The 143,528-nt window shown below is 44.5% G+C and overlaps 3 protein-coding genes and 1 long non-coding RNA gene across 7 annotated transcripts; 2 read left to right on the forward strand and 2 right to left on the reverse strand.

Moving 5' to 3' along the window:
* Nucleotides 1–8,080: 8,080 nt before the first annotated feature.
* PRCP (prolylcarboxypeptidase) lies at nt 8,081–51,200 on the reverse strand (the record flags this gene model as incomplete). Its single annotated transcript, XM_083362140.1, has 9 exons — nt 8,081–9,159; nt 11,666–11,853; nt 13,270–13,434; nt 19,670–19,842; nt 21,815–21,972; nt 24,354–24,535; nt 25,108–25,209; nt 25,336–25,476; nt 51,027–51,200. 9 exons carry the CDS (start codon nt 51,198–51,200, stop codon nt 8,943–8,945), a joined length of 1,500 nt encoding a protein of 499 aa, XP_083218266.1. The 3' UTR covers nt 8,081–8,942.
* Nucleotides 51,201–52,580: 1,380 nt separating this feature from the next.
* Nucleotides 52,581–66,659, forward strand: DDIAS (DNA damage induced apoptosis suppressor). Of its 2 annotated transcripts, XM_083362811.1 has the most exons (5): nt 52,581–52,999; nt 57,155–57,280; nt 59,650–59,811; nt 62,618–62,735; nt 63,747–66,659. In XM_083362811.1, exons 2-5 carry the CDS (start codon nt 57,171–57,173, stop codon nt 65,739–65,741), a joined length of 2,385 nt encoding a protein of 794 aa, XP_083218937.1. In that variant the 5' UTR covers nt 52,581–52,999; nt 57,155–57,170; the 3' UTR covers nt 65,742–66,659. The 2 variants fall into 2 exon arrangements, with proteins under 2 accessions (XP_083218937.1, XP_083218936.1); XM_083362810.1 differs by lacking the exon at nt 52,581–52,999 and having other exon boundaries at nt 56,901–57,280.
* Nucleotides 66,660–67,029: 370 nt separating this feature from the next.
* On the reverse strand, nt 67,030–117,696 carry RAB30 (RAB30, member RAS oncogene family). 3 transcript variants are annotated; one of them, XM_083362196.1, is made up of 6 exons: nt 117,155–117,696; nt 112,162–112,240; nt 82,471–82,571; nt 78,791–78,874; nt 70,355–70,538; nt 67,030–69,210 (listed from the first exon to the last, which is right to left on the reverse strand). In XM_083362196.1, the coding sequence occupies exons 3-6, from the start codon at nt 82,561–82,563 to the stop codon at nt 68,960–68,962; spliced, it is 612 nt and encodes a 203-aa protein (XP_083218322.1). In that variant the 5' UTR covers nt 82,564–82,571; nt 112,162–112,240; nt 117,155–117,696; the 3' UTR covers nt 67,030–68,959. The 3 variants fall into 3 exon arrangements, with proteins under 3 accessions (XP_083218322.1, XP_083218321.1, XP_083218323.1); XM_083362195.1 differs by lacking the exon at nt 112,162–112,240; XM_083362197.1 differs by lacking the exons at nt 112,162–112,240; nt 117,155–117,696 and adding an exon at nt 88,871–89,584.
* Nucleotides 117,697–129,808: 12,112 nt separating this feature from the next.
* On the forward strand, nt 129,809–132,827 carry LOC310640202. The gene is made up of 3 exons (XR_014492497.1): nt 129,809–130,589; nt 131,509–131,636; nt 132,100–132,827. It is a non-coding gene; the product is annotated as an uncharacterized lncRNA (long non-coding RNA).
* The last annotated feature ends 10,701 nt before the right edge of the window (nt 132,828–143,528 follow it).

The following is a 143,528-nucleotide window of genomic DNA, read 5'->3' on the forward strand; positions in this document are numbered from 1 at the left end:
GTGACTTTGCACCAATCACCAGGAGATGGTGAGTTCTAGTGCCGCCTTAGGCATGAAAGCCAGCTGGGTGACGTTGCACCAATCACCAGGAGACGGAGAGTTCTAGTCTTGCCTTAGACATGAAAGCTGACTGGGTGACCTTTGGCCAGTCACCCTCTCTCAGGGCAACCCACTTCACAGGGTTGTTGTGCGGAAAATAAGAGGAGGAAGGTCTGTTGGATATGCTCACCGCCTTGAGTTTTTGTAAAACAAAAATAATAATAATGAAGGGGGACTATAAACAAACAAAGAGCCTTGGTGGAGCAGTGGGCTAATGCCTCCTTAAGTAACTCCAGCTGCCTGCAATTAGTGCAGGTTCAAGTCCCACCAGGCTCAAGGTTGACTCAGCCTTCCATCCTTCCGAGGTAGGTAAAAATGAGGACCCAGATTGTTGGGGGCAATTAAGCTGACTTTGTAAAAATGCCGCTTGGGGGTGTGTGTGAAAGCCCTAATAAGCAGGCATATACATAGAATGAAGGCTACTGCTAAGCTTGTAAGCCGCTGTGAGTCTTCGGAGAAGGGCGGGATATAAATGGAATTAAAATAAAATAAAATAAATAAAATAAATAAACCTGTAGTCAAGGGCTTCAACTTCTTGGATTTAATATTTAATGACTGCAGCCCTTAGTTTGGAAAAAGCCAGCATGGTAACAGTTTTCCTGCAAACCTCCCCCCCCCCTTTGCCAGTTTTCTGCTGCGTCAAAGGAGAAACGGCAAGGAAACCAGGAAGACACCCAAGAAAAAGAGCCCGTTTCTTGGAAAATGTGGCCCTAGAAGTTAGTTTGGGTGGCATGGAAAGCATGGCGCACCCGTCGGACTGGGGGAACTCGGCAAGAAATAATTTGGAGCGCTGGCAATTGAGAGAAACAGGTTGCCAAGTCCCAGTTGCTCGATTACTGCCAAACAGGCTGAACGGGGGGGGGGGGAGAGGTAGCTAAGCAACCATAGAAAAGATGGCAACTTACTCTCCCCCCCCCTTGACCCACTGCTGTTTGGAGGAACATTTAAATCCCATTTTTTGCCCAAAATGCTGAGAGCAGAGTCGGATCCTGTGAAGTAGGGCTGGGTTCAAAGATGGGGATAGATCTATCCTAGGAGCTAATTTGGAGAAAGATTGCAGATATTTAACACTACGCGTACTAACGGCAGCAAGACTTGTATTATTTGCCCAACATTGGAAAAATGAAAACTTGCCAGCTGAAGAAGTACTAATTAAGAAAATTCTGGAGTGTGCAGAAATGGATAGGTTGACTTTAAAGATTAAGGAGAAAGAAGACTCGGCGTGCTTTAGAACATGGGATAATTTCTTGTTTGTTAAAACACCTGAACCCAGGCATTATGCTGTTTGCTAAATGTTGAGAACGTTACTTGTCTACAACTGATGAGGTTGCCTAGTTTGTGTAAGGCAACCTCTGCGAGGAAAGAGGCAAGAGCACCAAGGACCCCACATACTGATCTACATCGCCCGCTCCCTAAATCTGACTAGAAAAAAAAAAATGTTTGCAAAAGGGGTAATCAGGGCAAGGAAATTTGCTAGCTCCCCGCCTTCTTCACCTCCTCGTCAGCTCTTAATTCTGGTTTTCTACTGATCAATGACCACCACCTTCAGATGAGATGCTCAAGCTGGGTTGCTTTTCTCTGCTCAAGCCCCCTGCCGTCCGGTCGATTGCATTAATAATATGAACAGCGGTAGTCAGCAGACACTGGGGGGGGGGCCTGGGCTCTCCAAATTGTCCTTGAGCCTCGTCTGTAAATTACTTGGTGACCCAGGATTTCGGCAGGGAGCTACTATAACTCAAGCCGCTTGGTTTATTGAACTGCCTTCTCTCGGCCTCCCACGTGTCAATCTCTCGGGAAGTGAAGAGGCTGACTTTGGTCATTTTGCAAAAGGAGAGAGGCTGGCCCCTGGTTTCAGAATCAAGGAGCATTCAAGCTGGTTGTTTTGGACAGGACTCTGCTGTTTAATGAGCAGAGCCCAGAGCTGTGAGGAATAAAAATTCAACTCCAAGGGTGTTGGAAAAGAAGTTTTATTAAAGCTTTTGCAAAAGCTGGTGGAACTCTTTGTCGGTGGCAAATCCCAGAGTCCACACTTGAATCGATTTATTTTTTTTAACCGGTCTACTATAGAGAGCGTCCTCTCGTATGGTATTGTGGTTTGGTATGCTGGCCTGACAGCCGCGGATAGGAAAGTATTACAGAGGGCGGTGAGGACAGCACAAGACATTGTGGGCTGTCCCGTGACACCACTGGATGACCTCGCCAGGGCCCGCTGCCTTGGAACAGTGAGGAAAATTCTCAGGGACGACGACTCACACCCTGGTCGGTACCTCTTTACTCTCCTACCATCGGGCAGGAGATACAGGAGTATAGCCAGCCCTACCAACAGGCTGAAGAACAGCTTCTATCCATGAGCTGTCAGGCTCCTAAACAGGAAATAACTATGTATGACTGACTTGCGAGGCCGGTGTGTTGTGCAATTAGCTCACATGGTGTAACAAGATGGTGGGTTTATTGTCACTGTGAGCTGGAGAGGGGGGGGCACGAAGGAAGGCTCGGCCAATCTCACTGTACACATGGTAGTACTTTGACAATAAAGGTTCATTCATTCATTTTGCATAGGTTTTTATACCCTGTCCCCGTCCATCACGCCACATCCTTCCAAAGTGACCCCAGTTAATAGGCCCACCCAGTCACATGCTTTCAGACAGGCTAGCAATCATTACAATTACCAATCCCTCCAATTATTAGATCAAAGAGCCCCCTTTTGTTCCTATCTTATCTTCACTCCCTTTTCTATGGCATGATTTGTAACATCCTGCTAACTAAGGGTGTAGCTTTTATCTACAAGGTGAACTGTTACCCAAACTGGATCATTGCAATTATAAAAGATGTATCTCTTCCCTTGTTTATTTATAAGAGTGCTTGCTTTTCATCTAAGAAGCTATGTGTGTATCAGAGTTCATGCTTCGGTTAAACATGGCTGCACTTTGGTTCATAGTTATACTTAAAAATACTAATTCTAGACAGTTTTTTAAAAATATAAAGAATAAACCTTATATAAATTGATAATATGTTATTTATACGCTATATGCTATTCTACAATAGTGTACACTAGTCTAAAAGTATATTTTGAGTCCTTATATATATAGTTTCTTTCTATTCCACCTTTCCTAAAAAATACTTTAGCTAAGTGCCTCTATATGCCTATTTCTTTAACAGAAATGGAAAATTACAACATGTACATTTCTTGTGTACCTCACAGAGCTTATGTTGTGAAGTTGAGAAAACTGTTAGGGCAGTCTTGCACAACAACAGCACTGGGGGGGGGAAAGTGGCATGACTATTTTTCACACTAACAACCTTTGCAACAATCCCCAGGGTCACCTGATCAAAGTTGAGGCGCTTGGCAATTGACTCATATTTATGACGGTTGCAGTGGTCCTGGGGAGTGTGTGTGTGCGTGTGTGTGTGTGTGTGTGTGTGTGTGTGATGTGATCCCCTTTTGCGACCTTCCGACAGGCAAAGTCAATGGGGAATCCAGATTCGCTTAACAACCATCTCACTAACTTAACAACTGCAGTGTTTCACTTAAGAACTGTGAATAGAAAGGTCATAAAATGGGGCAAAACTCACTTAGCGACAGAAAGTTTGGGCTCGTTTGTGCCTGGACTCCTTGTACATTCATTGGCTTATCGTATATTCAGAATGTGTTGCTTTAGATCAGGCATGTCAAACTCGCACGTCGCGTGACGTTGCACGACATATCGTGACTTTTTCCCCAGTGTGCCGGCAATGGGGTGGGCACGGTTTCGGCGTGACGCATCTGGCCTGCGGGTCAGCAGTTTGACATGTCTGCTTCAGATTAAGTAAGTTGTAACAAAGAGATACTGGAGAAAAATACATACTTGGCTAGAAAAAATGTTGGGAAAGCATGTAGATTTTAAACCCGAACTTTTTAAAAACTAGGTTATAATGCCAGAAAAGACTGATAAACAAAGTATATCCTTGATTTTACATGTGATAACAGTGGCAAGAATCATATTCGCACAATATTGGAAAAAGGAAGAAATACCAACCAGAGGAAGAAATAATTTTAAAAAAATACTAGAATGTGCGGAAATGGACAGTTTTACTATGAGGTTGAAAGAAAAAGAAGAAAGAGAATACTTTCAAACTTGGGAGTTATTTTTATCAATGGCTGGAGAAAAGAATAAAGGATTAGGAATTAAATTTGTACTGGTGAATGATAAACTCAGATGACACGTTTGTTCAATAAATACTACTGAATTTTACAGAAAAAATAATAATAAAAACTTTACAAAAAAAGTAAGTTGTAAGTCAAGGACCACATGCTAAGCTGATATATTTACTTTGGGTGATATCTGGAATAATTCTTTTTTTTTATTAAAGAGTTTTACAAAAACAAAATTTTACAATATATCCCCAAATCCCTCCCACCCCAAACCCACCCACTTCCCCCCCCCCACTTCCCAGAGCTAAATACAGGATTATAGTTACAATAATCATATTCTAAATAAAAATTATACATAATATACAATTAACCAAATTCATAATGCGCTTTAACTCTCTTTTAACATAACTACCAACAACGTACCAATAACAATATCTCACTAAAATCTACTCATAAGCTAAATGGTACTTTTTAGTCCCATATTTGTTTTGAATATAATTTATCCATCTCCTCCAAACTGAAATATATCTTTCCTGTGAATGATCCTTCAGATAAGCAGAAATCTTAGACATTTCTGCAAGATTCGAAACTTTAAACACCCATTCTTCTACAGTGGGCAAACTATCCTTCTTCCAATATTGTCCCACCAATTATTGTCCCATAATTCTTTTAAGGGTTGCCCAATTAATTCACAATTTCCCATCTGAAGATAGCGGATGGGATCATTGCATACACCCGAAATGGTGATTTTTGGAAAAAAAAAGTCCTTTTTTCCAAAAAAAGAAGCCAACTGGAGAACGATTCAGTTTTCGTCCCAGAAGGTGCTTCAGTTCTGACTCAGCTACAGTTAGTCCTCGACTTACGACCGCAACCGAGCCCAAAATTTCTGTTGCTAAGCAAGACATTTCTTAAGTGAATTTTTGCCCCGTTTCGTGACTTTTCTTGCCACAGCCGTTAAATGAATCCCTGCAGTGGTTAAGTTAGTAACACGGCTGTTAAGCGAATCTGGCTTCCCCATTGATTTGGCTAAACAGAAGTTCGCAAAAGGGGATCACCTGACCTCCGGGGACACTGCAACCGTCGTAAATATGAGTCAGTTGCAAAGTGTCTGAATTTTGATCACGGGACCCTGGGGATGCTGCAACGGTCGTGCGAAAAACGGTCCTAAGTCACTTTTTTTAAGTGCCGAACCATCACTAAATGAACTCTTGTAAGTGGAGGACTGCCGGTGTGTTTCGATGTGTGAATTTTAAAAGGTTTCCACCCCACCCCGAGTTGGGCAGAGATTTTATTCGAAAGACGCATTTCAAATCACCGCAAGCTACTGCCCACCTCTTAAGACTAAGCATTTACTCCCTAAAAGAAGGCATTGTGCAGAGAAAAGATTAAGCAGAGACATTCAGCTATTTTAACAGATTTCCTTAAGCCTTCAATCCACGCCCCCTCCACATTCAGTCAGATAATCACATTACTTTTGTCATTAAAAGGTCCCCTTCCTCTTTATGGCAGAGGCCTAGACCCCTTACACCACCCAATGGGGGTTTCACAGATTAGGAACATAAGGCAAACGGAAGGAATTGGGTGCCCCAAACGCCCCTTTTGAAGTCCTTCGCCCTTTATAAACTCTGAAGTTAGGGCTCTTTTTTAAAAAAAAAAAAAGTTTTCTTTCCCCTTCAAGTGAAAATTGGGAGACCAATCTAGAATAACTCCCGTTACGGTGTGAAAAATCGGAAAAACTTTTAATAATAATAAAAAATACAACAGAAGTCAGGACGTTTTCTTAAATACAATACTGCCCCCTTAAGTTAAAGCTATAAATAGAATTTCACGTTGCGTATCTTCAGGAAGAAGGCACAACTTTTTGGTATGTAGGTAGTTCTCAATTTATGACAGCTAATTTAGTGACCGTTTGAAGGGACAACAGGAGCGGAAAAAAAGTGACTTATCCCTGTTTTTCACATTTAATGACTGTTGTGGCATCCCTGTGGCCATGTGATCAAAACTCAGATGCTTGGCAACTGACTTGTATTTATGACAGTTGCAGTGTCCAGGGGTCACGTGATCCCATTTTGCGACCTTCTGACAAGCAAATTCAATGGGGGAAGCCAGTTTCACTGACCAAACGTGTTACTAACTTACCAGCTCCAGTGATTCCCTTAACAACTGAGGGAAGAAAAGTCATAGAATGGGGCAAAACCAATGTTTCACTTAACGACGTGGCAAAAAAAGGTCATAAAATCAGCTCTGACTCAATTCATGACCTCACGGTTGAGAGACTGAGGTTCTGGTCCCACCTGTGGTCGTAAGGCAAGGATTCCTTGCGAGTTAAGACCATTGTGTGGGATGAAAAAACATAGGGGACAGCTTTCGACTGCCATTCAGCTGTATCTGGGGTCCGGGGGTGGGGGTCCAAAATGTCAAGAAGAGACCGTACATCAGTGAAAGCCCCTCACCCTTTTTCAAGTGCTTTTCAGGCACTTGAAAAATGTTTCCGTATCTCTTCTTTCAATCTCCGATCATCATCTTTTTTCATTCCAGGTTGCCCAGTTCTCTTCACAAGATACTGTATATCGTTTCCAGGCTCCTGAGTTTCTCTGCCTGGTTTGTTTAATTAAGAAGACTGCCAAATAGATACACTGGTTTTCTACTTTTATTAACAACAGCATTTTTTTATATCTCTGGATCACAATGTCATTTTTTCATTGTACAAATCACAGTTCATCTTCTCAAGAAAAATAACTAAACAAAATAAAGATATCTACCCATCCACCCATCTACCCATCTACCCATTCATTCATCCATCCATCCACCCATCCATCCATCTACCCATCCATCCACCCATCCATCCATCCATCCATCTACCCATCTACCCATTCATTCATCCATCCATCCATCCATCTACCCATCCATCCATCTACCCATCCATCCATCTACCCATTCATTCATCCATCCATCCACCTATCTATCTACCCATCCATCCATCTACCCATCCATCCACCCATGTACCCATCCATCCATCTACCCATTCATTCATTCATCCATCCACCTATCTACCCATCCATCCATCTACCCACCCACCCACCCATCCATCTACCCATCCATCCATCCATCCATCCATCCATCTACCTATCTATCTACCCATTCATCCATCCACCCACCCACCCATCCATCCATCGTTCCATGCAATAACCTTGGATCTGTACAGCCTTATAGAAAAAGTGTGCATATCCTCCAAAATGTGGAGGACACAAATTTGTGCCACCAGTGATACCAATCACTCCTGGATTTGTTCTTGACTCAAGATTTAAATAAAACGTAAACGTAAACGTAATTTCAAACCTTTGGCCAAAATTTTAAGCAGCTAAAATTTGCAACCAATACAGCTCTCTCAAAAACCAACTATGGTTTATTGGCGATTGAACAGAAAGTTTGTCTCGGGATCATGTGATCCCCTTTTGTGACCATCTGACAAGCAAAGTCAATGAGGAAGCCAGGTTCACTTAACAACCGGGTTACTAAGTTAGCAATTGCAGAGATTTCACTTAACAACTGTGGCAAGAAAGGTTGTAAAACAGGGCAAAGTTCATGTAACAAATATTTCGCTCAACAGTAGAAATGTTGGGCTCAAATATGGCCATGCGTTGAGGACTATCTGTAGTAATTTCAACCATCACTGGTGTTAAAGCTGGTCAGAACCAAAATGTCTGACTTGCAGGGGATGATCTGCACCAGGGATCCTCAAACTTGGCAACTTTAAGACTTGTGGACTTCAACTCCCAGAATTCCTCAGCCCTGGCTGGCTGAGGAAATCTGGGAGTTGAAGTCCACAAGTCTTAAAGTTGCCAAGTTTGAAGACCCCCTGATCTACACACTCCCTATCTTCTGGCTGAGCAACTACTAGCGTGGTAGCTCAGCCCAAGTGGCCACAGGCCCGTCTTCTTGTGCACCATCCTGGTAACCAAACAACACACAAAAACAAAAGTCTTCTGCTCCAATAGTGCTTCCTGTTGACTGGATTTCAAAGTAAACAGCCCAGATCAAGAGCAGGATATGTACAAGTAGAACGCCTTCCAGCCAGTGGCAAGGGGCAAAGTAATCATTGTCTCAAGTATTTTGAGGATAAATGTTCCTTCACAAATTTGTCTATCCTTTCTTTAAAGTCAGGAGGCTATCAGCTTTCCCACGAGCTCCTTAAATTAAGACAATATGGAGTCCAGCTCCCCGTACGGAGACAGCTAAGCAAGTGGGGCAGGTAAAAGGCAAAGGGGCTTGGGGAATAGAAGCGTTCTCCTTTCCCAGTTGTGGGTCCTACACAGTGGTGGGATTCAGCCGGTTTGCATCAGTTCGGCAGCTAATTTTTTGTGGCCCAGGCCCAGAATGGACTTCCGGAAACGGCATCCATGCAGAGAACCGGTGGTTCACATATTTGAATCCCAACTCTGGTCCTACAGCTGAAGGAAGACCAGGAAGAAATCCTCTCGGCTTCCTGTAGTGAGATACCTGGATGGGATGCCACCAAGCGAAGCTGAGCCGTGGAGGACCCAGCTCGTCTCAAATAAGACACTGGATTAAAAATTGGGAGAAGGTAGAGAATGCCCAGGAAGCGAGATGAAGAAGCGACAATCCAGAAAGGAGATGGTAACCAGAAGAAAGCTCTTGCTACAAAAACAACAACAACAACAACAAAAACCCAAACCCAACTATAATCCGGTTACTTTGGGCACTTTTTAACCCCCTTTTTCTTCTGTAACCACAACTTCATGTAGTGGACTTCCAAGAGGCGAGCCTGCAGGACGGAGATGGGATCCGAAGGGTTGTTGGCACGCAGATCCAGATGGTGAGCTCCCTCCGGGATCACGATTGCAACGAGAGTGTCGGTGATATTCTTCGTCACGCCACCCCCGAACCAAGGATCAAGTCCTCCGTTGCTGGCAGAGAATGGAGAAGACAGGCGTCAACGGCCCGCTTGAACGTTAAAAGGGGAATTGCAGGGAAACAATAGCAGCACGACAATACCATCCCAGGTCAGAGGGCAGCTTTCAGGTCAAGCATCTCGAATGATGACATCGACGCTCAAGAATCCGAAGACAGCTCCTTCTGTGGCCATCCCAGAACCCGATTTATTTTTCTCAGATCCCATCTTTTTGTTATTTTTATACCTTACTCAAGTGGGCGAGCGTGCTTAATCCTCTTCCCTTCTCCTCTTTTCCCCACAACAGCCATCCTGTGAGGTGGGCCAGGCTGGGACAGAGTGACTAAAGTCACCGGGCGGGTTTTCATGCCTAAGGCAGAACTAGAACTTAGTGTCTTCTGGTGATTGGCCTAAAGTCAACCAGCCGGCCTCCACGCCTAAGGCAGGAGTAGGAGTCACCGTCTCCTGTCAATTGGCCCAATGTCACCCAGCTGGCCTTCACGTCTAAGGCAGGACTAGAACTCACAATCTCCTGGTTTCTGGCCTGGTGCCTTCATCACTAGACCAAACTGGCTCTTTAACTCTTCCCCTCTTCCTATTTTCCCCAAAACATCCAGCCTGTGAAGTGAGCTGAAGTAGGACTAGCCCAAAATCTGGCTTTCACGCCTAAGGGGGGACTAGAACTCACACTCTCCTGGTTTCTGGCCTGGTGCCTTCATCACTAGACCAAACTGGCTCTTTAACTCTCCCCTCTTCCTATTTTCCCTACAACCAGCCTGCAAAGTGGGCTGAAAGAGTAGGACTAGCCCAAAGTCATCCATCTGGCTTTCATGCCTAAGGCAGGACTAGAACTCACACTCTCCTGGTTTCTCGGCCAGCACCTTAACGGCTACACCAAACTGTTGCATTATTACTGTATTATATTGTACTTTTGCACGTGTTCATCCGAACAGCTTCTGTAGGAACCAGCTGGGTAGGAAAGTGAGGCCTCAATATGACAAAAGGCTAAACTAGGTCGGATGTTTAAACAGGCGATGGAATGCTTCTATTTGGAGGGTTAAGTGAAGAAAAAAGGTCAAGACAGTTGTTTTTTTGGAGAGGCGCATCTAGCATCTCTTTCAGCCTTGTAATAAAAGAAAAATCTAGTCACTTTTTCATAACTTGCACCCATCGCCTTTGCAACTGAGTCCCTCCGTCTTGCTGTTAGTCGTCTTCGTTTTCTTCTTCCTTTCACCTTTCCCAACACTGTGGACTTCTCAACAGAGCTAGCTTTTTCCATAATGGGTCTACCCATATATTTATTTACTTATTTTAATCCCATTTATATCCCGCCCTTCTCTGAAGACTCAGGGCGGCTTACAATCTAAGCACAAATCAAACGTGCTTAGCAATATAGTATAGTATATAGTATAGGTAGTCCTCAACATACAACCACAATGGGGACCAGAATTTCCATTGCTAAGCAAGTTGGTTGTTAAGTGAGTAACGTCCAATTTTATGGCCTTTTTTTGTGTGTGTGCCATGATTGTTAAGTGAATCACTGCAGTTGTGCAGTGACTCACACAAATCTGAACGGCTGGGAAGGTTGCAAATGGCGATCACCACGTGATCCCAGGATGCTGCGGGCGTTGGTTGTAAGTCACTTTGTTCAGTGCCACCGCTAGGTTCGAAAAGTCGCTAAGGGAATGGCTGTATGTCGAGGACTATCACTAGTAATTTGAGCTTGGTCATTGGTGTGGGAAAACACATCCCCTTGCACCATGTCTAACATGCCTGGTGGCCCAGTGGTTAGAAAGCAGTATTGCTGCCAAACTCTGCCCATACAGTAGTTCAATCCTGATGGGACTGAAGGTTGACTCGGCCTTCCATCCTTCTGAGGTTGGTAAAATGAGGACCTGGATCCAGTATTTGAGGGGCTGCCACAAAGAAGAGGGCGTCAAACTATTCTCCAAAGCACCAGAGGGCAGGACAAGAAAGAATGGTTGGAAACTGACCAAAGAGAGAAGCAACCTGGAATTAAGGAGAAACTTCCTAGCAGTGAGGACAATTAGCCAGTGGAACAGCTTGCCACCAGAAATCGTGGGCACTCCACCACAGTCACTTGTGTGAAATGGTATAGGTTCTCCTGCTTGAACAGGGGGCTGGACTAGAAGACCTCCATGGTCCCTTCCAGCTCTAGTCTATTCTATTGTTGGGTGCAATATGCAAATAATGCTTATACATTGTAAACTGCCCAGGGAGTACTGTAAAGCACTGTGGGACAGTATGGTATATAGGTCTAAGTGGAACCGTGGTGGTGTAGTGGTTAGAATGCAATATTGCAGGCTGACTCTACCAACTGCCAGGAGTTCGATCCTGACCAGCTGAAGGTTGACTCGGCGTCCCATCCTTCCAAGATGGGTAAAATGAGGTCCCAGATTGTTGGGGGCAACTATGCTGACTCTGTAAAATTACTTAGAGAGGGCTGTAAAGCACTGTGAAGCGGTACATAAGTCTAAGGGCTATGTACAGCAGAAACTCACCTGAAAATGATGTTACTATGAGCAGTTATGTTTTTCCCACCATAAATAGTGGGAATCCAACAAGGGCGGGGTCGTACCCCCCAGGTTTTGAAACAATCTTCTGAGTAAGCATGGAAGTCCCATTTCTGTGGCTCAAACATATCATTGATACCATCTGAACACATGGGCATCACCATCTCAGTGCAGGCCTTGGAGATGAGAAAGAGAGGAAAACAGTAGAGATTAATTGTTGAAAGTTTTGGAAAAACTGATAACACCCAGGGGGAGGGCCTTTTCTGTGGGTGCGCCTGCCCTCTGGAACCAGCTGCCCGTGGAGCTCAGGACTACCCCTGACCTGCGTTCATTCCACCGAGACCTGAAGACTTGGCTCTTTGAGCTCTCTGACCCAGGCTGAGAATTTTAACTGGGTTTTATTTTCAGGGATAATTTAATCTTTTATTTGTCTTTTAACTTTGTATTTTGTATTGGTATGATTTTAAAATGCCCTGTAAACCGCCCTGAGTCCTTCGGGAAAGGGCGGTATATAAATCTAATAAATCTAATAAAATCTAAAATCTAAAAAATTCAGAGAAGAGCAACCAAGATGATCAAAGGTCTAGAGACTAAAACATACGAAGAACGGCTGCAGGACTTGGGTTTGGCTAATCTAAAGAAAAGAAGGACTAGGGGTGACATGATAGCAGTATTCCAGTATTTGAGGGGCTGCCACAAAGAGGAGGGGGGGGTCACGTTATTCACCAAAGCACCAGAGGGAAGGATGAGAAACAATGGTTGGAAACTGATCAAAGAGAGAAGCAACCTGGCATTACGGAGAAACTTCCTGACTGTGAGGACAATTAACCAGTGGAACAGCTTGCCTCCAGAAATCGTGGGCGCTCCATCACTGGAAATTTTCAAGAAGAGACTGGACAATCACCTGTCTGAGATGGTATAGGTTCCCCTGCTTAATGGGGGGGCTGGACTAGAAGACCTCCAAGGTCCCTTCCAGTTCCATTCTATATATAATTTCATAAGATCCTGGCTTGGACCTATGTCAGAAAGACAGAAGTCCATATGCAAATCCCTAAAATGTGCTTAAGATTTATTTATTATTTATTAAATTTCGATGCCGCCAGAACGGGACTAATACAGCACCTATGGGTGGCTTACAATATCATAAGTTAATAAAAGGTTAAAATCGGCTAAAAAAATTAGAATAAAAAGTTACAAATTAAAAAGGCAAAGCAACGAGCAGCCTATGAGAAGCCTCTGTACCCCATCAGCCACCCCCACAATATAGAAGGCCTCTGTTAAGACCCCAAGCCAAGTGGCAGGGCCAGGTTTTTAAGTAATAATAACAATAATAATAAAGTTGGAAGAGACATTGGAGGTCATCTAGTCCAACCCCCTGCTGAGGCAGGAAACCCTATACCATTTCAGACAAATGGCTGTCCAGTCTCTTCTTAAAAACTTCCACTGTTGGTGCATTCACCGCTTCTGGAGGCAGGTTGTTCCACTGGTTAACTGTTATGTCAGGAAATTTCTCCTTAGTTCTAGGTTGCTTCTCTCCATTGCCATTCACCCTCCCCCCACAAAATCGCCATGATTACGGGGTACACGCCCACCTGGTAAGACCAGCCCTGAAGGCCCAGACTTTTAGTAGCGGTCTGAGTAAAGTTCAGGCAGGATGTCTTCCCTGTGTAGTTGTAGTAGATGTTGACAGCCTGGAAGATATTCTGGAGCAACAATCGGTCTGGCAGTTTAGGATTTTTCAGATATTTGCAGATAACCTGGAGGAAAAACAAGCAATAGAACAGGGTTGAGTGTCCCCAAAATAGCAGAGGGGTTACACAGTCCAATTCTGAACAGGGAAGCTTATTCTTAACACATCTGCAAAGCACATGTAGTCCTCAATTTACAACCACAATTGTGCCCAACATTCCTGTTGCTAAGCGAGACGTTTGTTTAAGTGAGTTTTGCCCCGTTCTACGACCTTCCTTGCCACAGTATTAATGCCACTTTACAACGCCTTGGTCAGGCCACACTTGGAATACTGCATCCAGTTTGGGCCAAAAAAGACGTTGAGACTCTAGAAAGAGGGCAGAGAAGAGCAACAAAGATGATCAAGGGACTGGAGGATAAAACGTATGAAGAACGGTTGCTGGAATTGGGCATGTCTAGTTTAATGAAGAGAAGGACGAGGGGGGACATGATAGCAGCATTCCAGTATCTCAGGGGTTGCCCCAAAGAAGAGGGAGTCAAGCTATTCTCCAAAGCGCCCGAAGGCAGGACAAGAAGCAACGGATGGAAACTAACCAAAGAGAGAAGCAACCTAGAACTAAGGAGAAACTTCCTGACTGTTAGAACAATTAACCTGTGGAACAACCTGCCTCCAGAAGCTGTGAATGCTCCAACACTGGAAGTTTTTAAAAGAGACTGGACAGCCATTTGCCTGAAATGGTATAGGGTTTCCTGCCTGAGCAGGGGGTTGGACTAGATGACCTCCAAGGTCCTTCCAACTTTTATTGTTGTTGTTGTTGTTGTTACAGTTAAGTGAATTGCTGCAGTTGTTAAATTAGGAACGTGGGTTGTTAAGTGAATCTGGCTTTTTGCCTTGTCAGATCACAAAAGGGGTTCCCATGACCCTGACACACGCAACAGTCATAAATGTGAGTCAGTTCCCAAGCCTCTGGATTTTGATCACATGACCACGGGGATGCTGCAATGGTCGTTAAGTGTGAAAAGCGGCCGCTTTTTTCAGTGCTGTTGTGACTTCAGTCACTAAATGAAGTGCTGTAAGTCAGGGACGGAATCCTGTAAAGCAGGCATGTCAAACTCGCGACGTCACATGACGTCGCGCGGCGTATCGGAACTTTTTCCCATTGCCAAAAATGGGATGGTCGTGGTTTCTCCGTGACGGTTCGGCCCGCGGGCCAGCAGTTTGACACCCCTGCTGTAAAGGATTCAGGCTACAGAGACATACGAAAAGTCCTTGTTTTACAACCATTCGTCTAGCGGTCATTCAAAGTTACAAGATTCACTTAACAACTGTGTTACTAACTTCACAACTGCAGTGATTCCGTTAACAATCGGGGCAAGAAACATTGCAAAACTCATTTAACCAATGTCTTCTTTAACTTTGTAGCTTCTACATGGGAAGCTGGGATTTTAGTTCCCAGTGTTTCTGGACAGTGTGGGCATCCTAAATAATCAATAATTATTTATCAATCAATCAACGGGACGATCCAACTCCCAGTTACAGCGGCAATGGGGGAACCGTTGGAAGTCTTGGGACATCAGATTTAGGAAGATCATCCTGCAGAAAACTAACTGGTCACTAAGAGTTGACACGAAGTTAATGGCACATAATCAATCAATCAACCAACAAAGTTAATCAAGCGGGCAGGCTTTGCATAAAATACTACAAGTAGTCCTCAACTTACAACCAATTGTTTAGTGACGACTCGAAGTTACAACGGCACTGAAAACAGTGACATACAGTCGTGTTTCATACTTGCGACTGTTGCACTATCTCCATGTCACGCAATCAACAGGGCAACTGGCTCGCATTTATGACGGCGGCAGCGTCCCGGGGTCATGTGATCCCCTTTTGCAACCTTTCCAACAAGCAAACGCCAAAGCTGGATTCACCTAACGGCCATGTTACTAACCGAACAACCGCAGCGATTCATTGAACAACGGTGGCAAGAAAGGTCGTCAAGTGGGGGCAAAATCTCACTTAAGCAAACGTCTCATTCAGCGACAGACAGGTTGGGCTCAATTGCGGTCGTGAAGTCGAGGATCGCCTGCCTTCCTTCCCATTCTGCAGGTAACTCAGTTTGGACAGGTATCCCAGTGAGGGGAGGGAAGGGCGAATGGAGTCGCTTTAAATCACCTTTCAGGTTTGATTAAATTCAAACAGAAGGACATTTCAAAAGTCAAATTGCCGCAAGAGGGTTAGTGAGCGAGGTGGGGTTGGGGTGGGGAAAGGTCAATCACTTAATAAGATGACTTCTAGCTTTTCCTAGTTTTCGGAGTCCTTTCCCAGCGTGAAGAGCCAGCATTTCCCAAAGCTTTTCTGCTCCTGCAGATGGGCCCTAAGAAGTTTAAAAAGAGTTGCTTTAAGAGGCTGCAACTTTTACCGAGAGCTGTGGGGAGGGGGTGGGAACTAGGGACTAGAGAGCTTCCCATTTCCCCAAGGGGGACTATTCCCTCCCCTCCCTCCCACCACCACCCCCAGCCCCATGGCCGGAGAGGATTAAACCGATGTATTCAGCCAACCGAATGAATCCACCCTTCTAGTTTCTCAATAGCTCTGCGGCTCAAGTCTCAGAATAATCACATTTAGTTTGGTCGCCCGAAAACCCTTCGGTTTCTAAAGAAAGAAAAGAGAGGTGGCCGGAACAAGCTTACGCCACCCAAGGAACCTGCATACATTAAGCTTAAAACAGGATTTGAGAAACGAGAAGAATCCTCTTCTTGATTTTAGACCCCAATGGACTGGAATATTTTGTGGGGAAAAAAATACCTCAAGGGAAGCCCTACCGCCACCGCCGCTTCGTCAATAAATCAATAAACAGACAAACAAACAAACCAACCTACCTCCTGGTAAAAAGGCCGTAAGCACCGAGGACACCCACAAAGCTCAAATTATAATTGGAACCAATCTTAACAAGCCAGCATTCAGTGTGGCTTACCGTAACAAAATCTGAGAGCCTAAGACAGCGGTTTTAATTCCAGCTTTCCGCCATTTTTAAGGGGTGTGTGTGGGGGTGGGGAAGACTTCAACTCCCAGAATTCCTCAGCCGGCAAGCCGGCTGGGCTGGGGAATTCTGGGAGTTGAAATCCACTCATCTTAAAATGGCTAAAAGCTTGAGAAATGATTGAAGGAACGAGATGCGTCTGGTCTAATGAAGAGAAGGGCCAGGAGTGACAGAGTAACCGTCTTCCAATATTTGAGGGGGCCGTCGCAGAGAAGAGAGGGTCAACGTATTGTGGAGTCCTTGGTCCTCTCTGAGCTTGCTTGTTTTCTTGCAGACATTTCATTACCCTAACTAGATAACGTCATCAGTGCTAGCAAGGAGTGCGGTTTGCTATTTAATAAAGGTAAAGGTTCCCCCGCACATGCGTGCTAGTCGTTTCCAACTCTAGGGGCCGGTGCTCATCTCCATTTCAAAGCCGAAGAGCCAGCGCTTGTCCGAGGACGTCTCCGTGGTCATGTGGCTGGCATGACTAGACGCCAAAGGCGCACGGAACGCTGTTACCTTCCCACCGTAGTGGTACCTATTTTTCTACTTGCATTTTTACGTGCTTTCGAACTGCTAGGTTGGCAGAAGCTGGGACGAGTAACAGGCGCTTACTCTGTTACGCGGCACTCAGGATGCGACCCGCCAAACTGCCGACCTTCTGATCGACAAGCTCAGCGTCCTAACCCACTGAGCCACCGTCAGCCTATTCTCCAAGCACGGGACAAGAAGTCATGGCTGGAAACGTATCAGAGGTCCAGCCTAGAAACTGAGGAGAAATTTCCTGACAGGAATTAATCAGGGGAACGGCTTGCCTCCAAAAGCGGTGAATGGTCCAACACTGGAGGTTTTGAAGAAGAGACTGGACAGCCATTTGTCTGAAACGGTATAGGGTTTCCTGCCTGAGCAGGGGGTTGGACTAGATGACCTCTGAGGTTCCTTCCAACCCTATTATGCTGTGTTCTGTCTAAAATGAAATCTACCCTCCCTGTGAAGCAAAGTAGCTGACAGTTATACAAGCAAAAGGCCTTCCTAATAATGTGATAGCAAAGCCAGCAGGACATCTCTGATAAAACAGATGCGACCTGCTCAAAAAACACCTTGATGGGAAATTACGGCTCCTTACACCCTTTTGTTTGGTAGGACAATTCCACTCCTTCGTTGTTCTTCCTCTACCTCTGTGTCGGCTCCACCAGATAGACCAGAGATGTCCAGGTCATCTTCCTTAATCTGTACACTTTTTTCTTACACGGTGTGATGATGTCCCAGATACCTCTCTAAGTGACAGCTCAGGGGAATGATGAACCAGTTCCTGGTATGTCAGGAGCTGAGTTGACTGATGGCTCTGAGCAGCTGTCTGTGAGGGATTTGGCTGAAGTGCGCCTGCGGGCAGGGCAGCCCTGAGGCTCCAGGCGGGGGAAAGCATGCAGCTGCAGCCGGTCAGGGATGAGGGAGAGGAACTGCACCTGATCCAAGAACATGTAGGGCAGAGAAAAGGCAGGAGCAGAGGAGGTCAGCCAGATTACTCGTGAGGAGAAAGCCTCGCCCTTCTTGATGGGGCTGCGCCGGAGCGTGGCTATTTAGCACCAGCGGACAGATGAAGGCAATGCTGGGGGGGAAAAAACATGTTTTGTTTCCTAGCTGTGTGTTTTCTGGTCATTGTGATTCCTGCCTCACTTTGGATTGACACCGTGCCTTGACTTGGCTCTGTGCCTTGGAAACTCTGGACTTTTCTTGCCTCGCGAACTCTTGTGTTGTGGATTTCATTTTGCCTGGTGGGTTTATTTCGATTGAGAAACTTTCAAGCGCCTTGTGGATTCTTCGGGCCATTGCTCTGTGGATTGGCATTGTGACTGGACTTAATTGGGAGAGTTCTGGCTCTTTTGGTGGAGGGAATTGCTGGGGAATATTAATATTTATTTATTTATTTTTATTTTAATCCCATTTATATCCCGCCCTTCTCCGAAGACTCAGGGCGGCTTACAATTTAAGCACAAACCAATGTGCTTAGCAAAACTCACTAAACCACAGTTATGTTTGTGTGAGAGAGACAGCAGAACAACACACATGGTCTCTGATGTGTTTTGGCCTTGATACAATACAGATCATCTCCAGACAGCAGCTAAATAGTGCAATGTTACAGCTAAACAGTAACACAAGCCATTTTTCATGAATTTAGCTTGTCATTTTTCATAAATTTTCCCCATCAGGTATGATCAATTCTTGAGCTACTTTGCCACATGTTTGTCTTGCTAAGTATTATAGGTGAAATTGTTTGCCGCCATGTGGAATCAAAATACCTTGAGGAAACAACCCAATACAGGTAGTCCTTGACTTACAACCATTCACTTTGTGACCATTCAAAGTTACGACCGTTCAAAGCCACTAAAGGAATGGTTACAAGTCAAGGACTACAAGTCAGGTTCTAAAAGCTCTGCAGAAACTCAGCAAGAGAGAATGTCAAGAGTAAAATTTTCGCAGCTACGTGCCTCCTTGTTTTCATCTTGCCATTAGAGTAAGTGGGGAAGAGATGATGCTTTTGACAGGGTTAGAGAAACAAAACCTCTCCACTTCTTTGAAAGTTTGCTGAGAGAAAGCTGTCTGGAAACCTTTCAAGGACATTCTAGCAGGTGTGAAGAAGATAGCAGATGGTTCCCATAACAAAGAGAATTTGTTTGCATGACCTATGTGGACATTTGGGGGGCAGGGTTGGCTGGAAAAGTCATTGTTATATGCTATGGTAAGATGTATTGGGTTTTCAGAGTTAGTTTTCCTTCACCTATACCAGGGGTAGGTAACCTTGGCTCTTTTATGACTTGTGGGCTTCAACTCCCAGAAGTCCTGAGCCAGCATGGGGGAAACTTTGGCCCCTTCATGACTTGTGGACTTCAACTCCCAGAATTCCTGAGCCAACATGGGGGAAACTTTGGCACCTACATGACTTGTGGACTGGCATGGCTGGCTCAGGAATTCTGGGAGTTGAAGTCCACGAGTCATAAAAGAGCCAAGGTTGCCTACCCCTGATCTATACCATGCCATATATTCAATAAACCAGTAAACTTTTCAGAAATGAAAGCAATCCTGGGCGTTTATTTGGATATTCGAATCGGAGGTTGACAGGAGACATAACCTCTGAACTCCAAATCCACCAGAATATGGATAACTTTTATCCATGATGCAATCTGCTCTCCTTTTTTCCTCAGGAATTTAATTTTGGCATCTTCTGGAAAAAGCAGGATTGGGTCATAGAAAACAAAAGAGACACTTTAGGTTTAGTTACCTTAACAGGCCAGGCAGGGAGAGGTTGCAAGAAGGCCGCTTCATATGGATAGTCTACCATAGCCGAATATATCCATGTCCCTCTCAGCAATTCTTTGAAGTTGATGAGATCTGTTGTGGTTTTCAAGGGTCTACACAAATGAAATGTGTGGGAAAGCCACTGCAAGCCTTTCTCTAAAGAGAAAAAAAATATCAAGAAATTACAGTTCAATATATACAATACGGCAGTGAAAGTTGGACCATAAAAAAGGCCGAGCGCCAAAGAATTGAGCCCTTTGAACTCTGGTGCTGGAGAAGACTCCTGCAAGTCCCTTGGACTGCAAGTCGATCAAACTGGTCAGTCCTAGAGGAGATCAACCCTGACTGCTCTTTAGAAGGCCAGATCCTGAAGCTAAAACTCAAATACTTTGGCCACCTAATGAGAAGGAAGGACTCACTGGAGAAGAGCCTAATGCTGGGAAAGATTGAGGGCAATAGAAGAAGGGACGACAGAGAATGAGGTGGCTGGATGGAGTCACTGAAGCCGTAGGCGTGAGCCTAAATGGACTCCAGAAGATGGTAGAGGCCAGGAAGGCCTGGAGGAACGTTGTCCATAGGGTCGCAATGGGTCGGACACGACTTTGCAGCTAACAACAACAATATACACATCAGAGTTTCTCAATCTTGGCCATTTGAGGATGGATGGATTTCAGCATCCAGATTTCCCCAGCTTAGCAATTATTCTTTTTTAGCTCAAAGATGCTTTTTCAAAAGGCAACTGGACTTTCTTGTTTTTCTTTGAAAACGTTTCGCTTCTCCTCCAAGAAGCTTCTTCAGCTCTGACTGGATGGTGGGGGATGGAAGGATTTATACTCCTTGCAGACAGCTGGTCATTTGCATTCTTTTAGAGCAGACATGTCAAACCCGCGACGTCACGTCGCGCGACGTATCGGGACTGTTTTGCCATTGCCGGCAAGGGGCTGGGCGCGGCTTCTATGTGACACCTCTGGCCCACAGGCCGGCACTTTGACATCCCTGTTTTAGAGAGTCCTTGAGGCCACCCAGAGGTTTATACTCTTTGCAGACAGCTGGTCATTTGCATTTTTTCAGAGAGGCGTTGAGGCCACCTGGAGGTTTATCTATGTGATCAGGGTCACCTGAATGGTGCAAATGGGTGTGGGGTCTTTTTGGAACTGCAGAAAGGATTGTGTGTTGTAGACTGGAGATAGATGTTGTTGTATCCCTCCCCCTCTGTTAAGGGAGGGCTGTTCAGTTTTGACATAGATGGCCTCTTTGACCCCTTTTTCAAACCAGCCGTCCTCTCTGTTCAAAATGTGGACTTTGCTGTCTTCAAAAGAGCGGCCTTTATCTTTTAAATGCAGATGGACTGCTGAATCTCCTACCGATGGGTTTGTTCTCCTATGTTGTGCTGTGCGCTTGTGAAGTGGTTGTTTTGTTTCCCCAATGTACAGATCTGCACAAAGGCTCACTGCATTGTACCACCTATATACCACGTTGCTCAGTTTGTATCTGGGTGTTTTATCCTGTTCTGTACCAGCCTGCTACCGGCCCTGCAGAAAAGGCAGGGACAGCCCCTTTACAAGAAGGCAAGAGGCTGGAACTAAGCCTGCCAAATTTATTAACATAAAACAGAGCAAACAGAGCAAAGAGAGCAAACACGAACCATGAAACAGGAGCTATTCAAACGGTTGCCTTCAGCAAACCAGCCCTCCCACACATTCCCCTTTTAAACAGTTCAGTGCGTGGCTTCTCTCTGCCTCCTTCCGAGGTGCCCCATTGCCTTCCTCTGTTTACTCCTGATTGACTGCCTCCTGCGTCGGGCGTCCTTGAACAGGGCCAGCTGTGGGTCATCTTCATCCACGCTGTCAGGCTCACACAGCTGGGTCTACGTCGTAACCAGGTGGGAGGGGCCTGGCTGAGGGCTCTCATCAGCAAGCTCTCCAACACCCTCAGCAACCTCTCCAACACCCCCCTCCTCCTCCTTTGAATCGTCCAAACCAAATGCCGAACCCACAGGCTGACCCTGAATCACAACATATCCTTGGGGTGGACAAGCTCCTGCCTTAGTGTGTTCTTGGGTTTGAAGCGTGCACGTATGTTATATTGGCTGAGAATCTCTATACATATTCTTGGTTATGTTTCTTACCTGTCTCAGCAATACGTTTAATGGCTGCCCAGGAATTCCGGATGGTTTCCGAACAGCCGAGCCCACTTTTTCTGAAATCTTCAGTCACTATCTTATAAAAGGAACCACAAGGAGCCAAGCTGTCAAACTGCCAAATGGGGGCCGACGCAGCCAAAGCTCTGCAAGCAAAGAAACAAAATGCACAATAAAGGAAATCTAGAGCACCGTTCCTCAGGCTTGGGAGCTGGCTGTGGAATTCTGGGAGGTGAAGTCCACACATCTTAAAAGTTGTCAAGGTTGAGAAAGAATGATGTAAACCAGCATCCATGGCAACCAATCGACTGACGGCCATGCTTTGGACCAGCCAAGCAACCAGATTCCAGCTATGAGATGAGCGAAATTTTTCTCATGGGCTATTTTTCCGAAAAAAAGTAACCCCGATTTAGAATGAAACAACTCACCACGGCCACGGTACAACTTGCCACAGGACAACTCAACCATTACAAAAGTTAAATTAATGTCAATGGAACCGTGGCCAATAATAAGAAAAGAAAGAAAGTCAATCCAGAAATACAAGAGTTACAATAATTCTGATGAAAACCTGTTTACTAATAATAAAAGTAACTGAATGAAATGATTAATGCATTGTTGAAATGTTCCTCAGCCAGTTGTCTTAGACCAGGGTCTTCAAACTTGGCCCTTTTATGACTTGTGGACTTCAACTCCCAGAATTCCTCAGCCAGCGTGGGGGGAACTAAGGCCCCTTCATGACTTGTGGACTTCAACTCCCAGAATTCCTCAGCCAGCATGGAGGAACTATGGCCCCTTCATGACTTGTGGACTTCAACTCCCAGAATTCCTCAGCCAGCGTGGGGGGAACTAAGGCCCCTTCATGACTTGTGGACTTCAACTCCCAGAATTCCTCAGCCAGCATGGAGGAACTATGGCCCCTTCATGACTTGTGGACTTCAACTCCCAGAATTCCTCAGCCAGCGTGGGGGGAACTAAGGCCCCTTCATGACTTGTGGACTTCAACTCCCAGAATTCCTCAGCCAGCATCACTGGCTGAGGAATTCTAGGAGTTGAAGTCCACAAGTCATAAAAGGGCCAAGTTTGAAGACCCCTGTCTTAGACACACACGATTAGCATTGCAATTTGAGTGGCATCACTCATGTCTGAATTCTGCCACGTCTGAAGGAGAAAAGCTAAAAAAGATTCTGTGATACAAAATCCTCTCTTGGTGATGGCTTCACACTCAGTGTTAAAAAAAAAAGCAAGTTGTTTCCCTCCTAGACAAGTGCACGAGTTCAGCAAGTTATTTCAACTGCTTTTTTTTTTCTCTCCTGATTTTCATTCCTATTTCAATTTTAATTTTTGTATCCCTCTCGCCTTCTGTTTAAGGTGGTTTGTGTTAGAGAATAAAGTCCTCAGTTGCGGTAAATTCTTTTTGTTTCTTTGAAGGTAGTTCTCGACTTAGGACCACAATTGAGCCCAAAGTTCCTCTAGCTGAGCAAGACATTTGTTAAGTGAATTTGGCCCGATTTTACGACCCTTCTTGCCACCGTTGTTAAGTGAGTTACTGCAGTTGTTACGTTAGTAACACGATTGTTAAATGAATCTGGCTTCCCCCATTGACTTTGCTTGTTCAGAAGGTCGCAAAAGGGGATCACGTGACCCCGGGACACTGCGACCGTCATAAATGTGAGTCAGCTGCCAAGTGTCTGAATGTTGATCCTGTGACCATGGGGATGCTGCAATGGTCATAAGTGGGAAAAACTGTCATAAGTCACTTTCTTCAGTGCCATTGTAACTTTGGACTGTCACTAAACGCCCTGTTGTAAGTTGAGGACTACCTGCATTTATTAAACTTACATGCCACCCATCTCACTTTTAAACACACCAACTCATATACTGGATTATGCTGGACTCAAAGGAGAACTCCCACTAGAAAACTGTTACAACCCCTTGGTGGACCAGTCTCTTCCAATGTGGCCTTCTCCAAATTTATTTGTGCCGCACCTTTACAATTTTTATAAATAACTGAAGGCGGCAAATATTATTTTTTAAATTAAATTTATCTGCTGTCCATCTCGCATTGAAACAACACACATCCAACACACTTTCCTCAACAACAACAACCCTGTGAGGTGGGTTGGACTGAGAGAAAGTGATTGGCCCAAGTTCACCCAGCTGGCTTTCATGGTTATGGCGGGATTAGAACTCACAGTCTACTGATGATTGGCCCAAAGTCCCCAGCCAGCTTTCATGCCTAAAGCGGGACTATTACTCACCGTCTCCTGGTGATTGGCCCAAAGTCACTCAGCCATCTTTCATGCCTAAGGCTGGACTAGAACTCACCGTCTCCTGCTGATTGGCCCAAAGTCACCCAGCTGCCTTTCATGGCCAAGGCAGGTTCTTGAATTCATGGCCTCCTGCTTTCTAGGATTAAATCTAATCTAGTAATCAAAAATCACCAGTGGAGAAATGTGAAGCTAGCTACAGAAACTAGCTGGTCCTCTGTAGTTCCACAGGGGATGGTGCCATGTTGCTCTAGACTCACCCAATTACTAGGTGGGGATACTTCATTCGGAACCAGGCAGCGAGCATTCCTCCATAGGATCCCCCTATGGCTATCACTGGAGTATTCTGCGTTCCAGGAATCGTATTTTTCAAGTGCTGGATAAGTACTGCAAAATCAGCCAGAGCTTGCTCTGAAGTCAAGTAATTCAGATGCTTGGCATCCTGAAACAAGACCACAAAACATTTTTATAGGACCGTTAGAATATTTCTAGAGACTCTAGAAAGAGTGCAGAGAAGAGCAACAAAGAGGATCAGGGGACTGGAGGCTAAAACATTTGAGGAACAGTTGCTGGAATTGGGTATGTCTAGTTTAATGAAGAGAAGGATGGGGGGGCATGATAGCAGCCTCCCAATATCTCAGGGGCTGCCCCAAAGAAGAGGGAGTCAAGCTATTCTCCAAAGCAACTGAAGGTAGGACAAGAAGCAACTGGTGGAAATTAATCAAGGAGAGATACAAGATTAAAATATGTACAAATTAAACGGATCTTGCCCCCAAACTAGCAACAATCATTGAGTTCTCACAGGTAAACACTAAATCCCACAGGTAAACACTAAGCCAGAATTTTATAACCACACAACCAACTAACCAGGATGGCCTAGCCCTAGATCACGCCCAATGATAAACGATAAAATGTAAGAACCCACCTTAAGTAAGCCAAAATGAAACCACATTATAGCTGAGTTCAAAGTATGAGCTCAGCCTTTGACCTCTTTGAATAAGGAGTGATACTTACACTGTATGACTTATTTCCAAAAGGCAAAGACTCCCCATAATATCGGTGTTCGGCAAAAACCAGGATCGCGTCTAATTCTTCAGCCACATTCCACATGAAACCCTGGAATGTAGCAAAGATTGTGTGTGTTTTTTTAAAAAAAAATTAATAAGTCAGTAAAAAGTAACCTTGGATCTTTCAACCTTTGTACTGTAAAAATATTTTAACGGGATAGGAGATATTTTGCACCGTGTTATTTGCAAACCAGGAGATGTCCCCTTCATTGCCAGTGTAGAAGAGGATGGATCCAACGTCTTTCTTCCAGTGCTGATCTGCTAGGAGGTAACGCTGCTTGAAAGTGCGATCTTCAGCAAAACCAAAGTGATCGATCTGAAACAACATGGGGGGAAAAAAAAACCTTACAGAATACAGAACAACAGTGTTGGCAGAGACATTGGAGGTCTTCTAGTGCAGCCCGCTGCTCAAGCAGGAGCAGGCAAGAGGTAGGCAACCTTGGCTGTTTCATGACTCGTGGACTTCAACTCCCAGTATTGGCTGGCTCAGGAATTCTGGGAGTTGAAGTTCACGAGTCATAAAAGAGCCAAGGTTGCCTACCGCTGACCTATACCGTTCCAGACAATTGGCTGTTCAGTCCATTCTTGAAAACCTCCAGTGATGGAGCATCCACAACATCTGGAGGAAAGCCGTTCCACTAATGTTCTCAATGACAAGAAACCTATAAACTAAAAGATGATGAGAGCCTTGTTCACAAAAGTGTTTTCAGCAAGAAAAAGAAGAAGATTGGGCCATCTGAGAGACTTGGTTCATCCAGAGGGATTTCTGGGGGAAGGGGGAACTAGACATCAAGACAGAAGTCCCCCTAGCTGATTGGCAGAAGTGTCCAAGGGCATTGAGGAAGGGTGAGTTCGCAGAAAACTGGCAGCTAGATTAACAGAATATCAGAGTTGGAAGGGACCTTGGAGGTCTTCTAGTCCAGCCCGCTGCTCAAGCAGGAGAACCTATACCATTCCAGACAACTGCCTGTCCAATCTCTTTTTGAAAACCTCCAATGACGGAGCATCCACAACTTCTGGAAGCAAGCTGTTCCACTGATTAATTGTTCTCAATTACAAGCAATTTCTCCCTAATTCTAGATCAGATCTCTCTTTGATAAGCTTTCATCCATTACTTCGTGCTTTCAGAATAGATTGACCCACTCTTTTTTGTGACAGACCCTCAAACGCTGGAAGACTGCCATCACATTACCCCTACTCCTTCTCTTCATTAGAGTAGACATATCTAGTTCCTGCAACCGTTCTTCATATTTTTAACCCCCACTCCCCCAATCATCTTTATTGTTGTTCTCTGCACTCTTACTAGAGCTGTGACAGCTTTTTGTATTGCAGGGACCAAAACTGGATGCAATATGTGTGGCCTTACCAAGGCTTTATAAGGTGGCATTAACACTTTGCGTGACCTTGATTCTATCCCTCTGTTGATGCAACCTAGAACTGCATTCTTCCTTCTTTGACTGCAGCCCAAAAGGGGGGGGGGGGAACTATGGACCAAAGACAGCAATAGTGCTCTCTCTGCATAAATATTATTTAAAAGCATCTAGAAATTAGTGCAATGTAGAAGCTTCCAATTAACCTAGCTGTGAAGTTGGTGACATTAAAAAAAAAAAGCTTTCCAGAGATAAGCAAACACACTGGACTGGAAGAAAAAATAAATAAAAAGAGACAGCAGATGGAGCTGTTAGGTAACTTAAATCTCTTTTAGTCGAATTATTCTGACCTTATCAGAGCCAGACTTTAAACAGCGTATCAAACCGCTGTGAGCTGGTGTTTTCTTAAAATGGTGGATAATCCTGCTCGTTTTAGCCCAATCCAAGCACTTCAAACTCAGCTTATTAAACTACTAAAGACTCCCGAGACTTTGTTCAGAATGCAGCTGTGAGAATAGCTGATGATGATCATACATATTCTAATGTATCTTCCAGGACTTAAAGGGACCCCCCCCCCGACCAATATTGATGGTCTCCATATCTTCAGGACCTTTCGAAAGAGTGTCAAACTCAGGTGGGGGCAATCTTATTTCCACAGAGATGATGTTATACACGGAGGGACCCACCACAGGGAAGGGCCTTCTTCATCCAGTCAGTAAGAGAAAGGGCCCTAACATTCCCTACCGCCCCACTCTGGTGGGTCTGATAGATATGATGGTGGAAAGAGGGTCCTTCAAATCACCTTGTCCCAAAGCCATGTAAGGGTTTTAAAGGTGTCCCAAAAGTGCTTTTTTAGGAGGCCACTAGACTTTCTTGTTTTTCTTTGAAGACATTTCGTTTCTTATCCAAGAAGCTTCTTCAGGTTCTGACTGACTGGTGGGGAATGGAAAGATTTATACTCCTTGCAGACAGCTGGTCATTTGAATTTGTTTAGAGAGTTGTTGAGGCCACCTGGAGGCTTATTTACCTGTGTCCTCAGGGTCACCTGAGTAGTGCAAACGTGTGTGGAGCCTTTCTGGCTGCAAGATCCCTGTAGTTGCATTTCGTTTCTTATCCAAGAAGCTTCTTCAGGTTCTGACTGACTGGTGGGGAATGGAAAGATTTATACTCCTTGCAGACAGCTGGTCATTTGAATTTGTTTATTTTATTTTTTTTATTTTTAATTCCATTTATATCCCGCCCTTCTCCGAAGACTCAGGGCGGCTTACAAGTTTAGCAGTAGCCTTCATTCTATGTATATGCCTGCTTATTAGGGCTTTCACACACACCCCAAGCGGCTTATTACAAAGTCAGCTTAATTGCCCCCAACAATCTGGGTCCTCATTTTACCTACCTCGGAAGGATGGAAGGCTGAGTCAACCTTGAGCCTGGTGGGATGCGAACCTGCACTAATTGCAGGCAGCTGGTGTTACTTAAGGAGGCATTAGCCCACTGCTCCACCAAGGCTCTTAGAGAGTTGTTGAGGCCAACTGGAGGCTTATTTACCTGTGTCCTCAGGGTCACCGGAGTAGTGCAAACGTGTGTGGAGCCTTTCTGGCTGCAGGATCCCTGTAGTTTGCAATGTTTTGGGGAAATCAGTTTATACTCCCACACCATTCGAAGGATGTTCATGCCAAAGTGCATTGCCAAATGTCTATGGAGATTCTCAGTCATCCAAGTCATGGCTGTCCCAAAGGTGCTTTTTTCAGGAGGCAACTGGACTTTTTTTTTTTCTTTGAAGAGGTTTCGCTTCTCATCCAAGAAGCTTCTTCCGCTCTGACCAAAGTTTCCATTCCCCACTTAATCTGGTCAGAGCGGAAGAAGCTTCTTGGATGAGAAGCGAAACGTCTTCAAAGCAAAACAAGGAAGTCCAGTTGCCTCCTTTAAAAAAGCACCTTTGGGACAACCGAGAATCTCCACAGATATTCGGCTTTGAAGGTGACACCCAGAACCTTGAATTGGACCCAGAAGTAAATCAGAAACCAGTGCAGCTTGAGAAAGGTCACCTGTGTGCAAATCCACACTTGCACAAAGCCAAGCAGTCTGCTGCATTTTGAACCAATTGAAGCTTCTGGATAGTTTTCAAGGGCAGCCCCGTGTAAAGCCCATTGCAGTAGTCCAGATTTTTTTGGGGGGGGGGCGACTATGGTTTGGATGATGGTGAGCAGGCCTTGTTTTCTTTTTCCTATAACACAGTGATTGTTTTATTATGTTGGTGGCATTTAGACAGGCTATTTTAAAAGCTAAGGAAAGAGGAAAAAAGAAAAGAAAAAGGAGAAATGAAATCGCGCCAAAAAGACTTTCCCCCTTACACAATCAGGAAGCCCGCTTCTTAATATAGTCACTCGTGGCCTCTTTGATTTTTTTTCCCTCCAGATGCTCGTGAAAGAGCAACCGGTTTTTAGCAGCCCACTAACAACTCTAACAAAAATAGCCATTTCAAAAATAAAAAAGCAGAAGAGGAAAAAAGAATGAAAACTGAATTGCATATCTCTGTGGGTTATAATAATCCCAAATTAGGAAGGCAATGGCACCAGGTGGCTAAAACTGGCTTCATTAACCCTCATAGATGAAAGACATAGGTATGCAGGAGTCAGCAAAAACGGAAAGAAAATTGTCCTCTTCTACATTAGGGGGGAAAAAAACCCAAAACACAGACAATTTACTACAGGGGTCTTCAAACTTGGCCCTTTTATGACTTGTGGACTTCAACTCCCAGAATTCCTCAACCAGCGCGAGGGAACTATGACCCTTTTATGACTTGTGGACTTCAACTCCCAGAATTCCTCAGCCAGCGTGAAGGAACTATGACCCTTTTATGATTCCTCAGCCAGCGTGAGGGAACTATGACCCTTTTATGACTTGTGGACTGTAAGTCCCAGAATTCCTCAGCCAGCGTGAGGGAACTATGACCCTTTTATGACTTGTGGACTATAACTCCCAGAATTCCTCAGCCAGCGTGAGGGAACTATGACCCTTTTATGACTTATGGACTGTAACTCCCAGAATTCCTCAGCCAGCGTGAGGGAACTATGACCCTTTTATGACTTGTGGACTGTAACTCCCAGAATTCCTCAGCCAGCGTGAGGGAACTATGACCCTTTTATGACTTGTGGACTGTAACTCCCAGAATTCCTCAGCCAGCGTGAGGGAACTATGACCCTTTTATGACTTGTGGACTGTAACTCCCAGAATTCCTCAGCCAGCATGAGGGAACTATGACTCTTTTATAACTTGTGGACTTCAACTCCCAGAATTCCTCAGTCAGGCACGCTGAGAGTTGAAGTCCACAAGTCATAAAAGGGCCAAGTTTGAAGACCCGTGGTATAGGGTGTCATGCTCAAGCAGGGGGTTAGACTAGAAGACCTCCAAGGTCCCTTCCAACTTTATTGTTCTAGGTCCTATCCCAGCCTTTAGTTTCCCCTCATCCGTTTCATCAGGTTGGTTCAGAGAAGGAAAACAGTGCCTTCCTACAGAGAGAAAGCATATCCATTCACTTTTAACTCCTTTTATTCTTTGTTTTGCTATGCTACTTAGCACTTCAACTGTTTTTTCCAAAGAATCATCTCTCTCCCCGCATTTCAAAAAGCTCGGTTTTGCACTGAGAAGGAAAGGAAATTGTGTCAACTTTTCTTATGTGGCAAACCAACTCATACGTTGTTTTTTTCTGGGTTCGTACTTTTTCTGTAGTCACTTCCTGAAATGAACCTTTATTGTCAAAGTACAACTATGTGTACATTGAGATTAGCTGAGCCTCCCTTTGTGCTCCCACCCACCCCCCAACACACAGTGACAACAAACCCTCCATCTTACTACACCATGTGAACCAACTACACCACACACCGGCCTCCCAAGTCAATTCTGCATAAAATTCACAAATGTTATTTCTCCTTCAAAAGCCTAACAGCCCACGGATAAAAGCTGTTTTTCAGCCTGTTGGTGCGGCTGGCTATACTATATCTCCTACCAGATGGTAGGAGAGTAAAGAGATATTGTCCAGGGTGTGAGTCGTCCCTGAGAATTTTCCTCACTCTTCCAAGGCAGTGAGCCCTGGCGAGGTCATCCAGTGGTGTCAGGGGACAGCCCACAATGTCTTGTGCTGTCCTCACCGCCCTCTGTAATGCTTTCCTATCCGCGGCTGTCAGACCAGCATACCAAACCACAATACAGTACGAGAGGACACTCTCTATAGTAGACCGGTAAAAGAGGGTCATTAGCCGTTGTTCTACCCTGTTCTTCCATAAGACCCTGAGAAAGTGAAGCCTCTGTTGGGCCTTTCTAGCCACCTGGGTTGTATTAACTTTCCAGGCCAGATCTTCACAGAGGTAGACTCCCAGAAATTTAAAGAAGGAAACTCTCTCCACACAGTCCTCCCCGATGTAAAGTGGGGCAGGTTCCTCCTTTTTTCTCCGGAAATCTAGCACCATCTCTTTCATCTTGCCGATGTTCAGGTGCAAGTTGTTGTTACTACACCACATGGATAGTTTTTGTACCTCCGCCCTGTATGCTGTCTCATCCCCACCTGTAATGAGACCCACCACAGTTGTATCATCTGCGAACTTAATTATCGCAGTGGATGGGTCAGATGATACACAGTCATATGTGTATAAAGAGTACAGGTAGGGGCTAAGAACGCAGCCCTGTGGTGAGCCGGTGCAAAGCTTCAGGGGGGTGGACAAAGCAGACCCGACCCTCACTGTTTGTAACCGGTCCCTAAGAAAGTCTTGAATCCAATCGCAGATGGCGGGGGAGAATTTCAAGTCAGTCAGCTTCTGGATGAGAATGCTTGGCAAAATGGTGTTGAAAGCCAAGCTGTAGTCAACAAAAAGCATCCTGACGTAACCTCCAGGTTTCTCGAGATGACTTGCTACAGAGTGTAAAGCAGTAGCTATGGCATCGTCTGTCGACCTATTTCCCCTGTAGGCAAATTGATGTTTATCAAAGTCCAGTGGGAGGCATGTCCTGAGATGTTGGAGAACCAATCTTTCATGACTACAGACGTTAACGCAATAGGTCTGTAGTTGTTCAGGCACTCAACTGCGGTTTTCTTGGGGACCGGGACAATGGTAGCTGCTTTCAAGCACGATGGCACACATGCCGTTTGCAAGGAGATGTTAAAAATCCTTGTCAGGACCCCTGCTAATTGATCGGCACAATTCCTAACCACTATCCCCAGCACCCCATTGGGGCCTGCAGCTTTGCTGGGATTCACAGCCTTCAATACAGCTCTCACTCGGTGTTCACACAGGGTGAGTGGCTGAGAATAGAGAAGGCCGGCCAGCAGAGGCTACGGCAGGGGTCAGCAACCTGAAACTGTGAAAGAGCCACTCGGAACAGGTTCCCTCACAAAAGGAAAAACTGGGAGCCGCAAAAAATGTGTGCACATGCGCATACATGCGCGCATGCACAGAACAGGGTTTGACTGAAGAGTGGAACCAAGGCGAGATATGCACTTACCCTGGATATTTGAATTGATTGGTTGAACTTTTTTAGTCCCACTTTTTTTTTTTTGGACTGCACATGGCAGAGGACTGGGAGCCGCAGGAGATGGCTGAAAGAGCCGCATGCGGCTCCGGAGCCGCGGGTTGCAGACCTGTGGGCTACGGGGTCTGCTCTTTTAACCTCGTAGCGGGCGAAGAAGATATTCAGCTCCTCAGCCAACGAGGCATCGGTGTTAACCATGCTCCTCGTACTGCCCTTCCCTTCTACCACGTTCAAAAGATCCCTCAGGTCTCCTTTTCCCTCCCCCCCCACAAGAAACAGGAACATCAGACAAGCTATGCAAATTAGCATTTGCGATAAAGAAGCTGGACTTTATGGCTTGTTTTGATGTCTGAGACATTTCCACTTTCAGGAACACCCCAGAGAAATTTAGTATGCACAAATTTATGCCTACCCCTAACACTGACAGCTATCACCCAAACTTCATCCTGAGCACATCACATCCTGTTAAAATGTTTCCCAGCTTCCAGACTGGAAATTCACAATGCAGACAGTCTGCCAGGAATAGCCAATAATATCCCCTTCCTCTTTACTTTTTTTTTAACTTTTTTTTCAAAAAGTTAAAATACAAAACTCCAAAAAAAGATATTTTTCTTAAAAAAACAGACAAAAAAAGAAGACATTAAAAACTGCAATAAAAACACCCATCCTCTTTACTGATCCTCTTACTTCCTAAACTTAAACTTCTTACCTAATTTAAGCCTTCCAAATCTATTCGTCTGTTCTGTTCCTGTGTCTTAATTCCCCAATGAAAGGGACATTTTTTTTCCTAAAGTATTCTAAAAGAATAGTTCTATTCCAGAAAGAAACAGATGGATCCCACAATTTCTAGAGGCAAGATGAAAGGTAAAGGTAAACATTCCCCCGCACATGCGTGCTAGTCGTTTCCAACTCTAGGGGCCAGTGCTCATCTCCGTTTCAAAGCCGAAGAGCCAGCGCTTGTCCGAGGACGTCTCCGTGGTCATGTGGCCGGCATGACTAGACGCCAAAGGCGCACGGAACGCTGTTACCTTCCCACCGGAGTGGTCCCTATTTTTCTACTTGCGTTTTTACGTGCTTTCGAACTGCTAGGCTGGCAGAAGCTGGGACTAGTAACAGGCGCTCACTCTGCTACGCGGCACTTGGGATTCGACCCGCCAAACTGCCGACCTTCTGATCGACAAGCTCAGCATCCTAACCCACTGAGCCACCGCGTCCCTTACTGCATGGTTATGCCCATGTAATTTCAGAATTCAAACTGAACTCAGGAGTCCTATTATTCTACCTTAGAAACATAAAAAACGCTGCTGCTACATGAATGGCCATTTAATATAAACTATACTGTGCACAGTATTTCATCTGTTACGCGGCACTCGGGATTCGACCCGCCAAACTGCTGACCTTCTGATCGACAAGCTCAGCGTCCTAACCCACTGAGCCACCACGTCCCTTTCTAGAGGCAAACCACTCCATTATTTAATTGTTCCCTCTGTCAGGAAATTTCTCCTCAGTTCTAGGTTGGATCTCTCTTTAAGGATCTTCCACCTGCTATTTCTTGATCCTGTCCTCTTCTGCTCCTTCTAACCCATCCTTCTCGGTCACAGCCCCAGCCAAAAAAGCTAATACAATCCTTGTTTGGATAAAGAGAGGCATAGAATCAAAATCACGTGAAGTATTAGTACCGCTTTATAAAGCCTTAGAAAGGCCACATTTGGAATACCGCATCCAGTTTTGGTCACTACATTACAAAAAAGATGTTGAGACTTTGGGGAAAAAGTGCAAAGAAGAGCAACTAAGATGATTAAAGGCCTGGAGACTAAAACATATGAAGAATGGTTGCAGGATTTGGGAATGGCCAAGTCTAGAGAAAAGAAGGACTGGGGGGCGGGGACATGATAGCAGTATTCCAGTATTTGAGGGGCTGCCACCAAAGAGGAGGGGGTCAACTTATTTCCCAAAGCATCAAAAGGCAAGACAAGAAACGATGGATGGAAACTAACCAAGGAGAGAAGCAACCTGGAATTAAGAAGAAACTTCCTGACAGTGAGGACAATTAACCAGTGGAACAGCTTTGCCCCTAGAGGTTGTGGGTGCTTCATCACTTGAGGTTTTTAAGAAGAGACTGGACAGCCACCTATCTGAAATGGTATAAGTTCTCCTGCTTGAACAGGGGGCTGGACTAGAAGACCTCCAAAGTCCCTTCCAGTTCTATTCTGATTGAAGTACCAGAAGACAGCTGTAGTCCTTCACCCATAGTCCTTCTCTTCATTAGGGTAGACTTCCCTAGCTCAACTATTCATCATACAATTCAGCTTCCAAACCCCTAATCATCTTTGTTGCTCTTCTCTCTTCTCTCCTCTTCTCTCCTCTCCTCTTTTCTTCTCTCCTTTTCTCTCTATTTCTAGGGTCTCGACATCTTTTGTGTTTTGTGGTGACCAGAACTGAATGCAGTATTTCAAGTGTCGCCTCACTTGTGCAGTATAGTATCCTCCTCATAGCCACTGACGTCTTCTAAATGGTTTTCTTTAATATTCCCCAATTGTCCCCCACCCCTGCATCACATACAATGCGCTATTTGTCCTTACTTCTTTTTGATTTGGATGCTCTACTCAACCTGTCAGGCTGATGCCAACAATGCTGCAATTGTCCTGGTGACCCACATTGATCCTCCTTTGAGGATAAGCATTTACTAATAATTACTGTACGTGAGTATTCCTCAGAGTAGGCAGACAGAATGTACGTTGTAGGACTAACCTTATACCACACCTTCTTTCTTATACCAAATTTATTCTCTCCCTTATGTAATTCAACATCTCTTCAATTAGAGGTTGGGTGTGCATTTTGATAATTCCAAGGATGATGTAATGGTTAAATGTTGGGAGTTAGTTTCAGGTCACCCTCAATAACCAAAGGTTACTCTGGCCCAGTCTCTCTCAGTCCAACCCACCTTCCAGAGTTGTTGATATGAGGATAAAATGAAGGGACCTCATGGAGGAAAAGTGGGATACTTCTAATAGACAAGTAATGCAAGAAGTACGCTGGAACTGGAGGAAAGGACGGGAAACAGGTTGCAAATGAACACTTTACTCAACTTATGACCATTATGATTATGTAAATACCATTATGTAAATACCCCAAAAAGGTATTTACAACCTGGATTTGAAGCAATGGGCCTACATTTATGGCGATTTGCAGTATCTCACAGTTGCATGGCCATGGTTTGCTGTCTTTTTTCTCAGAAACTGAATAATAATAATAATAATAATAATAATAATAATAAGAAGAAGAAGAAGAAGAAGAAGAAGAAGAAGAAGAAGAAGAAGAAGAAGAAGAAGAAGAAGAAGTAGTAGTAGTAGTAGTTGGAAAGGACCTTAGAGGTCATCTAGTCCAACCCACTGCTCAGGCAGGAAACCCTATACCATTTCAGGCAAATGGCTGTCCAGTCTCTTCTTAAAAATTTCCAGTGTTGCAGCATTCACAGCTTCTGGAGGCAGGTTGTTCCACTGGTTAATTGTTCTAACTGTCGGAAAATTCCTCCTTAGTTCTAGGTTGCTTCTCTCTTTGGTTAGTTTCCATCCGTTGCTTCTTGTCCTACCTTCAGGTGCTTTGGAGAATATCTTGACTCCCTCTTCTTTGGGGCAGCCCCTGAGATATTGGAACTCTGCTATCATGTCCCCACTCATCCTTCTCTTCATTAATCTAGACATACCCAATTCCAGCAACCGTTCCTTATATCTTTTAGCCTCCAGTCCACTGATCATCTTTGTTGCTCATCTCTGCAGAGTCTCAACATCTTGTTTTATATTGTGGCAACCAAAACTGGATGCAATATTCCAAGTGTGGCCTTACCAAGGCATTATAAAGTGGTATTAACACTTTAAGTGGCATTAACAGCTTATCTCGTATTCTGCTATTCAGTCACTGGCCCAATGCATTTTTGAATCTTACAACTCATGAAAACAAAAGCTGCTGCATTGCTGCCAGTGTGGACTCCTAGCAGCTGTGATAGAGATGACAATCAACAGTCTGACTAATCATTAATAACTTGATGCTCCAATTTCTTTTTAACACCGTTTTCGCTGGGCGTCCATCGCCACTCCTAAACAATTTGCTCAGGTTTGTTAAACCTTCCCTTTTATCGATGTAGATGGGTTCATGACTTGGCCTATTGCTTCGATGAAGTGACACAGAGTTCATGCCCCCCCCCCACAAGCCAACTGAAAGAATACCCAAGAGAAATTCAACACGGTAGGATCTTCCCTTTAAGAGTCCTTCAAACCCTTCAAGACAACGGAAAAAAGTTCTTTTGCCAGATCTTCGGTGCCACAGTGACCAACTATTTTTAACCGGCGACTCTTTTCATCCTGCTGGGCTGATGAACTAAGGGATGTCTCTTAATGAGATTCTGATGCAAGTTTCCTCTTGTTTTGAGTCGCTCTCCGATTTTAAATGGAAAAAGCAGACTTCCCTGCAGGCAGATGTTGCCTGAAGATTGCTTTCCAGGCAGCTCAGTACTGTATCTTGGTGCCCCTTCTTTACAGTTTATTGCACTAAGGCTGGAGAACAGGCTAGAAAACTGCCTTCACTTCAAATGGTGCTCGGCAATACTAGACTTAATAAAGATGCATATCACATATATGGTATAAGTCAGGGGTAGGCAGCCTTGGCTCTTTTATGACTTGTGGACTTCAATTCCCAGAATTCCTGAGCCAGCATGGCTCAGCTTGGAAACCTCTCCCTTTCCCCACAGCATGGCTGGCTCAGGAATTCTGGGAGTTGAAGTCCACAAGTCATGAAGGGACCATAGTTCCCCCATGCTGGCTCAGGAATTCTGGGAGTTGAAGTCCACCAGTCATGAAGCAACCAAAGTTTCCCCCATGGTGGCTCAGGAATTCTGGGAGTTGAAGTCCACAAGTCATGAAGGGGCCATAGTTCCCCCATGCTGGCTCAGGAATTCTGGGAGTTGAAGTCCATGAGTCATGAAGGGGCCAAACCCATTTGCACTACTCAGGTGACCCTGAGGGGACAGATGAGCCTCCAAATGGCCCCAATGACTCTCTAAAAGAAGGCAAATGACAAGCTGTCTGCAAGGAGTATAAATCCTTCCACTTCCCACCATCCAGTCAGAGCTGAAGAAGCTTCTTGGATAAGAAGCGAAACGTTTTCAAAGGAAAACAAGAAAGTCCAGTTGCCTCCTGAAAAAGCACCTTTGGGACTTTAAGATCATCAAAATGCCACATCTGCCTGTCTCATTTCCTTGGAAAGGACTCAACAAGGGGACAAAAATGCCAAATCCAGTCTAAACATCACCACAAACTCCAGTATCTATTCAGTCCTGTTAATACCGTATTTCCCCGAAAATAAGACCTGGTCTTTTATTTATTTATTTTTCTCCAAAAGAAGCATTAGGATTTATTTTCTAGTTAGATCTTATTTTCAGGGAAATGCAGTACTAAATGTGTCCGTCTGGCTGACGATCTTAACTGGGGCTTATTTTTGGGGTAGGTTTTATATTACAAGCATCCTGAAAAATCTTGCTAGGGCTTATTTTCCGGTTGGTTTATTTATTTATTTTTTTTCAGGGAAACACGATAGCTACTCTAATTTTATTGCTTTCTCTGCAAATTTTCTGGCACGTATCTGAACGTCCTGGGTCAGCTGAAGAGTTCTGGAACAAACACTTCTGCCTTTTGAAGGAACGCCATACTTACAAAGCATAAAGTGTAAAACAATAAGGCAATTTAACAGCTTCCAAACACTATGTTTACACGATACTTTTAAGAAACACTTTGGTTTTTCCAGTTCGTACCCCTCGGTACAAGGAGTACATATCAAGTATGTTTAATTTACCAAAGGGTATGAGGTGGAACCATCAAAGACAGCTCCAGAGAATGAGAAGACTCTTTTCACAAAACTTTTGAACGGACAAAACTGTATTTCAAACTCGGCAGATCTGTCGTGAATCAGATTTTGAGACAGATTAATTCAGGCATTTTTTTTAATAAAACATGAATTTGTCTATCAACATTAGGACCAGGGGTGACATGATAGCAACATTCCAATATCTCAGGGGTTGCCCCAAAGAAGAGGGAGTCAAGCTATTCTCCAAAGCCCCTGAAGGAAGGACAAGAAGCAACGGATGGAAACTAACCAAGGAGAGAAGCAACCTGGAACTAAGGAGAAATTTCCTGACAGTGAGAACAATTAACCAGTGGAACAACCTGCCTCCAGAAGCTGTGAATAGGAATACCGATTCACTTAATGATTGCTGCATCGGCTTAACGACCATTCCAACTCTGTTACTCTTACTGAAACTACTCCATACCTTTCGCCCACTAATGGTTTTATTTTTGTTAACTGCCAAGAGTTTGTAGGTGTGGCTAGGGGCTAAGACACAGCAAAACATAAAGGAGTAGGAAGGTCAGAAAGCAATTACTGTAATTGCCAAAGATTTATTTCCATAATTAATCATACAAAATATCATGACCAAAATCGTTTAGGTGGTGCAAAGGAAACCTACAAAATAAATGGGATGTTGATTTACTAAATAGATAAACATGTTACTTTGCGCTGCCGAGAGCAGGAGGTGGCATACTTCATCCAACACTGGATTTTATTTTTTATGACTCAAAAATAAACACGTTTATGGACAACAGTCAGCCGATAATGATCATGGCTTAAGGTTCATCACTTTCACAACATAGTTAGTCCTCGACCTATGACTGTTTAATGAAAATTCAAAGGGTTGACCGCCTTGGAAAAACACTCCCAACCCGTCACAACATGCCCGCACAATCACATTATCACAATTTAGGCAGTTGGCTCGCATTTACGATGGTGGCAGCATTTTGCATTCATGGAATCGCAATTAGAGTCTTTCCTAGCCGGCTTCTCACAAGCAAAGTCAAATTGGAAAGCCTACTGTATGTGATTTACTTAACCAGAGTAAAAATGGTGATTAAATTGGATTCATTCATGTTATTGCTTTCCTAATGACTGCACTGCTTAGCAACCAAAATTCCAGTCCTAATATGGTCATAAGCCGAGGACTACCTGTAGAGGATGCTGACGCAGTGAACTGTTGCTCAATTTCACAGAAGATTGCTCTAATAACATCACAGGGCCCTTACACGTTAAAAAGGCAAACCTGCTCTTATTGCATGCTTTAAGATGCAAATTACTCCTGCAACTTTTCAAAGGGGCCCATGGGAGGAAGGTTTAAAAAACTCTAAACGGATATCCTGCAAGGCCCATCTTGAAAAACCATACTTTGTAAATTTTCTGGGAGCTGACATCACACATCTTAACTTTGCCAGTTTTGGAAGCCATTGATCTAAGGCACGGGTAGGCAACCTTGGCTCTTTGATGACACGTGGACTTCAACTCCCAGAATTCCTGAGCCAGCCACGCTGAGGGAAAAGGGAGAGGTTTCCAAGCTGAGCCATGCTGGCTCAGGAATTCTGGGAGTTGAAGTCCGCAAGTCATAAAAGAGCCAAGGTTGCCTACTTTTGGCCTAGGCCACTTTATGACTCGTGGACTTCAACTCCCAGAATACCTGAGCCAGCCACGCTGAGGGAAAAGGGAGAAGTTTCCAAGCTGAGCCATACTGGCTCAGGAATTCTGGGAGTTGAAGTCCGCAAGTCATGAAGGGGCCAAGGTTGCCTACCCCTGATCTAAGGGAACCGATCTCGGATAATGAAGAAAACCACTGACCCTACTTAGTAAAGACCCAGCTAGCAAAACACAGTTTCAGGAAGGGTTTCTTCTAAACCGTGTGACCCAAAGTTTTGGGGTGTGGTGATGATGCCACATACTACGGTATATAGGACTTCCTATCATTAGAAAGGTGTGGTTGAAGATAGTTGCAGGGTTTCACCAACAGTTGTGCAACTTGGACACTGAATAAGAATCAAGGAAATCAGCTTTCTTTCTGATGATCAAAACTTCATGGATTCCCCGTTCAGGTCAGCGTGGACTTCTTTCCAGTACAGAAAAGAAGAATTTTCTTGAGCAGTAGACTTCCTTCTGCAACTTCTGAACTGTGTTTTCATTAGCAGTTTCCACATACTGCATTTAGCTTAAGAATCATGTGTGTTTTAGACAAAGCCATGGAGATTTTGTCTTACTTACCAAAATAAGAGCACTGATCTCTCAGTTCCTCCTTTGGAGTTGGGCCGTTCTACCGAATAAATTTATTTATTGAATTTATGTAGCCACCCATCTCACTTGCACGCAGCTCCGCGCAGCATACACAAAACGGTGTGAGAGTTGCCTTCCAGCACAAAAGCAGACAGTGCTCTCAATTTTCTTGGAATTATACCTGTGGTACAACCCATATGTAGATTAATTTACCATTTATTTTGCATTCATCCGTGTTGCCGTATTTGCTAAAAGGCAACGTTTATGTCAAAAATAAAAAAAAATCTGATGAAATCAGGAGAACTTTCAGTCTGTGGCTTTTGAAAAGAGGGAGAGAGAGAGAGAGAGAGAGAGAAGAAAAGAGAAAGAAATAGAGAAAGAAAAGAAGAGAAAGAAAGAAAGAAGAGAAAGAAAGAAAGAAGAGAGAGAAAGAAGAGAGAGAAAGAAAGAAAGAAGAAAGAAAGAAAGAAAGAAAGAAAGAAAGAAAGAAAGAAAGAAAGAAAGAAAGAAAGAAAAAGAAAAAAGAAAAAGAAAGAAAAAGAAAAAAGAAAAAGATAAAGAAAGAAGAAAAAGAGGGAAAAAGAGGGAGAGAAAGAAAGAAAGAAAGAAAGAAAGAAAGAGAAAGAAAAAGAAAAAGAAAAAAGAAAAAGAAAGAAAAAGAAAAAAGAAAAAGAGAGAAAGAAGAAAAAGAGGGAAAAAGGGAAAAAGAGAAAGAAAGAAAGAAAGAAAGAAAGAAAGAGAAAGAAAGAAAAAGAAAAAAGAAAAAAGAAAAAAGAAAAAGAAAAAAGAAAAAAGAAAAAGAGAGAGAGAAAGATAGAAGAAAAAGAGGGAAAAAGAGAAAGAAAGAAAGAAAGAAAGAAAGAGGAAGGAAGGAAGGAAGGAAGGAAGGAAGGAAGGAAAAAAGAAAGAAAGAAAGAAAGAAAGAAAGAAAGAAAGAAAGAAAGAAAGAAAGAAAGAAAGAAAGAAAGAAATTTAGCTCTCATAGCTGACTCTGAACGGGAAAGCGGAAAGAAGAGGCTGCCTTCACAAATTCAGTGTGTGAGAAATAGGTTTTTACACACATATACATAGGCTAAGATGAGGGGTCACACTACTTAAACACACTCTAAAAATTCCCGGTTACTGTCTGATTCTGAGGATCTCTGAAGCTTGTTAATCAACCCTTTGTTTGCCTGTAGAACCAGCTTCTGCACACACCCCCTTCTACACCCCACATCACTAACAACCTGCCCACACAGTGTTTTTTCCTCCCACTTAAGGAGCTAGTCCTGCTCCTTCCTGCTTTGAATACCCATTAGCACAGTATTAACATCAGCAACTTTAAGACTGTAGCCTTCGGTCCCCAGAATGAACATTACATTTTAGGCTGACTGTATATGCAAGCAGTTCTCGGCTTACAATCCTTCATTTAGTGACCATTTGAAATTACAACCGCCCTGAAAAAAAGTGACTTACGACCCATTTTCACACTAACCACCGTTGCTGCATTCCCCACGGTCACATGATCAAAATCTGGGGCACTCGGCAACTGGCATGTGTTCACGACAGTTGCAGTGTACCGGAGTCAAATGATCATCATTGATAACCTTCCTGGCTGGCTTCCAAGAAGCGAAGTCAGTGGGGGAAGCAGATTTGCTTAACGACCGCACGATTCGCACTTAACAGCCGTGGCGAAAAAGGGCGTAAAATGGGGCAAAACGGACCTAACCATCTTGTTAGACCACACTATGGAGTGCTATAAGTCTAAGTGCTACCGCTATTACTATCTAGTGGACGATCTTTTAACTATCAGCCAGCAGTGTGCAGCAGCAACCAAAAAAGCTAATACAATCCTGGGTTGTCCAAACAGAGGCATAGAATCAAGATCACGAGAAGTACTAGTACCGCTTTATAAATACTTAATAAGGCCACACCTGGAATACTGCAGCCAATTTTGGTCACCATATCACAAAAAAGATGTTGAGAGCTTGGAAAAAAAATCAGAGAAGAGCAAGTAAGATGATCCAAGGCCTGGAGACTAAAACATACCAAGAACGGCTGCGGGACTTGGGTTTGGCTAGTCTAAGCTCTAAAGAAAATAGGAAATAGGGGAGACATGACAGCAGTGTTCCACTATTTGAGGGGCTGCCACAAAGAAGAAGGGATCAAACTATTCTCCAAAGCACCGGAGGGCAGGATGAGAAACAATGGTTGGAAGCTGATCAAAGAGAGAAGCAACCTGGAATTAAGGAGAAACTTCCTGACAGTGAGGACAATTATCCAGTGGAACAGAAGTTGCCTCCAGAAATCGTGGGCGCTCCATCACTGGAGATTTTTAAGAAGAGACTGGACAATCACCTGTCTGAGATGGTATAGGGTTTCCTGTTTGAGCGGGGGCTGGACTAGAAGACCTCCAAGGTCCCTTCCAGTTCTATTCTATTCTATTCTATTCTATTCTATTCTATTCTATTCTATTCTATTCTATTCTGTTCTGTTCTGTTCTGTTCTATTCTATTCTATTCTATTCTCTCTTGCTTACCGACCAAAATTTTGGGCTTAATTGTGGTTGTAGATCAAGGACAACCTGTTCCAAAAAGTTTTTGGCCGGCAGAATAAAAGTATGATTGAGACCAGATTAGGCAATTTACAGTGGGATGAGACCATAATTGCTGGAGCTTTGTTATGGTGGTTAGTCACTGCCTTGAAGGAAAATATGGGGCAGGAAACTCTTCATATCCGTACATCCTTAAGAAGTCGGGTCTGCAGTGTGACCTACAGATAAGTGCATAGAAATAAAATTTCACTGAGAATATGCAAACAACAACTTCCGCACTTTCCCGGCTATTCAAAAGCTATTGTTTTCTCCAGGTAAGTTTTTTTTTCTTTCAGTTTTGGTCCCTTGGAGTGGAAATATCTGCCAGACAAGCTTCACTCATGCCCCCACTCAGCGCAATGCGTGCTACGTGGGGCTACCCTGCAAGAGTACTTGGAAGCTACCGCTGGTACAGGCTGCAGTGGCACAGACAGTTCTGGAGGCGTCTAGGGTGGCACGGATAGCACCGTGGTTGTGCCAGCTGCAATGGTTGCCACGTTTGTTTTCGGGTCCGATCCAAAGTGTTATGACCTTTAAAGCCCCGTATGGCATGGGTTCAAGGTATCGGAGGCGCCGTCTCGCCCCGATAGGATTAGTCACTCTGGTCGTAAATTATTTTTTTTTATTAAAGAGTTTTATTAAAACAAAATTTTACAATATATCCCCAAATCCCTCCCACCGCAAACCCACCCACTTCCCCCCCCCACTTCCCAGAGCTAAATACAGGATTATAGTTACAATAATCATATTCTAAATAAAAATTATGCATAATATACAATTAACCAAATTCATAATGTGCTTTAACTCCCCTTTAACATAACTACAAACAACGTACCAATAACAATATCCCACTAAAATCTACTCATAAGCTAAATGGAACTTTTTAGTCCCATATTTGTTCTGAATATAATTTATCCATCTCCTCCAAACTGAAATATATCTTTCCTGTGAATGACCTTTCAAATAAGCAGAAATCTTAGAAATTTCTGCAAGATTCGAAACTTTAAACACCCATTCTTCTATAGTGGGCAAACTATCCTTCTTCCAATATTGTCCCACCAGTAACCGTGCTGCTGTTATCATGTTCAACATCAAGTTAGTTTCTTTGACATCACAATCTACAACAATACCCAATAAAAACAATTGCGGAGAAAACTTTATCTTTCTCTTAAAAATCTTTTGAATGTTCCACCAAATTTTGATCCAAAAAGCTTTTATATTTCTACAAGTCCACCACATGTGAAAATAGGTAGCTTCTAAACTACCACACCTCCAACATTTAGACTGTAAATTAGGATACATGTTAGACAACTTCTTGGGATCCAGATGCCATCTATAAAACATTTTATAAAAATTTTCTCTTAAATTTTGAGCCTGAGTAAATTTAACATTTCTGACCCAAATTATCTCCCAAGTGTCCAACGAAATTGGTTCCTGAATATTTTGTGACCACTTTATCATACAGTCTTTAACCAGTTCCGTTTCCGAATCTGGTCGTAAATTGAGAACTCTTTGTACAATTTGGGAAAGTTAAGAAACGGACGAACCAAGCGAGACTTCTCTGGATCAACGGCATTGCCAATACAGGTAAGTCCTCAACTTACAACTTTTCATTTAGTCACCGCTTGAACTTACAACAGCAACAGCACTTAAGACTTACATACCGCTTCACAGTGCTTTGCAGCCCCTCTCTGAGTGGTTTACAGAGTCAGCCTATTTGCCCACACCCCCCCCGAACAATCTGGGTCCTCATTTTACCGACCTCGGAAGGATGGAAGGCTGAGTCGACCTTGAGCCGGCCAAGATCGAACTGCTGGCAGTCGGCAGCGTTAGCCTGCAATGCTGCACTTTAACCACTGCACCACCACGGCTCTTTCCTTTCTAGCCCAAAAAGAAAAAAAAAGACTCCACCACCTCTCCACCAGTAATCCGCACTCAGATCAGCATAGATCAGCTCCAAAGTCAACTTCAGACCAACAATCAAGTAAATGATACCCCAATCAAGAAAGAGCCACAGAACTATCAGTAAACAGCCCAAAGAATCCCTAAAACCTCTCGCACCCAACACAGACAGGCAAGACACCAGAATATAAACTGACAGCAAACAGCACTCCTTACTAGTGCTGATGATGTTACCTAGCTGGGTAATGAAACGTCTGCCAGAAAACAAGCAAGCTCAGGGAGCAACGAGGACCCCCACACGCTTCTTCTTCCTCCTCCTCTTCCTCCTACCCCACTCCCTGTCAGCACTGATGATGTTACCTAGTTGGGTAATGAAACGTCTGCCAGAAAACAAGCAAGCTCAGAGAGCAACCAAGGACCCCACAGTTTAACCCTGAGCTACAAAGATTCTCCTTCAATTGATATCAAGATGTGATGTTTTGTTTTTTCATTTCTGCTTAAGGCATTACACATCAAACCCCACATTATTTCCCAGTTAATCTGATCTCACGTTTCAACCACAAAGCGGCTAAGTTTGTTACCATCCCTGGAGCAAGAAAGGCAGTCATTATGCTAATTTATGGTACTCAGATATTACTTAGGCATGAATCTAAAATCAGACCAAAGGGCAAGGTAAGTCAATATTTTCTTGCAGTGCCAAGAGGCAGAAATGCCCAAACAACTAAAGAGCGCCGGTGTGCACTTCTTTTGATAAATTCATGTATGTTTATACAGAGAGGTGCAACATCATACTCTTTGCTCCCTGCTATTCATATATTTATATTTCCATGAGGAGGAGGAGGAGGAGTAGACTTTATTGTCATTTCAACAATATACAGTATAGTACACAGCGAAACGAAACGTTTCCCCAGGACCAAGGTGCTACATCAGACGACACGAATCAAAAAAGAACAGAACACAAACTACACATAACTCTAAACTAAAAACTTTTTAAAAAGAACTACAAATACAAATATTTATAGTTCCAGTTTCTTCGTGTTGGGAATTCTAATGGCTTGTAGGAAGAAACTGTTACACAATCTGGATGTCCGAGCCTGAATGCTCCTGTACCTCTTTCCAGATGGCAAAAGAGTAAAAAGTGTGTATGAGGGGGAGGGGGTTGTAATCAGCCACAATGTTTCTGGCTTTACGGATGCAACCTGTGATGTAAATATCCATGACAGAAGGAAGAGCAACCCCAATGATCTTTTTTTTATTGAAAAGTTTTACAATACATTTTTTTAAAAGACAAAACCCCTCCCAACCCCCTCCCCTCTCCCCAACCCTCCCCAACCCCTCCCTCCCTTCCCCCTCCCCCCTCCCCGACTTCCCAGAGCTCAATACAGGGTATAAAAATACAAGCAATCATAGTCTACCTTATGCAAACAACAATAAGATATTTATCGCACTTTAACTCTTATAAAATAGCTACAAGCAATTTAAATATCACATCAATACTTATTCCAAATGCTAGATGAAACTTTTTACTCCCATATTTATTCTGGATGTAATCAATCCATCTTCTCCACTCCACAATGTATCTCTGTTGCGAATGGTCTTTCAAGTACGCTGAGATCTTTGCCATTTCCGCCAGATTGGAAACTTTTAAAGTCCATTCTTCTATAGTCGGCAGTTCTTCCTTCTTCCAACATTGCGCTACTAAAAGTCTCGCTGCCGTAATTAAGTTCAACATCAGCTTAGTGTCCACAACAGTAGTATCAGTAATAATGCCCAGTAAAAACAGTTGCGGACAATGATCTTCTCTGCCATCCTCACTATTCGCTGTAGGGTTTTGCGATCCGAAACGGTGCAGTTTCCAAACCAGGTTTCTGGTGGTTCAGCTGTTCCACTTTCTTTCAAAGAGGTTGGGTCAAGAATGAAACTGTGGCAGCTACGTGCCTCTTTGTTTAGTCTTGCCATTAGAGGTTGTTGTTGTTGTTGTTTTTGAGGGGGGGGATATTGCTTTAACAGTGTTTAGAAGGAGAAACTTTTTTTTGGTTCTGCTGAAGATGTCAGAGCTTGAGCCACTCCCAAGGACAACTGAAGCAGGTATGAAAGAAAAGCAGACGGTTCCCATATAACAAAGGGAAAGGTGTTGAAGCCACAGGAACCTTGGGAGGAAGTGATCATGCAATATTGGAATTCAACATTATGGAAGCACAAGCAATAGAATACAGTCAAACTAGACTGGACTTTAAGAGAGCTAATTTCAATAAACTTAGAGAGCTTGGGAAGGATTCCATGGATGAGAATCCTCAAGGGGAAAACAACTCAAGAAGCTTGGGAAATTTTGAAAAGTGAGCTAATAAAAGCCCAGTCTAGCACAATACCAACAAAGAGGAAAAATAACTCTCAAAAGAACACTGGAAGTTTTTAAGAAGAGACTGGACAGCCATTTGTCAGGAATGGTATAGGGTTTCCTGCCTGAGCAGGGGGTTGGACTAGATGACCTACAAGGTCCCTTCCAACTTTACTATTATGATTACGATTATGAAATTGTTTACAAAGACTAAGTAAGAGTGAATTTTGCTTTGACAATATTATGTTGTGTATTCAATAAAATAAGAATTTTGGAACCAAAATGAAGCTGAAATATTTGTATTCTCCAGCTGGATGTTGCAAGTTGGCAACTTCTGTCCGATACAGATGTAACTAGGTTTATATTCATCCATCTAGCAAAAGAAACATCTACTTGCTTTTCTTAATTTTTCAAAGTATTGAGATTTTCTACAATACACTAAAAAAAAATCCATGTTAAAAAAAATCAATCTGTGGGAAGATTGGCACACTTTGCAACTTTGCAAAAAGTTCCCACGCGTAAGAGTATTTGTGATCCAATTTTTACATTAAGCTTGGGATGTCCCAACTGAATAGGATGCAAATTCATCCATTACAAGATTGTAATGTTCAAAATATTTGCCATTTCACCTGCTTGCTTAACAAACCTATTACGAAAGTACAAACTGCCATTTAACTTTCCAACCCCAGAGGCCCAAGATTGTCACCACTTCTAACTGAACATAACGCTGCCACCTTTTAAGGAGAAATGGAATCATTGCACCAGTACAACTGAGTTGAATTTAAAGGCTTCCAAGAAGCAAGATCAGAATTTACGTTAACTTCCTTGCAGGCTTAGTACAGTAGCCAGACTTCTAATATATATTGTAACTTGGATAAAAGGTTTGAGCTTCTGAAAAGCCCATCTTCAACAACGCCCCCAAATCACTTCATCAAAGCCAACATAATCGTCCGATTACAGGTAGTCCTCAATTTACAATCATTCATTTAGTGACCATTCAAGGGCACTGAAAAAAAGTGGCTTCGCACGATTTTTCACACTTATGACTGATGCAGCATCCCCACGGTCACATGATCCAAATTCAGGCACTGATTCATATTATGACGGTCGCAGTGTCCCGAGGTCATGTGATCCCCTTTTCTGACAAGCAAAGTCAAAGGAGAAGCCAGCTTTTACTTAGTGTTCCTAACATAACACTTAACACTCACTTAACTATCTTGCTTTGCAAACAGAAATTTGGGGCTGAGTTATGGTGATAAGTCAAGGATTATCTATATATATATGATAGTGGCTTGTTTCACTGATGTTCAGCATCAAACTTTCCAAACCTCAGAGACTACCCCCACACAAGGCATCAAAAAAGCATTCAAGTCAGAATAATCAACACAGAGATTGCCTTCCTAAGGCCATCTCTTATTTGCAATATTTTTCTCACAGAGTGTTACAAACTTCCCCGGCCTAAACCCGTTCTTCTCTTTCTCAGCCTGGTATCTTTCAAAACAGCCATCCTAGCCCAACAAGAGAGTCTTCAGACAGGCTAAGCCAATGATTTGCTGAAGAAACCCTAGCCCAGGTTGACATTATGCACTAATTACATTATGACATTATGCACTAATTACTGCTAAGCTTGTAAGCCGCCCTGAGTCTTCGGAGAAGGGCGGGATATAAATGGAATTAAAATAAATAAATAAATAAATAAAAATAAACTTCATCCATGACTTAGATGAGAGAATAGAAGGGGAACTCATCAAATTTGCAGATGACACCAAACTGGCAGGAGTAGCCAAGACCCCAGAAGACAAACTCAGGATCCAAAAAGATCTTGACCAACTTGAACAATGGGCCCTATCCAACAAAATGAGTTTCAATGTGGAGAAAAGCAAAGTTTCACATTCAGGCAGGGAAAAAAAATTCAAAGGTTCAAGTACAGATTAGGTGAGACATGGCTTAAAAACAGTAACTGTGAGGGGGACCTTGGACTCCGAGTGGACGATCACTTGACTATGAGGCAGCAGTGAGCAGCAGCAACCAAAAAAGCTAATACAATCCTGGGTTGTATAAACAGAGGCACAGAATCAAGATCACGCGAAGTATTAGTACCGCTTTACAAAGCCCTAGTAAGACCACACCTGGAATACTGCAGCCAATTTTGATCACCATATCACAAAAAAAGATGTTGAGAGCTTGGAAAAAATTCAGAGAAGAGCAACTAAAACGATCAAAGGCCTGGAGAGTAAAACATACTAAGAACGGCTGCGGGACTTGGGTTTAGCCAGTCTAAAGAAAAGAAGAAATAGGGGAGAAATGATAGCAGGGTTCCAGAATCTGAGGGGCTGCCACAAGGCGGGGGTGGGTCAGGTTGTTCACAAGAGCACCAGAGGGAAGGATGAGAAACAATGGTTGTAAACTGATCAAAGAGAGAAGCAACCTGGAATTAAGGAGAAAGTTCCTGATAGCGAGGACAATCAACCAGTGGAACAGCTTGCCACCAGAAATCGTGGGCGCTCCATCGCTGGAGATTTTCAAGAAGAGACTAGACAGTCACTTGTCTGAGATGGTGTAGATTCTCCTGCTTGAGCAGGGGGCTGGACTAGAAGACCTCCAAGGTCCCTTCCAGCTCTATTCTATTCTAATCTCACATTTCTCAACTTCAACTTGGAGATGTGTGGACTTCAAACTCCCAGAATTCCCCAGCCAGTATACTGGCTGCATGCTGACTGAAGAATGAGGGATCCTTGACATTTTCTGATGCTTGTTTTCTTGCAGACGTGTGTCATTACCCAAACTAGGTAACATCATCATGTGCTACTAGCATCTGCAAGAAAACATGCTAGCAGGGATGGCGTTACCTAGTTTGGGTAATGAAATCTCTGCAAGAAAACAAGCTCAGACAGCAGCGGAGGACCTCTCATTTCAACCCTGAACTACAAATATTGTCTTTGACCGAAGAATTCTGGAAGTTGAATTCCACACAACTGAAAATGGCCAAGGTTGAGGGACTTAGGATACCGGCATCCCGCACCAAATTCTTTCTGTGTCTTCCCACAACAGGCTAAGCTTCAGAGCCCGTGCAATTGTTAAGTCCCAGCCTGTTGATGGGTCAAGCCCCGCTAACCTGTGTGTGTGTGAGAGATAGATGGAGGATGTGCTAGGAATCGGAGTTAGTTATTGCGGCATTAAATTCAGACCACTTTTCTTGGCTGGCTTGCCAGTCCACCGGGGAGGCTTCCTTTAATTTAATTTTATTTTATTTTAATCCCATTTATATCCCGCCCTTCTCCGAAGACTCAGGGCAGCTTACAATCTAAGGACAAATCAAATGTGCTTAGCAGTAGCCTTCATTCTACGTATATGCCTGCTTATTAGTGCTTTCACACACACCCCCAGCGGCATTATTACAAAGTCAGCCTTGGTGGAGCAGTGGGCTAATGCCCCCTTAAGTAACACCAGCTGCCTGCAATTAGTGCAGGTTCGAGTCCCACCAGGCTCAAGGTTGACTCAGCCTTCCATCCTTCCCAGGTAGGTAAAATGAGGACCCAGATTGTTGGGGGCAATTAAGCTGACTTTGTAATAATGCCGCTTGGGGTGTGTGTATGAAAGCCCTAATAAGCAGGCATATACATAGAATGAAGGCTACTGCTAAGCTTGTAAGCTGCCCTGAGTCTTCGGAGAAGGGCAGGATATAAATGGAATTTTAAAAAAAATTGCCCCCAACAATCTGGGTCCTCATTTTACCTACCTCGGAAGGATGGAAGGCTGAGTCAACCTTGAGCCTGGTGGGACTCGAACCTGCACTAATTGCAGGCAGCTGGTGTTACTTAAGGAGGCATTAGCCCACTGCTCCACCAAGGCTCTTGATTTTCCCTTTCCAGGCACAGCGAGGGCGATCCTGCGGGACTCACCGCCACTAGATACAGGCACGGTTAAAAGGGAAACGGAAGGGAACGTGGGTGGAGGAAGAAAGACAGGATGCTTTGCGACGAAAAGGCTTGAGGGGAAAGCCGCCCGGCTCTTCCTCGCCTTACCTTTTGGGTGATATAGCAAGTGCGGTAAGCGTGAAGCCCCAAGAGCCGGGAGGGATCGCGACGGGAGGCCTGGTGAAGACGAGGAAGGCCGAAGATGCGCTGGGCACGGCCGAAATGGCCGAGCCAGGCGAGGCAGAAGAGCCACCCGCCCCACAGACCCACAGAGAGCCTCATGACGGCCGAGCGACCGGCCGAAATCAAAGACTACCGCCGCTTCTCCCGTTTTTATACCCGGGTTTCGAGAAGGGGGCGGGCCAGAAAGCCGTCTGACGCCACCCACAGCCCGAGACGAGCAAATGAGCGGCTCCTCTCAAAAAATAAGCCACGCCCCCGCCATTCGATGATTCGCTGCCGGAGAGAAAAAGAGGGCGGTGGGAGGAGAGACCGAGGCAGGTAAGCCTTCAGAGAGGCTTTCTGCAATCCCGCCTGAGGTAAAAGCGTAGGCTGAGTGGGGGGGGGCGGTTTTCTTCAAACTTGGCCAGCGTGCCTGGCTGAGGAATTCTGGGAGTTGAAGTCCACAAGTCATAAAAGGGCCAGGTTTGGAAGACTCCTTAGCGTAGGCCAGGGGTAGGCAACCTCGGCTCTTTTATGACTCATGGACTTCAACTCCCAGAATTCCTGAGTCAGCGTAGCTGACTCAGGAATTCTGGGAGTTGAAGTCCATGAGTCATAAAAGAGCCGAGGTTGCCTACCCCTGGCGTAGGCTGTTCCTTTCCAAACTCTCCCCCCCCCCCCCGTCTCCGGTCACCGCATCTTTCACAAAGCTGGTCGCGGTTGCCATGGCAGGGAGAAACGACGAAGGACGCCGATTGGGTAGAGGAGGGAGCGGTAGTGGGCGGGGCTGGGAAGATGGTTGAGTTGAGGCGGGAAGAGAAGGGGCGGGATTTTGAGCAGCTCCCCTCCGAGCTGCGCGCTGATTGGGAGAAAGGAGTTGCTGTCGTCACTTCCGTCCTGAAGCTCGGGAGGGCTTCCTAAAGAAGCAGCGCTTCTGCTGGGAGATGTGACACTATTCGGGCTACGGGTTTGCCTCGCTTTATATTCTCCTCAATAATTTTTATTTTATTTTATTACTTATTTATTTATTTGGACTAGGACAGGGGTAGGCAACCTCGGCTCTTTTATGACTCATGGACTTCAACTCCCAGAATTCCTGAGTCAGCATAGCTGACTCAGGAATTCTGGGAATTGAAGTCCATGAGTCATAAAAGAGCCGAGGTTGCCTACCCCTGGACTAGGAAGTTGATCCTCAGCGATGGACGCTCCCTGGGCGACTTTGGGCCGGTCCCATTCAGCCCGACCTACCTCGCGGGGTTGTTGTTTTCTTAAACCTGGCCGGAGGGAATATTATGAAGGCTGCCTTGATCTGTCTTGTCTAAAAGGCGGGATATCCATTCACACCGACCGTACTTGTTCTAGGGCAGGGGTCTTTATAAACTCGGCCCTTTTGTGACTCGGTGGACTTCAACTCCCAGAATTCCTCAGCCAGCGTGCCTGGCTGAGGAATTCTGGGAGTTGAAGTCCACCGAGTCACCAAAGGGCCGAGTTTGAAGAGCCCTTTCTTAGGGTCTTTCAGACTGCTTGAAAGGTGGACCCTGCTTTCCATCATCCCCAGCCAGCACTTTGAATTCCAGTGTGGGGCAGCAGCTTTTCTGGTGACTAAAGGCCTCGCTGTTTTGGGAACACCTGGATGGAAACTTGTGGCAGGCAGAAACCCAACTGGTGCGGGTTCCTGTTTCTAGAGGGAACCTGAATGAAGGTCGCTTTCTGGAAGGAGCGAGATTTCCCAGATTGCCAGCATTAAATGTTTGCTATTTTGTCTTTCAGGAAATTAGACTTTTTTTCTTGTCTTCCAGTGGACGGATTTAACTGGATTTCTTCAACTTGGCACGCTCCGGCTATGTTGGAGTTCTCTCACCCCCATTATTTAGGGAGAAAGGGAGTAGAACACCTTTTCCTCCACCTGGCAATTTCTGGTGAGCTATCCATTCATTTTGTCTTTTTACCACTCTATGTCCCTGAGGTACTGAAACAGTGATGCAGTTTGTTAAAACTTAACAGTGTTCTAGTTTACTGCAGTTGTTGTTGTTAGCTGCGAAGTCGTGTCCGACCCATCGCAACCCTATGGACAACATTCCTCCAGGCCTTCCTGTCCTCTACCATCTTCTGGAGTCCATTTAAGCTCACGCCTACTGCTTCAGGGACTCCATCCAGCCACCTCGTTCTCTGTCGTCCCCTTCTTCTCTTGCCCTCAACCTTTCCCAGCATGAGGCTCTTCTCCAGTGAGTCCTTCCTTCTCATGAGGTGGCCACAGGATTTGAGTTTTAGCTTCAGGATCTGGCTGCCTAAAGAGCAGTCAGGGTTGATCTCCTCTAGGACTTACCGGTTTGAAGGCCTTGCAGTCCAAGGGACTCGCAGGAGTCTTCTCCAGCACCATAGTTCAAAGGCCTCAATTCTTTGGAGCTCAGCCTTTCTTATGGTCCAACTTTCACTGCCATACATTGCAACTGGGAAGACCATAGCCTTGACTATATGCACTTTTGTTGGCAGGGTGATGTCTCTGCTTTTTAGTGTGCTGTGTAGATTTGCCATGGCTTTCCTCCCCAGGAGCAAGCGTCTTTTAATTTCTTGGCTGCAGTCCCCATCTGCGTGATCTTGGAGCCCAGGAAAATAAAATCTGTCACTATCTCCATTTCTTCCCCATGTGTTTGCCAGGAATTGAGAGGGCGGGATGCCATGATTTTCGTTTTCTTACTGCAGTTGAGGCGTTACCATTTCTTCTGTCTGGGCCAGAGTATCCCTCCTCTTATTGGCTTAGATGGGGAATGATATTTGATCTGGGTAAAGTTTCTTGATGAAGCAGTAGGTATTTAAGGAACAAACGGCGCAAGGGGAGGCTTTGCTGTTCTAACTTGAGGAAAAAAACACCTAGTAGAATGAGGAAATGGCTGCAAAGCACCATTTAATATCTATTACCTACCTCTACTGGTTTATTACGCTGATGTATGGTTAGGAGACAGATTCGGGGACTGTCAGATTGAGCTCCATATATTCCTGATCTCTCAGTATGTCTCCACCTGGTGGAACTACATCTAGCATTGTTCAGGGCTGCATGGCTTGTTAGGGCATTTAGCTGTGTATCTCTTCAACTTCCAGGAATTGGAGACTCCTAGCTAAGGCAGTGTATGTGTTTTTTCCGTATTCTGCTCCACGATGAATTTCTTAAATGCTAAACCAGCTTCTTTCGTTGAAAGCAAAAGGAAGAAGGGGAAGGCAGAGGATGAAATAGTAACAGCACTTACACTTGTATGCCGCTTCACAGAATTAGCCCTCTCTAAGCGGTTTACAGAGTCAGCATATTTGCCCCCAACAGTCTGGATCCTCATTTTACCGATCTGGGAAGGATGGAAGGCTGAGTCAACTTTGAGCCGGCGAGAATCGAACTGCTGGCAGTCAGTAGAATTAGCCTGCAGTACTGTATTCTAACCACTGCGCCATTGCGGCTGGTTAGATAGTGTCCTCAGTGTAACGAACGTGAATTTGGGGAAACTCCGGGAGACAGAGGAGGGCAGGAGGGGCATGGTACGCTGTGGGCCAAAGAACTGGACATTACGTTACTCCAAAAGAAACTGGACTCCTAAGGCAGAAGAACTAGTCTAGGGCAATGTTGCTTTGCCTTGGAGTCTGTAGTGACACAAACTCTTCGAGTTCCAAGCAGGCATTTGCACCCTCCTTTGAGGCAGGGGAAGCAGGGATGAGTGAGTGCTGCCGTCTTCCACAGTGGGAAAAGTTCTAGGCTTCAGAGTTAAAATGGAGTTAAAAGACTAGATCACAACTAGGAGGAGAGAGTAGTCCACGCAAAAAGATGCTTCTGTACTGTGGGTCAGGGATCTAATTTTCACGCAAGATTTTCTAGGCAGGCCTAAGTGTACCAGCTTCTACTTGAGTAGCGTGTGTGACACACATTGCCACAGAGATGAGCTATTTTCTGTGGTGCGATTGCACAAAACTATTGTGCATGATCAGAGTAAGCTAGAAAAGAACAGACCTACTCCAGACCTCAGCAACAAATGTCAAAGTTGACCGGGTTTATGATTGTCGTCTAATTCAGTCTACATCTAGTAATAAACTTACAACGGCACTTCAGCCCAAAATTTCCTTTGCTAAGCAAGACTGTTGTGAGGTTTCTTGCCACAGTTGTCAAGTGAATCACTGCAGTTGTTAAGTTAGTAAGCACGGTTGTGAAGTGAATCTGGCTCCCCCATTGACTTTGCGTGAGCAGGGGGTTTGACTGGAAGACCTCCAAGGTCCCTTCCAGCTCTATTCTGATTGACTGATTGATTGAAGGTCTCAAAAACTGATCGCGCGACGGTGGGACACTGCAACCGTCATAAATCTGAGTCAGTTGGCTAAGCATCTGAATTTTTATTACATAACCCTGGGGATTGTTGCAGTGGCCATCGGTGTGAAAAACTGTCAAGTCATTTTTCTTCAGTGCTGTTCTAACGTTGAATGATGACTAAACGGATGGTTGTAAGTCGAGGACTCTCTGTATACGTATGGCTCACTAACCAGCATCCCTAGGGATAGTCTTTTTCCAGGACAGGTGGTGTAAAACCCTGATTTTGTGAAGCAATTCAGCTTCCTTAAAGTGAGTATTCCCAGACCTGCCCTGGGTGAGAATTGAGGGCTAGTCTCTTATGTTACTCTCTCGATCATGACCAGTGACTCATTCACCAGAACTAGAACTCCTGGACTGATGCCATCTTAGAGGTGCATTCTGGAAGAGACCCATATGGCTTAATGGCTGTCTCTTGCAGCCACTAGGTAAGGTTCTGTTCTGTTCCAGCCTACTACCGGCCCTGCAGAAAAGCCAGGGACAACCCCTTTACAAAAGGCAAAAGGCTGGAAGTACGCCCGCCAAATTTATTTACACAAAACAGATCCAAAACGGAGCAAACTGAGCAAAACAAAAACACGAACCATGAAACAGGAGCTATTCAAATGGTTGCCTTCAGCAAACCAGCCCTCCCACACATTCCCCTTTTAAACAGTTCAAGGCATGGCTTCCCTCTGCCTCCTTCCGAGGTGCCCCATTGCCTTCCTCTGTTTACTCCTGATTGACTGCCTCCTGCGTCGGGCATCCCTGAACAGGGCCAGCTGTGGGTCATCTTCATCCACGCTGTCAGGCTCACACAGCTGGGTCTGAGGAGGAACCAGATGGGAGGGGCCTGGCTGAGAGCTCTGCGAAGCCTCAGAACTGTCCTCTGCAGGCTCTCCAAACCCCTCCTCCTCCTCCTCCTCTGAATCGTCCGACCCAACTGCCGAACCCACAGGCTGACCCTGAATCACAACAGGTTCACACTGTCAAACCAAACTCCCCATCTGATTTTTACCTCCATCTGACCGCAGTTTGAACTACAAGATGGTTATTCCCTTGTCCTCGAGCTCTCAACCCACCAGAGAACCCTGCGTTGCAAATCTTCTCATAAGGAAAAACTGTCGGGAGCGCTTGTGGGTGGTCTCATGTTCTTTCCCTGCCCAGAGAGGAATTACAAAGAGCCGGTATACACACACTGTGACTCTTCATCCTACCGTAGTCATGGGGCTTTGCTGATTTCCGTTTACCGTTTCTTCGGCATACTCCACACCATGTCAGTTTGCCAAGCTGTGTTTTAAATGTTCAATCTACACTGCATAGTAAGATAGGCAATTAGACAAGATGGCGCGCCCCAAGACACTTGTAAAAAAATTGTCTCTTTTTCTTATTCATTCAATATACGGTGCATGCAGTATTATAAGATGTAAATTCACCCAGTGAGCTAGCCACCAACAAATAGGAGGAGAATCAGAATAGAATAGAGCTGGAAGGGACCTTGGAGGTCTTCTAGTCCAGCCCCCTGCTCAAGCAGGAGACCCCTTATCATTTCAGACAAGTGGCTGTCCAGTCTCTTCTCAAAAACCTCAAGTGATGAAGCACCCACAATTTCTGGAGGCAAGCCTTTCCACTGGTTAATTGTCCTCACTGTCAGGTGTAATGTAGACGTTTGGTGTAATGTGTTTCTGGAGTCAGGAATATTTTGATTGTAGAATTCCATATTTGAAACTGAAATTGTGTTTTCTTTCGATAGATAATTGTGAAAGCACATGAATGGCGGACACTTCCTGGTTGCCTCTGTCATTTCCATCCAGAACAGCAGCTTTGTGTATCCATCATGTCACAGTTGTTTTTCCAGGCTATCCCTGCAGTTCAAACGGTATGCCCCATCTCAAGGATTGCAGGTAGTCCTCGGATTACCGTCATTTGCTTAATCTTTCAAAGTTGCGACAGCACCAAAATCAAAGTGACTTTTCACCATTTTTCACCTTTACGCGGCATACCCATGGACAGGTGATCAAAAATTTGGATGCTTGGCACCTGATTCGTATTTTATGACGATTGCAGTGTCCCAGAATCGTGTGGTCGCGTTTTGCGACCACCTGACTAGCAAAGTCAACAGCAAAGCCAGATTCGCTTTACAACCATGTTACTAAACTTACCAGCTGTAGTGATTCACCTAACTGTGGCAAGAAGAAAGGTTGTAAAATGGGACAAAAGTTGCTTGAAAAATGTTTCACTTGGCAGTAGAAATTTTGGGCTAAATTGTGGTCGTAAGTTGAGGACTACCTGTAGTACATGGGAGAGAAAAAAATACCTTAACTGATATAATCAGCTATGAGATGACAAGTAGGACAGCTTATTGTAGTATGTAATCTATCTCTTTTCCATGTTATGGCAAATAAAACACCCAAGCCTTTAGTTACTATAACTGTCATAAATATGAGTCAGTTGCCAAGGGTCCAAATTTTGATCACATGACCATGGGGATGCTGAAATGGTCGTAAGTGTGAAAAATGGTCATAAGTCAGTGTCATAGGTCACTCTCTTCAGTGCTGTTGTAACTCCGAACAGTCACTCAATAAACTTGTTAGTTGTGGACTACCGTATTTTTCAGACCATAAGACGCACTTTTTTCCCCCAAAAGTGAGGGGGAAAACCAGGGTGCGTCTTATGGTCCGAAGGTGATCCGTATGGCCAGCCCCAACCTCCGCAAGTGGAAAGCAAGGGAGATTGCCAGGAGCACGAATTGGCACGTGCTGAGAAATGCCGATCTCGCGCTCCTGCAATTTCCCTCGCTCGATTTCAGCTTCCCTTGCTACAAGAGAAAGCAGGTTGAAACGGAGCGAGGGAGATTGTCAGGAACGCGAATCGGCCGATCTTGCTCGCGCCGCTGCAATCTCCCTTGCTCCGTTTCAGCCTGCTTTCTCTTGTAGCAAGGGAAACTGAAACCGCGCAAGATCGCGTTCCTGGCAATCTCCCTCAGCTTGCTTTCTGCAAGAGAAAGCCAGGCTGCAGGGCCGCCTCCGTGGGTACTGCTCTAACACAGAGAGGGAAGGACAAAGAGGGAGAGAAGGAAAGAAGGAACAATGGGAGAAGGAGGGAGAGAGAGAGAGAGAGAGAGAAAGATAGGGAGGGAGAGAAAGAGGGAGAGAGAGAAGGAGAAAAAGGGAGAGAAATAGGGAGAGAGAAAGGGAGAGGGAAAGAGGGGGAGAAAAAGAAAGGGAGAGGGAGAAATAGAGGGAAAGAAAAATAGAGAGGGAGAGAAAGAGGGAGAAAGGGAGGGAAATAGAGGGAGAGAAAGGGAGAAATAGAGGGAAAGAGAAAAATAGAGAAAGAAGGAGAGGGAGAGAGAAAGAAAGGGGGGAGAGAGGGAGAGAGAAGGAGAGAGAGAAATTAAATTAGTAACATGATTGTTAAGTGAATCTGGTTTCCCCACTAACTTTGCTTGTCAGAAGGTTGCAAAAGGCGATCACATGACCCTGGAACAATGTGACCATCATAAATATGAATCGATTGCCAAGCATCCGAATGTAAATCATATGACCCTGGGGATGCTGCAATGGTCATAAGTGTGAAAAATGGTCATAAGTCACTTTTTTCAGTGCCGTTGTAACTGAATAATCACTAAGTAAATCGTTATAAGTCGAGGACTACCTGTACTTTATCTTTTTTTTTCTTTTTTGGGGGGGGGTGTCAAGTTTTTGACACCTTGCTGGGTGACTGGTGGTATTCGGACATTGCCTTGTGCTAAAAGTGGTACAATGGATGAAAAGGTTGAAAAGCCCTGTTTTAGTATACCGATACTATTTGGTTCAGAATATTTTTTTTCTTGTTTTCCTGCTCTAAAATCTGGGTGCGTCTTATGGTCAGGTGCGTCTTATGGTCTGAAAAATACGGTACCTGTATTGTGGCTGTACATTCGAGGACTTCTTGCAGGTGTCATTCAACTGTACCAGCTGTCAGCTGCCACTTTATCCTTGTTTGTGCTTCGCTGCAATGCAGTGACAGACTGCCAGGCACGCTGGCTGAGGAATTCTGGGAGTTGGAAGTCCACAAGTCATAAAATGGGCCAAGTTTGAAGAGCCCTGATATACCCTTTTCAAGAAAATGGAGCCACGGTTCGTTTCTGGCCAGAGGCTTCAGTTGTGGCAGGCCAGGACGTCACAATAGGCCTACTGCAAAGAGTGAGACTTTTCACTGTGATCCTACAACATCTGAATCGCTTCGTCGTCTTTCTTTTGTCAGATACAATTGCCAGAAGTGTGGTTGTTCAGGTGACACCAAAGAAGCTAACTACAGATACCGGCTTTCGCTGGAGGTTGCCGACACGCATGATGTTTTTGAGGTCACAGTATTTGGAAGCTGCTTAGATGCCTATTTTGGAGTTACAGCAAAGGGTCTGCAAAGGTAAAGAAAGGAGAAGCACGAGCTTGCTTCCTTCCCTCTATTTGACTGATTTAATTATATCTCTCAGAACAGTTGCTGTTCAGTTTGCTGCCTGGATACCAAGCTGGTAGATATTAATAATGGCAATTAAATTTGCGGAGCTGTAAAAAGGGTGGTGAGGCCAGCGTATTAATTGGAGAAACGGTCTCAACTTGGGTCTAAAAACTCTTCGAGTTCACATTTCCCTGAATTCATGATTAACCTCGGGAAAAATTATTCCTCACCTTTCTCTTCTCTTTATAAGAATGTTGGGCTATGTTTGTTAACGCCAATTGCTCTATATTAAAAGAAAATATAGATGTTGGAGTTTTGTGCAGAACATTTAAATTCTGAACAGAAAATGAGTTAACAGGCAGGTAACCGGGTTTGCTTTGTTTTTGCTTTTTTTGAACAGCGTAAGGTTGTCTGATTTATTTAAAATATTTGGCAGATTTGATCATTATTGTGTCAGAGAGCTGAGCAAGTGATAAGGAATAAAGGTGTTTTTTTTTTCAGAATGTTGCCAGAAGCCAGTAAATGTTCTCTTCCTATCTTATTGCAACCTAGGGCTCCCACAGCCTTTGTGCTTTACTCACAAGTAAAATGGGGGGGAAAGCGTGTGGGGAAAAAAAATTCCATAAGGTAAAGGTAAAGTTTCCCCCACACATGCGTGCTAGTCGTCTCCAACTTAAGGGCCGGTGCTCATCTCCGTTTCAAAGCCAAAGAGCCAGCGCTTGTCCGAGGTCATCTCCGTGGTCATGTGGCCGGCATGACTAGACACCAAAGGCGCACGGAACGCTGTTACCTTCCCACCGGAGTGGTCCCTATTTTTCTACTTGCATTTTTACGTGCTTTCGAACTGCTAGGTTGGCAGAAGCTGGGACACGTAACAGGCGCTCACTCTGCTACGCGGCACTCAGGATTCGACCCGCCAGACTGCCGACATTCTGATCGACAAGCTCAGCGTCCTAACCCACTGAGCCACCGCGTCCCTTTTGGAAATTCCATACCATCCACCTTTTGGCCCTGTGCTTTTCAGATGTGTGACTATGAGAATCCACACTCCCCTCCTTTGGCTGATAGACTACAGGGAGTCCTTGTTTAACATGCATTTACTGTGCATGTACAGAGAGCTTAAATAACAGAGACAATAAGGCACTAATCAGTTGGCACAGAAAATAGTTCTAACGTTTTCCTATTCTTCTAGACAACAGACAGGCCTTGGAACAGATGTTATTTTTGTACCAATTTGTGGCTTGGAAAAAAAAACCTTGCCAATTCAATTTTAAACTGAGGCTGGGGGTAGATATGTAATCCCATTCATTTCCAGCCTTTCCTATAGCAGCTTCTGCTTTTTCCTTTCTAAAGGAAAAGAGAGATATTATTTCTGACTAGTGAAAGAGACTCGGCTGTCGCTTTCATAACAAACTGTATGCTTCTGCTTGGACTGGAAAATATGTGTACAAGTGGTCCTCACCTTACAGCCATTCTTTTATGAGCGTCGGAAGGTACAATTAAAACGCTTTTATTTGATTTCTCTACATTCTGGAGGCCACGGGTCCCTGTTGTTGTTTTTTAATACAAACGCCTCCATTAATTAATACTTGAATTGAGCAAGAGAAACTTTGACGTCGTTGCTCCTGCTATGTTTTTGAATGAAATCCATTGGAACTTTTGCAGCATGATCCCTTTGAAAGGGTTTGTTCCATTCTTTGGGCAGTTGTTTCGTGAGATTTTATGAGACATAATAATAAGTTGGAAGGGACCTTGGAGGTCATCTAGTCCAACCCCCTGCTCAGGCAGGAAACCCTATACCATTTCAGACAAATGGCTGTCCAGTCTCTTCTTAAAAACTTCCAGTGTTGGAGCATTCACCATTTCTGGAGGCAGGTTGTTCCACTGGTTAATTGTTCTAACTGTCAGGAAGTTTCTCCTGATAATGAGACCAAGCAAGGAAGAGATTGTCCACAGTTCCTGGAATAATTCATGGTCAATGGGAGATGGGAGAAATCAGACCGGGATCCTTTTCACATAAGCGTAGCCAATATGTAAATCAACCAGTGGTTCATGGACAGGCTAGTTGCTTATGTCAGAAGGAAACTGTTGTGAAGTTCAGTGGTATACGATTTCCTGCCTGAGCAGGGGGTTGGACTAGAAGACCTCCAAGGTCCCTTCCAACTCTGTTGTTCTGTTATTCAATGTCCCAGGCTCATGTGATCATCACTGGCGACCATCTGACAGGCAAAGTCAATGGAGGAAGCCAGATTCACTTAACAACCGTGTGGCTCACTTAACAACTACAGCGATTCACTTTACAACGGTGGCAACAAAGGTCATTAAACTCACTTAGCTATCAATGGAAAATTTGGGCTCAATTGTAAGCCGAGGACTACCTGTATAGTGTGTCTGACAACAGTTGTCAGTTCCCATGTTGAGAAGGCAATTTCAGTTTAATTGACAACATGATCTCCATGTTTGTGGTCACACATGGGAGAGATACCAGTTAAACCATCTGGAAGGATTTATAACTCTGCAGATAAGTGATTTATCAGCAAAAGAGGAATTCAGCCAGAAAGCAGAAATCTCTGGCTTTATTTATTGTGTCCCTCAGAATCCTGAATTCAGCGTCTTTTAGGCTGGATTTTTAAAGGGCTTGTGGGAGATGTTCACAAGCAATGTGAAACATTTTATCGAAAGGCAGGTCTGTTTGCTTCCCTTCCTGGGTATAATTTTTTTTAAGTGCTGGGAGAGTGCTATTAAATTAGAAATTAAATTATCTTCCGTCAAGGTACATCGAAGAACTGAACCGAGAAGCAGGAGAGGACGAAAACGATGCCGTGCTTGGCGTAGTGTTTCGTGCCGTTGAAACTTGCTTTGCTGGGAAGAAGTTTGTCTTCAGAATTAAGGTGACAGTTCTGCTTGGAATAAATCTTTTCGGAAACGTGAAATTTAAGCATGAAGGATCATTTGCTTTGTTGGGGCAAGCTTCTCGGTGTGCAGGCTCAGGTTTCTGGTTTAAATTATGAGCAGCCTCATAATTGCCATCTGACAGTCTGAAATAACAGTTCCAGTCACTGGAACATTGATTCTATCTTGATCCCGGTGCACGTTCTCATGTTTATAATGTTGAGTCTCAAGTTGTACAAGACTATAATCCCCATGCACAACTGCTAAATGGTATAAGCCCTCTCCAGGGATCTACAACACAACAATCTCTGGACACCTGGACATCCACGTTCCTCCAAATAGCAGCGCCTATTAACTCCCCAGATTAAATAGCACTTAGCAGTAGCAGTAGCACTTAGATTTATATACCGCTTCACGTTGCTTTTACAACCCTGTATCAGCGGTTTACAAAGTCAGCATATTTGCCCCCCCCAAAACCTGGCTCCTCATTTTACCGACCTCGGAAGGATGGAAGGCTGAGTCAACTTTGAGCCAGTGAGGATCGAACTGCTGGCAATCGGCAGTCAGCAAAATTAGCCTGCAATACCGCGTTCTAACCACTGTGCCACCACCGCTCATAAATACAGGTTTTTTTTAAAAAAAGTTTCTAAATACATTTTTAAAAGAAAAGAAAAGAGGGTGGAAGTTCATAAGGACACCAACTTTTCAGCTGATTTCACGGGGTTTGAGTCGCCATGAGCAAGTAGGCGGCAATATAAATTTCCCAAATAAATAAGTAAATAAAGGCAACTTCCTTTTACTCTGGGTCTAGAACTGTAGCTAAGGGGTTTCCTATGTCTAGTTTAAACCAGCCAGCTTCAAATAATTAACAGTTTGAAGTTGGCTGACGCAGACAACATGATAAAACAAGTTTCTGAATCCTCTCTGGTCTGGTGGGAAAGCAGAGCCCAGACCTAGAAATGTAATTTAATAAATAAATAACCGAGAGAACAAATTTCGTTTCTTTGCAGAGTTCTGACAAGCCCAGTGTGGCTGGCTTATTGCAAAATGGCTGCCAAACGGAGAGAGGCACCAAAACTCTCATCGCCTGTGAAATGTTTGTACCCCATCCTGAGCTTGTGGGCTACACCGTTATCCACTATATGGAGCAGCAGCGATGTTCTCAGTTAAAGCAGAGGCAGGGGGCTTTACGGCTTCCGGATCACGTCACAGCATCTGATCATCCGAGTAGGGAACTAAAGAGCCTGCATCTCTTTGATGATTGGGATGCGCCTCCATCCCATCACGGAAACAATTTTTCAACCTTCTGGCCTGACTCGTTCGGACTAAGTTGGTCGTCCGCTTCATCAGAAAACGCAGAACATTCTGCAGCTTTAGTTTCACGCCAGGCTACCTCGGAGCAGCAGAAATGCCAAGGTGGATCTGTTACATCAGCGAGACACTTGGTTTACAACCTCAGGGGCCAAAACTCGACGCAGGATAAAGGATACGCACAAGAAGACAAGAAGTCTTGTTCGTATCCTTCTCCGCCAAGTGTCACCACTAAGGTCGAATCGGGAAGTGAATCTTCCATGAGAAGAAAAGGCGGCGATCCGCTAGAAAGCCCCTTAGCCTTGGAGCAGAAAGATTCTTCATGCAAAATTAGCATCCAGTCCAGCTATGGGCTAAGAAATCCACAGCCCCCTTGGCCCCACCAGAGACCTAAGGGACGCCTTGCTTCCACATCTTCTCCTGATGCTACGGGAGGTGTAACCTCTCAAGAAGCCTCGTCTGAAGGCTTAACTGAATTTCTTGCCAAACTCGACAATCCCAGCTGCACTGCTGACCTGCCAAACGGTCAAGAGGGGCGTCCTGCCTCAGGCCTGTGTGAAAAATCAGCCGAAGATAAAGGGAACACGCAGCTGGCTGAAGAACAAGACAATTCTTTGAGAGGGAGGGTTGTCTACTGTTCCCCACTGGTGGGTTCCAGTTGCCCCAAGGCTAATTTTGATGCTTCGGCAGATCTCTTTGACGTTAGTGCCAGGGGATCAACAAAAAACACTTCAGCAATGTTACCCGGGCCCCAAATCGTCACGCCGTGGGCTGGTGCCCTGACCCCCAACTCTATAAGATCAGAATTCAGGGCAAGGCAAGGTAAGGTAAATGGTGGCTGGAGTAATTCTAACTACGGGTCATCATTCCATGATGCAGTGGGTGTCTCAGCCCCCAGAACAAGCACTCCGATTGCTGGATCATTCTTCAAGTCAGAATGCAGCCTTGTAAGTACCCTGGATTTCACTCCTGATCCCCACTCCCTTCTCCTCACAAGGCCTTATCATCCAGACAGCCTCCTTGCAGGGAAAAGATCCATTCTAAGTGATTTGCCCCCGAGTAAACTGCCTCAGGACAAGGCCAAGTGTAAAAGGCCTAGGCTCCCCTTTAAAAACCCTTTAGTAAAACAGCTCATCAGTAAGTTCTCCACGTTTACAAGGTCAAGCAACGCAGAAGCTGGCATGGTCAATCCATGTGGACCTCCGGAGTTATTTACGAGTCGCCTCTTGGCCAAAGGGCTACTGTCCGAAGGTGATGGCCAAGAATGGAGTCCTCCATCAGAGAAAATTCAAGATCGGGATGTAAAATTGTGGAGAAGGAGGAGGAGGAGGAAGAACTTGGTCAAGTTTCACAGCCATTCTCAAGTGACAGAGGATTCTCCTCTTTTTGAAAAGCAAGGAGGATCCGCGAGTCCAAGCCGTCTTTCCAGATTAGCGAAGGTCAGGCTTCTTCCTAACAAGCAACCACCAGAAGAAGCTGGCATTGAGGGCCAGCCTACCCGTCAACAGACCAGGATGCTTAGTCCGCCAGTCACCGAATCATTTGACAAACCATCTTTTGTAGACCTCTGCAGATCAAAGCTGTTTCCCAGCCCTTCCCCCGTGCCTCATGTTGCCGACTGGTCTTCTGAACTCTTCTCGGGTCAGGACGACCTGCCCAACGCGGAGGCCACCGTATCGCAGCCAACCTGTTGAAGGCCCATTTCATTTTGAAACACGACCTTTTGGTCACAGTTGTGCTTTGAGCACAGCTTCAGTAGTCGTAAAATTGGGGCCGAGGGCAGCAAAAGCTTGGTGTTTTGTTTTGAATTATACTGTACATAGCCAGATTTTGCTCCTATTCCGTCTGATCATTCTAAAGAATGGAATACGAGCACTGAAGGACTCTTTCCTAGAAAGTTAATGGTAGTTATGACAAGGTGTTTCCCTTGGCTTCTGTGATCATGATTTTGGGACCTTCCCCACCAGCTTCCATAAGCAAAGTCGTTGGGGAAGCCAGCGGGAAGTCAGATGCTGCAGTCACGTGAGATCCTCACTTAATGACCCACCCATTGTTTAGCAATGGCAACCAGGATTTCTGGAACTGCCACCGCTAAGCAACACGGCCACACTGTTTTGTTTGACTTAAAAGTGTGTTGCTTAATGGCAGACTTGCTACTTCCAACTAGAGTCGTTAAACAAGAACTGCCTTTCATTTGTCTACTGACATTTTAAATTTTGATACTGTACATTGCTGGAAGTCCTTTCAGACTATGGCTATATATAAGCACTGTATATCAAAGCAATAAATCTGTGGTCAGGTTTGTAGACGTTCTTGATTAATCACATCTTGGAAGGAGCTTTCAGAGCACGTAAATCTGTGGTCCCATGAAGGCCAACCGCCATCTTTCCCTTCAACAGTGCAAGTCATATTTTAGCCCTAAAACTCTATTCAGGTAGTCTTCGACGTACAACTATTCATTTAGTGACTGGCCAAAGTTACCACAGCACTGAAAAAAGTGACCTACAACTGTTTTTCACACGATCGCTGTAGCTAGTGATCCTGTGATCAAAATTCAGAGGCTTGGCAACTGGCATGTATTAATGACGGTTGCAGTGTCCAGGGGTCAGGCAATCCCCTTTGGCCACCTTCTGACAGTCAGGGTCAGTGGGGGAAAGCCAGATTCACTTAACAACCGTGTTACTAACTTAACTGCAGGGATTCACTGCAGTGGCAAGAAAGGTCATAAAACGGGGCAAAACTCACTCATCAATTGTCTTGCTTACAAAGGGAAGATTTGGGCTCAATTATGGTTGCAAGTCGAAGTCTGCCTATACATGCGATTGGAGATTTCTTCTCTTTTATCTGTTCATTAATAAATGAACGTGGGAAGCCGCGTTCTACATCTGAAAGGCAGGATAACTCCCATGATTTTTCTAGCAGTAATGTTGGGATTTTGGAAGGGAAAAAAAAAACACCTGCACTTTTGAAACGTCAGCTTTATTCTCAAAAAGGCTAAAGTTTTAGCAGCTTTATTTTAATGCAAAAGGGGACATCAGTTATAGTTTGAGCACAACTCTAGCCCCCCCCCCACAAACATCATCCTGTGCTAGCCGGCCCTCTTGAATTTATGACACCACTGCTTTTACTGGAGGCCACCTCTTCTTTGCATGCCATGTCAAAACCCTATTTGCTTCTTCCAATTACCCAAATGAAGTGATGCTAAATACAGAACAGCCATTTTAATACTAATCTTAATAACCCCTCGTTGAGTCCATTGCCTTCCAGGCAGTTTCTCTGCCTCTTCAAGGTCTACAAGTGAAGCACCGACAATGGAGTAAATCTGCATTGACTCCTTCGGTTTGACATTTTGAGTGCTGAATTTGCAAACTCCTATGGTAAGACTTGTGTATCGTCCTTCCACACAACACCGAGGCCTTGGCTCAAGGGTACTGCCTAAACCGCTCTTTGCATATGTGCACCAGCGTACAACACATGAGCACGCACGCCCACACGTAAGTGAAGCCCAAGTACCGCAAAACAACGCATCTCCCAGTGACTGTGGAGCCTCGATAAAGCTGTCTAAAAGATTTAGAACGTGCTATTTTTCCCCCTCAACCATATAGAAAAACCCTTTTGAAATTGTACACACCCTTTCCAACAAGACGGCAAATTCCAGAGCTGGTGCTACTGTTCTAGTTAAAAGCAGGATTCAGCTGTTACAGGCTACCTGCTATGGTGAACAGCTCATTTCTAGAGGGGCTTTTGAGACCTTCCTACGGACAAACACAGGACATTGACACCCAGTTCCTGAAATGCACTGACAGTAATTACATTTGTGCATAGGTATAACCCCAACCTCAAACAAGTGCACCTGAAGTCCAGGATCCAGCATTTCTCACAAAAAGAAGCAATTTGGGCTAAGTCCAGGATAGGGGGAGTGGCGTTGACAATACTTCACTAGCTCTTTTCTGCAAGGAACGAAGTAGAAGCTCCACCGTAGGGCAAAAACGGTAGACAACGTTGAGAGGTGAGGTTTCAGAACACTTATTTGATCCAGAGGTGGTGACGCAGGGATGACAGCGGCCAACTTTTAAATTCGTAACGTGGCTGTCTACTTGGAACAAGCACTGCCAGGCTGGTTTGAACTGACCAAAAAGCTGCTGTGCTTATGGTCAATACTTTTACCCCCAAGGACATTACTTTCTGACTGTGGGGAAACACAGCAAGCTGACCACAGCTGAAATTTAGCTTCGGGAATACAAGAACCAAAAAAAAGGAAAAAAAAGCAGCCATCCAATTTCAACCCTGCTGATTTTAAACTACCAACATAATCCCTTTTTAATTTCCATGTTTATCGAAATGCCAGAACACAGATGCATTAATACTTAGGGGGTGTTGTTGTGTTGTTGTTTTTTTTTTAAAAAAAAAATCACATACGCACGCAACACACACACTTGGCGGAGTTTGCGCCGAACAAAACGGCACTCCGGGTCATGGTTTATATACAAGTGTTGTCAACTTAGTTGGCAACCCAGAGCCGTTTTGTAAATGCTGCTCTCCAATTTCCTTCCGTAAAGGCGTGAAAAGGTCTCGTGTGGGCACAATTCATCCTGAATTTCCAAGGGTCCCAAATGCTTCCAAGAAGTGAAAACCATGACCTGACCAGCTGCTACCTCTAGCACCTTTTTGAATCCTAATTCTCCTCCGGATTTCGGGGCTCCAGGGTGGGGGATGTGTTAAAAATGGTAAAAAAAAAAAAAAAAAAGGGATTATATTTTAGGCTGACCCTGCAGACAAATGACCAGCCTGGCATGCTTCATGATCGGGCGTCTGACTATCTCCCACCAGTCAGACCGGGTCACGGCAGCCTTTGCCTCCAAGAGAGAGGCCTGACGAAGGAGCGGTCATAACTCTTGGGGTTCAAATGCGGTCAGTTAAAATTACAACAAGTCAAATAGCTGATACTTTTCCCTTCGCCCGGCAAGGGGGACTCCGCATTGTTCATTAGGGTGTTCTGCCTCGCTTCGCTGATCAGCCGACAAGCCAAGTCCAAAAAGAGTTTTTCCACGTTATCGGATTCTTTTGCGGACGTCTCCAGATAATACATATCCTGGGCTCGGGAAAACTCTTCAGCTCTTTGTTGGGAGACTTCTCGCTTATCAGATAAATCAATCTTGTTTCCTAGAGGACCAAATGGGAGAATGAATGAATTGAACCTTTTATTGTCACAAGTACAACCATGTATACATTGAGACTGGCTGAGCCTGCCTTCGTGCCCCCACCCCCAACTCACAGTGACAACAAACCCTCCATCTTGTTACACCATGTGAGCTAATTGCACAACACACCGGCCTCGCAAGTCAATCATGCATAAAGTTTATAAAATTATTTCCCGTTCAAGAGCCTAACAGCCCATGGATAAAAGCTGTTCTTCAGCCTGTTGGTACAGCTGGCTATATTCCTATATCTCCTACCCGATGGTAGGAGAGTAAAGAGATACCGTCCAGGGTGTGAGTCATCCCTGAGAATTTTCCTCACTCTTCCAAGGCAGCGAGCCCTGGCGATGTCATACAGTGGTGTCAGGGGACAGCCCACAATGTCTTGTGCTGTGCTCACCACCCTCTGTAATGCTTTCCTATCCACGGCTGTCAGACCAGCATACCAAACCACAATACAGTACAAGAGGACGCTCTCTATAGTAGACCGGTAAAAGAGGGTCATTATCCGTTGTTCTACCCTGTTCTTCCGCAAGACCCTGAGAAACTGAAGTCTCTGTTGGGCCTTTCTGGCCACCTGGGTTGTATTAACTTTCCAGGTAACATCTTCGCAGAGGCAGACTCCCAGAAATTTAAAGGAGGAAAAACTCTCCTTTAAACAGAAAATATTAGGATTGAGAAAGTCACGAAGCCAACAACTGAACAAAGGATCTGCAAAGAGTAGTGATTTTATTGAGCCGGATATCAACTATGTAAGGGGTGGGGGGTGAAGATGGACCCGCCCTAGCCATTCACAGGGAATATCTAATGCTTATGCAGATTGTTGCTTTAATCTGGCAAGATGCAGATGACCAGGCTGAGTCTGAGGGCGGGGGTCAAGCGCGTCATCAGTTTGGAATCCCTTTGCACTCACAAGAGACCTAACTCCAGCCCACCTTGAATTCCATTGTTTTTTATGTACCACCACAACTGTTAGTAGTTCAGATTCTTGTTGAGAACCTTAGCGTGCAATAAACCTGAAGTCATTTGAGCCGCCTTGCTTGCTGCTTCCTGATTTATTGCGCCTGACCAGGTCCCCGGCATCGAATAGACATGCCAACGTTTCTTACCAACTAGGACGGTGATGACCTTATTGCTGGCATATTGCTCAATTTCCCGTAGCCATTCGGAGAGGCATCGGAAGGATTCTTCGCAGGTGATGTCATAGGTCAGGATCAACGCGTTGGCACTGCGATAATAGCTCTGCGTAATGGAACGAAATCTTTCTTGCCCCGCCGTGTCCCAGATCTGCAGCTTTTGTTTTCCGCACAACAGGGAAGAGGAGAAAGGGAAAACAAAAGGGTTGGGGAAAGGAAAAAAGAATGAATGCGTTAGCACTGACCCCAACAAAACCTGTGACCTCGCGTCTTTCCCAGTCCACAAATCCTCCAGGTGTTCCCATCCATATCAGGTGTCCGCCTCTATTTCTTTCAAAAGTTTTAAATTGAAAAAAAAAAGAAAAGAAAAGTATAACATGCAAAAAAAGAAGCAAAGAAAAAAGAGAGGGAAAAGTATGGATAAAGGAGAACGTTTGTAGTTCAGGGTTGAAATGAGACATCCTCTCTGGGCTTGACTGTTTTTTTCTGCAGACGTTTCATTACCCAACTAGGTAACATCATCAGTGCTAGAAGGGTTGTTAGCACTGATGATGTCACCTAGTCAGGAAATGAAATATCTGCAAGTAAATAACCAAGCTCAGAGAGCACAAAGGTCCTCACAGTCAGCCTATCCTCCCGCCAAAACATTTATTGGCATTCAAAGCAAGTGACACGCCAACTTTAAGGTTTATTCTCCAAAGGTTTTAGCTGGATGAACTCTGCCTTCTTTTATCTGGCCTCTCTCTCTTTTTTTTTTTTTTGGCCTTCTTTTTTAAAATGCACTAGTGCTGATTTTGCCTGTTGTTTGTTTGACCGAATTTTAATAACGTGTTTTTCATGTTTTGGAAAGGGAAAAGTTTAAGTATACAATGAATTCAGCAAATCCCCAGATTAAAGTCACCAGAGCTACGGGCCAATACAATTAATAAACGAGAGCAAAAGCCAACTACTTAAAAAGGAAGCTTTGTTATGGAGCCTTGTTTAAAGTAATGTATACAGTACGTGCAAAGTATTTTTCTTCCTAAGCAAACAGAAGATTGCCTTTCCTTTTAAACAATGAATATTGTTCTCTGACCATTTGCCTCCCATTTAATGTACCTATATTAAAATTGCAGTATTTGCTATTTTACAGAACATTCCTCTGTGTCTTATCATGGCCTCTCAACTATAAATTACACAGGACCGTAGACTAAATCAATGGAGCGGTAGACAGGCTGACTACTAATACCCAACATCTAAGCTGGATACGCAACAAATTCTAATAATATATCCTCATCTTTTAACCCAGAAGTGAGGAACTATGATCCCTATATGACTGGTGGACTTCAACTCCCAGAATTCCTGAGACAGCATGGGGGAACTATATGGCCCCTTCAGGACTCGTGGACTTCAACTCCCAGAATTCCTCACCAACGTGAGGGAACTATGGCCCCTTCAGCACTAGTGGACTTCAACTCCAAGAATTCCTCACCAACGTGAGGGAACTATGGCCCCTTCATGACTGGTGGACTTCAACTCCCAGAATTCCTGAGACAGCATGAGGGAACTATGGCCTCTTTATGACCAGTGGACTTCAGCTCCCAGAATTCCTGAGCCAGCATGGTTGGCTCAGGAATTCTGGGAGTTGAAGTCCACCGTTCATAAAGGGGCCATAGTTCTCCACTCCTGTTTTAACCGGATGTATTCTTTGCCAACCTGCCAGCTTATTCCATCAGCCATGCCCACTTTTTAGATACCCCATTCGCTTCCTTACTCCCAGCTTCCTATTTTCCTTTTACTATGATCACCTCCATTTTGTGCCTAGGGAGACACTGCAGTTTTAACAGGACAGGCAGGTAGTCCTCAACATACAGCTGTCACTGAGCCAGGAATTAAGGTCCTATAAGCCACGCTGGTTGTTAAGTAGATTCAATACGTGGCCCTACCCGATTTTGCAACCTTCCTGGCTGTGTGGTTAAGAGAATCACCACAATCAATAAGCAAAGGCCATAGTTAAGCAAAGGTGGCAATGCATTAAGAGGATCTGCCAAAGGCCCTTTTTCCCGCCTGGAAATCAGAAGACAACACGAGTATCTGGGAGGGAAAAAAATGTCATAAATCATGGTCAAATGATCACAGAATGCAAATGCGATCACATGACAGTGGAGGAAGATGCCCCAGACAACAAAACTTTAAATCTGGGTAATAGGTAACCCTGGGTAAGTGTGTGGTAACTTCAAATAATTGCTAAGCAACCAGTCGTAAATCGAAGACTACCATCGAATCTTTGGATCTGGGTCATAAGCAACCCTGGGGAGGTCTGGGGCAACATCAAATGGTTGCTAGGTAATCAGTCGCAAACCGAGGACTACCACCGAACCTCTGGGTCTGGGTCACACGTAGCCCTCGGGAGGTCTGGGGCAACTTCAAATGGTTGCTATGCAACCAGTTGTAAACCGAGGACTACCATCAAAACTCTGGGTCTGGGTCACATGTAGCCCTGAGGAGGTCTGCGGCAACTTCAAATGGTTGCTACGCAACTAGCTGTAAACTGAGGACTACCATCGAAGCTCTGACTCTGGGTCACACATAACCCTGGGGAGGTCTATGGTAACTTCAGACGGTTGCTAAGCAACCAATTGTAATTCGAGGATTACCTCTACTCTTTCACCAGCCTATTAAGAGTTTCCTTAATTTAGGGCTTTCTAGAGCCAGCTGTTACCCCTTTTTCTTCTCTTTCTGGACTCATAGTGGTACTAATCCCATCTCTGTTTTACAAGTAGTCCCTGGTTTACAACCGTTCATTTAGTGACCGTTCAAAATTACAGTGGCACTAGAAAAAGTCACCAATGACCGTTTTCCACATTTATGACCTTTGCAGCATCCCCATGGTCACGTGGTCAAAATTCAGACACCCGGCAACTGACTCCTATTTACGACGGCTGCATATGGTCACGGGATCCCCTTTTGCGACCTTCTGACAAGCAAAGTCAATGGGGGAAGCCAGATTCGTTTAACAACCGTGTGACTAACTTAACCACTGCAGTGACTCACTTAACAAAGGTGGCTAGGAAAGGTCGTAAAAGGGAGCCAAATTCACTTGACAACCATTTTGCTTAGCAAGAGAAATTTTGGGTTCCCTGGTGGTCTACCTGTATGCCCCCAGCTTTGCTTTATTTTTTTAACTTTTATTTATTTTGTTTATTGTTTATTAATATCCCACCTTTAGGGTTTTTTACGAATAGCTCAAAGTGGCAAACACACACAACAGAGTACTCCTTCTTCCTCCTACTTTTTTTTTCCCCACGACAACCACCCCGTGAGGTGATTTGGACTGAGAGAAAGAGAGAGAGAGAGACACTGACGGGCCCCAAAGTCATCCAGCTGGCTTTCGGGACTAAGGCGGGATTTGAACTCATGACCCTCGTGACTTAACCTCCTAGACCAGGGGGTCCTCAACCTGGGCAACTTTTAAGACTTGTGGGCTTCAATTCTGGGAGTTGGAAGTCCACAAGTTCTTAAAAGTTGCCCAGGTTGAGGGGCCCCTGGTCTAGGCTAAAACATATAAGGGACGGTTGCTGGAATTGGGTATGTGTAGTTTAATGAAGAGAAGAGTGAGGGGTGACATGATAGCAGTCTTCCAATATCTCAGGGGCTGCCCCAAAGAAGAGGGAGTCAAGCTGTTCTCCAAAGCACCTGAAAGCAGGACAAGAAGCAACGGATGGAAACTAATCAAGGAGAGAAGCAACCTAGAACTAAGGAGAAATTTCCTGACAGTTAGAACAATTAATCAGTGGAACAACCTGCCTCCAGAAGCTGTGAATGCTCCAACACTGGAGGTTTTTAAGAAGAGACTGGACAGCCATTTGCCTGAAATGGTATAAGGTTTCCTGCCTGAGCAGGGGGTTGGACTAGATGACCTCCAAGGTCCCTTCCAACTTTATATTATTATTATTATTATTATTATTATTATTATTATTATTATTATTATTATTATTATTATTATATTATTTTATTATTATTTTATTATTATTTTATTATTATTATTGTTGTTGTTGTTGTTGTTGTTATTGTTATTGTTATTATTATTATTATACCAAACGGGCTCTCTTTTGCTAACGTAGATCGTGATTGCACAATTGCCCCCATTAACTTGGAATTCAAACCTAGATAAAAATGTTGTTTTGAATGCCCTTTCAGCAATTCTGGCTGAGCAGAGAAGACTTGTTATTTCAGCTTTGCTGGTGAAAAGTGCTGAGTGCAGCCCTTGGCTTTTTAGCAAGAGAACCATAAACAACTCAAGCCAAACTCCTATTCCTACCGAAGGAAAAACAACCACAGATGCTCAAATTGCACGCTGAGCCAAGCCTAGCCGAAACCTTCCTGAAGTCAGCAGTTAATGGGTCTTCTGCTTAAGGAAGCCTATCCCAAAACTGGTCCCTTCCAGATGCTTTTGGGACTGGGGTGGGTGGGTGGGTGGGTGGGGGGACAAGCTTGGGGAGGGAAAGAATTGGCTCCTTCTGTTACGCTCCCAAAATCATCACAGCGGCTGACATTGTTGTGATTCAGGGTCAGCCTGTGGGTTCGGCAGTTGGGTCGGACGACTCAGAGGAGGAGGAGGAGGGGGGTGTTGAAGAGCTTGCTGAGGGGGTTGGACAGCTTGATGAGAGCCCTCAGCCAGGCCCCTCTCACCTGGTCACGACGCAGACCCAGCTGTGTGAGCCTGACAGCGTGGATGAAGATGACCCACAGCTGGCCCTGTTCAAGGACGCCCGGCGCAGGAGGCAGTCAATCAGGAGTAAACAGAGGAAGGCAATGGGGCTCCTCGGAAGGAGGCAGAGAGAAGCCACGCCCTGAACTGTATTTAAGGGGGAATGCGTGAGAGGGCTGGTTTGCTGAAGGCAACCGCTTGAAAAGCTCCTGTTTCTTGGTTCGTGTCTTGTTCTATTTGTTTTTGTAACAATAAATTTGGCAGGCGTAATTCCAGCCTCTTGCCTTCTTGTAAAAGGGGTTGTCCCTGCCTTTTCTGCAGGGCCGGTAGCAGGCTGGTACAGAACAGACATTAGTTAGAAGGAACAAAACTCCCCTCGCTTGTAATCTTCAAGGACGCAAGAGCAAAAGAAACGAGGAAGAACAAAAAGAACGCGCGCTTTCTGAAGATCGGTTTTGAAAATGGCAAAGTTCTGAAAATCATCGGCTTGAAAGGGCCAAGAGAACAAAGCAACAATCTCCAGCACTTCTTCATTTTTTTCCTTCCTTCCTTCCCTTTTTCTCCTTCCTTCCTTCTTTTTCCTTCCTTCCCTTGTTTCCTTCCTTCCTCCTTCTTCCTTTCTTTTTTCCTTCCTTCCTTTCCTTCCTGTTTCCTTCCTTCCTTTTTCTCTTTTCTTCTTCCTTCCTTCCTTTTTTCTTTCTTTCTTCTTCCTTCCTTCCTTCCTTCCTTCCTTCCTTCCTCGTCCTTCCTCCCTTTTCCTTTCCAGTGTTTATTATTTTAACAAATAACTCAAGGTGGCAAACACACTCAACACCCCTTCCTCCTCTGATTTTTCCCACACCAACAACCCTGTGAGGTAGATGGGATTGAGAGAGAGTGGCCCAAGGCCACCCAGCTGACTTTCATGGCTAAGGTGGGACTTGAACTCCTGGCCTACCCACTCTCTATCCTTGGCCCTCAATCACTAGATCAAACTGACTTCATTAACAAGAGAAGAATGGCTTGATGTAACCCCATTCTTGAGACCCCCTCCTCCGCAAGCCGTGGTCAAACCTTGAGGAGCAAATAACCCAAAACCTACTATATATAAAGCCTGCTTTTTTTTCCTAGGTGAAACTTGGTCTCTGGGACCGTTTTATATTTCAATCTTTTTTTTGGGGGGGGGGCTTTGTTTTCTTGTTTTGGGACGAAACCCCCCCCCCGAATGGTGTGGGGAGTGTGTGAACGGATTTCCAGAAAACATTGCAGACTACAGGGACCATTTGGGCTTCAGTTTGAGATGCAGACAGCACAGACTCATTGTTCTGTACCAGCCTGCTACCGGCCCTGCAGAAAAGGCAGGGACAAACCCCTTTTACAAGAAGGCAAGAGGCTGGAATTACGCCTGCCAAATTTATTACCACAAAAACAAACGGAACAAGACAAACCAAGAAACAGGAGCTTTAAGAAACATGAACTATCCAAGTGGTTGCCTTCAGCAAACCAGCCCTCCCCAGACATTCCCCTTATATAGATTTCAGGGCGTGGCTCCTCTCTGCCTCCTTCCGAGGAACCCCATTGCCTTCCTCTGTTTACTCCTAATTGACTGCCTCCTGCGTCGGGCGTCCTTGAACAGGGCCAGCTGTGGGTCATCTTCATCCACGCTGTCAGGCTCACACAGCTGGGTCTCCGTGGTGACCAAGTGGGAGGGGCCTGGCTGAGGGCTCTCATCAGCAAGATCTTCAACCCCCTCAGCAAGGTCTTCAACACCCCCCTCCTCCTCCTCTGAGTCGTCCGACCCAACTGCCGAACCCACAGGCTGACCCTGAATCACAACACTCATCCCCAACAGCCTGCGTGCCTGTCTTCAACATTTATTGATTTATTTATTACATTTTTATACCGCCCTTCTCCCGAAGGACTCAGGGCGGTGTACAGGGCAATAAATATAAAAAATGGAATACAAAAGTTAAAAAACGATTAAATATTATGCCCAAGTTTAAAACAATAATTAAAAAACATATTAAAACCCCAACATTGAAGGGACCCAGGGCAGAACACATCCTGCAACCAAGGAAGGCTTGGGCTTCTCAGGTGACCCTGAGGTCACAGATAAACCTCCAAGTAGCCTCAATGACTCTGAAACAGACATGTCAAACTCGCGACGTCACGTGACGTCGCATCGGAGCTTTTCCCCCATTGCCGGCAATGGGCTGGGCGCGGTTTCGTCGTGACGCATCCGGCCCGCGGGCTGGCAGTTTGACACCCCTGCTCCCAAAGGATGCAAATGACCAGCTCTCTGCAAGGAATACTGTATAACTCCTTCCATACTTTCCCCTCCAGTCAGAGCTGGAGAAGCTTCTTGGATGAGAAGCGTAACGTCTTCAAAGGAAAACAAGAAAGTCCAGCTGCCTCCTGAAAAAAAACTCCTTTGGGGACAACGGATGGAAACCAATCAAGGAGAGAAGCAACCTGGAACTGAGGAGAAATTTCCTGACAGTGAGGACAATTAATCAGTGGAAGGATCCTAGATTGCCTCCAGAGGTTGTAGGTGCTCCATCACTGGAGGTTTTCAATTAGCCAGGTCATAATTAATTAAAAGAGCCTTGGTGGAGCAGTGGGCTAATGCCTCCTTAAGTAACACCAGCTGCCTGCAATTAGTGCAGGTTCGAGTCCCACCAGGCTCAAGGTGGACTCAGCCTTCCATCCTTCCGAGGTAGGTAAAATGAGGACCCAGATTGTTGGGGTCAATTAAGCTGACTTTGTAATAATGCCACTTGGGGGTGTGTGTGTGAAAGCCCTAATAAGCAGGCATATACATAGAATGAAGGCTACTGCTAAGCTTGTAAGCCGCCCTGAGTCTTCGGAGAAGGGCGGTCGCTCGGCCGTCATGAGGGTCTCTGCCGGTCTGTGGGGCGGGTGGCTCTTCTGCCTCGCCTGGCTCGGCCATTTCGGCCGTGCCCAGCGCATCTTTGGCCTTCCTCGTCTTCACCAGGCCTCCCGTCGCGATCCCTCCCGGCTCTTGGGGCTTCACGCTTACCGCACTTGCTATATCACCCAAAAGGTAAGGCGAGGAAGAGCCGGGCGGCTTTCCCCTCAAGCCTTTTCGTCGCAAAGCATCCTGTCTTTCTTCCTCCACCCACGTTCCCTTCCGTTTCCCTTTTAACCGTGCCTGTATCTAGTGGCGGTGAGTCCCGCAGGATCGCCCTCGCTGTGCCTGGAAGGGAAAATTAAGAGCCTTGGTGGAGCAAGTGGGCCAATGCCGCCTTAAGTAACACCAGCTGCCTGCAATTAGTGCAGGTTCGAGTCCCACCAGGCTCAAGGTTGACTCAGCCTTCCATCCTTCCGAGGTGGGTAAAATGAGGACCCAGATTGTTGGGGTCAATTAAGCTGACTTTGTAATAATGCCACTTGGGGGTGTGTGTGTGAAAGCCCTAATAAGCAGGCATATACATAGAATGAAGGCTACTGCTAAGCTTGTAAGCCGCCCTGAGTCTTCGGAGAAGGGCGGGATATAAATGGAATTAAAATAAAAAAAATAAAAAAAATAATTGAAAGCTTTTCCCTCCCATCTAGTTTCAGACTGTTGGATTGGAGACTAAGTTGGACTCCTAGACTGGAGACTAAATTCCACATGGGAAGCCTACCATGTGTCCTTTAAGTTGTCCTCAGTTGCAACATACACATTTGGAACTTGAAGAGATTCCACGCTGAGGCAGAAACGATCAGCAAGGACTTACCTTTACTTTCTCACCGTTTATCTCCACTGTCTTAATCATAAAGTCAACCCCAATGGTGGCTCCTTGGCCTGGTGGGAAAAGTCCCTTAACAAACAAAGAAAATAAAATATTCAGACAACACTTTCAGCTCTAGATCAAAGTTCGGCATGCTATTATTGTTCCAGGCTTGGATTAGGCTCAATACAGACAGTCCTTGATTTATAACTGTTCGTTTAAGCATCCATTCGATGTTACCATGGCACTGAAAAAAGTGACTTGCAACTGGTCCTCCCACTTACGTCCATCGCAACATCTGCATGGTCCTGTGATCAAAATTTGGGCGCTTAGAGCAGACAACCAACCCAGCCTACCTCACAGGCTTATTGTTGGATTACGATCGGGGAGACTGAGGTTTATTTATTGATATCCTGCCTATATTATTTTCACAAATAAGGCAGTGAACATATCCATCACATCTTCCTCCTCCTATTTTCCCCAACACAACAACCCTGTGAGGTGGGTTGGGCTGAGAGAGAGGGACTGATCCAAAGTCACCCATCCGGCTTTCGTACCTAAGGCAGGACTGGAACTCCCAGGCTCCCAAGGTTACCCAGCTGGCTTTAATGGCTGTGACTAGAACTTACAGTCTCCTGGTGATTGGCCCAAAGACACCCATCTGGCTTTAATAGCTAAGGTGGGATTTGAATTCACAGTCTCCTGGTGATTGACCCAAAGACACCCAGTTGGCTTTCATTATTAAGGTGGGACTAGAACTCAGTCTCCTGGTGACTGGTCCAAAGACACCCGGCCAGCCTTCATGGCTAAGGTGGGACTAGAACTCACAGTTTCCTGGTAATTGGCCCAAAGACACCCAGATGTCTTTCATTTTTAAGGTGGGACTAGAACTCACAGTCTCCCAGTAATGGCCCCTTCATGACTTGTGGACTTCAACTCCCAGAATTCCTCAGCCAGCATGGGGGAACTATGGCCCCTTCATGACTTGTGGACTTCAACTTCTAGAATTCCTGAGTCAGCCATGCTGAGGAGAAAGAGAGGTTTCCAAGCTGAGCCATGCTGGCTCAGGAATTCTGGGAGTTGAAGTCCACGAGTCATAAAAGAGCCAAGGTTGCCTACCCCTGGCTTAGTTCATTCACATATTACAACAAACCAACTGGGACTTTCCTGCTGCACTAAAATAGCCAGGTCATAACTGAAAGCTTTTTCTCCCATCTGTTTCAGACTGTTGGCACCAGAGTTTCCCAGAATGATTGTATACCTGGAGCCGGATCTATTAACATTTTAATAGGCCCTAAAAACATCTTGACTGTCTGGAGGGTTGGTGAAGCTGGTTTAAGCATTAATTCTCTCTGCAGAAGTGTCTTGTTTTTGTTTTGTTTTTTCAATAAGGGTTTTAATGATTGCTTGAAAGGTTACCAGCCATTGTGAGATTACTGGAGCCTCTGCATTTCAGCTGTGATCTCCAAATGGATCTGAGTGAGCAACTGTATTAATTGTTGATGCTCTAATGCAGGGGTCTTCAAGCTTTTATGACTTGTGGACCAACTCCCAGAATTCCTCAGCCAGGAAGGAAGGAAAACAAGGGGAGAGGAGGAGGGAGAGGGAGGAAGGTAGGAAGAAAGGAAAACAAAGGGAGGGAGGGAGGGAGGGAGGGAGGGAAGGAAGGAAGGAAGGAAGGAAGGAAGGAAGGAAGGAAGGAAGGAAGGAAGGAAGGAAGGAAGGAAAGCAAAGGGAGAGGGAGAGAGGAAAGAAGGAAGGAAAACAAGGAGGAAGAGGGAGAGGGAGAAAGGAAGGAAGGAAAGCAAAGGGAGAGAAAGAGGGAGAGAGGAAAGAAGGAAAAAAGGGAGGGAGGGAAGGAAGGAAGGAAAACAAGGGGAGAGGAAGAGGGAGAGGGAGGGAGGAAGGAAGGAAGGAAAGCAAAGGGAGAGGAAGAGGGAGAGAGGAAAGAAGAAAGGAAAACAAGGGGAGAGGGAGGGAGGGAGGGAAGGAAGGAAGGAAGGAAAACAGAGAGGAAGAGGGAGAGAGGAAAGAAGAAAGGAAAACAAGGGGAGAGGAGGAGGGAGGGAGGGAGGAAGGTAGGAAGAAAGGAAAACAGGGAGAGGGAGAGGGAGAGAGGAAAAGAAGGAAAACAAGGAGAGAGGGAGAGGGAGGGAGGGAGGGAGGGAGGAAGGAAGGAAGGAAGGAAGGAAGGAAGGAAGGAAGGAAGGAAGGAAGGAAGGAAGGAAGGAAGGAAGGGCCAAGAACCACTTAAGAGAATGCTGTATACAAGTTTAAGTGCTCTTGCTATCAGTCACTTTTTCCAGTGATATGGTACCTTTGAACTGTCACTAAAATGAATGGTTGTAAGTCAACAACTACCTTGTACTCTAGTTTAACAAACCAGAAAAATCTTTTCTTTAAACAAGAAACATCCGTACCTGTCAATCATTATTCCGTTTAAGACATGTTTGTTTTTCTACAAGCCAATGACAGACCAGTTCGCAGAAAGTGATTTTCAAAAGCTGGATTTACCACCTCACACCAACGAAGCCCTGACAATCTGTCAATTTTCAATTCCCCGTCTCAGGGAGGTTTTACATGCCGCCTTTAAATGATGCGTACATATTCTGGCTAAAAATCGGGAGACTGGGAGTTCTAGTCCCACCTTGGGCATGAAAGGCGACCGTGGGGTCAATCCCTTTCTCTCTCTCTCTCTCTCAGCCCAACCCCACCTCACAGGGTTGTTGTTGGGGGGAAAACAATGGAGGATATGTTGGCTGCCTTGAGTTATTTTTGTAAAAATAATAAAGGCAGGATATAATAATAAATGAAATGAAATAAAATGATTAAAAAATGAAATAAAATGAAATAATAAAACAAAACAAAACAAGTCTATGGAGATTCTCAGTCGTAGCTGTCCCAAAAGTGCTTTTTCAGGAGGCAGCTGGACTTGGTTTTTCTTTGACGATGTTTCGCTTCTTGGATGAGAAGCTAAAATGTCTTTAAAAAAACAAACCCACCAAGAAAGTCCAGTTGCTTTCTGAAAAAAGCACCTTCGGGAAAAAATAAAATAAAAAATAAAATAAAATAAAATAAAATAAAATAAAATAAAATAAAATAAAATAAAATAAAATAAAATAAAATAAAATAAAATAATAAAATAAAATAAAATAATAAAATAAAATAAAATAATAAAATAAAATAAAATAATAAAATAAAATAAAATAAAATAAAATAAAATAAAATAATAAAATAAAATAAAATAAAATAATAAAATAAAATAAAATGATAAAATAAAATAAAATAAAATAAATAAAATAATAAAATAAAATAAAATAAAATAATAAAATAAAATAAAATAAAATAAAATAAAATAAAATGATAAAATAAAATAAAATAATAAAATAATAAAATAAAATAAAATGATAAAATAAAATAAAATAAAATAAATAAAATAATAAAATAAAATAATAAAATAAAATAATTAAATAAAATAATTAAATAAAATAATTAAATAAATTAAATTAAATTAAATTAAATTAAATTAAAATAATAAAATATAAAAAATAAAAAGCAAATGGCCCAAATCCTCAGGGGTGGGTGGGTGGGGAGGGAATGGGGGGGGGTGGAGGTGTCTTTTCCCCCTGACATGCAGAAATACCCACAAGGAAGGTGAGGAGCCTATGATCCACTTGACATCTTACCTGTGTGAATCGTCGCACTAAGCAGGTCTTCCCCACACCAGCGTTCCCGATTAAAACTATTTTGAAGAGAAAGTCATAATCTTCCATACTCATTTACCGAGCTGCAAGGAAAGAAGGAAAAGAGAACTAAACAGATCCAGAAGGATATATATATATATATATATAAATTAAATGCTTCCTAACAGAACAACGCTGGAGAATCTAGGAAACGTTACAGGATTAGGAAGCAAAATGATTAGGTCACATTAGGTCCAGTGTTTTTTTCGATGACTAACAGACTTTGCTCCTTCAACCGCGCAAAACAAAGTTCACTGGATATTGGCAGCTTTCTTCCAACGCTACAATATTTATTGAAACGTATGCAAGGACAGTACTGCCGGTCCTCAACTTACGAACACAATTGGGAATAGAATTTCCAGGCGGTGGTTAAATGAGCTGCACCTGATTTTGTGTGTGTGTGTGCCATGGTTGCTACGTCCCCGCACATATCACCGTCACAGCATCATCAAAATTTGGACGCTTGGCAACTGGTAAGTATTTAACCATGGTGGTACCATCCCAGGGTCATGTGATTGAGGCCTTCCCTGCTGAACTCCAACAAACAATGAGGAAAGCCGAATAACATGTCTCCCTTAACAATGACAATGTTTCCCTTCAAACTGAATTCATTCATTCAGAATAGAGCTGGAAGGGACCTTGGAGATCTTCTATTCCACCCCCCTGTTCAAGCAGAAAACTCCATACCAGGGGTAGGCAACCTTGGCTCTTTTATGACTTGTGGACTTCAACTCCCAGAATTCCTGAGCAAGCATTGCTGGCTCAGGAATTCTGGGAGCTGAAGTCCACAAGTCATGAAGGGGCCAAAGTTTTCCCCATGCTGGCTGAGGAATTCTGGGAGTTGAAGTCCACAAGTCATGAAGGGACCATAGTTCCCCCATGCTGGCTCAGGAATTCTGGGAGTTGAAGTCCATGAGTCATAAAAGAGCCAAGGTTGCCTACCCCTGCCCCATACCATTTCAGACAAATGGTTATCCAATAATCTCTTCTTAAAAACCTCCAGTGATGGAACACCCACAACTTCTGAAGGCAAGCGGTTCCACTGATTAATTGTTCTCACTGTCAAGAAATTCCTCCTTAGTTCTAGGCCGGTTTTCTCTTTAATATCTTCCACCCATTACTTCTTGTCCTGCCTTGGAAAATAAGTCGGCCTTTCCTTCTCTGCAACAGCCCCATAGACCAGGGGTCTTCAAACTCGGCCCTTTTATGGACTTCAGCTCCCAGAATTCCTCAGCCAGGCAAGCTGGCTGAGGAATTCTGGGAGCTGAAGTCCACAAGTCATAAAAGGGCCGAGTTTGAAGACCCCTGCTGTAGACCTTCCCTCCAAACACTAACTAGAATTAAACTGAACTCGGCTTAGTTTATTGTGCCGATAACCATCATTCGGGATTGCCCATCAGTCTGATGCAAATAATAGCAGTCTTCTACACATCCTGTAGCAGGAATTAAACCACAAAGGACTTCTGCATGCCCGCAATTACTTTCCTTGCCTAGCTTACCTCCCTCTCTCTCTCTCTCTCTCTCTCTCTCTCTCTCTCTCTCTCTCTCTCTCTCTCTCTCTCTCTCTCTCTCTCTCTCTCTCTCTCTCTCTCTCTCTCCCTCCCTCCCTCCCTCCCTCTCTCTGTGAATCTGACCTTCTAGCTTTTCCTCCCTGGCGATAAGGAGTTCCGTGTGACCAACATGTCACAGAGGAAAGAATTCCATGCTGGGAGGGGGAGTGAGAAACACTGGGAAGTGGGGAGGGGGGAAATTAGATGGCTGTTTGCTAATCTATGGGAAGCTGAAGACAGAGAGAAAGTCCAGACACCTACTGGAAGGGGCAAGGGAGATTAGACATGAAATGTCCCCTCCACAGTGTAAATATTTACCCGGATTCTCTGGTTGCTGCAGATAGATCTGGAATGCCACATCAAGGTTGTCCAAATGCTCCGGTTTGGCTAGGCTAGGACAACAGAAGCCCCAGAGTGAGGCTTCCAGAGGCCCAGGACAAGGAGAAATGCAGACTTCTGCAGGCGGGATTGGTGGGACCCCACCTCAGATAAAGTATCTGATTCTGGTCACTGCCCTGTAAGGATTTAGACCGGGTAAAGGTTTCCCGTCCATCGTGTCTGGAAGGAAGGAAGGAAGGAAGGAAGGAAGGAAGGAAGGAAGGAAGGAAGGAAGGAAGGAAGGAAAGAAGGAAGGAAGGAAGGAAAACAAAGAGAGGAAGAGGAAGGAAGGAAGGCCCAACTTCTTTCCTGCCCTGTTATCCGTTTCTTGGGCTCTTCAGTTTAACTCTTCAGTGTTTTGTTCTGGGAAATGGGTATTTTGTTATGTTCCAGAGGGAGGGAGGGAGGGAGGGAAGGAGGGGAAGGAAGGAAGGAAGGAAGGTAGGTGTATGGATGGAGGGGAAAGGTGTATGGATGAGAGGAAGGAAGGAAGGAACGTATATGGATGAGAGGAAGGAGAAGGAAGGAAGGGAGAGGGGAGGGAGGGAGGGAGGATGGAAGGAGTAAGGATAGGGAAGGGAAGGGAAGGGGAGGAAAGAAAAAGAAAAAAAAGAAAAAGAAAGAGAGAGAAAGAAAGAAAGAAAGAAAGAAAGAAAGAAAGAAAGAAAGAAAGAAAGAAAGAAAGAAAGAAAGAAAGAGAAAATGGGGGAAAGAGGCAGGGAGAAGAGAAACAGAATGACTAAGAACTATGACCTACTGTATGAGGAGACTCTGAAAGAGCTGGGTGATTTCACCTTGAGAATAGAAGATTGAGGAGGAACACAACCACACTTTCCGTATGTCTGAAGGGACATCCCAAAGAAGGCAGTGTAGACCTGCTTTCCATCATTCCAGAGCCTAAGGCTCAATGTAATAGAAGCAAGCTGCAGGAAAGCTGAGTCTAATTCTTATTATACAAGGAGGCTGACAGTAGCATGGCACCAATTACAGGTAGTCCTTGAGTTATGACCATAACGGAGCCATTACAGTCTGACTCATGAAGGTCGTAAAGTGGATCACCAGGTGACCAGACCCATTTTTATGATCTTGCCTGTGGCAATTGGTTAAGCAAACACAGAAGTTCATCCAGCTGCAGCTTTTGTTAAGCAAACCCGTTAAGTATGGCTTGTTAACTATGGGCTGGTTTCTGCCAAAAATCAGAGATTTTCTGGCAAAAATTTCATCAATCGCAGGCACATGATCACAGTGTGCCAGTTGCCAGGTGCCCAAAATGCAATCACATGGTTGCAGAAGCGGGTATGTGTGTGTTTGTGTGTGTGTGTGTGTGTGTGTGTGTGTGTGAGAGAGAGAGAGAGAGAGAGAGAATGTCAGAACTTTGAGACAAAGTTGTAAGTCTCTTTTAGGGGGTTCCATCGTAGCCAAGAAATTAAAAGACGCTTGCTCCTGGGGAGGAAAGCCATGGCAAATCTAGACAGCACACTAAAAAGCAGAGACATCACCCTGCCAACAAAAGTGCGTATAGTCAAGGCCATGGTCTTCCCAGTTGCAATGTATGGCAGTGATAGCTGGACCATAAGAAAGGCTGAGCGCCAAAGAATTGAGGCCTTGGAACTCTGGTGCTGGAGAAGACTCCTGCGAGTCCCTTGGACTGCAAGGCCTTCATACCGGTCAGTCCTAGAGGAGATCAACCCTGACTACTCTTTAGAAGGCCAGATCCTGAAGTTGAAACTCAAATACTTTGGCCACCTAATGAGAAGGAAGGACTCACTGGAGAAGAGCCTAATGCTGGGAAAGGTTGAGGGCAATAGAAGAAGGGGACGACAGAGAATGAGGTGGCTGGATGGAGTCACTGAAGCAGGAGGCGTGAGCTTAAAGGGACTCCAGAAGATGGTAGAGGACAGGAAGGCCTGGAGGAACATTGTCCATAGGGGCGTGATGGGTCGGACACGACTTCGCAACTAACAACAACAACAATCGTAGCTTCAAACTGTTTGTGAATGACCAATTCAATGTACAAAGAATTCTGTTTCTCAACCTTGACAACAACAACGACAATAAAGTTGGAAGGGACCTTGGAGGACATCTAGTCCAACCCCCTGCCCAGGCAAGAAACCCCTATACCATTTCGGACAAATGGCTGTCCAGTCTCTTCTTAAAAACTTCCAGTGTTGGAGCATTCACAACTTCTGGAAGGCAGGTTGTTCCACTGGTTAATTGTTCTGACTGTCAGGAAATTTCTCGTAAGTTTCTTAGTATTAATATGTGGGGACTTGTAACTCCCAGAATTCCCCCCAGCCAGCATGCTAACTGGGGGAATTCTGGGAGTTGAAGTCCACACGGCTTAAAGTTGAGGCAGTTGAAGACGACCTAGAGAAAAAGGTGGGCTATCGGTTGTTTTCTATGTTCAAGCAACAGGGAGCAGTAATGGGTCCTCTCCAATTCCCCATTCCCAATAATATGTAGATATTTTCTATATAGAAGAGAGTTCAGTGCTCTCGGCAACCTAAAACCCAGATTTTTGTATCCTTCCCTAAATTAGAAGCATGAAAAATTACACTAATAATTAGACTTGGTGAAGCTGGAATTTTCCCCTCAACAATAATGAAACAGAACCCAGATGAAAACAAGCTTCCATTACGACTTTGGCTACAGAGAGAGGCAAATGTTTTACGATCTCAAAAAGCCAAATTATATTTCCATAATATAGTCTCACTAATCCGTAATATGTCAGGGGCTGCCCCAAAGAAGAGGGAGTCAAGCTATTCTCCAAAGCAGCTAAAGGCAGGACAAGAAGCAACGGATGGAAACTAATCAAGGAGAGAAGCAACCTAGAACTAAGGAGAAATTTCCTGACATTGAGAACAATTCACCAGTGGAACAACCTGCCTCCAGAAGTGCTGAATGCTCCAACACTGGAAGTTTTTAAGAAGAGACTGGACAGCCATTTGTCTGAAATGGTATAGGATTTCCTGCCTGAGCAGGGGATTGGACTAGATGACCTCCAAGATCCCTTCCAACATCATCATCATCATTATTATTATTATGGGGAGGCAGAACAAAAAAAGTCCCACCTAGAGACAACTCCACCTCTCCTCAAATTGTATCGTTTTATTTTCAGCTTCATCAGGACCAGAAACCTGTTCTTTCCTTTTTTTGAATGGGGGGCAAACGTGTGTTACAGGTAAGTGCTCGACTTACAAGCGGTGCTCCAATGAACTTCATAATTTTTTTTTGCTAAGTGAGACAGCTGTTAAGTGAGTTTTACCCCATTTAATGACCTTTCTCGCCACAGTTGTTAAGTGAATCACTGCCGTTGATAAGTTAGTAACCCGGTTGTTAAGTGAATCTGTCTTCCCCACTGGGACTTTGCTTGTTAGATGGTCGCAAAAGGGGGAATCACGTGACCCCAGGAGGCTGCAATTGTCGTAAGTATGAACCAGTTGCCGGGCCTCTGAATTTCGAACTCCTGAGCATGCTGCAAAGGTCGTAACTGTGGGGGGGGGGAAGGCCTAAGTCACTTTTTTCCACTGCCGTTGCAACATTGAACGGTCACTAAATGAACAGCTGTAAGTCGAGGACGACCTGTACGTGACCCCGGGACGCTGCCACCCGTCAGAAACATGAGTCCGTTGCCAAGCATCCGAACTTTGATCGCGTGACCGTGGGGATGCCGCAACGGTTGTTAAGTGTGAAAAACGGTCGCGCTTTTTTCATTGCTGTTGTAAGTTTGAACGGCCACTAAACGAGCTGTCGTAAAGCGAGGACTTCTAGAAACACACGCAGGCATTCGTTTGGCTTGCTGTTTATCTAAATTCTGCCCTGGAAGCATGCCACTGAGCCGCAGAACACTTTGCTGTGAGTGAGGCATTCTTTTTAGCATTTATCTCAAAGTGCTTGTCAGAGGAATCCTCATCAGCTGATAGAGGGACGTAAACAGGGCCTGGGCCTTCAAGCTTCTCCAGCCTCACCCAGAGAATTCAATCCAGAATCCAGTCTCAGCTGGCCTCAAAACTTTTTCTTTACTACAGGGGTCTTCAAACTTGGCCCTTTTATGACTTGTGGACTTCAACTCCCAGAATTCCTCAGCTAGGCTTGCTGGCTGAGGAATTCTGGGAGTTGAAGTCCACAAGTCTTAAAGTTGCCATGTTTGAAGACCCCTGCTTTACTAGTTAAGGGAGAGTTCCTCAGGAAATTGCGTAGAGTCACCGGCTGTTTTTCTCAGCTTTTGGCAGCTTGAAAATATGGGGGGGGGTTCCTTCTTCAGCTCCCAGAATGACCACTGTGGACTATGTTGCTTTCTGGCTGCAAATTGAGCAGATGGTTTTGATTCTGAGTTAGTAGGCATTATTCTATCTTTTTCTTTTTTTAAGAGAGAGAGAGAGAGAGGCTGCCGCAGCCCAATGCTAGGATCTTACCTTCACAAGAATCCTGTGAAATGGATGAAAGAGAAGGCCTGTTTGCAATGGGACATGATGCCACGCTTAGGGTAAACCACAGTTCTGGGATGTTTGGCACAGGGAGGAGCGGTTTGCGGGTCCCTCTGTTGCAACTGATCAGCCCACCCTTCCTTCTTTCCTCCCTCCAACCCATACATTTTCCTTTCTTTTCCTTTCCTTTCCCTTCCTCTCATTCCTTGTTTCCTTTCCTCTCCTCTCCTTTCTTTTCCTTTCCTTTCCTCGTTTCCTTATCTTCCTTCCTTCCTCATTTCATTATCCTTCCCGCCTTCCCTCTCCTCTGCCAGTCTCTTTTCAAACAAAAGGCACCATTTCAACACAATTTCCTCCCAAGGAATTTTCCCTTTTTTCCTTCACTTCTCTTCCATCACTGAAATTTATTTATTTTATTAAATTTATATACCGCCCTTTCCCGAAGGACTCAGGGAGGTTTACAGGGCATCTAAAACAACCAATACAAAAGTTAAAAACAAATTTAAAAAGATTAAATCATCCCTAGAATTAAAAACCCCAGTTAAAAATTCTCAGCCTGGGCCGGAGAGCTCAAAGAGCCAGGTTTTCAGGTCCCGGCGAAATGTGTGGAGGTCGGGGTCAGTCCTAAGCTCCACGGGCAGCTGGTTCCAGAGGGCAGGCGCACCCACAGAGAAGGCCCTTCCCCTGGGTGTTATCCGCCGACAATCTTTTATCGGCAGCACCCTGAGAAGACCCTCCCTGTGGGAGCGCACTGGACGAAGGAAGCTTGATGCCGGCAGCAGGTGTTCCCTCAGATATCCCGGACCCAAGCCATTCAGGGCTTTATAGGTCATCACCAGCACCTTGAATCTCTGTCTGTCACACCTGCCACAAACTTACAAGCTCTAGGTCTGCAGTGGCGAACAGGTGGCACGCAGAGCCCTCTCTGTGGGCACGTGCACCGTCGTCCCAGTCCTGGGCCTTCAGCTGGGTTTTATAAAACCTTTTCGCTTTAGGCCTCCGCCGCCGTGTGCAAAAAAAAAAAAGAGGTTCAATCAATCAATCAATTTCAACTTCTCGCCGGAAAAAAAAAAGATCTTGCAAAGTTGGAATTGATTGATTGAACTTTTTAGTTCCACCCAGTCTGCTGTTACCGCCGCAGCCACGCCCACCCGATGGGCCACGCCCACCTGATGGGCCACGCCCACCCGGCACCCGACGATATGTAAGTGGGTTTTGAGTTGCAGTTTGGCCACTCGGTCTCTAAAAGGTTCGGCATCACTGTTCTAGGTAGAAAACATTCCTTGGCTCCATTGGCTGAGAAAAGTACCGTATTTTCCGGCGTATAAGACGACCTGGCGTATAAGACGACCCCCCAACTTTTGAGAAGTTTTTCAGGGGTTAAAAAGTTGTCTTATACGCCGGAAAATACGGTATATATTTATTAGAGGTCAAGTGTGTTGGAATAATGCGTAGTCAGAACTGAGATTTGCCCACCAAAATTCATAGGTTATATACTTTACCCTCCTTTCCCGTCTTTTCATTTCCCACCCTAAGGTAACCAATGAAAACACTGCAAGCTGTTTTCCTAACAGCTAGTCCAGTGTGCTCTGGTATGCTTTTCCCAGCTGGGGCAACCTTGAAGCAGCTTCTCCAGAAGACACAACTACTACTTTCGCTTTCCCATCATATCCCCCTTCTCCCCTAGTTCATGGCAGACTGTCACTGCATATCAGTGAAGCACAAGCAAGCATGAGGAGGCAACTGACATTGTCCTTCTGGATTCGCATATGTAAGATTGGGGTGGGGCAGTGGTGGGATTCAGCCAAGTTCAGACCACTTTGGCAGAACCGATAGCTAATTTTTTGTCGCCCAGGCCCAGAACGGACTTCCGGAAGCGGCATCCACACAGAGAACCGGTTGTTCACGTATCTGAATCCCACCACTGGGATGGAGAGATATCTGCATATTATTTATAGCAGTGTTTCTCAACCTTGGTCACTTTGAGCTGTGTGGACTTCAACTCCCAGCATGGCTAGCTGGGGAATTCTGGGAGTTGAAGTCCACACAGCTTAAAGTGACCAAGGTTGAGAAATGCTGATCTTTAGTAATGTTAGTTTGCTCTGCTATGTCTAATTGGGCTTCAAACAAGTTGCTTGCTCATGTGTACAGAGCACAAAGTCATATGATAGGAATCCTGTAAAAGAAATGAAATTAAAAAAAACACAGTTTGATTATCCGCTCATTTTTTACCTAAATTTATATCCATTTCCTTTTTTTCCTCTGAAAGCTTTTTTTTTAACTTCCGTGGAGGGCTCCAAAACGTTTGCAATATTTATCTGGGTAATTTCTGGAGCTGTTGCCTACTTAAAAGATATACTGCCTGATTAACCACTGCTTTTGAGTTATTGATTTAATAAAATCTACTTATGTTTGCAAAGAAAGCAGAAGAGTGAAGCTCCAAGGGGAAAAAAAAAACGTATTTGGTTCCTTGTTTCATTTTACTCTCACACTGGGAGAAGTTCCCCTGTCCTCTTTCCTCTTTTGAGTTTTAAAATGGCCTAAAAAGCGAACCCTTTTTTGGCAACCAGTTAATTAGAGGGCACTTTTAAAAATTGATTTTAAAATGGAAGCTCAATGAGAAAATGAGGACCCAGATTGTTGGGGGCAATTAAGCTGACTTTGTAATAAAACCGCTTGGGGTGTGTGTGAAAGCCCTAATAAGCAGGCATATACATAGAATGAAGGCTACTGCTAAGCTTGTAAGCCGCCCTGAGTCTTCGGAGAAGAGCGGGATATATATGGAATTAAAATAAAATAAATAAATAAAAAGATTAAGGCTGGCCACAGAGACTTTTTGTTTTTGTTTTACTAAGGCGGAATGGAGAGGTTTGTGGGAAAGATCTTCCTTCTTAAAGCAGGAGAGTGAAGAGGAGCTGTGAGATTTGGAGATTAGTAATAGTTGTTATGTTGACTGACATTCAGGCTAAGAATAAACCATTCAAATATTTCCTTGTGATACGGCGTTATCTGCAGGGGAGGGAGTCAAAAAAGATGGCGATTGCAATTGTATGATCAAAACACCTTCCCTGTTTTTAGGTGTTTCTCAACCTCAGCAACTTGTTAAGTTGTAGGTGGGAAGGAAGGAAGGAAGGAAGGAAGGAAGGAAGGAAGGAAGGAAGGAAGGAAGGAAGGAAGGAAGGAAGGAAGGCAGAGAGGAAGAGGGGAAGGAAGGAAAACAAAGAGGAGAAGGAAGGAAGGAAGGAAGGAAGGAAGGAAGGAAGGAAGGAAGGAAGGAAGGAAGGAAGGAAGGAAGGAAGGAAAACAGAGGGAGAGGAAGAGGGAAAGGAAGGAAAACAAATTGAAGGAAGGAAGGAAGGAAGGAAGGAAGGAAGGAAGGAAGGAAGGAAGGAAGGAAGGAAAACAGAGGGAGAGGGAGGAAGGAAGGAAACAAAGAGGGAGGGGAAGAGGGGAAGGAAGGAAGGAAGGAAGGAAGGAAGGAAAACAGAGGGAGAGGGAGGAAGGAAGGAAAACAAAGAAGGAGGGGAAGAGGGGAAGGAAGGAAGGAAGGAAGGAAGGAAGGAAGGAAGGAAGGAAGGAAGGAAGGAAGGAAGGAAGGAAGGAAGGAAAACAGAGGGAAAGGGGAAGGAAGGAAAACAAAGAGAGGAAGAGGGGAAGGAAGGAAAACAGAGGGAGAGGGAGGAAGGAAGGAAGGAAGGCCCAACTTCTTCCCTGCCCTGTTATCCGTTTCTTGGGCTCTTCGGTTTAACTCTTCAGTGTTTTGTTCTGGGAAATGGGTATTTTGTTATGTTCCAGAGATTCAAAGGTACGGCTTTGGTATTGACTGCAGAGCACAGAACCTAGTCCTGTTTCCCAGTTTCCTTGAAAAAGAGGCTTGTGCAATACCCTTGCCCGCCCCGCTTGGCCTCTTCCCTCAAGATCAGAAGTTCTTCAACTCTTAGAAAGCGTTCATGGCTCTGATGTTTGAGGCTTCCCAGTTTATCTACAAGGTCAGCCTGGACATCAAAGACCCATTTCTCCATCAAGGCTCCAATATTTTGCCTTGGATTTAGAGGAATTTTGTCTAGCACACTTCCAATCTCTATTCTACATCGCACACTGCTACGCTCAAATTTTGCATTAAGCCACAGTTAAAACAAGCCAAACTCTGGCTTGAAAACTCGGCCGGGGGGGGGGGAGGAAATTCCTGTTATATGTGAACTAGGCCATGTCCCATTTGGAATATTTTAATTCCAATTTAGTTTTAACTCGTTTCAGTGAGTTGGACAGGTTTTTTGTTTTGTTTTGTTTTTGTTTTAAACCGGGCTAATTCTATTTTATGGGCTGCATGTTTTATTAATGCGACATGTTTAAAGTCGCATGAATTATTACTTTTAGCTCGTCCTACAGTCAGACTGGATCTGGCAGATTTTTCTTGCTTGATTGTGTTAAAGGTATCGTCCCGGGATGGAAGCTGTTTCGAATAAAGCTGCCTTTTGCAATTGACTGATGGTAAATTTGTCAATGCCCGATGGCGTTCAAAGGACGTTCCAGTGGTTTGCGGATTGCATCCAATGTACCTATGACTATTGGTACAGGTAGTCCTTGACTTACGACCTCAACGGAGCCCAAAATTTCTGTTGCCAAGCAAGACGTCGGTTAAGTGGGTTTTGCCCCATTTTACGAGCTTCCTTGACGCAATTGTTACGTGAAGCCCTGCAGCTGATCATCTGGTAACACGGGTGTTGAATGAATCTGGCTTTCCCCATTGACTTTGCTTGTCAGAATGTCGCAAAAGGGGGATCACTTGACCCCGGGACGCTGCGACCGTCATTAATAGGAATCAACTGACAAGCATTTCAGTTTTGATCACCTGATCGTGGGGATGCTGCAATGGTCATAAGTGTGAAACGCCGTCATAACTCCCTTTTTTTCCAGCACTGACGTAACTTCGAATGGCCACTAAATCTACTGTTGTAAGTCAAGGACCAGCTGTACTGCCTTTGCTTTCTTTTGCCACCATGATTCTATTTCTATTTAAAGGTCTTTGTATTTTGTATTTTATTATCTTCTCCGGTTCTTTCTCTTCTCTTCTTCTGTCTCCAGGTACTGCCGTGTCCATTACCCAGACTTTTTTTTGTCTTTCTTTCTTACGTACAATTGTTAAGTCTGGGCTGTTATGCGGCAGGTGCTTGCGTGTCTGTTAGAATTCTGAAGTCCCGGAGCCCTTTAGCTTCTTCATTTTTCTATTACTTTTTCTAGTATTATTACCATTAATATTATTATCTCCTGATATATGAATTTGGAACAGATAAATATAAAAATGTTCGACAGCTTCAAGTGTGAGAGGGACCTTGGAGTCTTAGTGGACGATCACTTGACCATGAGCCAACAGTGTGCAGCAGCAACCAAAAAAGCTAATACAGCCCTTGGTTGCATAAACAGAGGCATAGAATCAGGATCACGCAAAGTATTAGTACTGCTTTATAAAGCCCTACTAAGACCACACCTGGAATACTGTAGCCAATTTTGGTCACCATATCACAAAAAAAGATGTTGACAGTTTGGAAAAAAAATCAGAGAAGAGCAACGAAGATGATCAGGGGCCTGGAGACTAAAACATATGAAGAACGGCTACGGGACTTGGGTTTGGCTAGTCTAAAGAAAAGAAGAAATAGGGGAGACATGAGAGCAGAATTCCAGTATTTGAGGGGCTACCACAAGGAAGAGGGGGCCAGGTTGTTCACCAGAGCACCAGAGGGAAGGACGAGAAACAATGGTTGGAAACTGATCAAAGAGAGGAACAACCTGGAATTAAGGAGAAATTTCCTGACAGTGAGGACAATTAGCCAGTGGAACTGCTTGCCTCCAGAAATCGTGGGCGCTCCATCACTGGAGATTTTTAAGAAGAGACTGGGATGGTGTCTGGGATGGTATAGGTTCTCCTGCTTGACTAGAAGACCACCAAGGTCCCTTCCAGCTCTATTCTATTCTAGCTTACAGTTAAAATAAACCATAACTAAATGTGTGTGTACACCACTGGCACAAAGTCAGTGTAGTTTGTTTGGGCATGAATCAAGTTGCAAACTTGGCTTAGTGATTAGTATGTTGGCTAGTGAAACCGCCTCTTCTTTTTGCAAATCCTGGCCCAATCTTCCATCCTGGGTGAAACTTTTGAGTAATGTAATATTTTCCTTATAATCTTTCTGGGGAACTTCGCCCCCTTGTGGAAGATATAGGCCAGGGGTAGGCAACCTTGGCTCTTTTATGACTTGTGGACTTCAACTCCCAGAATTCCTGAGCCAGCCATGCTGGCTCAGGAATTCTGGGAGTTGAAGTCCACAAGTCATGAAGGGGCCAAAGTTTCCCCCATGCTGGCTCAAGAATTCTGGGAGTTGAAGTCCACAAGTTATGCAGGGGCCATAGTTCCCCCATGCTAGCCCAGGAATTCTGGGAGTTGAAGTCCACAACTCATAAAAGGGCCATAGTTCCCCCATGATAGCTCAGGAATTCTGGGAGTTGCAGTCCACAAGTTATGAAGGGGCCAACGTTTCCCCCATGCTGGCTCAAGAATTCTGGAAGTTGAAGTCCGCAAGTTATGAAGGGGCCAAAGTTTCCCTCATTCTGGCTCAGGAATTCTGGGAGTTGAAGTCCACAAGTCATAACAGAGCCAAGGTTGCCTACCCCTTATATAGGCATTTGATTACCTGTCATTTACGGGTAAGTCCGTCTCTTACAACTATTCATTAATGACCAAAGTTGCAACGGTGCCAAAAAAAAGTGACTTATGACCGTTTTTCACACTTACGACTGTTGCAGCATCCCTGTGGTCAGCTGATCAAAATTCAGACATTTGGCGACTGACTCATATTTATGACGGTTGCAGTGTCCCGGGGTTATGTTATCACATTTCACAACCTTCTCCCTTAACAACCATGTAACTAACTTAACAACTGTGGCGATTTGCTATAACAACTGTGGAAAGAGAGGTCGTAAAATGGGGCAAAATTCACTTAACAACTGTCTCGGTTTGCAACAGATATTTTGGGCTCAACTGTGGTCGTAAGTTGAGGACTGCCTGTACTACAGTCATGGACCAGCATAAAAAGCTGTGTAGGTATCCATTGTTTATAAATCCTTACAAATTAAAAAGGTAGGGCCTAGGTGAATTTGAAAGATCTTGCCACGGAAAGGAGACCACCAGGAAACAGTGTGGATGAAACCTCTGGAAGAGGGTCACAGCAAACTCTGGTGCCCTCTGCCGCCCAAACTAAAGGATATATCTGTATTGCCAATAAATGCCACCCAACACCTCTTATTTTATGATGTGTCAGAAGCTTATTGCTGCTCCTCGCACTTCCAATGTTGGGAAAGCAGAGGAAAACAGCATATTTTTTGCTGAAGGTTGCACAAGGACGAAGGGGATAAAGGCTCTATTTACTCTCCAACAGCTGATAGCATGATAAATCTTTTAATAAGTAATTATCGCTGCCTATACTTCCCATATATTATACCCCTTGGACCAGCCCCATCGACAGTCTGCACACGCATGCAAAGAAATCATTGTGTGTGCAGGAGACGCTTAGTCAAATAAGGTTGCAAATCAAGCTGGATTAAAAAAAATATCTGCTGTGATATTGTTGGGATGGCTTAAATACTTCAGTGTAATTAACTCTAAGAAAATCTTAACAGGTAAAAAATGTTTTCGAAGATTGTGGGGAAAATAAATTTAAATAAGAACTTTAAAAACAGGATGATAAGTTGATTAAGATGATTAATTAGAAAAGAAGCTTCACATTGATGTGGTTGTTATTTGTAGAAATGCTAGAAAAATGTTTATATTCAATGGTTTATCTATTAAAATACTAAGAAATGTGCTAATTTAAGGTTGATAAATGAGAACATTATTGGAAAAAGAGAAAATGAAGGAAAGCTACTCTGTGGATTATGGAATTATAGAAACTAATTGTTATGGTTTGTAAATATTTATTTATTTATTTATTTATTTATTTATTTATTTATTTATTTATTTAATTTTATTTAGATTTATATACCGCCCTTTCCCGAAGGACTCAGGGCGGTTTACAGGGCATTTAAAAAACAGTCAATAAAAACGTTAAAATAAATTAAAAGAGATTAAATAGAACCCTGAGAAAATTAAAACCCAGTTAAAATTAAAATTAAAAATATTCTCAAATATAAACCAGACAACATGCTGTTTACCAAATATTAAGGCAATTATGTTAAAAAAAATAATAAAATATATATTTTTTTAAAAATATATATCTGCTGGTTCATGCCAACGGTTCTGTTTTGAAATAAAAAGCGCGAAGAAGTCAAGACAGATAATCAGATCACAGAACTCCGGCTTTTCAATAAAGGCAATCCTCGACTTACAGCTACTTGTTTAGTGACTGTTCGAAGTTACAACAGGACTGGGGGAAAAAGTGACTTCTGACCGTTTTTCAGACTTACGACTGCTGCGGCGTCCTCAGGATCACGTGATCAAAATTCCGACGCTTAGCAACCGGTTCATATTTATGACAGTCGCAGCGTCCCAGAGTCATGTGATCCCCTTTTGCGACGAGCAAAGTCAACGGAGGAAGCCAGATTCGCTTAATGATGATGTTACTAACTTAACAGAGGCAGCGATTCACTTAAGAACTGGGGCAAGAAAGGTCGTAAAATGGCGCAAGACTCAAATCACAACTGTCCGACGCAGCAACAAAAACTTTGGACTCAAATTGTGGGGGTAATTCAAGGATTTACCTGTACATGTAACTGGGGCAAAACTCACTTAGCCACAGAAATTTGGGCTATTAAGGTCGTATGTCAAGGCCTGCCTATCAGCTCTACTCATGGTTAGATTCAAACCAAGTCCAAGTTTTATCCTCGTTAAGAACCCGAAAAAGCTGGGCTAGGCTCAGAAGCAGAAACGGGACCACAATGGATGTCAGGCTGGCAACCCTGCTTGCTGAAAGCCTCTGGTCCAGACATGTCAAACACAAGGCCCGGGGGCCGGATCCGGCCCGCGAAGTGGTTTCATGCGGCCCGCAAAGCCATCCTGGAAACAGTGAGGGAACGGCCCCCGCTGCCTTGGCCCTGGCCCAAAGACCCTCCTTCTGCCAGAGACCCCCAGATCTGTCCCACTCCTGCCCAGGCCCCCATGGGCACCCTTGATGCCAACGATGGAGAGCTGGCCACGCCCACCCAGCAGGCCATACGCACTCTAGCCACGCCCACCCAGTAGGCCACGCCCACCCAGGCTACACCCACCCGGCCCCCTTGAGGGCAACCGCAATGCTGATGCGGCCCTCAATGAAATTGAGTTTGACACCCCTGCTCTGGTCCAATTATGGCCTTGGCAATTGTTTTTATTGGGTATTATTACAGATACTACTGTTATAGATACTAAGTTGATGTTGCATCTAATTACGGCGGCAAGACTTTTAGTTGCGCAATATTGGAAGAAGGAGGAATTGCCGACTATAGAAGAGTGGACTTTGAAAGTTTCCAACTTGGCGGAAATGGCAAAGATTTCGGCATATTTGAAAGATCAATCGCAACAGAGATATATTGTGGAATGGAGAAGATGGATTGAATATATTCAGAATAAATATGGGACTAAAAAGTTTCAGTTAGCATTTGAATAAGTAGTGGATTTTTATGATGTATGATTAGTTATTTGTTACTTTATTAATATTATGACTATGGAGAGTTAAAGTCCGATAGAACTTAATGTTTTATTTTTGTTGTTAGCATATTTTAGTTTATGTTTGTATTATTAGACCCTGTATTCAGCTCTGGGAAGTCGGGGAGGGGGGGGGAGGGGAGGGGAGGGTTGGGGAGAGGGGAGGGGGAGGAGGGAGTTTATTGTATTTAAAAATTGTAAAACTTTTTAATTTAAAAAAAAAAAAGGTGAATCAGGCCCTTTCATCAAGATGCAAGGCAGGATTTGCTTGCCTCTGCAACTGGGCAACAGGCAAACACACCTCCTGAAGCCCAAAAAGTCTTTTGGGGTAACTTTCCTCCCTCTTGCCCTCCACATAATTCCCATTAAATACACCGTGCTAAAAGCACACGGGATATTCAGTATTTTGCAGCTCACTCTAGAAGTTCTTGCAAAGAGAGAACCGGCACCAGGGCGGTAGCGACGGCTCCCCTGAGCTTGGCTAGGGAGGCCCGTCGTCCTCGACTTGTAACAATTCACTTAGTGACTGTTCAAAGTCGTTATTTGAGAGGCTTCCTTAGATCAGTGGCTTGCAAACTTGGCAAGGTTAGGTAAGATGTGGGAACGTCAAGTCCCAGAAGGTTTACAAAATACGGCATCAGATATACAAGCCGCTCTGCTGAATTTATTGCAGGTAGTCCTCGACTTACAGCATCCCCACGATCAGGTGATCAAAACAGAAATGCTTGGCAACTGGCGTGTACTTATGACGGTCGCAGCATCCCGGGGGGGCTGGGGGGTGTCACATGATTCCCTTTTGCAACCTTCTGACAAGCAAAGTCAATGGGGAAGCCAGATTCACTTAACAACCAGGTCACTAACTTAACAACTGCAGTGATTCCCTTGACAAACGTGGCAAGAAAAGTCGTAAAATGGGGCAAAAGTCACTTAACAACTGGCTCGCTTGGCAACAGAAATAACAAACAACAACAACAATAATAATAATAAAATGGAAGTGACCTTAGAGGTCATCTAGTCCAACCCCCTGCTCAGGCAGGACACCCTATACCATTCCACACAAATGGCTGTCCAGTCTCTTCTTAAAAACCTCCAATTTAGGGGCTCAACTGTGCACATACATTGAGGACTGCGTGTACTCCCCCTTTAACAATTTAAAAATAGAAAATAGAATAGAATAGAACAGAACAGAATATGGAACAGAACAGAATATGGAATGGAATGGAATGGAATGGAATGGAATGGAATGGAATGGAATGGAATAGAATAGAATAGAATAGAATAGAATAGAATAGAATAGAATAGAATAGAATAGAATAGAATAGAATAGAATAGAATAGAATAGAATAGAGAATTAACAGAATAAAAATAGAATGGAATGGAATGGAATAAGGAATTAATAGAATAAAAATGATAGAATAGAATAGAATAGAATAGAATAGAATAGAATAGAATAGAATAGAATAGAATAGAATAGAATAGAATAGAACAGAACAGAATAACCTTTATTGTCATTTTTTACTATGGGCACAATGGCACACATTAAAAATGAAATTTAGTTGCTTGCTCTTGAAGTGTACACATACATGACACACACTTAAAACATACTATATACAACATATGTACAGACCTACACCCTTACATATAAGTAACATATAAATATTCATCACTGTCCATCTTGAATACATAACGGAAGGAAGAAGCTTTAGAGTTCACAAGCTTAATGCTTGTATACATAGTTTTCTCCTACCCTTTCTCTGTACGTGTGTGTTTGTGTGTGTGTGTGTGTGTGTTTGTGTGTGTGTGTGTGTGTGTGTGTGTGTTGGTTGCAAACTTGGCTGTTCTCTCTTAACCCTGCACCCAGTTCAAGGGGGGGGGGGCAGCAGACCAGAGCCCCCACATGCATTCCACAAAGTTGTGCCACGTGAAGCTTTCTGCAGCAGCTAAACTGCAATGCCAGAGCCTTTAAAAAAATTGTAAAGATTTGTCTAGAGAACAGCACTTGCCTGTCCTGAGCCAATTGGGAATTTCCCAGGGTCAAAATGGAGCAGATTGCATCATGAAAGGAGAGGGGCGGGGGTGGGGGAGAGGAGAAGGCAGAGAGGGGGGGGGGGGAGTTTGCATCTGGAATCTGGACAATTTGCCTATCCCCCCCCCCCCGCTTCTTCAAACGGCTTCAATCTTACTGAGCTATTTATTCTAAGAACTGAGCGGTGCAGCAATTTCCAACTGGAGATTTCCATGCGCTGCAAAAACCTGCAAAGCTGCATAATTTAGTCTGCATCCTTGGGACTGGGGATGAAAAACAGGGAAGTTAGATCTCCGTGAAAAGGGAGGGGGGCAGAAAGCTGAAAGAGGCTTGGGAGACACTGTAGGGAGCTTGAGAAGGGATGGGAATAAACAGTCAAAGAGATATTAATCAAGGCAGCTAACCCTTCATCTCACAATTGGAAACCCAGAGGAGGTGATGGGAAACTTGGGAAGCGAGGTTTCGTATCATTTCAAAAGACTCGGCCTTGATAAAACTCATTATAACAGCCAGTTTGGTAGATTAGTCAAGATGCCGGCCTAGAAACTGGGAGTTCTAGTTCCTCCTTAAGACATCAAAGCGGGCCACGTGACTTTAGGCCTATCACCAGGTGACAAGGAGTTCTAGTCCTGCTCTAGGGATGAAACTCATCTGGGTGACTCACCCGGAGATGGCGAGTTCTATTCCCAACCTTAGGCATGAAAACCAGCCAGGTGACCTTGGGCCAAACACCAGGAGACTGTGAGTTCTAGTGGTGTCTTAGGCATGAAAACCAGCCAGGTGACCTTGGGCCAAACACCAGGAGACTGTGAGTTCTAGTGGTGTCTTAGGCATGAAAACCAGCCAGGTGACCTTGGGCCAAACACCAGGAGACTGTGAGTTCTAGTGGTGTCTTAGGCATGAAAACTAGCCAGGTGACCTTGGGCCAAACACTAGGAGACCAAACACCAGGAGACTGTGAGTTCTAGTGGTGTCTTAGGCATGAAAACCAGCCAGGTGACCTTGGGCCAAGCACCAGGAGACTGTGAGTTCTAGTCTTGCCTTAGCCATGAAAGTCAGTTGGGTGAGTTTGGGCTGGTCACTCACTCTCAGCCCAACTCAGCTCACAAGAGTTGTTACTGTAGGGAAAATAGGAGGAGGAAGGTGGCAAAAAGAGATCACATGATCCCGGGACACCGCAAACATCATAAATAGGAACCAGTTACCAAGCATCCAAATGTTGATCACATGACTATGGGGATGCCGCAACTGTTGTAAGCGTGGAAAAGAGTTATAGCTCACTTTTTTCAGTGCTGTTGTAACTTCCAACGGTCACTAAGCAAACAGTTGTAAGTCAAGGACTAGCTAGAGTAGGCATGTCAAACTCACGACGTCACGTGACATCGCACGACGTATAGGAGCTTTTTCCCCATTGGTGGCAATGGGGTGGGCGTGGTTTCATCACGACCTGTCCGGCCTGCGGGCCGGCAGTTTGACACCCCTGACCTAGAGGGACCATCCTCCCTTCCCCGACTGATAAATACAAGATAGATAGATAGAGAGAGAGAGAGAGAGAGAGAGACAGAGAGAGACAGAGAGAGAGACAGACAGACAGACAGAGACAGACAACCTTTATTGTTATTTTTTACTTTGGGCCCAATAGCACACACATTAAAATGAAATTTAGTTGTTTGCTCTCAAAGTATACACATATATAACAGACATTTAAACATGCTACACATAGCATACGTATAGACCGGGGGTAGGCAACCTTGGCTCTTTTATGAGTCGTGGACTTCAACTCCCAGAATTACTGAGCCAGCATGGCTCAGCATGGAAACCTCTCCCTTTCCCCTCAGCATGGCTGGCTCAGGAATTCTGGGAGTTGAAGTCCACGAGTCATAAAAGAGCCAAGGTTGCCTACCCCTGGTATAGACCTACACCCTTACCTATAAGTAACATATAAATATTATTCACTGTCCATCTTGAATACATGACAGAAGGAGGAAGCTTGAGAGTTCACAAGATTAATACTGCATGGAACAAAACTGGGACTGAATCTGGATGTTCTGCTACGGATACCACGGAACCCCCTCCTCCCAGAAGGGAACAAGGAAAACAGGTCGTGAAGAGGATGTGTAGTGTCCCAGACAATCTTACAGACCCTGCTCAAGCAACGCTTCTGTGCCATGTCCTGGATGGAGGGGAGGGAAGTGCCAATGATCTTTTCGGCTGTCCTCACCACTCTCTGCACTGCCTTCCTGTCCGAAGCAGGGATGCTTCCAAACCAGACTGTGTGTCAGAATCCATTTATATCACATTCATAAATGTATGTTTAAAACATTATTCCCCCCCCCATGGATTCTGCCATCTCCCAAGGACGGAGGAGCGCATGTGGATTCAGCCTGCCTTAGGTTATTTCAAAGACCAAGGGAAACCTTTTGAACTGGGGGAACAAAGGGGAGGGTTAGGGAAGGAGACATCTGGCCTGTGTCTCCATTTGAATCTGTAAAGGAAGAAGGCAATAACCGTAAAGATTCCAAGTTCCATTTTTCCCACGAAAGGGATGACACGAAGTAAAATGATGGGGGGCTGACCAAATGGGGTTGAGAGAAGCGGGGTTGAACCGGGAACTCTTTATAAAGTTTCAATCTGTAAAACAATACCAGGTCCTGTCTTGTATTTCCACAACCAAGCATGTCCTAGTAAAAATTCCTTTTGGACTAGAACTGACTCCAAGAGTTTTTGTTTTCCTAAGACGTGGATTGGGTTGGGTCCTGACACTGTGAGAGTTAGGAATAGGTGAGTCAGTTAACAGTTTATTTCATAAATGGCAACTCGACTCACACATTAGAAATTTGAGAAGAAACATTTCACATCATTCAAGGTGCCTTAACGAACTCGCTATAAATTTTAGGCTGGGCCATTCTTTTTACTTTTTACTCTCCTCACCACCAGATTAGGCATTCAAGATAGCTGCCTAAAATCTCTGGGGTTCTTGCTTTCTTGATTTTATCTAGCTGAACGGAGCTTCTACAGCCAGTTGTCTAGTTAGGACCATTATGGAGTTAGCCCACCAGGTCATAACTGGGATCTCCTATGTGGCTGACATAATTTTACAGACTTTTTTGCGGCGGTCATCAAAGCAAAAAGCGACCACCGCAGCCATTAAGCAAATGCTGCGGTTGTTAACTGAATCAATAGCTTGCTGTGGGTGCACGTTTTACTGAAAACTAGGAGTAAAACCAGGATTGTATTAGCCTTTTTGGCTGCGGCCGCCACACACTGCTGATCTCAGAACCCCAGCAAAGGAAAAGACAGAGAGAGAAAAAATCAACAGTATAATTCAGGGTTTCCCACGGAGTTACACTGCCTGAAGACCCATTGATGTACAGGTGGACCTTAACTTGCCAACATTCGTTCAGCAACTGTTTGAAGTTAAAATAGTACTGAAAAAATTGACTTGACAGCCAGCCTTTGCAGTTAACAACCATCGTAGCATCCCTAGGGTCATCGGATCCAAATTTGTGTGCTTTGCACCCCAGCAAGTTTCTCCGAAAATAAGACCCAACCTGAAAATACGCCCCAGTTAAGATTGACAGCCAGACAGAAACATTTAGTACCGTATTTCCCCGAATATACCAGAAAATAAGCTCGAATGAATGGATGAATGAATGAATCTTTATTGTCAAAGTACAACTATGTGTACATTGAGATTAGCTGAGCCTCCCTTTGTGCTCCCTCCCCCCAACACACAGTGACAACAAACCCTCCAACTTACTACACCATGTGAACCAACTACACCACACACCGGCCTCCCAAGTCAATTCTGCATAAAATTCACACAAGTTATTTGCTGTGGGTGCAAGTTTTACTGAAAACTAGGAGTAAAACGTCTTTTGGAGCAAAAATTAATATAAGACCCGGTCTTATTTTTGGAGAAATATGGTATTTACAACAGTTGCAGGGTCCCAGCCAGTTTCTCACAAGCAAAGTCAAGGGGGGGGGAGCTAGAGTCACATGTCTGTTTAGCCGATGCCTTGCAGCAGCCGCCCAGTTTTCTGTCTGTGTAAACTATCATTACCACCATCATGGAATGCTCTTCACACAGTTTCTTAAACCACAAGACCAGCTTCTGAAGCTACACCAACCTCATAATTGCAGGAATTCCTGCTGATTTCTGCTGGAACAGACATGACCTATAGCTTAATTTTTCCACAATGGCCACTGACATAAACAAGTTTCACACCCAGCTATACGTTCTGTAGAATAACAGAACAATAGACTTGGAAGAGACCTCGGAGATCTTGTAGTCCAACCTCCTGCTCAAGCAGGAGACTCTGTACGGGGGTCTTCAAACTTGGCCCTTTTATGACTTGTGGACTTCAACTCCAAGAATTCCTCAGCCAAGGTGCCTGGCTGAGGAATTCTGGGAGTTGAAGTCCAGAAGTCATGAAGGGGCCATAGTTCCCCCATGCTGGCTGAGGAATTCTGGGAGTTGAAGTCCACCAGTCATGAAAGGGCCATAGTTCACTCATGCTGGCTGAGGAATTATGGGAGTTGAAGTCCACAAGTTATGAAGGGGCCATAGTTCCCCCATGCTGGCTTAGGGATTCTGGGAGCTGAAGTCCACAAGCCATAAAAGGGCCAAGTTTGAAGATCCCTGAGCTAAATAAATAAATGAAGCCCTCGTCTTTAGGAGCCAAGATTGGAACCAGAATTTTCTGTCCCTAAGCAAAGGAGGTTGCTGAGTGAGTTGTGCCCAATTTTATAACCTTTCAGGCCACTGTTTGTTAAGCGAATTACTGTAGTCGTTAAGTGAATCCTGTGGTCATTAAGCAAATCCAGCCTCCCCCTCCCCCTCCCCGGTTGACTTGGTTTGTTGGAAGCTGACTAAGAAGTTTGCACACGGCAATCGCATGAGTCTAGGATGCTATGCTTGTCGTAATTACATCCTGGTTGCCAAGTTGTTGTTAATAATAACAACAACAACAACAAATAGAGTTGGAAGGAACCTTGGAGGTCTTCTATTCCAGCCCCCTGCTCAAGCAGGAGAACCTATATACAGTCCAGACAGGTGAATATCTAGTCTCTTCTTTAAAATCTCCAGTGATGGAGTGCCCACGATTTCTGGGGCGTAAGCTGTTCCACTGCTTAGTAACACGGTTGTTACGTGAATTTGGCTTCTCCACTGACTTTGCTTGTCAGAAGGTCGCAAAAGAGGATTGCGTGATCCCGGGACACTGCGACCGTCATACATACATGAATAGAATAGAATAGAGTTGGAAGGGACCTTGGAGGTCTTCTATTGCAGCCCCCTGCTTAAGCAGGAGAACCTATACCATCTCAGACAGGTGATTGTCTAGTTTCTTCTTAAAAACCTCCAGTGATGGAGCGCCCACGATTTCTGGGGGGTAAGCTGTTCCACTGGTTGATTGTCCTCACTGTCAGGAAGTTTCTCCTTAATACCAGGTTGCTTCTCTCTTTGATTAGCTTCCAACCGTTGCTTCTCATCCTGCCCTCTGGTGCTTTGGTGAACAACCTGGCCCCCTCTGCCTTGTGGCAGCCCCTCGGATACTGGAACACTGCTATCATGTCTCCCCTATTTCTTCTTCTCTTTTGACTATCCAAGTCCCGCAGCCGTTCTTCGTATGTTTTGGTCTCCAGGCCTTTGATCATCTTAGTTGCTCTTCTCTGAATTTTTTCCAAAGTCTCAACATCTTTTTTGTGACCAAAATTGGCTGCAGTATTCCAGGTGTAGCCTTGTTAAGTATTTATAAAATGGTACTAATACTACAGGTGATTTTAATTCTATGCCTCTGTTTATAGAACCCAGGATTGTATTAGCTTTTTTGGTTGCTGCTGCACACTGCTGGCTCATAGTCAAGTGACTGTCCGCTAGGACTCCAAGGTCCCCCTCACAGTTACTGTTTTTGAGCCAGGTTTAAAGCGGACGAGGGGACTGTGAGAGGGTTGGTTGTAAGTCACTTCAAACGGTCGCTAAATGAAATGGTTCTAAAGTCAAGGAGTACCTGGACTTTCTTCTGAAGGGAATTGCTGCATCTCTCACGTACAGATCGTGTGATTCAGTTAACTAGTGTGGCAAAAACTGTCATAATACCAGGCTTCCCTCAACAAACATCTTGCTTAACAACAGAAAATCTGCTCCCGGTTATGGCTATAAGTTGAGGAAAACTTATATAAATCTAGTTTTTCCAGTTCTTCGGATCAAAATGGATAGGTTTTCCTCTTTCAATACAGGTGGTCCTCAACTTACAACTGTTCGTTTAGTGACCGAACTTACAAAGGGACTGAAAAAAGTGACTTATGACCGTTTTTCACCCTTACGACCCATGGTCACGTGATCAAAATTCGGGTGCTTGACAGCTGACTCACATTTATGACAGTTGCAGTGTGTGTGTGAGGGGGTGTCATGTGATTACATTTTACAGCCTTCTGACAAGTAAAGTCAATGGGGAAATCCAGATTCGCTTAACACCCGTGTTAACTAATTTAACAACTGCAGTGATTCACCTAACAAAGGCGGCAAGCAAAGTCGTAAAATGGGGCCAAAACTCACTCCATGAATTTCTCACTTAGCAACATACATTGTGGGCTCAATTGTGGCCGTAAGTCAAGGACAATCTGTAAAGCAGTTATCTGACAGCTCAATCTCATCTTATCTACTTGAAATAAAACCCACTGGATTTAGTGGGATATAACCAAAATAAGTTTTAAAAACTGGGTAACTTTCTTTGTCAATAATATAATACAGTACTATGGTCTATGCCAGGGGTAGGCAACCTTGGCTCTTTTATGACTTGTGGACTTCAACTCCCAGAATACCTGAGCCAGCCATGCTGCCTCAGGAATTCTAGGAGTTGAAGTCCACATGTCATGAAGGGGCCAAAGTTTCCCCCATGCTGGCTCAGGAATTCTGGGAGCTGAAGTCCACAAGTCATGAAGGGACCATAGTTCTCCCATGTTGGCTCAGGAATTCTGGGAGTTGAAGTCCACAAGTCATGAAGGGACCATAGTTCTCCCATGTTGGCTCAGGAATTCTGGAAATTGAAGTCCACAAGTCATGAAGGGGCCAAAGTTTCCCCATGCTGGCTCAGGAATTCTGGGAGCTGAAGTCCACAAGTCATGAAGGGACCATAGTTCTCCCATGTTGGCTCAGGAATTCTGGGAGTTGAAGTCCACAAGTCATGAAGGGACCATAGTTCTCCCATGTTGGCTCAGGAATTCTGGGAGTTGAAGTCCACAAGTCATGAAGGGACCATAGTTCTCCCATGTTGGCTCAGGAATTCTGGGAGTTGAAGTCCACAAGTCATGAAGGGGCCAAAGTTTCCCCCATGCTGGCTCAGGAATTCTGGGAGTTGAAGTCCACAAGTCATGAAGGGACCATAGTTCTCCCATGTTGGCTCAGGAATTCTGGGAGTTGAAGTCCACAAGTCATGAAGGGGCCAAAGTTTCCCCCATGCTGGCTCAGGAATTCTGGGAGTTGAAGTCCACAAGTCATGAAGGGACCATAGTTCCCCCATGCTGGCTCAGGAATTCTGGGAGTTGAAGTCCACAAGTCATGAAGTGACCATAGTTCTCCCATGTTGGCTCAGGAATTCTGGGAGTTGAAGTCTACCAGTCATAAAAGAGCCAAGGTTGACTACCCCTGGTCTATGCTGAAGGTCTAAGAAAGAGGGTGAAGTTACTAAAGGAAACCAGCCCACAAGAAACAGAAACAGCATTAAACAAGTATACGAACAACATCTGTTCCATTACATTTGGATTTGACAATTGGCCGCACCCTTTTTCCTAAAGTCTTCGCATAGTTTTCTCCTATTCAGATTTTGAAAACTTGTCAAGGAAGACTCATATGATCCATCCTGTTAGCCAAGAGTGAGAATTTTAAAAAAATAAAATAAAATCCAAGCAAAATAAGGGAAAAAAAATCTAGGGAAGACTAAGGACCGAGGCTTTAATTGTTCTTCTTTAAAGAAAATAAGGGAGGAAGGAAAGGAAAAGATATCAGATCTCCTATCAACAAAAGGCACTTTTTAATACATAGGAACGGCACGTAGAAGATCAAAAGTGATATAAAACCCGTATGTAACACCAAATTAGCCTGGGGCGGGGGGGGGGGGGGGGAGGGCTGCTGTGGCAGTGTTTACAAATTTTCAGGAGCTCAAAGAAAAGGGGATGTCATTGTTCACTCAGCTCTTGTGTCATGCAATCACACACACACACACACACACACACACACAAACGGGCGCGAGAAGTTTGCCAAGGGACAAAACAATGTCAGTTACACAAGGGAAGAATGCAAATAAATCTCTACGGTCATAACAAGAAACAGCAGCTGGAAGGGATCCGGCTTTGAGCACATGGATTCGATTCCAGCTATCCCCACATAGCAAAGGAACTCGGCTCAGGAACCGATGCCAAACAATTCCACAAACTGCAAATTACACAACACCCTGATGTCCAGTGCATTTCTGCTCCCGAGGCAAAGCCTGCTAACTCTAACCTAAACTCTGAATAAACAGAATAACAGATTTGGAAGGGACCTTAGAGGTCTTCTATTCCAACCCCCTGCTCAGGCAGGAAAACCTATCCCATTTCAGACAAATAGTTGTCCAGTCTCTTCTTAAAAACTTCCAGCGTTGGAGCATTCACAGCTTCTGGAGGCAGGTAGTTCCACTGGTTAATTGTTCTCACTGTTAGGAAATTTCTCCTTAGTTCTAGGTTGCTTCTCTCCTTGGTTAGTTTCCATCTGTCGCTTCTTGTCCATTTGTTTATTCAAATGTAGGTAGCCATCATCTTATGACAATTGATCCCACAATTTCGGTTGCTAAGTAAGACAGTTGTTAAGTTAATTTGGCCTCGTGTTATGACTTTTTTGCCACAGTTGCAAAGTGAATCACTGCAGTGGTTAAATTAGCAATGCGGTCGTTAAGTGAATCGGGCTTCCCCGTTGACTTTGTCAGGTCAGAAGAGGGGGACCACATGACCCGGGACACTGCAACTGTCATAAATATGAAACCAGTTGCCAAGCATCCAAATTTTGATCACATGAACGTGGGGGATGCTGCAATGGCCGTCATTGTGAAAAACGGTCGTCAGTCACTTTTTCCGGTGTGGTTGCACCTTCGAATGCTCACTAAATGAATTGTTATAAGTCGAAGACTACTTAGAACAAGAAGTAAGGGATGGAAACTAATCAAGGAGAGAAGCAACCTAGAACTAAGGAGAAATTTCCTGACAGTGAGAACAATTAATCGGTGGAACAACTTGCCTCCAGAAGTGGTGAATGCTCCAACACTGGACGTTTTTAAGAAGAGAATGGACAGCTATTTGTCTGAAATGGTATAATAGGGTCTCCTGCTTGAACGGGGGGGGGGGGGGGTTGACTAGTCACTAGAGACCTCCAAGGTTGACAGCATTTTTAGCACCCCATAAATACAGGTAGAGAAGAGAGAGACAACCTATTCTCTAAAGCACCTGAAGGCAGGCCAAGAAGCAACGGATGGAAACTAAGCAAAGAGAGAAGCAACCTAGAACTAAGGAGAAACTTCCTGACGGTTAAAACAATTAACCAGTGGAACGGCTTGCTTCCAGAAGTTGTGGGTGCTCCCACACGGGAGGTTTTTAAGAAGAGACTGGACAGCCATTTGCCTGAAATGGTATAGGGTTTCCTGCCTGAGCAGGGGGTTGGAATAGAAGACGTCTGAGGTCCCTTCCAAATCTGTTATTCTGTTAAATCATGTTTATACAGAGTTTAGGTTAGATTTAGCAGGCTTTGCCTCGGGAGCAGAAATGCACTGGACGTCAGGGTGTTGTGTAATCTGCAGTTTGTGGAATTGTTTGGCATCGGTTCCTGAGCCGAGTTCCTTTGCTATGTGGAGATAGCTGGAGTCGAATCCATGTGCTCAAAGCCGGATCTCTTCCAGCTGACAGTTAGAACACTTAACCAGTGGAGCCACTTGCCTCCAGAAGCTGTGGGTGCTCCAACACTGGAGGTTTTAAAGACGAAATTAAGACAGCCATTTGTCCAGGATGGTATAGGGCAGGGGTTCCCAACCCCCGGTCCGTTGACCGGTACCATGCCAATAACCGCAGAAACAAGCAAAGCCCCATCCGTGGGATGCAGGCAGCACACAAAACCACGCACTCTCCGGTCCTTGGGAAAACCTTTCTCCACTGAACCGGTGCTTGGTGCTTGGGCAATTATTTAATTTCCTTTTAATATTTGTAACTTTGTATTTTATTCTTGCCCTGTGAACCGCCCTGAGTCCTCAGGGAGAAGGGCGGTATAGAAATATTATTAAATTAAATTAAATTAAATTAAAAGGTTGGGGACCTCTGGCATAGGGTCTCCTGACTGTTGGACTAGATGACCTCTCCAAGGGTCCCTTCCAACTCGGTTGTGAATAACTCTCGTTATTCTGTATTCTGTTTTTGCAGAGCGAGCTTGCATTTGAGCCTTGAATTGACTTGATACTGGGTCGAACTGATACGGGGCAGAAGGCAGATGAACAAAAGCTCGCCTCCTCGGTCTTGCTGAATCGTGCCCCCCACCCCACCCCACCCCACCTCACCCTTCGAAGGAGCTATGGGGAGAAAGGCCTCAGAGCCTCCGGGGCATTGGTCCTAAAGAGAGGAGTGGTTCCCAATGGAAGCCATTCCAACTTTGGCTTCTCACCAGGACGGGCTTAACCGGAGGATGAAAAGCCGCAGTGTTAGCCCAAAGAATGAAAGGAACTTCGTCTACCCAACGGGCTTTCTATTTTCCACCCCCACCCCCCCTTCTCTCTCTCTGTTAAGAGTATAAAAACAACATGGGATTTTGTTTCAAGAAGCAAAAGTTTCTTCCCAGAGAATCAGACATTTTCCAAGTCAGCAGGAGAAGAACAAATCAGAACCACAAGCCCATCTAACTTGGAATGCCGGTCTATGCCGATGCTCCTCAACCTCAGAGACTTTACGACGTTGGACTTCAAGTCCCAGAATTCCTCAGCCAACCGGGGAATTCTGGGAGTTGAAGTCCACGGATCTTAAAAGTTGCCGAGGTTGGGAAATACTGGCCTAACCCCTCCCTCGGTATGATCTTCCATCTTGCTTGGTTATGGTCTACAGAAGCGGTCCTTGACTTATGACCACAGTAGGAACCAGAATTTCCATTGCTAAGCAGGGCGGCTGTTAAGTGAGCGTTGTCTGACTTTACTCTCTTCTTAGCAGTCATAAATATAAGGACCAGTTTCAAGTCACTTTTTTCCAGTGCCTCTGCAACGATGAATGGTCACTAAACAAATTGTTGCAAGGTGAGGACTACCTGTACTGCCAGGAGTTCAGCCTTTTCAGCCTTACCCGACGACGTCTAAGGTCTGCTAGGGTTAACTTCACGTAGCTCAGCCTACGGGATATTATATTACTAACCAGATGTTTGAATATGGTGGAGAATAGATAATTGCTAGAAATAGAAGTATTATCATAATTAGAAAGATGAGATTTGTCATTAGAATATTAGATTTTGGTATGAGAAGGGAAACAGGAAAACGCTAAGAGGTTTGAAGAAGGGAAGCTTTGGGTTACCCAAATATAACTTACTTTGAAATGATAAACAATAGAGAACATTTGCATACGGCATCCAGTTTTGGTCACCACGATGTAAAATGATGTTGAGACTCTAGAAAGAGTGCAGAGAAGAGCAACAAGGATGATCAGGGGACTGGAGGCTAAAACATACAAAGAACAGTTGCTGGAATTGGGTATGTCTCGTTTAATGAAGAGAAGGACGAGGGGGGACACGACAGCACTGTTCCAATATCTCAGGGGCTGCCCCAAAGAAGAGGGAGTCAAGCTATTCTCCAAAGCACCTGAAAGCAGGACAAGAAGCAACAAATGGAAACTAATCAAGGAGAGAAGCAACCTAGAACTAAGGAGAAACTTCCTGACTGTTAGAACAATTAACCAGTGGAACAAACTGCCTCCAGAAGCTGTGAAAACTCCAACATTGGAAGTTTTTAAGAAGAGACTGGACAACGATTTGTCTGAAATGGTATAGGGTTTTCTGCCTGAGCAGAGGGTTAGACTAGATGACCTCCAAAGTCCCTTCCATCTGTATATTATTATTATTATTATTATTATTATTATTATTATTATTATTATTATTATTATTATTATTATGAAATTAACATCTTTTAAAAAAGCAAAAACAGGATTGAACATATGGATATTAAGTGCAAATGCAATTAAGTTATGTTTTGTTTAGAAGAGTTATCTAAAACTGACATTATTGATATTATGAGAAAAATGTAACAAAGATGTTGATATTCAATTGTGTATTTATTCATAACAATAAGAATTGTATTTGCCTAGTGTGGGAAAATAGGTACTACTGGAAGAAGAGAGGAGACATTTGACGGTGTCCTATTGGATCTGGACTGAAGTAGTTAATATAAACCACTGAATTACTAATGGACCCAGACAACACGCTGTCTATTAAGTATTTGACTGTAAAACTAGAAAATTAATAAAATATTTATTGGGGGAAAAAGTAGCTCAGCCCATAGAGATCAATGGGGTCAAGTTGGAATAGAAGAGGGTATCAACACTCTAAAACTAATACAGATAGTCAGTTTTAATCAGAATAGAGCTGGAAGGGACCTTGGAGGTCATCTACTCCAACCCCCTGCTCAAGCAGGTGACCCCATACCACTTCAGACAAGTGGCTGTCCAGCCTCTTCTTGAAAGCCTCCAGTGATGGAGCACCCACAACTTCTGAAGGCAAAGCTGCTCCACTGGTTAATTGTCCTCACTGTTAGGAAGTTTCTCTTTAATTCCAGGTTGCTTCTCTCCTTGATTAGTTTCCATCTCTTGTTTCTTGTCTTGCCTTCTGGCGCTTTGGATTCATTTAGTGACCAAAGTTACAAATCCACTGAAAAAAGTTGACTTATGACTGTTTTTCACACTTAGGAGAGTTGCAGCATCCTCATGGTCATGTGATCAATATTCAGATGCTTGGTAACTGACTTGTATTTATGACGGTACTTAGCACTTAGACTTATATTTATTTATTTATTTATTTTATTGCATTTATATACCGCCCTTTCCCTGAGGACTCAGGGCGGTTTACAGGGAATTAAAAATCAAACATACAAAAGTTAAAAACCAAGTTAAAAAATATTAAATCAACCCTGTACTCTTAAAAACCCCAGTTAAAAATTTTCTCCTCAGCCTGGGCCCGAGAGCTCAAAGAGCCAGGTCTTCAGGCCCCGGCGGAATGAACGGAGGTCGGGGGCAGTCTTCAGCTCCACCGGCAGCTGGTTCCAGAGGGCAGGCGCTCCCACTGAGAAGGCCCTATCCCTGGGTGTCACCCGCCGGCAATCTCTTACCGGCGGAACCCTGAGCAGACCCTCCCTGTGGGAGCGCACTGGGCGAAGGGCGTTTGATATACCGCTTACAGTGCTTTACAGCCCTCCCTAAGCGGTTTACAGAGTCAGCCTTCTTGTCCCCCAACAATCTGGGTCCTCATTTTACTGACCTCAGAAGGATGAAAGGCGGAGTCAACGTTGAGTTCAGTCAGGATCGAACTCCTGGCTGTGGGCAGAGTCAGTCTGCAATATTAACCATCTCCTATTTATGATTGTATTTATGACTGGATGCTGATTTTACTCGAGTATCAGCTAATAGGGCCAGGTTGGATGTTACTCAACCCTTGGAGTGGCAGAAGAAAAACATTTTTCAGACTGCCTTTGTTCAAACCAGCTGTTTTCCAGATGCATGGACTTCAACACCCATTATTCTCCAGGCCTCACAGCAAGAGCTAAGAATTCTGGGAACTGAACTGGAAATGCATATATTTGGAGGCCCCCTTGGGACAAAAAGCTGCCTTAGACTAATACAGCTTGCAAGGGTGAGTAAGATCTTAAGTTCTTCCGTCACATCCACAGCCTTTGACAGAGCATTGTTAACAGGCTTGGGAAGAAGCCATTTAGCACCCACCTGCACAGGTGTGCCAATGCTGAACACTCAGGGATTTGGGATGAGCCAAAAATGAATATTCCCGAAGCAAATTTCCTAACCCCTGTAAAATGCAGAGTTCCAAGTGGTAGAATAATTTCTCTCTTGTGAGATATCAATTGCCATCTCATTCCTCAGGAGAGAAACAGGAAAACAGAAAAAAGAGAATCCTACTAAATCAGGGGTCTTCAGACTTGGCCCTTTTATGACTTGTGGACTTCAACTCCCAGAATTCCTCAGCCAGCGTGCCTGGCTGAGGAATTCTGGGAGTTGAAGTCCACAAGTCATAAAAGGGCCACATTTGAAGACCCTTGTACTAAACCAAGGTTTCTCACCTTTGGCAACTTTTAAGATGTGTGAACTTCAACTCCCAGAATCCCCCAGCCAGCTGCAGTCCATACAGCCTCAGGTTGCCAAGGCTGAGAAACACGGGTCTAAACCAGGCCCATTTTATAATCTGGAAAACCTGCCCCTTAAACTATCCCTCCTTTAAAATTCAGCCCTATCCTAAAGGGCAGGTTTATGCTGTCTGATGTCAGGATTTCTGAGCACCACAAACACATCAAGATCTCACTGTGGAGACAGGGCCATGGTTAGAAGAATTCAGAGCAATTCCTTGCAACTAAACAAAGAGTGGTCACAGCTGCCAGCTTTGGAGAAAAAAAAACCTCTAGACTTTTTCTAAAAGAGTGAAAAGATCCACTGAGAATTTCCCCAGGCTGTTTTGAGCAGCCAAGATTATTCTATTCTTTGCTCTGTTAATGTTTGCTCTTCTCTCCTCAGCAAAGCCTGTCTTTCAAAGTCACAGTTTCAGAACTAGTGGCCAATTCCTTGTTGAACTGCATTGGATGTCCTTTCAGCAAAAGATGGGACCCACCCACGGTTAGCAGCATTTCTCCTTCAGTTCCCATTTATTGCTCGACTAGGATGAATTGGAAACCCACCAAAGTTTGGAGGGTCAAAGAATAATACTTGCAGAAATGGGGGGGAAAAAAGCAATATTCTGACCGTTCTTTCAGACATCTGCAAAGCTCCCGCAGAAGCAGGCATCTTTTCATTACCTGCAATTTTTCCTGTTAGGTTGCAACCTTTTTGAAATGCTCAAATAGAAAAGTACATACGTTCCAAAATCGACCTTACATTCAGTACAGCCAAATCCCATGTTATTTACAGGGGTCTCTTTATGGCCAAGTCTTCCTACCATTGTAGCCTCCTTGACACCCAACTGCGAGGTCGGTTGAGCAAAGACCAAAGGCAAAGCACTTCAAGCAAGCAAGCAAGCGAGGGAGCGAAAGGCTGATGTTTAAGAGAGCCACTGAACTCGCTGGGGTTTACTCCAGATTAAACAAACTCAACAACACGGAGCTGCTAGAGAAGCTGGCTTTTTTAAAAATAAAATAAAATAAAATCTTAACACACCTGCCAGCTTTGGAAAAAAAAAAGGGGGAAAAAAGCTAGAAGGGGAAACCACAGTCTTCTCATTTTAGGAAGCCTTTTCAACATCAAAGCAGCAAACAATGAAAAAGGACGGAGAAGGACCAGGAGCCGGTTTTATAAGGTGTCATAAATTCACCCCCCATTTCCCACACACAAGACATCCAACGTGTCCTTTTCTCCCTTCCTCCCTCCCTCCCATCCCCACCCGGCAACCCGCAATCGATACGGCCACCCGTTCCTCCAGCAGCCCCAGAGGCGCCCACGCCTCCCCAACATCTGGAAGGGAAAAGAAAGCGGGAAGGAGCGGTGAAGGAAACGAGGCCCGCCCGATGCGCTTTCTGCAGCCAAGTACACCTCGGTAGGGATGTTCTTCCCATGCATTTCCTTCCCAAGAAGAAAATGGGGGGATGGAAGGAAAGAAGGGAGGGAGGGAAGGGAGGAAGGAAGGATAGTAGGAAGAGGGAGGGAGGAAAGAAGGAAGGATAATGGGGAAGGCGGAGGGAGGAAGGAAGAAGGAAGGATAGTAGGAAGACTAAGGAAGGAAGGATAGTAGGAAGACTAAGGAAGGAAGGATAGTAGGAGGAAGGAAGGAAGGAAGGAAGGAAGGAAGGAAGGATAGTAGGAAGACTAAGGAAGGAAGGATAGTAGGAAGAAGGAAGGAAGGAAGGAAGGAAGGAAGGAAGGAAGGAAGGAAGGAAGGAAGGAAGGAAGGAAGGAAGATCCTTGGATCAATTCTCGGGCGGAGAAGCTGAAAAAGGACCATTGCATTCCTCAGGCAGGCCAAGCCTGAATATCCTTTGCCAATTTTCCGGCTTTGGGGCGATGATGCTGCGTCTCCTTCCCAACCCACCCCCCACCAAAAAAAAAAAAAAGAAAGAAAACCAGAGGAGAAAAAGCGTCCCCCGTTTTACGACTCCAGCCAAAGGGAGGCTTCGCAGCTCGAAACAACCCAAGTTGATTTAAGGAAAGAAAGGAAGAAAAAAAAAGAGAGAGAGAAAGGAGATCCAGGAAAGACCCAGCGGCCCCCCCATACACATATATCTATTATCTATCTATCTATCTATCTATCTATCTATCTATCTATCTATCTATCTATCTATCTATCTATCTATCTCTAAAGAAAGCAAACGAGGAGACTCACCTGGTTGGGGACTGCCGCTCCCTGCCCTTGTGGTTTCTTTTTTTTTTGTGCAAAAGAATAGAAACGGAGAAAGAAGCCAGCTTTGAAAGCAAGTCACTCGGACGTAGAGGGGCCAAAAGCTTGCAAGCAGCTTCCTGAATGAAGGATGCAAACTCGGGATGGGGGTGGGGGTGGGGAGGGTTGGGTTTTATTTTATTTTATTTTTTTCCTCTGCACCCCCCCCTCCTCTCCTCTCCTCTCTTTTTTTTCCCCTCCCCACCAACCCACCCGCTCCCGCCCCCTTTTGCTTTTGGGAGTTGCAGCCGGCTGGTCCCTGCCCTGCGTGCTGCAAGCAGCAGGAGCCGGGAAGAAGGCGGCCCCGGGCTGGGGAAAACTGCACAATGAATTGCAAGGCAGGGAAGGAAGGCCCCGCCCCCTCTCGCCCGCTTTGCCATTACATCATCCTTCTGAAGGTTGGAGGCGGGGCGGAGGGAGGGGGGAGGAGGAAAGGAAGAGGGAAAGCGGGGCTTCTCATTGGCTACCTTTCGAGAAGGGCGTTTCCTCTGCCGCGTGGCTTTGTGGGAAGGCGAGTTCCCAGGCGGGATCCGCCAAGCCAGCCCGGTAGGCGTTGCCGAGCCCGCTGTCAGAACTACAGCTCCTATCAAAGCGCCGCGCCGCCTCGAAAGACCACAGAGACGCCGACGGAGAGAGAGGCTTCTGCTCTGGAAGCAACCAAAAAAAAAAAAAAAAAAAAAGCGAGCGGCCATATTAAGCCCGGAGTCGTGGCGGCGGGCGGCGGTACGGTTAGTAAGCTGGGCGGTGGAAACTCCCTGAAGAGCGGAGAAAGGGCCGTGGGGAGCCGCGCTTCGTAGGTCGGTGGAAGGAGACAAAGGGGTGGGTGTGCTAACTGGTTTCCTCCGGGAGAATAAAGCGCGCCTGGGCTTCGGCGGCGGCAGGTCCCAGGGCCAAAACTCCTCAGTCGCGTTTCGTAATAGCTCCTCTCCACCGCCCCCTCCCCTTTGCAAAAAGAGGCGCGCGCGGGGCGGGGGAGGTTGGCAAGGTCTGGCGCGTCGCCATGGCAGCCTGTGGCGGGACCCGGATGCGGTGCTTCCCTCCCCCCCCCTCGTCCTTCTGAGGAGTCCCACGCGCGGCGTCGCTGGCGGCTTTTGCCGATCGGAAGGTCGCGCGTTCGAGTCCCGGCGCGGCTCGCCGCCTTCCTCTCCCTCGCCAGGCTTTCTCTGGAAGGAGGGAGCCGTGGATGATGGGATCTGCAGCAGCGCTTCCCGGACGGTAAAGGGGCAGGGAGGTATGTAGAGTGGTGGTAAATATCCCCCTTTCCATTTCTGAGCCTGGCCTACCTTGCCGGTGGGTTGTGATGAGAACTTGCTGCGGAAAACCTGAGGGGGTTCAAAGAATTAAGTTTTAAAAATATTTTATGTGTTAGGGCCGTTGATTTATAGGGCGGCCCATCTGGCGGTTGCGGTTCTGGGTGGGTAAGCCTAGGGCAGGAGTCGGCAACCTCGGCTCTTTTATGACTCGTGGACTTCAACTCCCAGAATTCCTGAGCCAGCTATGCTGGCTCAGGAATTCTGGGAGTTGAAGTCCACGAGTCATAAAAGAGCCGAGGTTGCCGACCCCTGGCCTAGGAGGCAGCTAGTCCTCAACTTGTGACTTACCCCTTGGCTCACACTTATGACACCTCTCCCCTCCCCCCCATGGTCACATGATCAAAATTTGGACGCTTAGCAACTGGCATGTATGTACCTATGACAGTTGCGGCGGCCCGGGATCATCTGATCCCCTTTTGTGACCTTTCGACCAGCCATGGATTCACTTAGCGACCGGGTTGACAAACTTAACTGCAGTGATTCACTTCAGAAATGCAGTCGTCAAATGGGGGCCAAACTTACTTAACCACTGTCCTGCTTATCGACAGAAATGTTGGGCTTGGTTGTGGTCGTATGTCGAGGACCACCAGTAAAAAAAAAACACCAACGACAATAGCAATATTAATAGCACTTAGGAGCAATCTAAGCCAGGCTTATCATGGTCGTAAGAAGAAGAAAAAAAATCATTCAGGGGCTCGCGCAGGCTCCTATGGAAACATCCAGGTACTTGGTTTTTGCATTTATTTTATGTATAATCCGTTTATTAATAAATTGATCAATTTAGACCGCCACTTATCTCAACCAGACTTAGGAAATGCCAGCAAGGCCAAGACCAAAATTGTCTTCAATTACTGTTTAAATTAACTGTTATGAGAATGTCCCCCCCCCCCAAAAAAAAAACAAAAACCATTGCACTTATTCAAGGCCAAGCTTGGAATAAATAAGAAAAGCCAATAAGGCTGCCAAGACAGCTCGGGATTTGGCAGGGATTAAAATAAATAAAAATGGATTTTTTAACTGTCTCTAGTGGGGAAATATCCAGAACTCGTCTATGTTTCCTGGATTAAATTCTTATAAAACTTCGTAAGCTTTTTACCTGCATACGAAATTATAGTTTCATTATGGCACTAGGTGAGATATGCAGCTAGTCCTCGCCTTACGACCTGTTGTTTGGTGACCGTTCAAAGTTACAGTGGATCTCCTCAGAGGTACTTACGATCCAGTTCTGACAGACACACCTCCACCTGCGGTCCTATGAACAGATGTTGGGCCTTTGGCAATCGGCCTGCATTTATGGCCATTTAAAGGTGTGTTTTTTTGTGTGTGTGTGACCATATGATTGTTGTCAACCATCCCCGTTGGCCCTTTCTAAAAAGGAAATCATTGTCCGAAAGAGTTCACTAAGAGTAAGACTTTTGTGAAAGATCCCATCTAGGTGTCAGTTCTGAGGTTTTCCTATAAAAACCGGCGTAGGCAAAATTCCCTTTTCTTCCCAGGGCCATCCCGCAGTTCATTGTTGGCCAGTTACAGCTAGTCCTTGACTTACGGCCACAATGGAGCCCAAAATTTCTGTTGCTAATCGAGACATTTGTTAAGTAAGTTTTGTGCCCCGTTTTAGGGCCCTTCTTGCCACGGTAGTTAAGTGAATCACTGCAGTTGATAAATTAGTAAACCCGGCTGGTAAGTGAATGTGCCTTCCCCCGTTGACTTTGCTTGTCAGAAGTTCGCAAAAGGGGATCACGTCACTCACACACACACACACACACACCGGGACACAGCAACGGTCATAAAAATGAACCGGTTGCCAAGCCTCTGAACTTTGCGTGATCACAGGGATGCTGCAAAGGTCGTAACTCTGAAAAACGGTCATAAGTCACAATTTTCAGGGCTGTTGTAACTTTGAACGGTCACTTAATGAACTGTTGTAAATCAAGGAGCACCTGTACATGCAGTGTTTTTGTTTTGGGAAAACAGTCTGTGCCGTTTGAACATTTCTCGGTACTTGGCCTTGGTGGATAATGTTTCACAGGCAGCAAAAGGATCTCGTGCATTTCTTAGCCCTCCCGACCTTTAAGGTCTTAAGAATTTCTCCCCCCCCCCAAAAAAAAAGCGCCCCCTCCCTTTTTTGTTTGGCAAACTGCCAGCTGAAATTGGGTGCAAGCAACCATGAAGCTGAGTCAGTTTGTGACACCGTGTTTCACGCTATGATAGTTTTACCAAAAACCAGTCGTTTATTTCCAGCTTTCAACAATACCAGCCCATAGCGGACCATTGGTTCACTCAATGACAACGGTTTTTGCTTTACAACCGTGACAAAAAAAGGTGGTAAAATGGCATCGGTGGGTGGGTGGACCCCTTTCGTGAGCCTCATGATTTATGAATGTGATGGGACGGGATCCATTATGGTCATAAGTCGAGGACTATGTGTACTTGGAGCCCAGTTGCAGCTTTTGGGGATCATTGTGTCACTTGATCGGGAGAGGGATCTAAGCAGATGATCAAGCAGGAGAGGGATCCTGGAAGCTTGGGGTTTGGCTGGGAATTTGAAAAAAAATATACGAGGAGGCTCTTAACAATCTTTTTCCTAGTCCTGCACAAATGTCTTCGTAAAGCCTAGAAAGGAGCTTATTCCAGGAAAGTTTACTAAATATTGAGAAACTTTTTAATACATTTAACAAACATTTAAAGCTTTACCTGGAAGTCCCAAATGACAAGGACTTATATGCAGAAAGGTAAGTGGAAACTCTCAAACTACCATAGTAACGTTCATTGCATCTTTATTCAGACTGTAAATCCTTTTTGATTACCTGGAATATTATTAACATAAGTCCTATTTTTTTAAAAAAAAATCTGATGAAGTAAAAATTACATAATTTTAATCTGTATTTTTTTTACATTTTTCCCTTGCAGGCTGTTCATCATTTCGGAGATTATGAAAGGCTTGGTGTTTGTTTTTTTTTGGGGGGGGGGGGTTGAGTAGTTAAGCTGGTCTGAAATCCCTCTTCTAAACAAGATAGGTAACTCTCCGGCTTCTATGGAAAATTGCTCTTCTGCTTGATTGGTCAAAGGAAAACGTTTTACATGCCAAAAATTGTTAAGTATAAGCTTCAATTTTAATCGCCTAGAATATGGTGAGGTACACCCGAGACCAATTCTATCCCGTCTGGCTTTTCCTGATATTTTGAAGGTACCTCCTGAGTCACAGGCAATAACAATGCAGCTGTAGCACGCCACAGTCTTCTTCCTGTTTTGGGGCCAAGCTTTCTGAATACATCCACCCTGCCTCTTTGCGACACTGAATAATGATGATGATGTTGGAAGGGACCTTGGAGGTCTTCTAGTCCACCACCCCCTGCTCAGGCAGGAAACCCTATACCATTTCAGACAAATGGCTGTCCAGTCTCTTAAAAACTTCCAGCGTTGGAGCATTCACAGCTTCTGGAGGCAGGTTGTTCCACTGGTTAATTATTCTGACTGTCAGAAAATTTCTCCTTAGTTCTAGGTTGTTTCTCTCCTTGGTTTGTTTCCATCCGTTGCTTCTTGTCCTGCCTTCGGGTGCTTTGGAGAATAGCTTGACTCCCTCTTCTTTGGGGCAGCCCCTGAGATACTGGAACACTGCTTTCATGTCCCCCCTCGTCCTTCTCTTCGTTGAACTAGACATACCCAGTTCCAGCATGTTGAATTTAATGGGGCAAGATTCCTTTTACGGGTCGTCCTCCACTTACAAGCAGTTCACTTAGCAACCATTCAAAGTTACGACCTTCCTGAAAAAGGGGAGTTGCAACCCAGATGCAAAGTTGCAATGGTTCCTCCCCCGGCCTGTGCAGTCACATGATTTGACGCTTTGCAACTCAAGTCATGTTTGTGACAATTTTTGAAACTGAAAATGGACCTTTTCTGGTTTTTAACAAAACCACTCCCACTGCAAACGTTTGGTTCACTTAACTGACGCAAAAGAGGTGGTAAAATCAGGTTGGCCGTGCAACTGATCCGTTTTGCAGTTGTGACGGGCAGGCTCCATTTCAGTCGTAACTCGGCTGCCTGAATCTTCTCATTTTATGGGCTGAGCCAATGAATGGATAAACACTTTTGCGATCTCATGCCTCTTTATCCTAAAATAACCTATTCCAAGCAGACGTCTAGCCAGGGCAACAAAATAAAACCCCAAATAATCTCAGAATTAAAGAACTGCTATGCCTCAGAAATCTCCTTTCTGGATAAAATAGCCTTCCCTCTTTCCCCCCCCCCCCCCCGGAAGATTGACTGAATATTGGCACCTTTCCAAAGCCTTTCTTAATCCGTTTTTCAACACTGTAATCCAATGCTGCACTGGCTTCAAATTCAGGAGTGGCAATTCTAGTGTATCTGGAAGAATGCCAAATTAGGAAAAGCCGCTTCACACCTTATGCAAGTATTTAAAGAATGGTGGTTTTTTGTTTTGTTTTTTTTCAAATGAGGCCAAGATCGGAGAACTTACTCTGGCTTGCTGTGTGAGGCAGAGTCATCCTTATATTATCTGTGAAATTTTTCCATAGGCACTTGAGATCTTTTTGTGTCTTCCGGTCAATTTGAGAAGGTAAAAGATTCATATTGAGAGAAACAAGATGGGATGTGCCCCGTGTTTTATACCAGTGTTTTTCAACCTGAGCAAATTTTAAGATGTGTGGACTTCAACCCCCAGGATTCCTCAGCCACCATGGCTGGTTGGGGAATTCTGGGAGTTGAAGTACGCACATCTTAAAAGGTTTATCCCATTGCATATTTTTTGATTAGCAGTAACATCTAGACTTACATACCACTTCATAGTACTTTACAGCCCTCTTTAAGCGGTTTACAGAGACAGCATATTTTATTTATTTATTTTTATTTTAATTCCATTTATATCCCGCCCTTCTCCGAAGATTCATATTTGCCCACAACAATCTGGGTTCTCATTTTATTGACCCCAGAAGGATGGAAGGATGAGTCAGCCTTGAGCCGGTCAGGATTGAACTGGTGGCAGTCGGCATAATTAGCCTGCAATGCTGCATTCTAACCACTGCGCCACCACGATTGCTTCCATTAGCCCTTTTACCCCAAAAGCAAGCTTGCAAAAGTAACCATAATTGCTAGTCACAAACTATGTGGATGGTTTGAAGTTCTGGGGACAGGCAGGAAAACAAAGAGTGGAATTTGGAATGTTTTTAGAGGGGAAACTCACAGATTTCTGCAGGAATAAGACATGGGTGTAAACACGCCCTACTAAATGTTTAGATTTGCATTCTCTTTCAGATGCTACGAGAGCAGCGGATATGGAATGCGATTTCCATAGCACCTTGTCTCCAGGACAGTCGTGCTCCATAGTTTGCATGAGCCGCAATTAATCTGCCATTCCTGAACGATCAATCCAGAAGGGATAAAATTACACTTCTCAAACTTGGATCCGGTAGATTGGAGACCACAATGTAAATTAGCACGGTCAGAAGGAGTAAATCATATTTGGGGACCTCTTCTTTCTACAGATGCATGTGGGGGATGTTTATGCCACATGCTTTTCTAAATAGCGTCGGGCTTTGTTGGCTCTTGACCAAAACGATTGATTTATTTAGGGCTTAGGTGTCTGACTGGGCTATCGTGTTCCTTTCCAGGTGAAAAGAACATTGTGTTTCTCTGCTAATTAAATCTTAACTTTGGGCCTCTGCCATTCACTTGCTAGGTCAGAATGGTAAGTATTTGAAAAAGCGAAGCGATGGTTGGATTTGCTTCTGTGAAGAAGGAGCTCGATCGGTTTGTTGTCTGCAGTGGTAGAAAAAGATGTGATTCCTCCACATAGCAGTAGCACTTAGACTTATATACCACTTCATAGTGCTTTTATAGCCCTCTCTAAGCAGTTTACAGAGTCAGCTTATTGCCCCCAACAATATGAGCCCTCATTTTACTGTCCTTGGAAGGCTGATGGAAGGCTGAGTCAACCTTGAGCCAGTGAGAATCGAACTGCTGGCAATACTGCATTCTAATCACTGCACCACCAGGGGTCACTGTGCACATTACACCTTAAGCTTTATTTAGTGTTTCCCTGCATTTGCATAGCCACCATTTCATACCTACACTGCAAAGGGATCGATGGACGGGTAAGGTTGCAGATGGGCCGATCTGTATGGCCACCTGCTGATTCCCAGCTGGGTGTTGTGTGGAGATGCAGGTCCTATATGCCGATTGGTTGTGCTGGCTTCCTGTCCCATGTGTTACTGTTTGAGCGCCCCCCCCCTGAGAATGTTACACATTCGCAGATGTATAAATGCAACAGCTATACAGCCATCTCCCAACAACACATACATACATTCCCTGATGTGCAATGATGGAGAAATCTACACCAGGCTTTAATGGGACACCAAGCATCCACTGAGATAAGTTAACCATTGTTGTCACTTTTTTCTCTGAATATGCAGGTGCGCGTTACAAAATGAAGTTCTGATGGCTGCTCTCAAAATACACCTACACGCACACATACATACATACATACATATGTATATGCTGTATATATACACAGAAACATAAATTGCAGTCCCAATTTGAACACATGGGTTTTGTGTGTGTGTGTGCGTGAGAGAGAGAGAGAGAGAGAGAGAGAGAGAGAGAGAGAGAGAGAGAGAGAGAGAGTGAAAGTGCCTTATGGTGCGAATGCTGCTTGAGACAAACCAGTATAATTCACATCTGTAATGTGAGATCGTTCCAAAAACCTGTCGATTTTTAAGATTGAAAATTAACTAAGAACTGGTCATTATCGGGCATATTCTGTGTCACCAAACTGTATGTCAAGACACTGGATTTCTACTGAGCTTCCCTTAATTGCAACATGTCTTAATCCTTGCAGCTTTCCCCGCTGCAACGTTTAATTTATTTGCATCCTGCCTTTATTATTTTTACAAATGAGTCTGCAAGCATATCTAATACTCCTTCCTTCTCCTATTTTGACCACAACCACCCAGCTCCACATCATTCACCTCAAGGGTGCCTATGGAGGCCCGGGCAGAAGTGGGACAGATCTGAGGGTCTCTGGGCCAGGGCCAAGGCAGTGGGGGCTGTTCCCTCACTGTTTCCAGGATGGCTTCGCGGGCCACATGAAACCACTTCACGGGCCGGATCCTGGCCTTGTGTTTGACATGTCTGAATTAAAGTGCCAGCTTGGGAGATAACATATGGTGAATAACCGCCTGAGTGTGTTGTAGAGAAACTGCAGATGTAAAAAGCCGAGACAGCATTGATACAAGCCCAACAATTATTGGTGTTACATGCCAATTGCTGGCTGACTTAAATTTCTGCACAGAGTAGATTTCTCTGCTGGCCGGTGTTCGCTGCTATTTCTCCAAATACAAGACAACAACTTTTATTGATTAGCCCTTGGGCCATATCAAAGTACAAAGTTCCAGCAACAAACCGTCACCAAAACTAGATAAAAGCAATCTGAAGTGGAATTTGATAAAATACAATTTAAAATGGAATTAAAATACAATTTAAGTTAAAATAGTAATAAAATGCAAATTTAAGATATAGATAAAATATGGAAACATATTTCGGAGTCGCCCTTACAATCTACCCCAATCAGTCCCACATATGCAGATCTTAACTGGATCATTTTGTTCAAATACTGTGCTACGTTGGATGTTATTTTCAAGTTCTGGCCGGACATAAGGTAAGTTATTTTGATATGGGGATCCCAATGGGTCATTCGTTTGGTATATAGACCAAGATACCTGTCTCTCACCCTCTTATACAAACAACAGTCAAATAGGATGTGAGCCAGGTCTTCTACCTCTGCCGCTCCGCAAATGCAGAGACGCTCATTATACAGTATAGCATGAAATCTCCCATATCTGACCATTGTGTCAAGCTGTTCAAATCTCGCTCTCGTAAATATCTCCCTAAGATGTTTTGGGAGTTGTGACTTCAAATAACTGTCCACTTGAAAAGTACATTTGTATTTACTCAGCCATTTCAAGTTACCCACCTTACTAAGGATAGCTATATCAGTTTGTGCTTCTATGTCCTTAATTCTTTGGGCAACTCTTTTTAGATTGTTCTCCTGTTATGCAAGAAACAGGAAGGCCACAGCTTCTTACAAAATTTGTTAGTTTGGTGATCCAGGAGATCCAAATACAAGAGGTAAGTCATTCTTTCATGTAAGATTACTATGGAGGTGAAAAGGGGGGGGGCTGATAGAACTAATTCCCTTCTGAAGGGAGAGGGAAGAACTAACATATAATGTTAAGCCTCTTCTGCATTAAACCAGAATGTCATATTTTCATGCCTTATTCATGAATTCAGAAGGTCTTACGCTTTTGAATAAGGGACATTTATTTGTGCGGGAAGCTGCTGGAAAGAAGGAAACAAAAGTGCTCTCGTTTTCGTTTTCTCCCAACAGGTTTGGAGGCAGCGGAAGAGCAAATCTCTCTGGCTTTTCAATCCAAATCACGCCAGTAAAACACACCCACGTACACACCCAAATAACTTTCGGTACGGTGCACATGTGCCACACAGGGCAGCAAGATAATGAGTGTCTTTCAAAGCTTTCCCTGGTACAAAAATGTGGAGCGTTGGACAATTGCTTTTCCCAGTTGGAAAAGGGCAAGTCTCTCTCCAGCGGGGGTGGGGAAGGGGGTGGATCAGTGTCCTAAACGCATATCTGAAAGGCAACTTGCACCAGCACAGTTGTGAAATCACAAGGCCCGGTGAAGCAAACAAGCCAGAGAAACATCAAGCAGGCAATCGGTTTCTGAGCAGAGGGCAATGTAAACAGGGCTGGTGTGTTTCACCGCTGACAGGGTTCGTGTGGGCAATGGCCCTAGACTCTAGATTTCCATCCTGAGTTCCTGCACCTGGGCGAGGCGAGCAAAGGAGCTGTGGGCTGTGCAGATGTGGCCGTAAAGGTTACAAGCCCGGAGGGTTTTTTGCCTGCTGCAACAATACCTGTCCCTTTTCTTAAACATGCCAAGAAAGCGTATAAAAGCCAAGGAGAGGCTTCCCTCCAATGTTTTCAGAGCCTAGCTGAACAGAAGATTTTTTTTTTTTTGCAGGTTTCCAGGTGCACGAGTACTGTGTGTACAAGTACAGTAGCTCTTACCTCGTCATCCAGGAAGGCAAGAGGTGGGGAGAGTTAAAACTCGGGGGCCAGGGACATCCTTGGGTTGCTGCTAGAACCCTGGTCTTGCAAATGATGACCTGCGTGCAGAGCAATTCCCCATTCAGTAAATACATAACCATGTGAAGTTTATTTCTTTACTTGGAATACTGCATCATTTTGGTCACCACGATGTAAAAAAGATGTTGAGACTCTAGAAAGAGTATAGAGAAGAACAGCAAAGATGATTAGGGGACTGAAGGCTAAAACGTATAAGGAACGGCTATTGGAATTGGGTACGTGTAGTTTAATGAAGAGAAGGATGAGGGGAGACATGATAGGAGTCGTCCAATCTCTCGGGCTGCCTGGAAGAGGGAGTCAAGCTATTTTCCAAAGCACCTTAGGGCAGGACAAGAAGCAACGGATGGAAACTAACCAAGGGGAGAAGCAACCTAGAACTAAGGAGAAACTTCCTGACAGAACAACTAAACCAGTGGAACAACCTGCCTCCAGAAGTGGTGAATGCTCCAACACTGGAAATTTTTAAGAAGAGACTGGACAGCCATTTGTCCGAAATGGTGTAAGGCAGTGATGGCAAACCTTTTAGAGACTCAGTGCCCAAACTGCAACCCAAAACCCACTTATGTGTCGTCGGGTGCTGGGTGGGCGTGGCTGCAGTGGTAATGGCAGACTGGGTGTAACTAAAAAGTTCAATTCCAACTGCGAGATCTTTTTTTTTTCCCTGTGAGAGGTTGAAATTGAACCTTTTTTTTTTTTTTTTGCACATGGCGGTGGAGGCCTAATGGAAAAGGTTTTATAAAACCCAGCTGAAGGCCTAGGACTGGGGTGATGGCACACGTGCCCACAGAAAGGGCCCTGCATGCCACCTGGGGCACCCGTGCCATAGGTTCGCCACCACAGGTATAGGGTTTCCTGCCTGAGCGGGGGTTTGGACTAGATGGCCCCCAAGGTGTCTTCCAATTTTATTATTTATTTAGTTCACAAGTACTCTCCATCCTATTCAGCGTTGGCAATGCATAACTAGGATTACCTGCTGTTAGCAGAGCCTAGGTGTCACAGAGGCACATCACATTAGCCAAACCTGAATTGGAATGGACTTAGAAGGTCTTCTAGTTCAGCGGATCCCAACCTTTGGGGCACCAGGGACCACTTCCACGGAGAGAAGCTTTTCCGTGGACCGGAGTGGGTGTGGTTTCGCGTGCTGCTTGTATCACACAGATGGGGCTTTGCTTATTTGCACGGCCTGGTTGCTGGCATGTTGCAGACCGGAGGTTGAGACCCCTGCTACTACTAGTCCCAACACCCCTGCTCAGGCAGGTAACCCTATACCATTTCAGACAAATGGTCGTCCAATCTCTTGAAAACTTCCAGTGCTGGAACTCTCACAACCTCTAAAGTCGCCTGCTGTGACTCAGTTGGATAAGGGGCATTCAGGGGCTTTGATGGGGCAGCTAAAGTGGAGCGCAGTTGGGCGCTTACACCTATCTGGGTCAAGTCCTGGCAAGTTTCCCAACAATTTCCTTCAATGCTATTTTAAAAGAAAATGCAGGCAACGTGGGTTGCATGCAAATATCCAAATCCTGCCTTTTGCTCCATGCAGACCTGATCCTTTCAGCTATGGGGGGGGGGGGGGAAATCCAGATGAGCTCTTGAAACAGGCTTGCTCAAAAGGTGTTTTGTGAAGTCTTTAAGTTGCCTTTGATCTCCGTATACTACTGATCTGCCCTATCCGTGGGAGTGGTGGTGTTTGTAATTGTGAGTTTCTCTAAAAAGAGCAGGAGTGTAAAGCCAAGCTGGAGGTTTACAGATAAGTCCATCTTGGTCGCCCATGAACAGAATTCAGATTAAAGTAAACTTCACTTCTGAACAGTTTTTCTCCAAAGCATCAGCGTGGCGTAGCTGACATTTAAAGGTAAAAGGTAAAGGTTCCCCCGCACATGCGTGCTAGTCATTTCCGACTCTAGGGGCCGGTGCTCATCTCCGTTTCATAGCCGAAGAGCCAGCGCTTGTTCGAGGACGTCTCCGTGGTCATGTGGCCGGCATGACTAGACGCCAAAGGCACACGGAACGCTGTTACCTTCCCACCGTAGTGGTCCCTATTTTTCTACTTGCATTTTTACGTGCTTTCGAACTGCTAGGTGGGCAGAAGCTGGGACGAGTAACAGGCGCTCACTCTGCTACACGGCACTCGGGATTCGACCCGCCAAACTGCCGACCTTCTGACTGACAAGTTCAGCGTCCTAACCCACTGAGCCACCGCGTCCCTAGCTGACATTTACAGGGTGTTATATCCTGCAAGTCACAGTCCCAAGGACAAGCACAATTAGTGCTGTACTGTTCAATCTTGATATTGAAGCAAAGGAAAAGGGCCAGGCTGAAACGTGGAGGGGTTTCTGATTAGGTGTGAATTCAGCCCTTGTCCTGCGTGATGATTGTGTTGTGCGGTTTCAGACGAGTGGTTTGAGTGACCCCCATAAAAAACTCGGAGATTCTTTCAACAGAACTCTGTTAAGATGCAAAGTTACTAGCCTCACCTTGGGAATGGAAGCAGGAAAACGTGTGTGTGTGTGTGTGTGTGTGTGTAAGTATGCTAACATGGTTGCTTCATTTGCAGGATTTGAACCGTTTAAAAGTGCTGTCCACTGATATTGGGGTGTGTGTTCATTCATTTTTGCATTTTGTATTAACAGAGCTTTTTTCCTCCTTTCTTGCAGCTACTTCCAAGATATTTTGCAAATGGAAAGCAATCGTTCTGCCAAATATTCAAAAACACGCTTGCCTTCCCCCTTGCTCTTGCTTTACAACAACCTTAACAGCTAAGGGACATTCCCCCCCCCTTGTGTCTTTCTCACTAGGCCTGTCCTAAATGGCAAATTACAGATCAGAGCTGATCATCCTTAAGACTGAGTTCCTGTCTGACTCATTCGCTGGTGGCTAGACTCAAATGGAAGTAAACGCATCAGAGTTATTAGCCAATGTGACTCACTTTCCATTCCGTAAACAATCAGTTTAAAATCCATACCGGCACAGCTCAAGAGACCTTTCCATCTCTGAGAAAGATGGAAGGTCCCTCCCTCGAAGCTTCTTAGCAAAACTCCCACATAATCCCTGTTGACGAGACTAAAGTAACTCTTAAAATTGGACTGCAGAAGAAAAAAAAAAGCTATTGTGGTCTGTTTATATAAGCTTGGGTGATTTGCATGCGATCTGATAAAGCTAGTAGCATGCTACAACAGTAGCAAAAGTCGATTAGCTGGTTCACCTTTGTGGTGTCACACTTTTTTTTTTTTGCAACAAACTCAACAACCTCTGGAAGTTGTATTAATACAGACTTGGAAGGTTGCAAAATTTAAATTAAACAGCTTGAAAATTACATGGGGGGGGGGCGGTAAAGACAAGGAGATTATATATATATATATATGTGTGTGTGTGTGTGTGTGTGTGTATGTATGCATGTGTGTGTGTATATATATATGTATGTGTATATATATATATGTGTGTATATATATATGTATGTGTATGTATATATATATATATATATATATATATGTGTGTGTGTGTGTGTGTGTGTGTGTGTATGTATATATATATATATGTGTGTGTGTGTGTGTGTGTGTGTGTATGTGTATATATATATATATATATATATATATATATATATATATATATATATATATATATATATATATATGAGAAACTGAGCTTTTGGATTCAAAATCTTGGTTGCAATTCTCCAACAAGAGATTGGAAATGCTTAGGCAGGGCTTTAAAATGATTTAGAAAATGTGTAGTTGGCATTCTTTCTTGGAGCAAAAACCCAAAATGTACTCAAAGGAGCCCTTTGTGCTTTTTTTTTCTTCCTCTCCCAGTAGTTTAAATCCCAGGACTGTCAATTTGACTGGGAAGCGTGCATGGGGAAAACCGTTTCTGCCCCGTTGCTGGAAAACACACATAGATGCATCCGTCAAATCTCCTTGAGAGTCAAACTAGACCTGAAGTGAGACTTTTTAACCTTTTTGACACCCTGGTGACAAAAATTGAGAGCGTTGCTTTTTTTTTTTTTTTGGCTGAATCCAAAACCACAAGAAAAGAATTGGTCCGTTGTTTAGAAGTGGAGGGTCCACAATAAAAACATAAGGGCCCTCCTTTGCGGGTTGTTCCTGGTGGCGTCAAAAGATGGGTTTCTTTTAAATCCCCTCCCCATCCATCTCTCCCTCTCCTCTTCCTCCTCCCTCTATCCTTCTCCCTCCCCCCCTCCTCTTCCTCCTCTTCCCTTTTTTCAAAGCCAGGCTGGGAGATTTTTTTAATTGCCGGGGTCTTGGATTCAGCTTGATTAAGATATAGGAGATTCTCTATTTAGTTGGGAAAGAAGCAAGACGGTGTGACCAATGGCTCTTGGGGTGGGGGCACAGCCAGCTTTTATCATGCAGAAGAAGTGATTTATGGAAGTTTCTTCACAGGGAACAGCTGAAGGACTGCTTCGAAAGTCTTGACAATGTTTTTTTTTGTTTCTGATAACCGGTGCGTGCCCAAGAGGAAATTGGAAATTTCAGTATGGGACCAGACGGCTACGAAATGTAAGGGGTTAAATCTGCCCTATGGAGCTCAGTGGGCTTTTAGATGTCTTGGATCAAAAGGGCCAAAATCTCCCATGGGATTTCATAAGGATTGGGAGTTTTGACTTTTTATAACTGGGTTTTAATTTTCTCAGGGTTCTATTTAATCTCTTTTAATTTGTTTTAACGTTTGTATTGACTGTTTTTTAAATGCCCTGTAAACCGCCCTGAGTCCTTCGGGAAAGGGTGGTATATAAATCTAAATAATATTATTATTATTATTATTATTATTTACAGAAAACTTTTTGAAGCATATTTTTACAGTGGTTTTCATACTAATTCGCCACGTGCACTATCATGGGCACACACAGAAGGATGCCGCTTAGTGGGGGAAAACCCTAACTTCGAAGATGATTTTTTTTTTTTAGGATCCACAAACCGCCCCAATTTCCACTGCAATTGCATTTCCCAGTATCCAGCGGCTGCCGCTCCGGAGGGAAGGTGCTCTTAAGTATTGTTTGTCTCATGAAGCTCATTACATGGTTGTCTGCAACCTCCAGGGTGGGGTTGGCTGCTTAGGATTAATTCGGGCACATATTGCTTTCCTGCCCCAGTATGAATCACACCGACTGCCTAACTCACTCAAGCATAGTTTGTGGAGTAGTACAATTTCCTGAGTTTCTGTGACACCTTGAACAAAGGTAACTAGAAATAGTCCTTAGCTTAACAACAGTTTGTTCCATGACCATTTGAAGTTACAACGGCAGTGGGGGGGGGGGGGGAAAGTGACCTAGATTGCTTTTGACACGAACATTGCAGCATCCCCTTGGTCACATGATCAAAATTCAGACTCTTGGGCAAACTGGTTCAGATCTGTGAAACTTAGTGTCCCGGGGTCATGTGATCCCCTTTTGCGACCACCTCTTAAGCAAAGTTGATGGGGAAGCCAGATTCACTTAACAACCGTGTTACTAACGTAACAACTATGGCAGGAAAGGTTGTAAAACGGGGCAAAACTCACTTAACTGCCTTGCTTGGCATCAGAAATTTTGGGCTCGACTGTCGTAAGTTGAGGACTGCCTGCCTGCATGTTTTCCCAATACCCTCAGCTTGAATGTGGGTGGCTAGTTTGTGGCTTAAAATCCATCCATGACTTGGCTGCATCCACCAGTGGTTGCAACGGTAGATAGGTAGTCCTCAACTTACAATCTCAACGGAGCCTCACGCTGCATCCTTGCAATCACATGATCAGAAATGTGGGCACTTGAAAACTGGCATGAATTTAAGAGGGTTGCAGTGTCCCAGGATCATGCGATTACCATTTGCAATCTTCCTAGCCAGCTTCCGACAAGCAAAGCTGCCTTAACAACAGCATGATTCACTTAAGGGCTGCAGTCGTTCACGTAACAACTGTTGCAAAAAAACAAAAAAAGTGGCAAAATTACATGTGACTCATTTAACAACTCTCTTCCAAGAGCTTATTGTGGTGTGCAGGGTTCTTCCATCTGCATAACAACTTTGTGGAGTAGGCTGTGCTAGCTTACATTATTAAACAGTACAGCTAGGTGACACCTCTCATTCTTAGCTCAATACGTGGAATGGAGAGGATGGTGTGCAAGCTGCAATGTTACCTCTTTTCTATTAATGTACGCCCTTTTCACGGCTTACACACAGAATAATCCAAGTTTGTCAGTGGTGGGCTTCAAATATTGGGTTAATCCATAGCGAAACTTGTTTGGTTGCAGTAAGCTAAGTCAAGCCCATGTACTGTGATTCGTAGATCATAGTTTATGGCTTTAATGGCAAACTTAAGCCAGCTGTGGTTGATTCAGCAACTTGTGTTTTAAGTAAATTATAAGGTATATGTCATGGTTCAGACAGATGAGACAAAGCAGAACTCTGAGGCTCGCAAGTTCATCAAAGAACATGTTTATTGATACAAAGTATCAACACATCAAAAGTGAAACCAAGTCTGAATAGATGCGTAACAATCCCCAATACTAAGTTAAGAAATTCCACCCCTAAAGCTATGCTAACTACTATGTTCCCCAATACATCTTCTTGGCGGGCTTTTCATGAAACGCCCAGCCTGCAGTCCCAGGAGCAGCCGATGACCTTGGTTCCCATGGAAGAAAATCTGTTTCGTCTGGCGAAGCACCTGGTAACGCCCCCTTCCATCCCTCCATGCTATGTGTCAACCGAAAATGAGTAGTGAAAATGGCTGCAGCCAGGGCTTTTTTTCTCATAGAACGCTCAGAACGGAGTTCCGGCACCTTTTTTGGATGGAACCTTGTAGGGTAGGCAAGGCGGGTTGTATGACATGTGTGAGTTCCGGCAACTTTTTCTTTTACAAAAAAAGCACTGGCTGCAGCCATGCTCATTTTCAAAACTGACAGTATGAAGCAAGTCTAGCTGGTTGGGTTTTCACACATTGCCCTCAAATGAATGATGAATTCACTTTATTTTGGCCTCATATATGAACACCAATTTGCAGATTGGCTGTCCAATGTATTTATTTATTTTTAAAAGTTATTGATTTTTAACATACGCCTTAATATTTGGTAAACATCATGTTGTCTGGGTTAGTATTTAAAAATAATAACGATTTCTATAATTCTATAGTCCGTATAATAAGTTTACTTGATTTCCTCTTCTTCCAATAATATTCTCTGTCGCCAACCTTAAAATTAATACAGTTCTTATTTAAATAAATGACAATTAAATATAAACATTTTTCTCATGTTTCTGCAAATAATCACATCAGTATAAAGCTTCTTTTCATTGATCATCTTGATTGGCTCATCATAAATCCTGTTTACATTCTTATTTAAATTTGTTTTCCCCACAGTATTCAAAAGATAGATAGATAAACAGAAAGATGATAGATAGATGATATAGACCAGACATGTCAAACACAAGGCCCGGGGGCCGGATCCGGCCCGTGAAGTGGTTTCATGTGGCCCGCGAAGCCATCCTGGAAACAGTGAAGGAACGGCCCCCACTGCCTTGGCCCTGGCCCAGAGACCCTCCTCCTGCCAGAGACCCTGAGATCTGTCCCACTCCTGCCCAGGGCCCCATAGGCATCCTTGATGCCAGTGATGTTGAGCTGGCCACGCCCACCCACTAGGCCACACCCACTCTAGCCACACCCACCCAGTAGGACACGCCCACCCTGGCCACACCCGCCCGGCCCCCTGAGGGCAACCGCAATGCTGATGCAGCCCTCAATGAAATTGAGTTTGACACCCCTGATATAGACAAACAGATGATAGACCGAAAGATGATAGTTAAGATTTTCTCAAAATTAGTTACACTTAAATATTTAAATCTTTTTTGCTCATACAAGCCATCACATTTTTACATTCCTCATATCTTAAAAGACAATAAGAGCAAAAAAAGGGGAGGGGGAGACAAAACAGAGAAAACATTTCTTTTATATAAACCATCCCAACATTTTTATATTTCTCATGTCCAAACAAAAAACACACAAAAGAAAAAGGAAAGAAAGCACACTATATTATTTTAGGGTCTCATCCCTCTTAAGCTATAATATAATTTAAAATCTTTCTATTTTTTTAACCATATTCAAACAAATATTTAATTTTTAAATACTCCCTCTGGTCATTCCCATCATCTAATTTCTTGAATCTCACTTTAGCCTTTTTTTTTTTTTGCCCAACGTCATTCCTGTTCAATATGTTTCGATGAGTCAAAGAGTCTTCCCATAATCTTATAAATGTTGTTGCAGGTACAAAGGGCAAAACAGATAAGATGTTTTTATAGGAAGGTTTCACCCCTTCATATTCATTGAAAAACTCTTCCTTTTTGTCTTTCTTGGTTTTATTTATTATTTTTTGTCTCTGAAGTTCTCATAATTCTCCTGACAAAATCCATTTTACTAAATCTTTTTTCTTGTCCTCAAACTTATTTTGTAACCTTAAAGCAGACATGTCAAACACAAGGCCCGGGGGCCAGATCCGGCCCGCGAAGTGGTTTCATGCGGCCCACGAAGCCATCCTGGAAACAGCAAGGGAACGGCCCCCACTGCCTTGGCCCTGGCCCAGAGACCCTCCTTCTGCCAGAGACCCTCAGATCTGTCCCACTCCTGCCCAGGCCCCCATCGGCACCCTTGATGCCAATGATGTAGAGCTGGCCATGCCCACCCAGTAGGCCACGCCCACCCAGGCCATATCCACCTGGCCCCCTAAGGGCAACCGTAATGCTGATGCAGCCCACAATGAAATTGAGTTTGACACCCCTGCCTTAAAGCGTAGTTTGTCTTTTCCATGTCCAGAGTTCCCTGCAAGTTTTTTTTTCCATCTGGGTTATGTCATATTTCCTAGTATTGTTAAATTCCATCTTGAAATCTCTCTCCTCTGTCTCATAATCAGTTGTCTGTTTTCTCTGCTCACTCTCTATTTTTATTTTCTGAGAATTTTTACGTTGTAAAGTTAAATTGGAGATGTGTTAATTTATGTTTTCAAGGTTATGTTTAATTTCCTTGTGGTCTGAGATTATTTTTGTTTGGATTAGTTGCAACATTGCATAGATCTTCTGGAAAGTCTTTGTTTTTTCTTGGTATATTCTTTCTGCAGATCTCTGGTTTTCCATGATAGCCAAAAATCAGGGTTTTCCTTTCTCTGCAGATTGCTTTAGAGTCACAGTTGACTTAGTATTTGTAATCCAGAAAGGCCAATTCTTTTTTCTTTTTAGAGTTTATAATTCTCACTTTATAGAAAGCCCAAGATATTTCCTCCTTTTTTTGTCATAGCTGTTCTTTGTTATTAAGACATTGAAGGTCACCAAAATCAAATTTATCTTTTCCTGGGCCTTGCCAGTCTCTGTAGTAAAGCAGCTGTTGTAATATTTTCACCCACCACTAGAGGTCAGCACCAGTTCTTTCATTAATAAACATTTATTTATTTCTGTTTTGATGATATAAAATGAAAATCTTAACAGATTCCACTGATTTCAAACTTATCCAAATTAAGTCTTATATACTTTTTATTTCAATATATTTCTATTCCCCCTGAAAGGTTTAATTCACTGCTTCCATCTGCAGGAGGATGAGGCAAAAGTCCCCTTCCTCACTTTTGGAGGCTTTTTGCTTCTTGGGTTTGTCTTCTCCAGGAAATCAGTTTCCAAATAGAAGAGAGAAAATCGCTGTTCATACCCAATTCCAAACACGTTTTTTACAGTCAACTTAAAGTAATACCTCTGGACCTTGGTTGCTTGTAGCTTGGGCTAGACTCGGAAGTTGAGTTAGCCTCTTCTCCTGCTGGTTTCTGGAGGGCTTTTCCCAAACCGATCGGATCGGATCTCTCTGCAATTGGCAGGACTTCCCCCCCCCCTTCTGTGTTGCCTCTACGGGGCAACTTCAAGCCCATTTAGGATCCCCTGGCAGGCAGAAATCAGCTGTAGGGAGTGGAGCCCCGCGATCCCTCGGCTGTTGCACTACTGCGCAAAACCAGAAGTCCTGTCCAATGTGTTTAATGCATGTCTGAAACCTGCACCTGTGTCTAAGATAGGAAGAATGCTATTATTGTGGTATACAAAAGGAAAACTAGAAAATGTGAATGGAAAAACTAGAGGGGGGGATTTGTTCGTGCATTTTGGGGAAGGTGTTTCATTTTTGCTCCTCTGCAGATCATTGAAAAATGTATGAATATGAGAAGCAAACTTTATTATACATTTCTTGACTTAAAGAAAGCATCAAACTAACAGGAAGAGGTATAAATTATGGGGTGTTTTCCATAGACATACAGTAGGTTAGCTGAAGGTTAGTTGTTCAATGTGATTTCAAGTACACCATTTGAGAGAATAACCTGAATGTTGAATAAATGGTTTATTATTAAGCCTGGGGTAAGATAAGATGGGGTGATGCTCCCTTGGTGGTAGAATATATTTACAAATAAATGCATAAGAACTCTTATGGTAATTGGCGAGATGTGATAATAGCAGAGATATGCTTGCTGCAAACGTGAATGTTTTACTTTTAAGTCTGCGGAGGGTGCTGTGCTGAAAATCTGAACGACTTTTCACAAAGGTTAGATCATATGACATCGTGAGAAGGACAAGACCAACATTCTAATTTTAAAAAATATTTATAGGTTTATTACTCTACTAAGATGTGCAACTCCTGCAAAAAAAAAAGCTCACAAGTGAGCGCGCATTTTGTTGTAAGAATGAACTGTTGGAAGAAAAGTTTTCATCATGCTTCAGTCCAGGCTGGGAATAAACATGGCGACTGCTTTAGGAAGAAGGCTGTCGTTTATTGAAGAGGAGAGCCAGACAGGAAGATGGTCTGGCAGAAAAGAGAGAGAGAGAGAGAGAGAGAGAGAGAAAAGGGGCTGAGCACATGTAGGGAATGGGGTTTTATACCCCCTTGAGCCTTTTGTTTGGAGGTTATTTCCTGTTCCTGTTTGAGGCTTTGTATTTCCTGTGTCATGTATTTTGACCTGTGTCCCTTTGGCATCTGCGAATTAATACTATGATGTCCTGTCTTAGACTTTGGGTGGGGTATGTAGATTTTAAGTGTCTTTGTCTTCCTAAGCTTCTAGCTCCAACCTTTCTGGATTTACATCTGCATTTCTACACAGCTGGTTTCCGTTTGGGGAAGGGAGACCTGGGGCTATTAAAAAAACTGGGCCTTCTTTTCTGCCTCTTTAAGATCCTTTGAGGAAATGTATTTTCTGCCCTTTTAATATTTTCTTCTCTGGGGAGCTGACTTCCCACGGAACATTTGTCAAAAGAAGCAAAAATGGTGGTATATGAAACTCTAGGGACGCGGTGGCTCCGTGGGTTAGGATGCTGAGCTTGTCGATCAGAAGGTCGGCAGTTTGGCGAGTCAAATCCCGAGTGCCGCGTAACAGAGTGAGCGCCTGTTACTCGTCCCAGCTTCTGCCAACCTAGCAGTTCGAAAGCACGTAAAAATGCAAGTAGAAAAATAGGGACCACTATGGTGGGAAGGTAACAGCGTTCCGTGCGCCTTTGGCGTCTAGTCATGCCGGCCACATGACCACGGAGACGTCCTTAGACAAGCGCTGGCTCTTCGGCTTTGAAACGGAGATGAGCATCGGCCCCTGGAGTCAGAAACAACTAGCAACTTGCTGTCCTGCTCTTCTCATCCCAAACATCCTGAAATATGCATGGTTGGCTGAGGAATTCTGGGAGTTGAAGTCCACAAGTCTTAAAGTTGCCAAGTCTGGAGACCCCTAATATAAATAGTAATAGGCACAGTGTTCTTTTATTAACAGATTTCCTATTTGCATAAGGACAGTGGACCCGAAAATCCAATATGTAGATGGGAAAGAACTTGGAAGCAAGATTAAATGGTTGTGGAGTGCTTAGATTTTCTCTTGCCATTCTGTTTTTTTCTCCTGCAAATGTTTTTTTTTATTCCATTTATATCCCGCCCTTCTCCGAAGACTCAGGGCGGCTTACAAGCTTAGCAGTAGCCTTCATTCTATGTATATGCCTGCTTATTAGGGCTTCCCCCCCCCAAGCGGCATTATTACAAAGTCAGCTTAATTGCCCCCAACAATCTGGGTCCTCATTTTACCTACCTCGGAAAGATGGAAGGCTGAGTCAACCTTGAGCCTGGTGGGACTCAAACCTGCACTAATTGCAGGCAGCTGGTGTTACTTAAGGAGGCATCAGCCCACTGCTCCACCAAGGCTCCTAATGTTCCCCTTGGTACTTTTATGAAAAGTTTCTTTTTTCTTTCAGGTATTAGAAGCTTCAGGCAACGTACTTTCCCAAGTATTAGGAGACCGCCAACTACACGTACATACAGTTGCTCATAAATTTTATCTATTTTTATTTACTAAATTTATATCCTATTCAAGAGATGCGGTGGCTTAGTGGGTTAGGACGCTGAGCTTGTCGATCAGAAGGTCAGCAGTTTGGCGGGTCGAATCCTGAGTGCCGCGTAACAGAGCGAGCGCCTGTTACTCGTCCCAGCTTCTGCCAACCTAGCAGTTCGAAAGCACGTAAAAATGCAAGTAGAAAAATAGGGACTGCTACGGTGGGAAGGAAACAGCGTTCCGTGCGCCTTTGGCATCTAGTCTTGCCGGCCACATGACCACGGAGACGTCCTCGGACAAGCGCTGGCTCTTCGGCTTTGAAACAGAGATGAGCACCGGCCCCTAGAGTTGGAAATGACTAGCACGCATGTGCGGGGGAAACTTTACCTTTTACCTTTACCTATATGCTACTCACCTTGCTTTCAAATGACTTCGGGGCACCTTACAATGGTACAAAAACGCAATGTAAAATGATAAGGACATTAAAAACCTTCAGCATTAAAACACGAAAATTAACGAAGAACTAGAGAAAAGGGACCAGTGTGAAAACAAGGGAGGTGGGGATCTTCTCCTAATCCAAGGCTCTCCAAACTCTGGCAACTTTAAAACTTGGGGACTTCAACTCCCAGCATTCCAAGCATGGCTAGCTGAGGAATTCTGGGAGTTGAAGTCCACAAATCTCAAAAGTTATCAAGTTTGGAGACCCCTTTCCCAACCTACTAACCACTTCCAGGATGGGATGCCTCCATTGGGGCCAGTTGGTAGAGCCCAGTTTTCAGGCCTTTCCTGGGAAGGCCGAGAAGGTGGGGACAGATCTCACCTTGAGGGGCACAAAGTTCCGGAGACCAAGAGCCATGGCAGAAAAATCTCTTCTCCTGGAACCCACCAGCCAAAACGTCTTAACTGACATCGTCCACGGCATCCCCCTTCTGCCAGAGCGAGTTTAAAGCAGGAAACCACCACTGGGTTTCCTTCTGCCCTGATGACGAGGCAGTTAATGACAAAACCAGAGAAGGGAAGCTTTTAAAGCGAAAAGTTCCTACTTCTGCCTTCTTGCTGTGGCGATGCAGATCCAAGGCTTGTCAGAATGCCCTTGACTTCACATCAGAACAGGTGGTGTGTGTGTGTGTGTGTGTGTGTGTTTGTGTTTGTGTGTATGTGTATGTGTGTGTAGAGCAAAAGAGTCTCCAGAAGCTTGGAAACTTCTGCACTTTAATATTTTGCAGGATATTAAGTGGAAAGTGAGGAAGTGTGTCAGCAGAAGAGATTACCTCTCAGGCGTGAGTAAAGTGGATGAGACAGATTTTGCAAAGAATGTCTAAATCCTGGCTGACAGGCAAAGCCTGTTTAGAAAAATTATAGGTTGAGCCATGGGAGGTGATCTTCCTGCTGTCAGCAAGAGGATATAAGCCATTAGAAGGCAGGTGGTTAGGCAAGTCAACCAGGGATCCAGATTTTCACCTTGCCAAAGATGCTTTTGATAGGTAGTTTCTTATCCCTGTTCCCTATTTGCTTATTCTTGTTCCTGAGGCTCAATCTACAGCAGGGGTCTTCAAACCTGGCCCTTTTATGACTTGTGGACTTCAACTCCCAGAATCCCTCAGCCAGCATGAGGAATTCTGGGAGTTGAAGTCCACAAGTCATAAAAGGGCCAGGTTTGAAGACCCCTGATCTACAAGGATTCTCAGAATGAGCTGCCTATAGAATTTGCAAACCCGAACCAGAACCCAGTTTTATTTAATTATATTCCGTCTTTATTGTTTTTATAAGTAATTCAAGGGGGCCAAACACCTAATATTCCTTCCTCCCCCTATTTTCCTCACAACAACAACCCTGTGAGATGGGGTAGCTGAGAGAGAGTGACTGGCCCAAAGTCAACAACCAGCTTTCATGGTTAAGGCGGGAGTGGAACTCGACATCTCCTGGTGATTGGTTCAAAGTCACTTACCCAGCTTTTATACCTAAGGCACAACTAGAACTCACCCTCTCTAGGTCATTGGCCCAGGTCAACCAGCCAGTTTTTATGCCCAAGGTGGAACTAGAATTGACAGTCTCCTGGAGATAGGTCCAAAATCACCTATCCTGGCTTTTATGCTAAGGCACAATTAGAACTCACCATCTTTAGGTCATTGTCCCAAAGTCATCCAGCCAGCTTTCATGCCCAAGGTAGAACTAGAATTCACAGTCTCCTAGAAATTAGCCCAAAATCGCCTCTACCCCAGCTTTTATGCTTAAGGCACAACTAAAACTCACCATCTCTGAGGACCCAGATTGTTGGGGGCAATTAAGCTGACTTTGTAAAATAATGCCGCTTGGGGGTGTGTGTGAAAGCCCTAATAAGCAGGCATATACATAGAATGAAGGCTACTGCTAAGCTTGTAAGCCGCCCTGAGTCTTCGGAGAAGGGCGGGATATAAATGGAATTAAAATAAAAAATAAAAAATAAAATAAATCTCTAGGTCATTGGCCTATGTCATCCAGCCAGCTTTCATGCCCAAGGTAGAACTGGAACTCACAGCCTCCTAGAGATTGGCCCCAAATAACACAGCCAGTCTTCAAACCTAAGGCACAAATAGAACTCACAGTCTCCCAGTTTAAAAGCCTGCTGCATTAAAAAAGCAGATCAAAACAGATTTTGATTTCAGCAACTACTCAGACTCTGTCCCAGAATGAGTAGCAGCAAAGTGACTCCAGGGAGAAGCAATCTTGATTCTCACCTCTTGAAATCTCAGACTGGATCAGTCTGAGGCTGCAGTCAATTTGTCAATGGCTACGTGAAGACTCGGGCATTTCTTGCCTTATCTGTCAATCACTGATGCTTCTGTAAGTCACAGCTTTCCACCTACTTCAGGAAATGGGGCAGACGGGCACCAAACCTCAGTTCCAAGGCCTTCTGGCCATCAGTTTTGGAACGTGGCACCAAAGAATGTGTACTGGAAGAATACCGGTAGTCCCTGACTTTCCAACCGTTTGTTTAGTGAAGTTGAAACGCGACTGAAAAGAAATGACTTTTTAAATTTGCATCCCACCTTTATTATTTTTTTCAAATAACTCAAGGCAGTGCATATATCCAACACAACATATATATTGTGGCTGGTTGCAGCCCAAGTTTCAGTACAGTTCTAGCAAGAATAAAGTATGAGTTATCCTGTACTCAGCCTCGTGTCGTCATTCCTGCACCCAAGAGCCCACTACTTAACACCGTGTTTCTCCTATTTTTCCCCAGAGCAATAACCATGAGAGGGTTGGGCTGAGAGAAAAGGACTGGCCGAAAGGCACCCAGGTCAACAGTCTGCTTCCCCCTCCCTCACACTGTCATGTGATCGTACTTCAGGCCAGTGGTGGGATTCAGCCGGTTCGCACCACTTTGGCAGAAACGGTAGATAATTTTTGGCTGCCCAGGCCCAGAATGGACTTCGGGAAACGGCATCCACACGGAGAACCGGTGGTTCACCTATTTGAATCCCACCACTGCTTCAGGTGCTCAGCAATATGGGCTGCATTTATTTGCAGTGTCCGGTGTGCATG

This window comes from Vipera ursinii (assembly GCF_947247035.1).
Source record: "Vipera ursinii genome assembly, chromosome: 4".
Lineage (NCBI taxonomy): Eukaryota > Metazoa > Chordata > Lepidosauria > Squamata > Viperidae > Vipera > Vipera ursinii.

Excerpts from the sequence above, each read along its gene's own strand:
- RAB30 (XM_083362195.1), bottom strand. The coding sequence starts at position 82,563 with ATGAGTATGGAAGATTATGACTTTCTCTTCAAAATAGTTTTAATCGGG. Across the intron at positions 78,875-82,470 it reads TAGTGCGACGATTCACACAG|GGACTTTTCCCACCAGGCCA; the intron begins GTAAGATGTCAA and ends TTGTTTGTTAAG. Across the intron at positions 69,211-70,354 it reads GGTCATCACCGTCCTAGTTG|GAAACAAGATTGATTTATCT; the intron begins GTAAGAAACGTT and ends TTGGTCCTCTAG.
- DDIAS (XM_083362811.1), top strand. The coding sequence starts at position 57,171 with ATGAATGGCGGACACTTCCTGGTTGCCTCTGTCATTTCCATCCAGAAC. Across the intron at positions 57,281-59,649 it reads CTATCCCTGCAGTTCAAACG|ATACAATTGCCAGAAGTGTG; the intron begins GTATGCCCCATC and ends TTCTTTTGTCAG. Across the intron at positions 62,736-63,746 it reads AGTTTGTCTTCAGAATTAAG|AGTTCTGACAAGCCCAGTGT; the intron begins GTGACAGTTCTG and ends GTTTCTTTGCAG.